Source organism: Paralichthys olivaceus, chromosome 18 (assembly GCF_024713975.1).
Source record: "Paralichthys olivaceus isolate ysfri-2021 chromosome 18, ASM2471397v2, whole genome shotgun sequence".
In the NCBI taxonomy this organism is placed as follows: domain Eukaryota; kingdom Metazoa; phylum Chordata; class Actinopteri; order Pleuronectiformes; family Paralichthyidae; genus Paralichthys; species Paralichthys olivaceus.
The window spans coordinates 13,333,654-13,457,500 of NC_091110.1; the positions used below are offsets into that span (position 1 = coordinate 13,333,654).

Below are 123,847 nucleotides of genomic sequence, written 5' to 3' on the forward strand. Positions count from 1 at the left end.
TTTTAGTTAGGGTTTAAAATATTTTTCATATTTTTCCTGGCCAATGGACCTGCAGTTTTGGCACCAGTTCACCCCTGTCAGTAGAAAACTCACCTATCAAAGTACTGACTTTGTTGAGGCTAAACTTCTTTGCACAATATGTGTACGTTATTTAGTTTGCCCTCTTTTGAGCAGCACTGTGCAAATGAACTGTGCGAGCCAGTGTGGATACACCTCCTTCCCCTCACGATCCATCATCCAGGTAATTGCAGCAAATATTTGAGTTTTCAGACCCTGCCGTACAAAATTGGGCAGGTAGCATTACCATCAAAGCTGTGGTAGACCTCAGGGAAAAGCCTGCAGATCAACTTGTTTACCATGAGGGAATTCATTTGCATCTTTAAGAGATTTGTCAGTGAAAAAAAAAAAAAAGACTCCTTCAAGCAACATTTAGTGTAAATACAGTTTTATTAGGGATGAAAATGTTCCATGATAAACGAAAGAGGGGGGAAAAACACATTCACAGTACATTTCATCTTTTTATCTCCTTAACATGGTGCACTGAAACATCGCACAACTTCAAAAACCCTTTGTTGCTCTGCACAAATACGTCACCTCTTTACAAAAATACTCTCCTTTAGAAGAAGAAACGCGATAAGGGCACATGGGGGTGTTTAGGGCAAAAGTATCAAGATTTTCCATTCGTCTTAATTTGATCAATCACTCAAAAATGGCGACAAGCTACAAATATTAAGCCGACTCCTCGGTCTAATAGTCCCTAATGACTGCGGTTGTTTGTGTTACTCGACATGTAAGAGTAAGAAACCTACATGAGCACTAATGACATCTGCAGCTCTACACTAGCACAACAAACAGCAAACTGAGGTCTGGTGGTTCAAAATGTGAGCAGAAAACAGAAGGCAGTTGGTCAGGTTCAGGACATAAGGTGAGTGGATGGAAGGCGACTGGTCCGTTACACATCCTGTGGCAGATTAAGGAAAAGGTGATTGGTCTGATCTGAAGGTCCTGTGAAATGTGATTGGTCGTTTTATGGAGAGGTAGGATAGTTGTCATGGTCAACGTATCAGGTCCCAAGATAACTAACTTCTTACAGTACAGTACTTCTTACATGGGCTCTTCTCCCTCAAATCATCCACCAGGATACATTCTCACCAATTTATTTAATGCTTCATGACCATAAAAACTCAGAAAGGGCAAAGACAACAAAAAGGATGGCAGCGGTTCAACCTGAGCCAGAAATGAAACTCGATGGGTTTTTAGTTGAGCTGTGAACGGTCAGGTGTAGACTAAGGAGTCTTTCTACTCAAGTGGTTATCCAGCAGCCAAACCTTTTACATTTGTGCCGTAGAATCTCTTCTGATTGAGAGTAAAAGGGGAGGGATTGGCACAAGTTTATGTTAATGAATGAGAATGAAGAAATGACAACCTAAATGTTGAAATACGCAGATAAGAACAGCAAATAATTCATTTTTTGCTTTTAAATAGGTGCATTGTTGTTTTAGACGTCATGCAACAGTCATTTTTAACATCTGGCCCTACTTTGCAAACAGTGACCCTTCATTTCAATCAAGAGCAATAACATCGGAGTGGATTAATCTCATTCATCTTAAAAAGAAAAAAAAAAAAACTTCTCTACCGCAAAGGCCGACAGCGAGCATCACCTGCACTGTACTATCAGAAATCACACAGGATGAAGGGGACACACGATTCCAAAACGTAAAATCCATTCAGCGATCAGAGGTACATCTGTGTGTGTGTGTGTGTGTGTGTGTGTGTGTAGGAATACTTATTACAGGACAGCTACCGTCTCAAACGTAGATCTGTTTGGTTTATTGCGTTAAGAGCTTGATAGACGAGGTTTGAATGGATTTTTAAGTTTTGGATCCATGGGACTGTTTAGAGGCCACAAGACACACGAGTGAAAAGGAAAAAAAGCAAATAGCATGACTGTATTTCTACAACTGGCTATGGCTCCTAAAACGTGATCGCATAGACATTTTTCTAGGTTATGATGACTTTATGATCCAATACAAAAATCTCCCAATACAGTATAAAACTTGAACTGAAAGAACTTTACAAAAATGTTGCACTATTCTGCTTTTTTTTCTTCCACTTGTCCAGAGAAGGAAGGTGCTGAGAGGAGACCACACGGTGTCTAACAAGAGCAAATTGATCAATCGAAGAAAGAATTAACTACTTTACTTCAACAAAAACAGACTCGGGGAAAAGGCGGAGACGTTTTACAGTGTGGGAAAATGTTAAACGTTAAGTTCTCTCATTCCTCTGTGGTGGTTCACCTTCATGTCTCTGTTTACTCATTTCAATTTATCTAAAATATCCTTTTAACGATTTCCTAAAAAATATCTTAGCAGTGAACTGTAACATATCTAACATCTTAATGCATCTACATTTCTGATTGTTGTTTTAGATCGACGTAAGACGACACTCCACCAGGTGTTTGTGAGACTACACATGCACATTGTTGACGAACCCTTCCTTCGATATCTGGAAATAAAAGAAGCGATAAAGAGGAAAAGATCTGTATTTAAGTGCATTACCACAGGGGGAGCTGTAATCAGAAATCTACAGTATCTGCATTGCCTGGCTCCTTCTGCACATGCATTTTTTTTTTTACAGTAAACTGTTTCTTTTATTTACAGATCATAGGAAGGGTTGACCAATTTTTCACTTCTCTTAACGATCATCTTTGCTGACCTGACGGAGTCACAGTCAGACAAAGATGATCTTAACGCTGAATAACTTTGCCTCGTTGTCATATTCCTTCCTCGCTCCATGTGTGCTCTCTGTGGAGGTCTCTGCGGGGAGCAGAGCTGCCTCACTGCTCCTGGGTCTCGCGGACCTTGGCTTGCAGAGCGTCGCAAGTCTTCTTGGCGTCGCCTAGCAACATCGCAGTGTTGGGCTTGTAGAAGATAGGGTTGTCGACGGCTGCATAACCGACACCCAAAGAGCGTTTCATCACGACCACCTACAGGAGCAACACAACATCATACGTCAGGAAGGTCTTGTATTAGCATTAACGCGATTTGACTGGCTAGCGTCTGCCCTAGAAGATTTCTTTAAATGTGATTTGATATGCTGTTGAGCTTTTCTCAACTTCTACTACACGTAGCACAAGGAAAGCAAATCACAGGAACCACAATGCAGTTCGGCAGTTATTTTCAAGCAGACTTTGACTTGAAAAGTTTAAATGTAGTTTATGTACAAGTAGTTTACGTTAGTTCTCATGTGACTCATGCCTGCATCACTGACTAAGTGACTATTTAAAAGCATTTGTGTGATTTCTCTTAAGCCCAAGTTGAGTGTGTCTGTGTTTTTTTAATCTGTGCACCTGAGTGTGCATCTCTGGGCGTTTATACGAGTGTGTGGGGTGAGGCAGAATGTCCTCATGATTTCCCCAGAGGAGAGTGTGTGGAAACTAGTGGGAGCGAGCTCTTAAAATCCCAGATCTCGGAGCGCTGCCAGTGCGATGCTCTGAATGTCGTCATTCCACAGCGACACAGGCACCGCTAATGGGATCAGGATGGGACTGCACCTGGAACTGTAAGAATCTGTCTGTGTGTGTGTGAGCATGCATTTCTTTAGGTTGGAGTGCATCTTCAAATGGAGCCCCCCCCCTCCGTGGGTGTGGACTGCAACATTTATTTGAAGCAATAAAAAACAGTCCAGTTGTTGTAAAATCTTCCATCCCACTTTATCTGTTTTGGGGCTTGAGGACAACCTCATTATCACACATGCCTGTCCCAGATGTCTCACCTGCTTAGACTTCCAGACCTCCAGCACAGGCATACCAGCAATGATTGAGTTGGGATCTTCCTGGGAAGCTGAGTTGACTGTATCATTTGCACCAATCACCAGGACCAGGTCAGTGTCTAATTGGACAAACAACAAGTTCATTAAAAACAGACGTTCATCATATCTCCTCATCTTTATCTGTATTACATTTTTTCAGCATTTGATTCTTCTTACTTCTGAAGTGGCACTTCTTAAATTTTTTTTATTGGGGATATATTTTCTGTCCATTCGTTTTTTTAATCATGTTCAGAAGTCTGCAACACTTAAAGTAATTCAATTTGAAGAAAAAGTAAATTATTTCACAATTTTGTGAAAAAATAACCTGTCACAGTTCATTTTGTTAAATAATGATTAAAATAATGTTGCCAACGATCATGTGAGTGATCTTAGAGGAATGTGTATCCTGTTTCTGTTGACTACAGAAAATGGCTCATGAGTTTTGCCTCATTTAGTCCGAGATGGTTCGTGAAACATTCTGGAAAATATTTCTCTTCAGAAATATAAATGGCAGAAAATTCCATGTGATGGTAAAAGCCCATTTTGTTGCATATTGTCACATTAACTTCCAAGAAATATCTGGAAAAAATGAACCACTTCATCAGCCTCATTGCTATAATTTATATTATATAAACAGTGGGTGAGATTTAAAGATTTAAATTGATCTGAAACTAGTTCATCTTAACATAAAGACTGAAAGCAGGGGAAACCCCACTGCTTACTTGTGATTGTAAACTGCATTCTAAATAAAAGTTGCAGAAAAAGACATATTGTGTGAAATGAAAAGAAAAATATTGACGGCAGGTACGCAGGCACATGAGAATCGATCGATCTTACCGGAGAAGTCCTCGTTGATCTCCTCCATTTCCAGAACAATGTCATATGGGACACCAGCTTCAGCCAACAGCACGTTGAGCTGACCAGGCATACGTCCAGCCACCGGGTGAATTCCAAACCTGAGGAGACATCAGGCTCACTTTTAATCTTTAAGAGAAGGATGTGAGTGAGGCAGAGGAAAGGTGTGAGGTGGTTAGAAATCAGAATAAAATGGTGTCGGGCAGAAGAGGAGACGACAAGATGGAGATTTTTGACAAATGCCGTTGACACACACGACTCTACCATCTATTATCTCCCAAGTGTGTTTGCATGTATGTGACTGGGCGCACATAGCTCTCGAACTCAATTAGCCATGTCATGCAATCAGGGAAGGAAATAAACACCAGCCACTGAATTCTAGTGGCTTGCTCGGTCTTTATCCTTCGAGCCACTCCGCCATGTGACAGTCCTCCATTTGAAATTGACTCTCCATTTAGCTGAGTTTAGGTGGACACAGATCGCAGATGGCCTGCTGCTTCTGGGATGTATTAGCTGCTGTGGCTGCTGATTGAAAAAGTCAATTTCTGCAATTTGTGTTTTTCTGTACAGTGGAGCGTATGACGGCAGTGGGAAGAGTTGATATAATGCAGTGTCCAAGGGGGAGGAATCAAATGGCAGGAAGCAGATCAAGACCAACATGGAGGAGGAGAAGAGGTGTAGAAGGAGTTCAGAGGCAGATATGAAGAGAAATAAGATAAATCGTGGAAATGCTTTAGAGTTAGAATCCAGAACAGAGAAAGAGCAAAAGAAATCTGGGTGCAGGAGGTTTTTTCTCTTTTTCACTGACCACCCACTTTCCTCTAATCAAGTACAAATGCTCTAAGTAGCAGCAGCTGCTCAGTCAGGATCAAACGACTGAGGCAAGACAATTACACAAGCTTCCGCTCTACCTTTCCTCTCCTCTTTTACATTTCCCTTCTTTCTCATGCTTTATTTGCACACAGGTCTCCATCTGTCCTTCCTGTCCCATCTTCTTGTCATCGAGGCCAAAGCTTTAACTCTTCTTTTCTGTCCCTCATGTGACAGTTTACATCTTAGTAAAATAGTTTCATTTACATGATTCCATATACGTTTACCCATACTGCCCCTATTTTATATTTGTCTATCTGTGTTGAGCTTTTACTAAGAATATAATTTTAACTACGCTGATTCACCAGGGTCACTCATGTCATTCTACTTTCTTTTGACTGATTAAATGCATTTAAACCGACCTGACTTTCTTGCCAGCACTTTGGAGCATCTTCACCAACTCAGCGATGGGATACTGGGCCTTTGCAGCACAGAGTCCATAACCTGAAAGAGATTTTTTTTTTTTTTTTAAACACAAGGGTTAACAATGACCTGACGTCACAGCTGACTACAAAAGTTTTGTCATGATTTGTTTGTCCAAGACAAAACAACATGTTTCGAAACAGATGTCACAACAGCTTCTCCAGATCAGGTTGATCTGAGACACTTCCTGACCTTGCTTTGAAATGTCCAGGATGCTTTTGACAGTTTTCAAACATGTTTAAATTTGCTATAACCAAAACCATCAAATGTTTGGAGCGCCATAGAGAAAAGTCTGATGCAGGAGATGATAATCCTTAAACTGCTAAAACACTGAGATAACATATGAGACCAATCTCAAGTGTGGCATGGACTTAACTTAAACAAGAGAAAAACACAGGGGGGAAATACAGTCAATATACATGTAGTACGTAAGCTCAGGAAGTGAGCTTAATTACAAGTCATCTTAACCAACATGCCAACTTGAAACACTGAACAGTGTTGTGCAGCACTTGTATAAAGAACACACCGTCCTGTCTGTGTATACAGCAGTGTGATTGACAGACGATGTGGTGGTGCAGGTAGAAATCAAACTTTTCAACCGGACAATAAAAGTTTAAAGATGGATTCACTTCCTTCTCCTCCTAATGGGAAATGCTTCAAGCAGCTAGAATGTGGTTGTTGTGTCATTAATGCTGAGTGTGGAGCATGATGATAATATGTGTGTCTGAACAGGACTAACCCTAGTCTTCAAGTAATGTCTTCTGAGTAGAGACATTACATAATTATTTTTTTATTTCACATTTACAAAAATACATATAAAATCAAGTCACCTTTAAGTATTAAATGTTTGGCTCTGAATTCTGTGTCCCACCCCCCCGTCTTGGATTTCTTTCACATTCAATAAAACTGGAGTGTGTGGTTCTTGATTTTTATCACTGTCTCACACACAAACACTGTCACACGGTCCAATGGTGTTTACTAGCCTTGTCACAACAACCAGTCACAAATCATGTTGTTACAACCACCACCAATCAGAATGACAGTTTCAAATTGAACAAAAAAGAACTACTAGCAACATACTTGGCTTTTGTGCAGTACAACAACTTAATTTTTGTTTGTGTTTTTCCCCCTACATCACAATTCTTTCATTCCTTGTGCTTTAAATATTCTCTCTGGAGTTTCTCCTGTAAGGAAAACAAGTGGACCCAGACCATGGAGCGATGGCCAGACGAAGCCAGGAAAACACTTATGTTTATCAGGCAGCGTCTTAACTGTTTCCACAGATGTCAATCAGGCAAAGTGACTGTGACGGCTCCAATTAGGGAGAATGGTCAAAATGGAAACAAGGGGACAGACTGAAAGCCTGTGCTGAGGAACAGTACTCGTCTGACTGCTGACTACAACAGCAGGGAAAAGAATCGTTTATTCAGTTTAAAGTATTCAGATGGCACAGATACTAGAATAATCTTGGTTACACACACTGGCTGATGTCATTTTTATTTTTGTCTGTACAGCAGATAAACTTTGCACTTAAATGTAATAATAAACATTGCAACTGGAGAGACTTTCTCCTTCCAGTTTAGAGGCTTTGTGCATCAAATCCTGACTAGCTGAACCTGCTTTTAGACATGCACTGAAGTCTGCAAATTTTCCAGAAAATAAAGCAGGAAAAAGTGGAAATTTAACTTTGAGTGAGACAGATAAAGACAGATATGAACCTGAAAAAATATGAATATCTAAGGACAAATAGAGGAGCTGTACACGTAGAAGGTGCTGAGATTTGTCAAGATTAAATTTTCAGGACGTTTCCTCGAGTTCATGTCAGATAAAATCTTGACTTATTCAAAGTGTTTTCAAATTTGAAAATTACCTGTTATGATTTGTTTTTAATTATTCTAATCCTCATTGTTTGTAGTCCGTTTTAAATAAAGGCAACAAAGAAAAAAAGAAAAAAAAGCACCATCATTTTTCATTCCCGCTCCTTTATGTTTCCCTCACTTTCCAACTCCACATTTCTTTGGCCTGTTTTTGGTTTCAGCTGTCAGATGTGTTCCCCTTTGTCTTAAAGCAGCAAAAAACTGAATATGGTTTAATCTACATTGGATGTTGCTCTGCGGACCACTTCTGTTCCCGACTCTCAGCCATGTGACCACTTAAATTTAGCAATTTTTGTAAATTGCAGCACAATCCTCTGAAGAGTTGGTTTTTTGTATACAGGCACTTAGCGCTGTGACTGGAATCACCAATTTGCAGGCTGGATGCCTTTAGTCTGTGTTTACATGTACCCACGTGAGTAAAATAACTGTGTGGAACCGTGACTGGTTAACAGTCTGGTGAGAGGAATGAACTGTCACTGGGCCACACAGTGATGGTTTTGGGACAAGCAGCTCTGAGGACTGCTGTTTTAGTCCAAGAAGGAGGTTCACATGTATTTAGAGTTAGATATTGGAAACATGTGAAATGAAGAGAAAACCCATGTAGCTGGAACAAAGGTTGGACCCCACACTCCAGCCCCCAAAAAAGGAAATAAGAGCCAGTTTTGAAAGTAGAACTTGAATTGTCAACAAAAATCAAACATACCCTCATCCCATAGAACTTTCCCTTGACCTTGGATATATACGCGGCACTGTAGAATGTCTATTTACCATGGGCTGACGACCACACAGAAACCTGTGTGTGTGTGTGTGTGTGTGTGTGTGTGTAACCATTCTACCATGACTTGTCAATTAACCTAGCAAAATGGTGATGTAACATGGGTCAAGAAAAGGTTAAATAAACAGAACACACTTTGCTAATGCTGAAGAAAAAAAAAAAAGTGACTGGCAAAGACAGAGTACCATGTTTTTCCACTCACGTACAAGACCTCTGAAGTGTGTGCAGGGTGTGTGTGTGTGTGTGTGTGTGTGTGTGTGTGTGTGTGTGTGTGTGTGTGTGTGTGTGTTCTTGTATCTGTGTGCGTATTACCTGGAGTGATGATTATGTTTTGGGCCTCTTTAATCATCTCGACTGTCTGATCCACGTTAACCTCGGTGTGTGTGCCTGTGATCTCCATGGGCTTTCCTGTGCCCGTGGAGGACGTGCCATAGCCCCCCAGGATCACATTAGCCAGCGAACGATTCATAGCCTGACAGGGAACAGGAGAGATTTTTGTATTTGCTAGTTTATGATAATCCTTGATCACATTTTGCTGTGTGTTTACAGTGAGTTGTGGCGAGCTAGGAACATTTCAAGGGTTAATTTCCTCGTGAAAACACACATTTGAGACCTCGGATTTTCCTCAAATCCTGGGATTACACCGTCTTGCTATAACATTAAACTTAGAGTCCCTCCTGGTGGACAGCAGAGGAACAACCACATGAAACAGCTGTCCCATCTACAGTGACTTATCAAATGCAATAGCTGTAAATGTTCAGTGGTGCAGAAACTCAGAACTTCAACATTTGAATGCATTATCTTCTGTAATGTGAGATTGTGCTTCACTCACCACACACATGATGTACGACAGGATGGCTCCAGACGACCCGATGAGAGCTCCGACGATGGTCAGCAGGTTGTTATTGAGCAGGAAGCCCTCAGCACACAGGGCCCAGCCTGAGTAACTGTTCAGCACAGTGATTACCACTGGCATGTCAGCACCTCCAATAGCTGCTGTCAAGGTTACACCCTGAAGGGCAGAAGGAGAAACGGCAGGAGAGGAGTTTCATCTGTTAGTGTTGTAATTAGATTAGTTTAATATAGTGATTATAACAGGTGTAAAAGGCAGCTAACAAGAGATGAAGTGAACGTTTGAGGAGGACAGAAGAAAAATATCTTGCACAAGAAAGAAAATAGTTCGAGCATGATATATATATTTATATATATTAATTTGTCAGCTGTCCTATCATCTGAAGTTTGTTTTTAGAAGCATTGTGTAAATGAAGGACCATACAGTTATCATCAACTGACTTATGTAAAACAATCAAACCTTGGGTTTAGTCTAGTAACAGACCAAGTAAATATGCAATACAGCAGAAATGTTCAAATTGCAACTGTAAATATATATTTGTATATATACACACAGCTACACTTAGCTATTGTAGCAATAATAAAATATTGTTATTCTGCTAAGTATTCATTCATAAACATTTTGCCATTCATGCAAGACAGCTGTCTTCACTGTTGGCCGTGGACATCTTTGTTTCTGAAAAGAATCTGTGGCACATTTTCAAGTTAAGCAAGACTTAATACTGGTGAAGCCCGATATAATGAGATGACAAGCAGGAACGTGGCAGATTTACAAAGTCAAGCCTGTTTGCCACTCTGCCAGCCAGACTATTAACAGCTTTCAACTCAACTCTCAATGAATTTCTGGGCAGCTACTGTTTCCTGTGCCTCGACTTTTTTTTCTGTAAATCCCTTCTGTTGTCTCTTTTTCTCACATATTACATCCAAGTCTGTCTCCAGCATTAATTCTTCTGACTCTTTTATGCCTTTTCCCTTTCCTGATGTTAATGAAGGTCTTTTAACAACATTCTTACATGTTCAGTCTGTCAGCGTGTCAGAAAATTCCAATCAGATTTTCCTCTTCAACTGCCTCAACGAGAGCAAAAACAGACCTCAGAAAGACGAAAACACATGGCGTACCATGACAGCTGAGAGAGCAGAGACAGATCCGAGACAGGTGATGCCTGTGGTGTAGCTGGGATCCATCATGTACGGAATCATCCCACCGACACAAGCTGCCATAAGACTGGCGTTCAGAGCATGACGACCAGGGAGCATCAGGGGAGAACTGTTCAGCACGCCTGCATGGTGAGAAGAAGGAAGACAGGGGAAAGAAAGAATGACAAGGATGAGGAATTGAAAACCCACAGTGACTCACAGCAAATAAACACGTGTATTTTTTATTCAGCTGTGAGTTTTTCTTCAGCAGCCTTGACATAAACTCAAAGTCATGCTCATGCATAATCAGTCGCATGATTAATCAGGCTGGTGCCAGCACATGAACCTGATGAACCCATTTACTCTTTCATTCACAGGTATGAAGCATCAGGTCTATATATATATATATATAATTATTATATTGTATTATCAAATCAATTCAGTAAACTTAAAAAGAAGTTCATAGGCTATTCCTGTGTTGAATATACTTTATAATACCATCACATTGATGCAGGTTCTGTTTGTAAACTGTAAATGCTCATTTATGCTCAAAATTATATATGTATATGGAAACAGATGGAGCCTTCTGTCTATATTCTGCATTAATATACACTTAATGACTAATAAACAGACGAAAAACAGCAACACCACCAGAAATCTATGTGGGGCAGTGTAGCCAGTAGGTAAGGTAAGATGGCCATAGGACACGACGAAGAAATTTCAGCAATGGCAGAAACTACAGGCATCCATATGACTTCAGCTGCTACTGCTCCGTGTTTGTTGTTAAGAGAACGACTCTCCTCTGTGCTGCCCTCTAGTGGATGTATTGCTTCACAACCATGCTTACGTACATAAAAAGGTCTTGAATGAGCCTGAAGTGTATATTAACCATATGACTGCTTCTCTCACCTTGCAGTTTCCCGTACGCCACCAGAGAGCCACTGAAAGTGATTCCACCGATGTAGGTGCCGAGGTAAGCGACTATCTTGGTGAGGTTGGCTGCGGGATCAGTGGCGAAGTGAGGGTATTCGATCATGTATTCGGCCACACAGGTGAGCACAGCAGCCAGTCCCACCAAGCTGTGGAAGGCAGCCACCAGCTGGGGCAGCTCAGTGATCTGGATCCTCTTAGCGATGGCCAGACCTACACAGACAACAAATAAATAAGGTTCATTGGCCCTGACAGAGCTAAATAGAGACAAATAGTATGCAAAACACAATCATATGCAAGCACACACACTCAGGGGACTGCTGGGAAGTGGGTCCATCTGAAGGACCAGGTGTTGCTGCCGTGGTGGAAGCCTGTTCGGGGAAATTCCTTGTATGTGAGTGGTTGAGTGGGTGTATGTGTCCAATGCAGGAAACTTTGCATAATTTCTACATTTGGAAAAAGGCGGTATTGTCTGTGTGGACAGTTTAGTCTCAACTTTGTTACTGGAACAATCAGCATTGAAATGATTAAACTGTTTTGAGCGAGAGAAAGTGAGTAACACACGGGGATGACCATTTCAACGAACCTCCTGGGTCTGATGGGAAGTTAGTCATGTTGTGTTTGATGTAAACATCACAGAGTCTCTGCTCAACACACCTCCTGCTTCATCTGGCCAAGCTTAGAATACATTCTCCCATAAACACAAGGCAAAATCCATGTCCACTAATTTACAGACTTTCCATCGTCTACGATACATTTCTGTAAATTCTTTGCCACAGACTCACCAGCAGTTCCACCTACAGCCATGGCTGCACTCATTTGTGCCAGGAGCTCAGGACTCGGTTTGAGAGCACCCAGAGTGGCAATGATCCCCCCGGCAACTCCCATAATACCCAGGGTGTTACCGAGACGGGCTGTTTTCTGGTTGGAAAGGCCAGCCAAAGCACCAACGCAGCAAAGACCTGAGCCCAAGTACATCATCTGGTGAGAAAGACAGAACGAAAATAAGGTTACGGACAATAACAGAGGGACCACACTATGGAGAAATGATTCACTTGGAAGGTCCTGCACAACATCTGGGCAAACAGAGAATACATTTGCGGGATGATGAGCTTTTACATGGAGATGGGTTGTTTTTCAATTCCTCTGGAACTATACATGTGGACGAAGCATAAACATCCTCTCACACCTGTTCAATGTTATAACCAGCATTCAGTGCAGCAGCATAGCCTCCGACGAAGACACCCCCAGGAAGCAGGTAGAGGTAGTTGTGCTCGGGAGGATCGGTGGGACGCTTGAACATGTCCAACATCTTCTGAGTCACCAGGAAACCACCTGGGTGAGAGACAGAGAGAGTGAATACACCTGTACAAAAGCTGGTCTCTATACAACCTTAACAAAATGAAATATGCAAAAAACTAATTTTAAAAGAGGGAGCGAGTGCAACGTTGCAAAGGCTGAAAGTCAAAGCACCTGAAGTTTATGAACATTTCTAATTTTAGACAACAGGTGGTTTAAAGTCAATCGCTAGAAACTGATGCCAAGCATAATAACCAATGTTAGGAATTTAATGACTCTACTTTATGTCAGTGTTAATTTTCCAAGTAGAAAACATCAAAAGTGTCAGAACGGGACCAGACAGTGTCTCACCACTTTACAGGAGGAGATCACTTTACCTTGTGTATGTCTCCCTTTTCCCCTCTGGCATGACTGCAGCCACGTGCGCACACACACACATGCACCCATACGTATGAGGGTGAATCAGAGGGTAGCACCTGTTTCTTTTCACTTCATGTAATTTTAGTCTAAGTCTGCCCCAGTTAAAACATGTAATAACAATCTGACTATTATTATTGCAGACCAATCTGTGTCAATATATTAATATGGAGGAATGTTCACATATTCAAAACATGGCAAAGCCAGTATCCACTCATTTCTTTTCATTAGTTTTCCCCCCAGAATGGTTCTGCTGGCACTATATTAAGAACAGTCGCAAGAATAAAAGCAAATCAGTGAGGCCTAATAAAATACATCTGGAATCCCAACCAGTCATTTATTTTTGCAGTCAAAAATAATGTTAACATTATTTTTAAATTTCCAGTTAATATTATTTTACTATCTAAAAAGGAACCAAAAAGGTCCTATGGGATATTTTACAAATGCTACTTTTCTGTAGAGATATCTCACTTGCTTAGTATCATTAGCAGCACAGATGGTGGAAGTTTGATTGGTCACAGTTACAAAGTGGTCAAATATTCTAAATGAGTTGTTTCTCATAAAATGAATTGTGGGAAATCAACATCTGTGCAATCTTACATGAAAAAAAATGTGGAAAAATGCTTATAGGTTATAAAATAAAGTTCACAATGCTCTAAATCTACATGGACAGAGAATAATGACAAATTTCATACTGACAAATGAACAGAGAGGGGGAGCAATCATGAAACTCGAATACTAAAATATAAATATCACCCTTAAGTGTTAAGGTTTATTTCCTCAAAAGAGAATAGGACTTGTGATTTTACAAATCTCTCAATGTTGCAGCTGAAATAACATAGAAATACATGTGCTTGAGACGGACGAATGTCACTGTATTCTTGATTCAAACAGAGTTACCGAGAAGATTTAGCTGAGCGACTGAAATGAGCGGCCTGGTGCAATAAAGGAAAACATGGATCTAATGAAGTCATGTAGCACAGATTGATATTCAAAACTCAAGATGTTTAGCACAGCCAGGTGTTTTCCATGGATTTCCACATCATACCACCACCACAGAGACATGGAGGGAACAAGAACCTACAGCCAGGGACACAGACACACAAGCCGAAAAAATTCAGGGGTCTGTTTTATTGAAGCCAAATTTCACTATTGTGTTTCGGGCCCTTTCCATGGAATTTTTTTTGTTCTGTTCCCAGGGGTTCATGGGTAATGTGGTGAACCACTCAAATGTGTGTGGAAACAACCCATGGAGGACATCAAAAATGAAATCTAACAATGGGTAAGAAACTAGGTATGTGTATGAAGGCTGTGGTGTTCTTCCTTTTGTTAAGGGATCTAAAACTTGGTGATGCCTCAGAGCCTGAAGGGCTCGTGATGCAGTACGGTACGATTCACAGCCCCGTCAACATCTTTTACACACATTAAACTCAAACATGCTTTGGTGCAGCCTTAACAAACACATATACATGGGGAGAAACTGATCCATTATGCCAGTTAATCTCTGCTCGTGTCTAACTGTGTGCCAATAGAAGAAATAAAACTTAATTCAAGGCTGATCCCCGGTGGCGCATTCTGTTTCCCAGGACTATTACAGAGAGATGAGTATGATAATGACTCCCGGAACACTTTTGTCATCATGATGGGAATTATTAAGAGCAACAGCAGGAGTGAATGTGTGTGGTCCGAGCAGGTGGGTAGAAAGGGCAGCTGCAAAACTTGGTCGAAGGCATGTTATTGTATAATCAATATAAAACGCTTCAATCGTCAGCCTAAGTTGATATTTTATTGGCTGAAAGTTGCTGTAACTGGCGGGGATCACTGTGAGGTGTCTACGTGCGGAAGAGACTCACCAGCAATGTTGACCGACGAGATGAAGGCAGCGAGCACGGCCAGTGTCTGAGCAGAAGTTGTTGGGGTGTAGCCACCTCCCATCAGGGACAGACCACCCACAGCCGTCAGACCTGCGGATATTTTAGTATTCATGAACCTCCATTTTCATATTACATTACACAGGACTGTGAAACCTTCAGTGAAGATGTTACAAAAACACAGAATATTAATTCAGGCAGTGACTACAGGATTGCATCCTAATAGTGATTAGAATTGAATAACCTGCACATCTATAGACTGGTTTTATAGCCTTTCTAATTGAAAATGCTTCTTAAATTGGAAAAATAAAGACATTTTGAGATTAAAAGAGGAAGACAACAAAAGAAACCTAGGGTGTATGTGAGAGGGTCAGGAAACCTTGATACCATTACTCCTGTAATGACTTACAGACAGCAAGATGCAACAGACAGCAACCCCAGAGCCGGCATTCACACTGACTAACTGAAACAATTTAAGTTGAATAACAGGTAGAGTATGTGTGTGTGTGTGTGTGTGTGTGTGTTTGCGTGTGAGTTGGTTTGTGTTTGAAGTCAATCATGTGAGATTGGACATGAAAAAAATAAACAGGAAGTTTGACCTTCCCTCACTTGTCTCCTTTTTTCCCCTCAGACAAAAATCAGCTTTGTAATTATGGGTGTATATCGGCTTCTAAACAAAGCAAGTTTCAAACGCTGCCAAACATCATTTCAACACTGTTACGACATAAACACAAACTAGTTTTAAATTTCCACTGATATGAAAGCAGCGACTACAACAGGAAACATGCCATGTTACTGTGATGAGCATAGGACAGGACAGGAGTTCACAGGAAAACCAGTTCGACAGGCATTTGTATGTTTGGTTTGTGGAACAAAAATACCAATACGTTTGTCAGGCTGCGGCAGTTTTTCCTCCACATGCTAATGATTAGCATGTTTAGCTTTCAAAAGCAGATATACATACACGCATCTCCATTCGATCTACCCAAACTCTTTACCGGATCCTCAACCTGGAGGTATGAAAGATGGTGGCGTGCACAGATGCTGTGGTTCTTGGCTCTCTGACCCAGTGGTTTGTGCACTGTTTTTTCAGAAGTATGTTGCACTGCTTTTTCTTGCTCAATGACAATCAATGCTTTCAACTCTATTATATTCAAATATAACATTTTGCTTCATCAGAAACAGGCTTTGGTCCCCATCAGGAATACTGGTCCTAACAAGGTTAGCGTGTTTACCAGAAAAGGTCCCAGTAAGGTGCCAAAACACACACACCACACACACACACACCACAAAAGTAAGACTAATGACCTGTAGGAGTGTCACCAGACTACAGGGGTGAGTCAGAGCTCTCAAGTAGATTAAAGCTTTTCTACCAAACACCAGATATTAAGATGTTCTTCAATGAGCCACTGGATATGAAACCAGTATCTGAAGAGTCTAAGATGACCCACCAGTCAGAGTCACGACTGGTTGTAACACAATAATCTCCCTATGAAGAATGTAACTGTCCCTCAGTCAAACCCTAAATTCCAACATGATTCCCTAATGTCTGAGGTATTGTTTGAGTGCGAGCGTGTCTTTACGACAGCTGGCACAACAACACAACTCTGCCGGTCTCACTGTTTCCATAGCCAGGGTCAGTCAGTGACAGAAATAAAAAAATAATACTATTAAAGAGCTCGGGAAATATGAAAGGAAAAATACCTGGACGGAGAGAAAAGGGGAGAAAAAGAGGCAGACAAACGGAAGGCAGAGAAGAGAAAAACCTCCCAATGAACTTAATGCAAATTAGTTTCTTTCATGTGTGGTCTCAGATTCTACTGATGTTCATATTGCGGGGGCTTTTAGACTGATCCCGTTATAAAATGTCCAAATGATTAATGATTGAGCAGCAGATAGTGAAATAGTAAGACAGATACACAGAGCCAGGGGAGCAAGTAAAACAATGTGAAGATGGGAATGTGAAAATAGGGTAAAGGTGTCACTAATAAAGTTTTAAAGATAGTAAAAAAAAAAAGAAGAAAGGTCTCTTAGCTGTTACACTGCTGGGACACCACGACTGAGCTGCGGTGTCCGGCTGTGTGCCCGAGTAAACGAGCGGAGGACTCCCCTGACCCTCAAAGATCACCACCAGTGTGTTACTTCCTACCCTCAGTGTGGGTCTTTGAGTGATCAAAGCCGTGGGAACACACACATGCACTCACCTCTCTAACCTCTTAACCCCTCTGTGTTAAGCGGCAGCCGACAATAAGGACAAAATCTTTAAAGTTTTTATTTGGACTGAATGGTAGAAGCACTGGAAGCAGAGACCTGCTGCACTCATACGTGACTCGTTTGATCTCTGAGGTGGGGTTTTATTTCACATTTTAAAGTTTAATACTTTGCTTTAAAAGAGTCTATTTGTGTCATTACCTAGTGTCTACTATACTTGAATGATGTTTTGTTCTATGATTGTCCCATATTTGATTCTGATTTCCTGTGATGATGAGTTTAAGACACTTTTTGGGTCATTTCAATTCTGATTTTATTCTATTGAAATCTTTTTTAATTCTATTAAGAGCAGGTGTTTTTGCGCTCTACATTTTTAATCCATGTGCGACCAAATCATAAAGAAAATGACTCATCTTGGATTTGTATGTGTAAAGAAATCGTATATCAGAGGATCAGTGCCTTTGTCAAACTAACCTGAGATGGCGTTGGTGACAGACATGAGTGGAGAGTGCAGAGCGGGAGTGACCCCCCAAACTGTGTGGTATCCCACGATGCCGGCAAGGCCAAAGGTAGTGACAATCTGAGTGAAGGCAGCGTTTGGAGCCGACAGACCCAGACCCAGCAGGGTGGCAAAACCTGGAACAGCGAGAGAGAGACAAAGTTAAAGGGAGTAAAGGACGTTATGGTAAAGATCAGGAACAGATTTTGTTTAAATCTATATTCAACTGAGATAACTAAACATTTGTTCAAAAAGATTTGTTCAGCCATGTGCTCAAGTGATAAAAAGGAATATGTAGCTGACAGTAATGTCAAGAGTCTCCCAAAGGAAAGAACAAAACTTCATTTATACAGCTTTATCTGAAGAAATTTTAAATATAAAACCAAAATAAATACAAATTAAATACTTTATTTCAACAACTTGAACGCAAGGTTTATGTTCTGTTCACAGAGAGTTGTTTTTTTTATTCTGATTTTTATTCACATAGTTTGGCGTAGAAATTTGTTTGGGGAATCCAACATGGATCTGTTACCCTCGCAGCAAAGCCAAAGAGTAATTGGTCTGAAGACTTGAAACTCGCCAATATTTCACAAATAAAGCAAAGAATTCAGGAATGTGGCATAAAAATCTATTTTGGGAAAGAAATATGTTCGATTTTTTGTTATTTTATATCATGTTTCGACATATCTGTGCTAACTTGCAGCACATTGCCTGTAGAATGTGGCAGACACACATCACATGTATTGATCATTTAAAATGTAGTTACTGTGCGGTAACAAACTTTCTTTACCAGACTGTTATAGTCAAACAGGTTTTCTATGTCCATGACAGTCAATATAAAAATATTAAACACCTCAGGTTAATGAGCGGCGGGTAACCAGCACTAACCAAGTTCTCACTCTTTAAAAAAAGAGCCCTTAAAACCAGTAGCTGTGTGGTGGTGTTCAGTAGGAAACTACTCCAGCACCTAAACAACGTGTGAACCACATTAACTGCATGTGGTGCACTTACACACGGTACTGTGTGGCACCATTGGAGCCACCCACTGCAGCACGACTTCAAACAAACACACAGAACGACACCGTTTTACAATGAACACTTCCTGACACTTAGAGGGTGTCTGTGTGTGAGCGCTTGTAATCTACCTCTGTCACTTCTCACCTCCTGTGCACATTCCTGCAGCTGATTATTAAACTATCCTTCAACTAATGGCAGACCTGAACCTAATGAGCACTTCACTCAGATTTAGAATCATCCTGATTTTCTCTGCTTAGCCAGAAAATGTAATGTTAATGACGACTCAGTTTCAATGACAGCGACTGACCTCCAGTGTACATGCCAGCCGTGGTGAGCGTAGCCTTGAAGGGGGAGACCTGTGAGGCCTTCTCTGCCTTCAGCTCCTGGACAGACTTGGGTTTAGGAGGAGCTGCAACGGGCAAGTTGTTGGGCTGGGGAGCGGGGAACAGGTTCTTTCCATTCTGAAAGTGGTAATAAATAAATATTGGTTACAGCAAGTCGTGGCAGTAAGGGCAAGTATTCTTTAGTTCTATCAACAATATCAAGAAACATTTATTAAGAGGTGATTGGAAGTCGGCTTTTATTTCCTGATCTCGTAACCTGATTGTCTGAAATGACCTCTGTTGCATTTGTAAATCTGTGAAACATTAAACCATACATGTCCAGATCAAAGTGAGCAAACTAATGATCAGTGGGTACAGTAACTAATATCTGTGTTTCAGTATGATTTATTAAGGTGGGTGACTGCTGCTGTGATCAGTTCTAATTCTAGAAGATTAACTGACACTGATTAAACTAAACCATTTCCAAAAAGCAGAATTACAAACCATGACTCAAGTCTGACAAATCTTTGACTCAGATACAGTCTGATGTTGAAAAACATGGATTCAGAAGAAATAAAGTGAATACAGTACGTGTAGCAGAATCATCTAAACTGATACACTCTCAGCTGGACATTTACCTCAATACTAACATTCTTATTAAATATTTTAAGAAAAGTATTTTTAATATTACAGCAATTTACATAACATTTTACACAGGGATAATGTTTTTGTCAGAACTGTGACAAACAAATGAAACTGTGTAACACTGTTTCTTAATTTAGTAAAGTAGTATGGACAAAATAAATCTTAGTAACAGCTTGTTGATTAGCCACAGTTGGATTGAAAACATAAAATTCATTCATTCATTAAAGTATAATTATGCCAATAACATTGAAATAAAATAAAGTTCTGCTGAGAAGATTTTGCCAGATATGACTCAGTCATATTTTTTAATTTATTTGCTGCAATTAATTAACTTCATTGTCAACATATCAAGTAACAGATTCTAACTGACTAAACAATTAAAAAGCTGAATTTAGATCAACAAAGATAGAAAAACATGTCAGATATACTCAAGGGCAAAACGCCCCTGAGAGAATTGTAAGTGAGGCGATAATTATGTTACCAGGGTGACATCTAGTGACTGCACCAAAGACCTACAAGGCCTTTTCAACATGTCTGCATTAACCCTCAGTAGTGCTGGCTACAAGCAAATTCTTACCTGCATGACAACAGATCCCCTGACAACGTGATCCATGGTACCATAGTCAAACACATCCTTGACATCCAGGAAGAAGTTCTCCTTGTCTGCGCTGACCGCACGCATCAGTTTGGTGATGTTGTTGGAGTACAGCGTGCTGGACTGTGTCGGCAAACGGCTGGGGAGGTCTGTGAAGCCGATATGCGTCACTCCCTAGAAAAATAAGCTACACTAAATTACAAGAGCAGTGACAGATGATTGTTGACATCCTCAAAAACCTATCACAAAAAAAAAAATCATATATGGTATGATTGCACACGTGGATATTACGTGCACTGACCTTGTATACTGACAGCTCTCCAGGTACTGTGGTCTCGATGTTTCCTCCAGCCTCAGCAGCCAAGTCCACCACCACTGACCCGTCCTTCATGCTCTCCACCATTGGTTTGGTGATCAGGATGGGAGCCCGCCTTCCTGCAATGTTAAAATAGAATAGGTGTCATCAATTAATTAACTGATCTCTTTATTTGTCACATAATAACATCAAATGGTTAAAATCAATATAGAAATATGGGGAAACACATCTTTAAAGAAAGAAAATGCTATTATCAAGAACAGACTTCCAGGCCACTTTGTTAAACAAGTTCACAACAGCTGAGCTTACTGTTGATATGCGGCCATGTTTAAATTCACCCTATCGAAAGCCATTAAGTAATGGAAAAAATGTGAGGCTGCTGGAAAATACATTGATACATTCCAGTAAAGTTATTCCATGACAATTCCACGACTTGTCCTTTCTTTCTGAATTTTCTGACTACTTGCCCAAAATACACATTATGTGATATTCCAGAACCATTGGGAAACGGTAAAAGTCTGGTGGGAATGTGTCCTTCACTTTCTACACCTACACTCAGTGTGTGCGTATTCCTGCTTCTGTGCATACCAGGGATAAGAGCTGTGCTGATGACAATGTCCACGTCTTGACACTGTTTGGCAAACAACTTCATCTCGGCCTCGATGAACTCTTTAGACATTTCTTTGGCGTAGCCTCCCTGGCCCTCTCCTGACTCCTTGAAATCCACCTCCAGCGGCTCAGCACCAAGAGATTTGAACTGCTCCAAAGCTGCAGCTCTAGGAGAGAGAGATATTATCCATAGGTCAGCCGGCGGTGAGATAATGATTAAATACTCATTGCAAAACGTTCAGTAAAGCAAACAGAGGATGTTTTACTTTTTGCTATAGAAATAAGATCCATGTGGAAATTATACCAGTACAGTTGTTTATCTTTGACACCTCACACTTTTCAGCTCATCAGTTTCTACACAGGCTTTTAATGGTAAATATTTGCAGCAGATCAGACACTGTCACTGCAGCTGTCAATCAAATATTTAGCAGGGTACGCAATGCTGCAGAAACCAGAAAAAAGTGGATTTATTTTGAAAGCTGTTGGAACACAATAAAATGTAGGTATTCTTTTAATTTGTTATTCACATATATCATATTCCCACTTATATCAGAAACAGACCTGGTATCGAATCCTCTGACGATGGCTCCCATGGCTCTTGCAGTGCCAGCAGCCGCCAATCCAGCCACACCACCTCCGATGATCAGAACCTTTTCAAAAACACAAAAATGAGATGATCTGAAAACAAAGTCACACAACCTGTTAAAACTTAGAACTAGCATAGACACATACACACTTGTGATTATACAACACTCATATTATTCACCTTTGCAGGCGGCACTTTCCCAGCGGCTGTGATTTGCCCAGTGAAAAAGCGACCAAAGCTGTTAGCTGCCAGCACCACAGACTTGTACCTAAAATTACAGAGCACAACAACACAGGAAACACAATCAGAATACATCCAAGTATGAACGGTTCCTTCATGAGTTTAAATACATAATGACATAACTATACAAGTTAACTAGCTTCCAAGGTAATGGCACAAATGTTTTATTAGAAATTCTACCAACCATTGTAGCATTGCTTGTTTTGTATACTTTAAGGGTATTGTACAGTAAATCATATATCATTACAGACGACACACAGAGTGTACATACAGTGTGTGCCTGTGTTTTCATGCATTAGAAATCCAAAATAAATCTTTCAAGTTGACCCTTCCCATAAAAACTGTCAACACTTGAAGGCGCCATGTACTGTACATACCCTGCAATGTTTGCCATGGAGCTCAGAGCATCAAAACCCTGGGCGATGGTGACTCGCGGAACCTGGTCCATAGCCAGGACGGTGGCTTTCTTCTGGGACAGCATGTCCATCAGCTCGGGGTTCTGAGCCGGGTAGATGAAGCTGATTAACGTAGCTGCGTCCTTCATCATTTCCACCTCATGGATGTCCAAGGCAGGGTTGAATACAGGAGCACGGACCTGGAAGCAAAAATTGTTGGTCAAAGAACATAAGTTGAGAAGTTGACTGCCATCGCTTCCACCTCCAGCACTTTCACGTTACCTTAACCACCACATCAGACGCCAGAACATCTTTAATGTCTTTAATTGTTGCTCCAGCCTGGGTGTAGTGTTCGTCAGCAAATTTTGAAAACTCTCCGGCTCCGGACTCCACAACGACATTGAAGCCCTGTTTGATGAGAGCCTGGACGCCAGCGGGAGACAACGCCACACGACGTTCATCCTGGAATATTTCTTTGGGGACACCAACTGTGAGTTGCTTGTATGGAATACCTGGAGAGGCAAAGAGAAACAACACAGGATGATGTGAAATAATTTAACCATTTATATTTAATTCTCAAATGATAACAGAGTCATTTGTGTCATTGGTGACAAAACCAAAACATTGTTGATACAGTTAGCTTGTTCAAAATGGTTTTAAAACATGTTCACAATGCTTCTTTGCTTATTTTAACAAAAATAAAAAAATATAAAGATCACAATAGCAGATAACAAAATTATTATTTTCATGCAGACACTATTGCAGCCTTCTATAGCAGAGTCTATATCACAAATACAGTTTGCAGTATGTATGGTAGTGTCCCACAGTCAAATAAAGGAAATGTCATTATTTGATGATGAATCTATGTATCAGACAAAGTAACATTTCTAACATGAACAAGCAAATATTTTATTCTGTGGAGATTGAAATGTCTGAACCGAATATCAGAGCGAATGTTTCAAGGGACAGTCACAGTCAGCAGTTTTAATCTGGGAGCTCAAACAGATTTTTGCTTTTCTAAGCACAGCTGTTTCAACATGTGTGAAAACCCGAGATCAGCTTCATGTGTGAGTGACGCTAGGAGAGGAAAGAAACAGGAAACAAAAGAACAGCAAATGCATAAATGAGTACGACAAAAACACATTAAAGTGGCAGAAAGTAATTATTGTTTAGGATCTTTTTTTTTTTTTTAGTTCTCTGTCCACGTCAAGTCTGCAAGCAGAAGGTCACATGTTGCGTTGGCTCCTATGGAAAATTCCACTGCTGCTCTCTACCGCTGTCTCCTCGTCTATATATAAACACCAGAGGCTCTGACAGGCTGACTTTCCTCTCACCCTGCAGTGGTGGCCTGTCCTCTAACAACTGGTATTAAAAAGCTCCACAACACAAGGTAACTAAAAAAAACTGTCTGCAAGCTGCACGTTTGATTTTTGAGACTTTCGAGCAAAAAGAACCCCACATGGCACCGCTGGTTGACAATTACTGTGTCTACAAAGACAACTTCCAAAAGGCCCCTATTGTGATACTCAAGCGATTTACTTTGGTGCGACATGGACCAAATAAACTGGAGAACAACATCAAGTTGTCATGTATGTAGACTCCCCAATAACATAAATCAATAAAAAAGAATGAAACATCATTGGTGCCCTTCAATCCATGCCAAATTTCTATTAATTGGTTTGTAGATTTAGGTCAAAGCAGATGTCACGTTATGAGATTGTGATGTATTGTCCTCAGTCACAAAACAAGTGACAACAGTCATGTTTTAATCTCTGTCACAGTGCAACGCTACCGTCAACTTGAAGTAGACGATATGGAAGTGCGTAGTGACTAAATTAACAACCAGTCTAAGTGCATTACACTACGAGCCATTAATACATGCTCACATTGATTGTGTATATATTATGGCTGGTATACAGTGTGTAACTGTTCCAGGTGATGGAGACAGAAGGATGGGTAGCCATATTACCAAAGAAAAATCCAGTTTGTTCAGATTTAGTAGACACCAGACAATATAACCACTCACCACTGTAAGCCTAAAAAAGCCAGCGACCAAACCTTATCTTGTTTCCACTGTAAATATTTGATTTAAATGCTGCGGATGATCTAACAATCGAGATAGCATGATAACCTCTAAACCTCAACATCTTGACTAAAGATGATAACAGTGTGTGAACTTCAGCGTCTATAAATACAAAGCTCAATTGGCAACATGTAAAAGGTTTCTCTGTAAGATTTCACTTTGCCACTGAGATGTGCTACTCAGAAAAGAGTGTACTGGTAATACATATTACATTTATATCTTTTTGAGGAAGGGAATGCAAGTAGAAATTTTATTAGGCTGAAATGCATTTAGGTGAAAAGGAGCTTAAACAAAACTGCATGTTATTTTTAAACTATGCCATTAGCACAGTCCTCAAATTCAATATAAGTGTAATGTGCTTTGTTGACACAGCCTGGTGTAGATGCTTCTGACTGTTATTGCTTTCCAGAATTGTATTATCTTGTTTTTACAATATTAAGTCAGGTTTTTTTTTTGTAATAATAAGCTTTTAATTGCCTGGATGCACGACTCAAATTTACTTTTCTGAGACAGATTGTGATTCATCTCACCTGCACCTGAAGCAACAAACCATACAGCCTCAGTTTTCAGTTTGAATGAATGGTAAGGATAAAGATGCTACAACTATTTCATGATGTGGAAAAAGAGACAGATTATCATAGATAGCATCTGCTAAGACCAAACTTATTGTGTCCCACAGACACAAGTTGGTCATGCCAAAAAAAAGTCTGTTCATATAACACAGTGCCAGTATGTCCACATCACAGCTGACCTTACATCAACACACTGCTTCTGTCTATAGTGTACGTCTATAGGTTCCCTAGAGGTGAAAGTATAGTGTGGGATCTCCTCCTCTACTAGTCTGTGAGCTTGTAACCTGATACTTGTGTGTCCAGAATAGAAGAAGCCAGCTCTTACTGGAGCCGACTGAACTGCAGTAATGTCAACCTCTAGTCTCCGTGAACCAGGTCACCAGCACCCCTTCATCACTACACAGAGAGAGAAAGGGGCAGAGGGACACTGGCACAACCGGGAACCCAACACATAAAGATATGATGCACCTGCAACCAGCTGGTGCCGGCTTTCACTGCGCGCGCGCGCGCGCGCGCACACACTCTCTCTCTCTCTCTCTCTCTGTCTAGTGAGCAAGCATTGAAAATGGAGAATAATGCCGCATTACCCTGAATGTGACCTTGGAACAAATGAAAGTAGCATCCAAACATTTATAACAGACTTCCAAAACAAACATGATTTTATTTGTCTCTATTTTGTCTAAACAGTGGATTCACTTCTTCATTACAATGACATTGTACAGACCTGAAGAATGAAGGAATAATCACTCCACTGTGTAGATACACGACAATGACAATGTTTTTATTCACCAGTTACCAAGGGCCGCAAAGGACAATAGAATGAATACCCTTTAATTGAGAGCAGTAAACATAACTAACACCTGCACCTAATCCACAGGTACATGAGAAAGGACACAGAATCTACAGGTGGCTCTGCTTCCATGTTGCTATCAGTCGTAACACGTGAGTAACAAGTGTTTAAATTTCAGGAACAGGAAGAAAGACATCCTGGTATCACTGAATAGAAGTGAATGTAAACTGTCCTGTAAGAAATATATTGACCTGTTCCAGCACTAGCCTGAACAGAAAGTAGAAAGTAACAACCATTAAAATATGAAGAGCCATCTAATGTGAATGACCTCAACAATAGTCGGCCCTTGTGGCTATTACTATTCTCTCCATGTTATAGCTCGTCTCCCAGGGCAGACAAGCTGTCAACTCACACAACACTGAGCTCATTTGTAATGAATGGGTGATCATTTCTATTAAAAGAAATCCCCTGTATTCCATAGTTTTGCACTGACTGTATATACACAAGCTCTCTGCAAATGAATCTTTACTACATGTGTCAATGCCAAAATCTGTGTGTATCTTACCTGGACTGGCACATCGTCCAAGAGCTTGCTGGGTCCTGAAAAAGCGAAGGCATGATGATTTGACTGTACTGCCACTCTGCAGTTTCATGCAAGACACCCCACTGAACACAGGGGCAGAGCAGTTGGCCGCCACAACACGAAGGAGGCTCGCCATGGTGCACACACACCCGACACTCAACCACCGGGAGGAGCTCAACAGGACAGGCAGCACTCCTCCTGCGGAACAGACATGAGAGACAGGTGAGAAATAAGGGCACAGACAAACAGGACAGACAGGGGGAGGGGGGGTGTGGGTGAAGAAGAGTAAAAGTGTGAGAGTGAAAATAAGAGTCAATACGTTCATTCCAGCCTTATCAGCTAACTGCACATATTCTATTCGAAGAAGTTGAACAGAAATATGTTCCACCCTGTTCACTTGTAGAAAACCACATATGACCTTCTGTTTAAACAGGTCACATTCTCCGACATTCCTTCCTGTATTTGTACATCCAACATATTCTGGCTGCTGGATGAATCCTGTCTGTCCGAGGATATTACTATGACACAGTCACAAGTAGATATGAAAGTCAGACAGAGGTTATTTTTATATCCACATAATAACACATTCAAGGTCAACAGTCACTTCTTGAAACTGCAGACCACTAAAGGACTCAGGCAGTAAAACAGCACGAGGGACTGCATGTTGACTTAAAAGAGAGATAATAGAACAGGGATAGACTGGAGCAGCTTGGCTGGTGAAGTAGAGTATGAACCAGAATTAACTGGCAATAAAAACAACTCTCTCATTCCACGTGTCCTTGTTTGATAGTTTAAGGTCAAAAAAACACATTAGTTTGAAAGTCAAATGAATAATTCAAATAAAATGGATGAGTTAGTCAACTGTCAGAAAATGTTTTCTTAATCATTTTAGTAATTGATTTATCATTGAAGTCATTCATCTATGGACTCTCATGACCTTGACCTAATTATTTAGATTGAAAAAGTGATCATTTGTAAAAGCATTAAAGTAGATTTTCCACTAATTAGCACAAAAGCACAACATAAAAAGAAATTAAAATAGTGTGTCCTAAGTCATGTATTTAAATTAAAGGATCAAACAAAAAATTTTAGTTTATAGAATGACAAAATATAGTTAAGTGTCTGTTATAATTCCCCAAGTCGACACCTTATAATGTCTTGTTCTGTCCAACCGAGTGTAAATCTCAAAGATACTCAAAGATTATAATTCCTGCCAATTCATTTTGTGTTACAGCTCCAGTCAAAAGATCCAAAACAACAACAAACTAAAATCCCTTTAACAATCTACCGGAGCATTGTTGTGGTTTGTTTTGAAACTTTGAAAGGAAAGTCATTGACAGTGATCATATGTGATTATAGTTGTTGATTAGAAGACTAATTGTTTGGACGATAAATGTCCATTAGCTTTTACAAAGTCGTGTCCAAGTGTCTTTTTTGTGCAACGAACAAACCAAAAGCCAAATATGATTCTTTAATTATTATAGTAAACAAAGGAAGGCAACACATCTGTTTAAAGCAGACTATCATCTTTTAATCAGAGGATTAACTCTCGCTTTAAGTGTGTGTGTGTGTGTGTGTGTGTGTGTGTGTGTGTGTGTGTTGTGTTTAGGACCAGATATAAAAAAAAGTGGGGCAAAAAATTAAAGTAACACGTCACCAAAAATATGAATGACATCCAGAAAACGGTTTGCTAACATGTTGCTAACGTTAGCACAGTGGATGATATAATTCATATTAAATAAATATAAAAAAATTAAAGATGAAATAATAAACATCTGCAGACATCAGAGGTTGAACCCGGGTCAGAAAACCTCCGCCTGCGACTCAGTGTGACGACAATAAAACAAAAGGTTCCGCACAACAGCAGAAGCTAAAGCGTGAGTCAAATGGTGGATTTAGTGTGTTGTTGGTGAACCAGGGCGAAATGTACAAACCAGCACCTGTGTGTTCTTGTCTCCTCTCGCTGCGGAGTGAGCAACAGCCGCAGCAGGAGGAGCGGGAGGAGCAGGAGCAGCAGGAGGAGGTGGAGGAGGGAGCGGGGTTGAAAGCTAAAGACGAGCTAACGCGTCCGCTAGCCGCCGCCGGCTAACACACAGACACACACATGTCTCCGCTAACGAAGGAGACGTGTGAGTGAAAAAGCTGCTCACACACGCGAGCGGAAGCAAAGTGAAACATGTGCAACGTGGAGAACCGGTGAGAGAGGAGCAGGGAGCGGAGGAGAAGTCGACTGACCTTTGCAGACGGTCCCGGCGCGCTGCTGCAGCACAGGAGAACTTTGTGTCGACCCGGAAGATGAACGCTGAGGCACCCGGCGTTCGGTTATTATTGGGTCGTGTGATGATGATGATGATGATGATGATGATGATGATGATGATGATGATGATGATGCACAGACAACAATGACTCGTGCCACCAAACATCAACAACTTTATATTTATGAATAAATCACCTTCCATGCACACGCCCTCTCCTGGTGCTTTAATATTTTTGTTTCCTATTTTTATATTGTTTGTATTTAAACTTGCACAAATTCAACACTGCAAAGTCCTTGTTTGTTTACACTATGATTCTGATTCATCCTTTAACTGAAATCACTTTTTCAAATCGTTTCAATTATGAGACAAGTATTAAGTTAAAGATTATCGACAACACTATTGTACCCAAACCACAAAGTAAACCTCTCTTCTTATACCCCTGCTTCTAGAACTTTATTTATTCACACTTTTATTTACTTTTTTTCCATACACACACACACACACACACACACACACACACACACACACACACACTTGTACTTCTATCTTAGAGAGGACACTCAATGACATCATAAACCCCCTAACCATTAACCATTAACCATTAACCACCCGAAGTGCCTGACCCTAACCCTAACCCAAACCTAAAACCAAGTCTCAACAACCAGGCTGAGAAGCAGCTTCTTCCCGGAGGCTGTCAGACTCACAAACTCACCACAGACTTTTATTTACGATATAGACTCTTTCATATGCAATAAAACTTGATATCTAGACTCATATTTATCAATACTCATTTGCACTTTTTTAATTTGCATAGTTTGTTATCCTTGTTTAGTGTGAGATTCTATTGTTTTTACACACTTTCATAGTTTAGAAAATGATATCCTCGAGTAGCTGACGTGATAAACTGCAGACACATCCGTGCACTGATAAATATACAGGTAACTGATTTTAGTTGAACATTATGAAATGGCGCCCCAAAGCTGAATCATGCACAAGATGCAGATTTCCCCTTCTTCCACTGAGGGGCGCTATATTACTATTTTAATCGACGAACGCCTCAAATCTTTTGGATTCATACTCAGAGCTTTCTCTATTTAAGGTGACACTGTTCCACCTTAACATAAAACAGGCCCAGGTAGACAAATATGTAGTGCAAGACTTACATATCTACACTGTAACTGTTTCATGTCTCTTCATGAATTCATTTGATACGGTTTTGTTTTCAGTTTCATTGCCCCTGAAATTGAGAAACTGATCATCTGATCTGCTAAAGTGATAACCCGCTTTAAGCTGAATCATCACCGAGGTTTTAGGACTGTTTCTGGACGCTGCGTTACTTCCTCAGATCACAATGACACGAGGTCGCAGAAGTGAAGTCTTGTCTTTCTTCTAACAACACGTTCCTCCTGCGCTGACATACTGTGGTTGTATTTAGTGTTTCTGTGCTAATAAAGACAACTGTGTAAATGAAACTCCTTTGTCTGTCTTATTCAGTAAAACCGTTCAATCTGTTCAATCTACTGTACTGTTCCCTTTTATATACTGTGTGAAGCAGATCTCTCTCTCTCACACACATACACACACACACACACACACACACACACACACACACACACGTTTGTACATTTATCTTAACCTATCAAAACTAAATGCCTAACCCTAAACCTAAACCTAATTCTGACCCTAACCCTAAAAGCAAGTTTTAACCCTCAAACAGCCCATTATGGGTGGGCCACAAAGCGAGGAGCAGCCAAAATGTCCCCTAGAAAAATGTCCAAAATGGTCTTCACAAAGATATCTGTACAAGTACACACACACACACACACACACACACAGGGATCATCTGGTTCTCTTTATCTGGCTCAGATTGTGGAATGTATTGTTACAACGTCTGCTTCTCATTGTGGCCCTTCACCATAAAGACAGCTCTTTATAATTGCATTCGCTTTGCATTGCACTTCTTTGATTTTCCTCTCTTATGGTCTCTGTCCATTTCGTCTTCCTCCTCTGTGACATTAAAACATGAATATCTAACCAACACACGTCATTTTGAGATCAGGGAGCAGGTGGAAGAACTGTTGTTGACCTTACTGTAGGTTTCTATTCGAAAATAAGTTACCTCTTCTTCCCTATTGGCCATGTGTGTTTTCCATGTTGTTGTTTGGAAAATAAAAGTCTGAACTGTTAAATAATGTGGAAAAGATGTTTTAGTTTGCAACCACAGTGCAAAACTACCAATTATGGGTTCCAAACTTTCATCACACTGTAAAAAAAGAAAGTGTGAATTCAACATGGATTGACTGCCCTCTTTTAAATCACACACAAAAACATCTTTTGCTTGGATCAGAGTGTTTGTCAAATATTTTATGGCTTGAAAACAGATTTTTGTAGAATTTATGGTAACAGATCCAGCGAATACACAGCAAAGAGTAAACAATGGGATGATGACACAAATCCTGTTCCCATTTGGATTTTATGAGAACTTACTGGGTAATCTGATTCTCAATGAATGGTCTCACCTACTAAGTTTAATAATTCACATCTGTTCATTTTTCTACTGCATTAAATTAAACCGATTTCAAATGTGAATAAAAACATTTGAAGCAGGGGCAGGAGACAGATTTTCCTGTTAGAGTGTGGTCAGAGTTCTCACTCTCAATCTGATGGCAGGTTTGACTTTGAGGTGTGAACCTTTTCAGACGTCAGCATCAGTTAAGCTGTTGATTTATGGTTGTGGCCATTTCTCTTCATTTGAAAGCTTGAGTTTCTCTCGAGTTTCATTCGGAACAAAGAGCTTTGGGCCGAACTGCTTCATGTTCAAGCATCAACTTGTGTCCTGCCCTCATTCAGGCTGCAGTGCATCGCCATTCATTTTCATTTTAACAAACCAACCAAGACAGAAAGTGTTACAATCAAAACAGTCAGTCTTTACAATGTGTAACAATACAAGTCATTCTGTATTTTACTGATTCCCGCAGTGATGGTGCCTGTTCACTTGACAGGTCAAAGGTCAGGGATCAGCCTTAGCACCCTTGAAGCAGGTTGGAATTAAGCCTCTTGATCAATGAAAGACAAACAGGGAGCTTCCCTCACACAACCACCTCCGACCCTATGCTTATGTTATGCAACAATGAAATGAGAATGATTTTGATTGTGTATGTGAATGCATACTATTCTAGCAAGTCAGCTGAGAGAGAGGGAGAGAGAGTGTATGTGTACGTGTGTACGTGTGTGAGTAAGAGAAAGAGAGAGAGAGAGAGAGAAAGAGATTTTTGAGCAGGAAAATGCTTTGAAGTCACAGAAAATTCCAGGAGTTTCCTGTTAACAAGCCTGGGGTGTAATGTGAACCAGGACTGTGTGTGTCTGTGTGCGAGCTGAGAACAGTCTGCCCAGTCAGTCTCTCGCTGCCGGTGCGAGCTGTTACCATCCCTGCAGTCTTTTCTATTCTCTTATACCTTTGAGAGTCATTCCAGATTTAGTCCACATGTTTTTTTTTAGGACACATAATGATTCAGACGTCAGTTGAGTTTTGAATTTGGAGTCAAAGTATGTACGTGTCTTCTGATTCTTTTTCTTTTTAACTCTTAAGTCACTTTCAAACAACTCGTGCATCCTTCTTGTCTTTTTTTAGAAGCGACACTGGTGCCCGTGAGGATTTGTGAGATGCCGACCAGTTTCAGCTGATTGTCAAATAAACCACCAACTGTGTCAGTAAGGATGTGTAATTTCTACACCTCACATTTGCATCTGCTGTTGTTTGCGGTTTTGTGGAGCCTCAGCTTCCCAAGTCTGCTCTCCGCCTGGCCGGGCACTGGTCGCAGCAAACCAAAGGATCAGCTGGACCCTAATGTGCGGGACTGGGGGGACTATTCAGACCTCCCTCCAGGGATCGAGCAGGGACTGGGGTTGGATGAAGGAGTAGAACATGGGGACAACACAGGTGGAGGAGAATCAACATCAAGCCTGGCTCCTGAGCTGGACTTCCTGGCTGAATTTGCAGGTAAGAGAACAGATCAGCTGATGTGTCTCTTTGTCCGTCTACCTACTCACAGTGCTTACAACCTCCTTCAACCCTCCAGGTAAAAAGCGTCTGTGGGTGATAACAGCCCCTTCGCACAGTGAGCACTACCTGCAAATGATGGAGAAACAGCTGGAAGACATGGATCAGAAAGGGCTGAACTGTCGTCTAGCAGAAAGAGACACCTTCATCATCACCATCATCCAGAACGCTATGATGGAAGGTCGGATACAGAAAACTAGTTTACAGGGAGAAGCCACAGTGGAGAGCCTCGATCCGGACACAGTTACCAAGCTGCTGCATTACCTAGATCTCAACAACCAGGTGAACAGGCTGCCATTAACAGTGTGATTCGTAGACTTCCTTTTGGGATAATTTTATGAAAACCAACCGTTTTTCCTTTGCGATTTACCTGCTCCTGACTTGTGCTTTTCACTCGACACCCATCGTTTCAGGAGCAAGGCTTCACCATGCTGGTTCTGAAGAAGAATCTGCACGTCAGTGAGCGTTTCCCCTATCCCGTCCGCGTTGAGGCGATTTTAGAGCTCATCGATCAGTTCCCCGTGAGGAAGCTGGAGAAGATGACCAGAAAAGGAGCCAACATAAGGTCCCACTATTCACTGTACCGACAGAAAACTAAAGAGTGCTTCTATGAGGTCCTTCTGCACAGTTTACCGCTTAACAGGAGCTTTTTTAGGATGAATAAAACAAAATGTGAAAAAAATTTGAAAAACTGCAAACATTTAACGTGATAAGAAAAACTATGGGCCGACACTAAAGAGTAGTTCCATTTCAACTTCCACCATTTCTGCCTATTTTTAGTCAGTCGCCTCTGCAAGTACGAAAATGTGTTTTAGAGAACTTTTCTAATTTAGTAGTTCCTGATTTAAAGCATGTGTTAACAAAGTGACCCTGTGGTACCATGCAAGTGAGTGTTTTTTATATGATACTTTAAAGAATTTATTTAGAGAAAAATAAAAACAAATCTTCTGACAAAACATGCTAAAATATGTAATCATTTGAATTATCATTATTTCAGGTGCAGCACTGCTAAAAAGAAGGTTGTGGTAAAAAGGAAAAAGATAAAGAAGAAGATGGTGCTGAGCTCTCAGAGGCAGGGAAATGTGACTTCTGTGGTGGCTTTACCAAGAAATCCTCTGGACAAAAAAGCTGCTCTGAGGAGTAAGATCCAGGACATACTAAGTGGACGGTCGAGGTTTGTTATCCGTAAGGTGCCTGCTGCCGGGTCCACGAGGGGAAAGGACTCGAACAGTGGCAGTCGAGCTGCTGGTAACGGACTGGAAAAAGAGAAAGAGCACCGTCTTCCCTCTGTGTCAAAGAGCAACGAAGAAGTAAAGAAGCACAGGTGCAGTCATTTGACAGCTTTTCAAACATAAAGGGAGGAGTAGGAATATTGGGATTTCTCAGAAACCCCGCTTTGGTTTTGTGAACCCATCTGGTTTGTCATACCTCCCCTTTACACCAGATGCAGATTCTTTTCTTGGCACTGGATAAACTTCAAAGTAAAGCTTTTGTGTTGTATTCCAGGCCCGAGTCCACTGTGGAAGAAGGAAGGAGAACACATGGAGGGAGAAACAGTGAGGATAAAAAAGAGCAAAACGTAAAGGATGATTCACAGGAAAAACAAGGCTCGAAGAAGAAGGGAAAGGGAAAGAAAGGAAAGAAAGGAAAAGGAAGAGGGAAGAAGTCCAACAGAGAAGCCAGTGATAAGGATAAATCAGCCTTGAAGGAGTTTTTGGAAAGTTTGAAGGGAAAAAGAAGGTTGATGGTGAGAAGAAGTTATTTACATCTTCTCCCTATAGCAGTGATATCTTTATTACAAACGCATATGAAACATTGGACTAATCTGACTCATGATTGTGTTTCTCTAGCTGATCTCAACGCCCAGCAGAGATGCAACGCTTTACATCCAGCAGAAAGAGGAGAATGAGAAGAGTCACTGTGACCTGGCTATCAGGAAGATCACCGTCGCGACCATTGTGGAAGGCAGCGACGCCACACTCACCTTGCAACACCACCAGCTTGGTATGCAGCATTCATAAATTCCTATGTGTGTGTGTAAGAAGTTGAATATTGGCGTCCAAAACATTTTCGTTATCAATAAACCAGCTTAAATGGCTTCCATGGTTCTACAGCACAACAGTTTGGATCTGTAACACGGACAATGCTTTATGACTTTGTTGATAAATTTGTTGATGTGATGTGTTTACATGCTGCGGGAACGTCTGACTTTCAAGACATCAGTCAGCAGCAGAGCAGCAGCAATGCTAGTGGTTCTGTAAGGTTGTAATCAGGCTCTTAAACTAAAGGTTTTAGCTAAATGGTTGCACATCTTTGCTTCACTGAGATTAATAACATTTGCTCATTTGCAGTAAACAGACTAAAACTGTGGTGCAATGTTATTTGTCTTTGCAGGAGGAAAATTCAGGGAACCATCAAAGTCATTAAAATTTATTATGGTGGAATGTTTGAATGTGGAAACCAGATTTCATGAGAATCCATTCAATGGGCTTGGATGGATTGTCATCCATGTGGGTTTTGCTTAAAACCACAAAAATCTGCCTCTTGGTGGAGCAAGATGCCGTTATAGGATTAATTTCTAAGGAGGTGTGAATGTACCAAAGTTCTTAATCAATTCAATTGTTGTTGAGATTGTTCTGGACTAAAAGGCAGGCAGAAAGTTTTTGGGTATAATTGGTATCAGCGCCTGGTGGACTGGAGTGGAACAGCTTGATGTAGCTCTCAGTTGTTCACACATCAGGTACATTTACTTCATCTCCCCTGATCTTCAGATCGTGTTGGAAACGCAGACAAACAACAATCTGCAGTGACTTTTTAGTTCTTTCAAAAAGATTTTAGGCTGAAGAGTTCCAAGTACTTCTGGTTATAATGCAGCTAAGCTGTGGTTGTCTTGGGTTTCATTACATTGTTCCTGTTGTTTTTTTGCAAACGTTCGTATGTGTGTGTGTGTGTTTCAGAATCAGAGCCTCCACTCAGTGACCTATCAGACCAGCTCTTTGGTTCAGGCCTGATCTCCCTGTTGAGAGCTGAGCTCCGCCTGTCATCCGCTGACCTCTTCTCCATGACTGTCACAGACTACGACATCCAGCCTGATGTAAAAACTTCTTTTGTCTGCTTTGCACATCTTGACACAAACACCTGGAAGCTGTCTAGTTCATTGATGCAGGATTTTCACCTCCTGTTCTTACACGTCTGTATAATTTAACTACAAGCTAGTACCATCCTTAAATCATATTGGAAATTGTTAAAGAATCCAGCTTCATTCAAATGAAAACATTTGAGAATGATAAATAATAAAAAAGCATCCCCTTTGTAAACAATTCATATGTTTCATATTCTAATATGAACCAAGAGAATATGTGACAAACATTCAATGAATCTTCCCCCAGAGAGTCTTTGAAGCTCCACCATCGAGCCCGGCTCTGTACGAGTACATTGACAACTTTCCCTCAAGGCGCTCAGAGAAAGAAAAAGAGAGGAAGAGTCCGACAGTCTGCTCCATAAACAAAGAGCCTGAAGCGGAGAATTCCCTGCTCAGGTAAATTACCATCATTCAGTGATCAATATCAGCAGCTATCCTTGAGGCAACGTCTGGATCCTTGTTTTGCTCCGAGGAAATCCAAATTAGCATTGTTAACTGAAATTAAAGCAATGATGTAAGGATTTATTTTTTATGTGTATTCTATCAAAAAAGATGTGTCTCAAAAGCCTTGAGTATGAGAATAGTCTTCGATCATGCATGAGACATGTTTGACTGACCAACACCACAATAATAAAACTTGAATCATTCTTCTTTTTGTACATTTAGGTTCATGTCGAAGAGGAGACTGCTGCTCATCTCTGCTCCCTCTGAGGACGACTACTCCTTCCAACAGCAGCTCTCTGCTCTCAATGGACAGAAGTGTCACCTGGGTGAGCCAACATCACACACTGAATGTATAAATGAAAATGTCATGGATGTGCTTAATGTAATGAAACTCATAAGTGTTAGTATTCAACCACAACTTGACATTTTGTTGGAGCAAGCTGTCCTTAGATATTTACTGCCCACCCATAATATTTAAGTGGACACATACATTTCTCTAGTAGTGTTGTTTGTTCATTTGAATGCATGAGCTGCTTAAAGACATATTCTTGGGTCTGTCCTCAGGTATTCGCCACTTTGCCATGTTAAAGTTGACTGGAACTGGAAACAAAGCGTCAGGAACTGTTGAGTTATTTCCACTAAATGGTGAGTCACAGTGATGGGGGGGCAGTCCAGAGATGGAACCAGTAACTTGGACTTTATCGTCAGCAAGAAGAGCACTCGGAAAGCGCATAGCTCCTCCAAAGCTATGCCTGTTGATCCAAAATCTGCTCCAAATGGGTCCAATGGGATCTTTCTTGGCTGATGTCTGTTTGAGTGATGTCTGTTTCTATGTTTCATGGAAATCGTAGAATAGTAGTTTTTGAGTAATCATGTTGGATGCAATGAAAACATCAACAAACTATTTGGTGGAAGTAAAAATGTCTATATTAATGTGAACATGCATAAAGACTTTTAGATTTTAAGGTCGATAATCTCGATAATCTTCAACAAAAAAATGTGAAACAATTTTTCGGCACTATTTTTTGACGTGGTTTGTTAAATGCACTGCTTAAATTTTCCTCTGTCATTCTTCCTCCAGGTCATAGTCAGAGTGAGGTTGAGCCGTTATCCCGAGACATGGTCAACAACATGAGAGAACAGCTGAAGATCAGCAAGGACTACTTCAGCATGCTGATCGTGGGGAAGGACGGCGATGTCAAGGCGTGGTTCCCATCCCCCATGTGGTCCCTAGATAACGTTTACGACCTGGTGGACTCCATGGAGCTTCGCCTCCAGGAAGAAAAGCTGCAGAAGCGACTTGGAATCCACTGCCCTGAGGACAGGGGAAGAGGAGGCAGTGAGGCGGGACACTATCACGGCTATGATGAAGACAGGGCGGAGGAGATGTACTCATATCACCGGTCGGAGGAATGAAGAGGAAAAGGAAATAGAGGAGGCAATGACGCGAGGATCTAAACTCTTGAGATGAGATGGACACACAAGGATTTTAAACATGAGCAAACTTACAGAACGATTGCCTCAAAACCTTGGGACTGACAGGATTCGATGTATTATATGTTTCCATGTATTAGAATTGTGAAGTGGATAAAACTGAAAATAGTTAAAAGTTTAAATACAAAAAAGTTTTGATGAAATGAAGCATATGTGCACTCTTCAGCTGCTCCCCCAAAAACTCTGTCTTTGTTTTGCTGATTGAGGCAGAGGAAGAGGAGGGATGTCCATACAAGGCCAAGCAGCTTGCTGGGCAACACATCTGTCCAATATTTTCCAAACACATTCACTGTGTAACATGAGAATCCAAATGGAAAGTAACTGTATTTTAATGGAACAAATTGTTTTTTTAAACATCTGTTTTTAAAGACCTCAGGTCAGTAAAACAATGAGTTACTGATGCGGGACTCAATATGTTTGTCCCAGTACATTCTTTTATAACATTTCTTTGAGTAGCACAATTTAAGGAAGAATAGTACCACAAAGTTTGTCTACGTGTTATCATATTAGAAAAAACAGACACACAAAGATAATTGTACAATTAGGAGAGGGCAATTTAGCTTAACCCTGACCACCCACTTCAAGGATGAATTTTCTGTTAAATTTGTTTTTTAATTTATTTACTTGGATTCACTCAATTAAATCATGATTATTTTATTTGTTGAATTTATTCATCAATTTTAAGACCTCTTCTGAAATGAAATTCACTGACTGCACCGACAGCCAAATTTGCTTGTTTTGAATGAAAGCATTCAAATATCCAGACAGTTGGGCCATTCATTTAAGCAGTGTGAAGATCTGGCAGCACGCAATTCATAACGGTAATACTGCTGTGTGGAATATGACGTGAGTGAAAACATTATCTGGAGTAAATCTTTACAGCACATTACAGGAACAGGAATGTGAAGATGAAAGATCGAAAGACAAAAAAAACACGTGTCCTTAGAATAACCTTTCAATGCATGACTCAGCACATGAGCCACAACTTTAAACTCCACATTAAGTGGTCATAAAACTTGAACAAAGTCTGGATAATACTCTCTGTAACAGCGTGTTCGTTTTTTCTGCATCATGTCCCATCATGTTTTTTTTATTCAGTAAATTCTAGCATTTTGAACCTTATTACCAAATGTTAGCATGTTAACATGTTAGGTAAGTAAGTAGTATAAGTAGTAAGCATGGTAAACATCACACCTGAGCATGTCAGCATTGTCACAAGCATGTTGGCTTGATAATCTTAGCATATAGCTAAAAGCTCCACTGTGCAACAGCGCACACTGAGCTGCAGAGACTTGTAATCCAGAACACACTGCCACATCCTACTGCTGTTTATATCCTTCTCAGCCTTGTCACATTAAATACATTTTTTATAAATATATGTATATATATATTTTATAATAAAAATATAATCGACATGATGAACTGCTTGAGGGGAACCAGCATCAGTTGTTGAGCACCAAGGGAAAGTGAAGGGGGTTTGTCAGTCACAGGCAAATCCATGAGATCAAAACACACTGATAACACAGGCTGTGACACTCACACACACAAAACACATACCACAGAGAGAGGAAGTAGATATAGACAGATGCTTATGTCACCAGAGCTAGAGCTTCCCTCCAACACACAAACACACACACACGCACTTCACGGTCACTGAGTATCGCTCTCCTCCAACATTAATCAGCAACAGAAACCCACACTGATCAAACACTCTCCACTACATTGTCCAACAACCATCCCCTGGGATTGTTTTCCTCAATATGGTGAGTGCAACCATTCATAATGTTTACCTGACAGATGTTAGAATTTCTCTGGAATGATTGAGGAATAGAAAGTTGCTGTTTGAAATGTTGATCCCATTTACAGACTTCTTATGAATAGATATTTCTTCATACTAGTGCACACAATCTTGCAAACATCAGGATTAGAGATGGAAAGCTGTATTATTTCATATGCCATCAACAGAACTCAGAATAAACCTTGTTTTAGTGGCTTTAAATTGTTCAAATATTAGATTTACATCGGATATCGAAGACTTTGACTTGTGACTTTGTTTTGACAAATGTCTTCACACATGTCGTGTAGAAACAGTAGAAGTCACCATTAGGGTTGGTACTATTTTTTGTGTCAACTAGATTAAGCAAGGCGACTTTTGCCTTCACTTTACATCACAATGGAAAGAGAGATAGTGGTTCCTCTTTGCTTTAAGCAGAAGAGCTCTGTCCTTGCTCTGTTCTGTCTCTGCAGCGCATAAGACTTTACTTGTACAAATAACTGCCAAGTTCATGGCATTTAATGCACAAAAAGAAAAAAGTTTAACAGCTACTAAAGAGTTGTTGACTGATACTTGCAGCCATGTTGGAATGTAATCGTTCATAGGGTTTTTACAACATTGCAGCAGCTCACATGTTTAGAGAAGCAGTAACTGCAACTACAAGAGGTGTTGGGTAATTTTTAGTTTACCACAGAGGAAAAACAGAAGCAAAAGGAGGGAACTTTGCACTGTTTCTTTTCCTCTGATTGAATATTCAGAAACACCACAGGCTGAGTGTTAATGCACATTGTCATACCGCTGCTGAAAGGTGTTTCTGAAACTGCTAAAGGGAACTTCTACCCAAACTCTAGCAAAAGTTGACAGCTTTCTTCCCAATGATGATAGCAGATCACATTCCCACTACAAACAAACACCTCCAGAGTTTAGGACCACCTCCTTTAAACGTTCTTGCAGCGGTTTGGCTACAGACCCAAGTGTGTTTACACCTACCCAAAAAGGTGTCACAAAGCCGAGTCTGATTTAGCTGGACCTACAAAACACCCATAGTTATATTTTGACGGATGTATTAATTGACTAAGCATGTTCACAGCTCTGTTTCCCACTGCTCTTATCTCCACTTCCTGTTCTGCTGCTTCTGACTAGTCAGACCAGCCTCATTAAAATAGGTGTGGTTGCTACTTGGTCACTTTACTTTGTGAAACAACTGGAGTGCCGATATCAAAATGGACAAATGCTTTTTAAGGGCCCAGTTATGCAGCTTGTGGCTGATAATGCATCTCCCCACATATTTGCTCATTCTGCACTCTTCTCAGAGGAAAGATACCAGATAATGAGATGGCATATTCATTTGTGTCACAGCTAAATCAACACTATAACTATTTAATATACACTATAAACCAATATGCTGCCACGCCATGTCCAGCCTAAGAACAAATTCTGTAATGCAACTTTCACTCCCATCCTTTGAGGGTCCCAGGGGGCGCTGGTACCAATCCTGACTAGACGCAGGGTATGCTCTGTATAGGTCACCAGTGTATCACATGGCTGACACATTAACAACAAATCATACACACAATCACACCATCTAACCGAGACCAATCTGCATGTCTTTAGACTGTGGGAGGAGGCCGGAGTATAATAAATACTAACAGACAAATTTACCTTTTGTTTACAATGGGATATATGCATATGATAGATGAGTACTGTACTGTGATTGGACAAGTAATACAACTTGTGATTAATTGATTGACCTCTGCCTCCTTAGTCACAGCCGTGTGAGAATTTGTGTTTGTGTAAATGAGAAACAACCAGATCAGCCACTTCAGCAACTAAAGTGAAAGCCAGAATATCTCTGATCGGTAAAAACCTTCTTAAATAGGAGAAGGAAATGTCTTGATGGGAAATAAGGTATTTTTAAAGTTTTGCAACCGTTTCTGTGTGAATCTTTGTGTCAGTCTGTTTGAAAGCGGTTCTTCTGTTATTGCTCTTTTGCTTTGTCCCACAGTTTCTCTTCAGCACCATCAGCTTCTTCATTATTGTGAATTTCTGAATCTGTTTTTTGAAGTTTTTTATCTTGATCTGCTTCCATTCATTCCAGGAAAACAAGTCTGATGTAAAGGCCATGATGGCTCGTTTCCAAGCGAATGACGAGACTTCACCAGCTGGACGTACTAAACAACCCCTGCAGCCCACTCTCTCCTCCGGTCCGGCCATAACAGCAAAGAAACCAGTCTTGGAGAGCCTCTCGGGCAGCGTGATCAATATTCCTCCTAAACCAGCTTTCCTTAAAAATGCTGTATCCACTAAAAATGACTCTGTGGTACATGAGCCACACACAACTAAAGCCCTGGCTAGCAGGTTTGGAAACACACAGGAAGACACCAGCATCAAACCTTTAATTGGTAATAAACAGCAAATACCCATGAAGCCACATCTATCAAAGCCTCCTGAAACTAAAGGACCTGTACAGAAGACTCCTCTCAACAAGCCCCCCCTCAGCTTCACCCTGTCCGACTCCAAACCTAAAATAGTTCCAGCACACACCCCCAAGCCCAGCTGGGTAAAAGACAACAGTGGGGGAGGTGTGCCATCCACCCCAATCTCCCAACCCAAAGTACCACCTTTACAACAAAAACCGAGCAGCAGCGTTATCAAAATGTGGCAGCAAAATGAAGAAAAGACAGGAGCAAACATGGACGCCTTGAACAAACCTTCACATCAGACAAACTCCACGTTTAAGCCCCCGTCCAACTTAAAGACTGCTCGGTTCAACAAGGAGAAGGACAACAGCGAGCAGCCAGAAAATGATGGAACCAGCAAACCTCCAGTCTCTGCCTCTAACTCTGTACGTCCTCCCAAACCTCCAGCCAGTAAAAAACCTAGCTTGAGGTGGCAGACCAACGACTCCCCTCAGCCCGGCTCCAATAACAGTGATGCCACCTCAGGCCCCAAGCGTAAGCCTCTACCCAACGGGTTAGCTTTGGGTGCTGCTCCTAGTAAACCCAACCGACCCCCCAGAGTCAACCTGGAGAAATTTAAAAGAGGAGCTGAGGATGGTACGTTGCAGTTTTGTTTGTTTAATAATGACTAAATGATCAAAGGTGCTGATCATGAGAAGCTGTAGCCCCCAATCCGTGCACTAATATAAATACTGGAACAAATTAATCAATCAACACTATGAGGCAATACATCATAATCCCATAATCGAATTGCCAAAATAATTACAACTTAACATGCAGTATCTCAAAGATGTATGATCACTAAGTTTGCAGGCACTTCCCCATTGGTACAGACAAAATCCATTTTTAGTCTAGTAGTAGTTCTCTACAGCAATTTGGAGAAAGTGCATTAAAAACACATGCAGGGAGAAGAATACATACAATAAAGACCCAAAAGAGAGGAAATGTCAGTACATCCCCCTCAAAAATCTTGGAGTCTCAGTATTTTGAAATAAATAATGGTCAGGCCATTGACCTTTCTACTGTGATCATGTGGACATTAAGACTTTTTCTAAAAAAAGAGCATTGCTTACTAAGTTCAACCAATAAACTTCACAAACAGAATATATATGTACATATATATATATATATATATATATATAAGTATATAAGTGTAAATCATTCTCCCGTTCGACTTTACCCATTAAGAAGACGATGTGTTGAGCAAAACAACAAAGGAGGAGAGTTTCAGGTGTCTGGCAGCCAGCAGAGAAACACACGTGGCCCAAAAGGCAGAAGTACATCAACTATATCTGGCTGCAATTCCATTGTTTATTTTCTGTCTGGAAATGGAAAGTCTCTCTGTGTGCAACAAATGTCAGAATGTTAAATGATGCTGGCCACAAAAACGGTCTGCAGGTCTTGTGACCAAAAAGAAAAAAGAGAAGGCATATCTCTTGTTTGCCATCTCAAGTGCATTTCCTCTCCATCTCTAGCAGGAGTGACTTTTCGTCAGAAGTGTGAAGAAGGACTTGTTTCAAACCTCTTTGTGGGTTCTGTGGTATTGGTAATGTGTAAGCAGCAGTTGAGTTATAACAATGCAAACAACCTCCCTGTCTGTATAACTTAGCAAATGATGTTATTATTTACATTTACAATGTATTTTATTACGTATCTAATTTTGCATTTTGTATATACTGTGCAAAATGTGTTGAAGTTACACAGATGTAGTTCGATAAATGCTCAGTGTAAGATACAACACCAAACTGACAGAAAGACTCTTGGTTCCGTATTTCCCCCAAGTCAAGTTCCCCATCCAGCCCCCCCCCCCCCCTTCACTCTCCACTCTGACAGCTGAGTTTCAACACATGGGGAAGTAAGTTCCATCAAACAGGGATGGTTTTGAGAGCCAGGCCGTTTTTAGACGCACACCTGATCTGCATTTATTTCCAGTCAGAGGATGAATACTCAATGCTCAATACTAACAACAGTTCAGAGGCAGCTATTGACACAAAGCCTATGATGAGCTTATATTTGACGAAATATGAAGCAAATTATTCAAAAGCATAAAGAGCAGTTACATTTAGTTCCACAGCAACAATGAAAAGCTGCTGGCACATTCAGGTACCACTAATTATAATAATAAAATATTTCACTTCTCTTTCTTAACACAGGTCCTGGCACCTTTAAGAAATCCATCACCCCAACTCCTCAGACCTCTCATCTGACTAACCTCAGCAACCCTGTGATCCCTCCTCTCCCACCTCAGGTCGACCTCCCCAGTCTGCCCCCACGACACCCCGGAAGCCTGTAGGTCACACATTCCTGCACACGCACACACACACACTTAGTAAATGTTGTGAATAAAGCTTCTAACTAAAGATAAATCCTAACTGTGCTTTACAGGATCCAACAAGAGGACTTTTACGATGATATTGATGAATTAAGCAACGCTCCTCCACCTCTACCACCACCCTCAGGTTCAGATATTTCCCTGTGTGATTAACAGTAATGTGTCAATACATCCCATATTGTCTGTGTTACTCCTTACTTCCCAAGTTTTGTTTTAAATTATGCAGTTCCACACCCTAATAATTTTTTGTTACTCCTCTGCAGGTCACCCGAGTCAGTGGGCAAAGGTGAGTGACACAGTGTATTTCCTTAATTTACATACTCACAGATTTGCATGCAGGTATTGGGTGTAGATGCAAACACAATAAACTCTGTGGAATATGGACACTGCAGCCACATAGGGTGAAAAGATAAAGTGTCACAAGTAAATAAAAACAGAACAGAGTCAATTAGGATAAAATAAGTGGATGAATAGAGCAAAAGGAGGATTGCAAGTCCATTGACACCAGCACACGGAGAATCAGAAGAAAAGTGTTAGAATCAGTCGTCCCACCAGAAATGAATGATGGGAAATATCAACAGTATGATGGAAAATATGTCATACATGTTTACAGAGGTGTCTCATGATGTATGAAAGACACACTGATTTTACCTCCACTTCTCAATCCAGGAGGAATTTAACGATGATGACGGAGACATGTATGACGATCTCGACGAACGATGGTGAGAGAATGTTCCAGTTTTTTTGGTGACTTCTTGTGTTTCTGTTAACCACAAGACACAATGTGAGCTTTAGTGATTTTTTATTTTTACAAACATTTTTACAGATGCATTCCTTAATTTGGTTTCATACACAGTTTAGCTGTGACCTACTTTACTAACACTGCTCTCTGGTGGTTATTTTGCAACACTACAACCTAGTACATGGGCAGAATTCTTAGGTTACAATGCATGTGGTATTACATTTCATAAAATGTATGCTAATGCTACATAATAAGTATTTTTTTATTTTGTAAAGCTTCACTTCATAAATGTACATTTGATTCTCTATCAAACTCAGCGATCTCTCTCTCTTTCATTCTAAAGGGAGGAAGCTGAACAAAAACTAGAAAAGAAGAAAGAGAAAGAGGCAAAGGAGGCGAAAAAACGACTGGAGGCTGAGAAGAAGGAGCAGAAGGAACGGGAGAAGAAGGAGCAAGATGCCAGAAAGAAATTCAAGGTGAGAAGAACAAGACTGACACTAGTTACATCCATTATGTTGCATATACAGTATGGGCACATGCAAACACTTGAGGTCTGCATAATGCACAATGTAAATTTTAATATGTGTTTATGCCTGGCTTTGTGTGTGTGTGTGTGTGTGTGTGTGTGTGTGTGTGTGTGTGTGTGTGTGTGTGTGTATTTAGTTGGTTGGCCCCCTGGAGGTCATCCACCAGGGTAAAGCTTGTGTGGACTGCAGAGGCAGTAAAACCGACCTTAGTCTGACGCAGGGAGACAGTCTGGACATCTTGCGTGTACAAGGAAACCCAGAGGGGAAATGGTTGGGACGGAATCAGGATGGATCCAGTACGTTCACGTTTATAACTAACCTGACTCATTTTCCTCCAGTACATGTTGTGACGTCCCTTCAGTCCCACCTGGAAAAACAGGTCAGGACAAAAACACGTATTAATTATATATATCTGAAAGTAAATTTCATTTTGTTCTTTGTTTCTAACAGTTGGTTATGTAAAAACCACCTCAGTGGAAATTGATTTCAACTCACTGAAGAATCATCAGAGTCAGCAGGCGTACGACCCTGAAGTCTACGATGACATTGATGTTGTCTCTTCTGATAACAGGTACCAGAAAAATGAAACTAGAATGCGAAGTACATTATTTCAATGGAAACTACCAATAAGAAAACCAGTGTTACTCAACACAGAAACAAAGCTGTTAAGGTGTGATATCTTTGTTTCTGTCAGTTTGGTAACCATAGCACCCATGAGCTGCCAGATCAGGATTGTTGAATTTAACTGCACCATTACCAGCAGATTTAAAAGGGTTAGGACAGTACCACAACTCTGTTGAATCAATTTTAAATAAATGATGAGAAATGAAAGTTCAATAAATGACCCAGATGTTAAAATTGATATAATCTCTTCTTCTCTCTCTACAGTGGCACTAAAGGACCAGGAGGTATGCATTCAATCTTACAGTGTTACCATTTGTTCCATTAAATTCAGTTACAAACTTTAGATTAAATCAATGTCAAGTTAGTTTGTGAATAAAACATGTCACCGATTCAAAATGTGGGTTTATCTTGTAGTTGTCCTTCCGCCGCTACCAGGAGAGGAAGGAGAAATATACGATGATGTTGTTGATCCAGTCCTGCAAGTCAGGTGGGAACTGATCAATTGATTTAGAAGAATTGGGTAGATGGAGAAAAAAGTGTTACAGCAGTTCAATCTCTCTTAAACCTTTTCTGAAGAATGAACGCAGGCTGATAATGTTAAATGGTAAAAAGGAGGGATTGAAAATGTCACATCCAGAGAAATGCAAGTTTATTTCATCCTCGCTTAAATTTCTAGTCCCGTGGTCACCAGGTCTTCCTTCATGAAGTCCCGCAACTTCCTGCGGATGTGGAACAATCGTCCGGCCAGCGCTAAAGTGTAAAAATACACTCAGTAGTAAGACTGATCACAGATCTACTGTCCACTGCTGTAAATCTCCCATCTTTTGTCACTTCTCAATTGTCCTTTGAGTGTTGACTTTCTGCACAGCTCTTCATCAGAACTGAATTACACTGAAGGACTCGAATTTACAAACTGACTATTGCATGAGCAGCATCGTTGCGTCTGATTATCCGTGATTTTACTAATAATTATCTCACAGTTTTTTTTGCATGTGTTGATATGATCAGAAAATCAATCTGCTAACATGTTTTAACAACTCTGCAATATTGTGCTGTAATTCATTAATATTACTAATTTCAGCTGCCTCAAATCATGTACATCTACTTATTAATTTTCTTGTGTTGTGCCAGAGTGCCTCCACCCAGCCAGTTCACTGCAAAGGGGAATACAGGTAATGCTCACTCTGATGATGCTGACATGTTGTGCATGGATATCTAATGAAGAAAATAAACTTGTTTCTCATTATGTTTCTTCCTCGGCTTTAACAAAATAAATCTTTGACCTCTCAGTTGAAAACAAAGTAGAGATGTTCTGGTTTGAATCTCTATGTATAAGTGCCCTTGAGCAAGGTTATAAAACGGACATACACCAAATGGTTTTGCAGCCACAGTTTCATTTGGTTTGGTATGCGTGCTAACACTAGCATATATTAGCACAGTTAACTGGACACTCTTGTTAAGTTACCATTCTGAGTCATTTTGCTGACTTCATGACACTTCTACATTTTAGCATTTATCATTTAACGGTTACGACCACAGTGACTGGTGTTCAGCAAAATGTCACAGTTTCAATTCAAAGAACAATCCTTTGACAACTTGTATTTTTATCTCGAACAAGAAATATCAGAATCTATAATATATTTATACTTCGACTTAAGATTTTACCCCACACCTCATCTTTATATCCTTTACAACTGACAGTGTTTTTGTGTGTAGTGTGATTAAAACATGTTCCCTCTGAATGCATGATAATCTCAGGTGTGTGTTTTTGTCATTTTCGTTCACTGACTGTTTCCACACATCACCACAGATCAGCCAGAGGATGACGAAATATACGACGATGTTGACCCTCAAAATTCGCCTCCACTTCTGCCTATTAGCAGGTACAATAACATGTCTCTCAAAAAACATTACAATCGAAGACAACAGTGTCCATCCATTAACAACCATATTTCACTAAACTTTTTACTGTTTATGTTTTGTCCTCTCGTTTGTTATGTTTTTCTCCAGCTTTTCAAAAGGCAGGACTGAAGAGATGGACCCGAAGAAGCTGAAAAAGTTTGAGAAAGAGGAGAAGGACTTCAGGAAAAAGTTTAAAGTCTGTTCCTCTGTTTTTAAACATGATTATCAATCCACTCCTCCTACTCTAATGTTAATGTACCAGTACATTTTAGCAGGGATGTGATATTCCAAATAATAACTATAATTGTATATTCTGATTGTGTCAAAATAAAGTTAAATTTAACAAATGATTTTGCTTTCCAGATATTTAGATCAAACTGTTTTCCAAGAATAAAGTAAAGTCAGAAATGTTTTCACAGTCACATACTTATATAAGTTGACGGAATCGTTTACACCTCTTTCAGTACGACGGCGAGATCCAGGTGCTGCACCAGGTGACCATTGTCCACACACTTACCAATAAGAAGTGGGGTGGGAAAGAGCTGCCAGTCAAAGCAGGCGAGAAACTTGACGTCATTGTTGAAGCTGTGGACAACAAACTTATCTGTCGGAATGAAGAGGGCAAGCGTGAGTATTTGCTGTTTGTTTGTTTGTTGGTGTCTGATGATACCAAAAAAAACGAATAAGTGCTTTTACATTATCTGGTCTAAATCTCTGTCTGCCCATAACAGTTGGTTACGTTTCTACGGCGCACATTGTTATGGAGTGAGTACAACAAACAGTTGCACATTCACACACAAGAATAGAGAGACATCTGTGCTGATCATTTTGTTTTTGTTGCAGCGATGCTGATATCTACGATGACATCGGAGAAGGTACAGTTTGAATTAATCGTTTTTATTTCATGAATATATTTCAGCACAGTGACCTAATTTTCTAATCAATGTCTCCTTCTTATTCTTTTTTCCAGACTGTATTTATGACAACGACTGAGAAACATGCACTTGGTGTTGATGTTTTACACTGATATTGTTCTTGTTATTTATTACATTTTATTGATGATACACACTAGAAGTCCATCTGATAATCAGACTGAATCGTAATTTCATTTTAATGCCGTTATTTATAGATAAAGATTTGGCATATTGGACATGTGGGTAGAATTCCAAGATCTTAAACCAGGTTTGCAGTAAAGTGCTTTTGAACAATTCGATCCTTTAAAAAAATATTTCTTTAAAAAAATATTGATGTGGTTATGTTACTTGTAATATTTTGGGGAAGTGGGAAACCTTTATTGAATCAACAGTATTTCTATATTTCTGTTTTTATATTTTACCAGTCCCCCCCCCTCCCTTCTATGTATACTGTGTTTTTCAGAGTAGCAGCATGTTTAAATGAAAGTTGTAAATATTACTTCCTTCCTTTGTCATTAATAGCTGTATCTGATATGATACTGATCATAACTACTTTCTTTGTCTCTGGTTTCAAAATGTAAAATAAACTATTTCAGTGCCATGGTGAAGTTATTTTGAATTATGTAAAAAGTGTGACACACAAACAGAGAAACCCATCTAATGCCATAACACACACAAAGCATTCAGCTTTTTACAATTCAATACTTCAGCATGTTGGACTTCCCTCTGCATGTTTTGTGCAAGAAATGGGATCAGTGACATCTAGTGGAAGCCATTATAACTCTAAACACCGAGAACTGGATTTTCATATCGTGTCACATCTCTGGCAGCAGAAAGAATCTCATAATTAATTAATTCACAAATTCTAGGCCTAGACTTGCACAGAGGCTCTGGAATATAAACATGCCACAGATTCATAGATATAAATACATATTGCTGAATATGCGCTGTTTCCATAGTGGGTCAAACATCCGAACACTGCATGAATCTAAATGTCCTTTATAAGACCCAATGCACCCTGCCACCAAATATGAACATATATATTGTTAAGAGTAAGTAAAAGTAAGAACTAGATCCAGTCTTAGTTATACTCTCTGAGAACTGTAACAGTGAGCAGCATCTTCTGTCATATGGCTTCGTTTTTGCAAAAAAGATTATTCTCTGATGCAGAAGACTGAGGATGACAGACTAGAGGTTTTGGGAATTATTAGTGGGATATATTCTTATGTTTTATTTTGTAATAATGTGTTATGAGATTAAGCAAATTAAATACTTTTGCAATATTCAAGCAAACATAAACATAAACATCTGCTGCTGTAATGTTGAAATCTCCCCAGTGTGGGATGAATAAAGTCTATCTTATCTTATCTTATCTTATCTTATCTATGAACTATGTGTTAAGTTACTACATAGTGGATCAACTAAATCAATTTAACTTCCACAAAAATATCTAACACATTGTTGGATTCAATAAAAATATAAAGACAAACAGTCACATCTCAATAATCTGAACAATAAGTAAGTGGATATCTAATTACTGAGAGACATGTTGGTGTCTGATGATAAACAAACTTCGTTGGTCCTGAAGGAAATAATACAAATCAAACAAAACATAGATCAGTCACATAACGTTGGAGGAGGATAATGTGACACAACATAGATAATAGATCAAATAGATCAATTAGAAAGATTAAGAGTTAACAGATGTAATTTAGCTGCTCGCTCCGCCGGGGAAATAATAAATAAAACTCACATCCGCTTAGACCGGAAGTCTCGTCCTCGCGTCACGATGGTTCCTCCAGTCGCAGTTTCTCCGCTCATCAAGGTAAAAACATGGACCACATGCTGTTTAAATATGATCCGATGTCTCTTCAGGGTTAGAGGAAAGACCTCACAGTAGAGCTGTCGTCTCTGGGTGTGCAGCTCTTTTGCTAACTAGCCGCCGGTTGTTGTGCTAGCATGCTAGCTGGTGTCTGCTAGCGGTGACATTGACAGGTGAACCGCGCTCACCGCTGCGGAACCCTGGATCCCCCACATGTGACTGAAGCCGGAGGCATGGCTGCTGTTTCTGGTCGTAGTGCGGTAATAACCCCGGTGGGTCGTGTTCAGTCAGGTTACAGTGAAACAGCGTGAAAGCCGTTTAACAGAAAGGTCAGAGAGAGACTGAACTTCGCCCCACACAGTCACCGCTGAACCCCGGTGCTCACTGATCTGGAGTCAGTTTGTTAACCGGTGTTAAAGTCAAGAGCTGGAGCGAGATCAGACACATTAGATCAGACACAGAAACATAATGATGAGTGAGTTATAGTTAGTTACTGGTTAACACTTCCTGTGTGTTTCAGACGGCCAGGTGGTCTGCTCTGCTGCTCGGCGTCTTCTATGGCAAGCAGAGGTTTGGTGAGTGAACCTCAAGGGACACAAAGTTTTCTGGATATGATTGTTTAACGGTTGTGGGTATGATTTATTCATATAATGAAATCCTTAGAGACACATACAACATACCTGACTGTACAGGTGTAAAAGATAACACTCATGGTTTCAGATTCCTGTGGCCAGAAGTACAAATACAATTTTAATACGAAGGACAGTCCCAAAGCTTCTTGGGCCCCTTCATTGACACATTTAACTCTGAATAATATATTTTTATAAATTAAGCCTATTAATGGGTCTGTATTTGTGTCAGTGGTATTTGATGTAATGTTTAATTGTCATGGCGATTTATATCTACATATAAATCTATATCTATTTCGCCTCTATTAATCTATTAGTGTGTTGGAATTCTTATTACTAATACCAGTCCACAGTTGTCAGTAGAATATATTGCACACTGCATCAAGCTAATTTAAAACTACTCAGTGAAGTGAATTATCTACCTTTAATCAACCATTAAGTATCTGTGGTGTTTTCTTTGTCAGACTACCTAAAGCCCATTGCTGAGGAGGAGAGGAAGGTTGAGGAGGCTGAGAAAAAGGCCAGAGAGGAGCAGGAACGCATCTACAAACAGCTGGCTGAAGGTAACAGAGACACACATTTCATTTTTGTCTTTCCACCGGCCTAACACACAAAGATTGTCCATAACGTGTGTAATGATAACGAGAGATCCCAAAATGTTTTGTTTACATTTCCCCACTCCTGTTGTCTCTTTTCTCTGCAGCAAATTCGGACACCATCCTCAAGTGATGCATCTGTGGACCTGTGTCCTTGTTTCAGACCCAATAAAATTATTTTTCATGTAATCATCAAAGTGTTCTTACTTTACTTGTTTTTTTATGTGGGTTAAAGTTCATACTAAAAATAATAAAATAACAGTAGCATCAACCCAGTTAATATCCTAAAAATAAGAATCAAGTTATTATTCAGGTTTAGTCTGTTAGTTTCAGTTCAGCATGTGTCTGTCTGTCGTGTCTGTCGTGTCTGTCGTGTCTGTCGTGTCTGTGTGTGTTTGTGTGTTTGTGTGTGTACACACCTGTCCTTCAGAAGATGAGCCCGGGGATGGAGCACAGTTGTAATCCTGGCCTTGTTTAGCAGCAATCCCAGGATTGGGGTCAGGGACCAGTGGTAGAAAGTGCAGTGTGGACAGAAGTGTCCCCTCAATACTCTTGTGTGTTGTGTAATATCTTAACCTTCATTATGAACTCTGCATTGCGTTATCGCATTAAATAGTTCATGCTAGTGTATTATAACAGTGATGGCTAGGAAACTCCGAGCAGCTGCTACACTTGACTGAAACTAAATTTGTATATTAATGATATATTTAGCTCTAGATAATGTGGTAATCGGTATACAATCATTTTAACTTCTAAGTAAGTTGCAATTTTAATATCACAGACAATTAATTCACTCAGATACCTGATAAAAATACATTTGCTTTATTTGGATCTTCTTTAGACATGTAGATCAAATGAAGAGACAAGCTTTAATATACTGAGCAAAAGGTAAATAGACTATTTAAAAATCTTAAGGGTGTGTCCGCAACACATAATAATAATTACTGTCTGTATTTTCTAATACAAGTTGGTCATCTCTGATACACCCATTTTCATGTGTTGATAATAAATAAGGAGAAAACTAAATTACTAGAAGACTCATTTACCAGTGCCTGTTAATATCATTAACATCCTAATAAAAAAAAGAAGCATCTATATATCAACTAAAAAAATATTTGTTATGTATTTACAGGGAGGGAGAGATTATGTACAAGTTTTTACAAGAAGTTCAGTTTCTCCCTCTCTCATGGGAAAACGCCATTGTTGCATATTATGAAATCAGTGGCTTCAGATCTGGAGTGAGTCCTCAGGTTGTTTACTGTGACTGGCTCCTGCTCTTTTTCAATTCCACACTGTTTATTTTCTACTTTCTGTAGCAGATGGAGAAAGATAGTTCCTGCTCCTCCTGCTGTTCACTGCTTGAAAAAATTTGACTCATTACTATGTCGTCCATAATACAACAAATCTTATCTGACCCCAGCAACGAGTCTGGGTTTCAACATGCTCCAAGACATTCGTACCTATATTCATAAAATAAAACAACAGCTACTCGTGTCAGATGTATGTACAGTGAGAAGGCATCATGAGAAAGCAGCTACAGGCTCGTTTGCTGACGGTAAAGTTAAACTTCTTCTAAGCAAGGAAAAGTGATCGAATCACAAAAGTGGAGCAGCCCTGAGCTCACCCTCTACCTTTGGCTCTCTGCGATCAAGGTAAACAAACTCTCATTTGGTAAATGATAAGTGACTGGAAGGAGTGAATATGACCTCATCATTTTGGAATATATGTACAGCAGTTTAATAACAGTTCTATCTACCCATGATCTTGATTTACATTCTGAAGAATCTAAACTCAGTGACATTAATGTACAGTGTGCTAGAAACAAACAGGATAAACAGTCTACAGCGACTTGGACTGGAACGTTCACTCTTACTTAACTTCTACTTTGTCCTCAAACATCAGGAAACGTTATGAGAGAAAACCTGAGATTCAAAATCCACATCAGCTCTTGGTTCATATTTCAATTTGAAGAACTTTAAGACAGCGATGGACACTTTTGTTCCTGTTTTTATTTATGTGGCTCATTTGCTTACTTTCCCTTCAAAATAAAACACTGCTCTTCATGGCGAGGATTCTCTCCTTATTCAGCTTTTTCCATTTCTCATCAGAACCAGTTTGTCTGAAGAAATATTATTGGGCTTTGCACTCACTCAAGACTTGCTGACTCTTTGCATTTGTTTTCCTGGAGGTGAGACTGATTGAAGGTGATGCTGAAGTCAGTCTGTCATGATCTGTCCGTGTGCAGAGGGTTAGGGTTAGGCTTCTAGCACACGGAGCAGGTCTTGGAGCCTCCACCACCCACGTTGTTTGCAGCACCTAGTGATCAAAGAAAACACACACAAAAATCTATATATTTCTGAATCAGGTTAAATTTCATTTTTTTGTGTTGTGGCTAAATTCACTGTACCTTTACTGGGTGCAGCCGCCTCTCGAGCAGCCTTCTCTTCCTCTATAGCTTTGAGTTTAGCTTCATACTCCTCTTTCTTAGCGTTCCACTCCTTCCTGTTGTTGAGGATGCCGTCCAGCATGGGCTGGATTTGTGGGTGGAAGCGAGAGAACTCCTGAACAGAACAAAAGGGTCAGAGGCAATTTACGTCAATACAAACAGATAAAGTTTGGTTAAGGAGGTTTTTCTTCATGCTTTTTGATGTTATAATGTTAATGGAGTAAGTAGTCACACCCATTCAAACAAGCTGTGCTTCTATATGGCTTCTACTGACATCATTCTCAATATGACAGAACATCAGTGAAGGTTAGTCTCTGGGGATCTAATTATTAACCTTCTGGTATGTGGACATCCCGCTCTACCACCTGGGTGGTTGAGGCTCACGACATATTATTTTGTCAGACCAGGAACCGCACAAAAAACCCTGACAACTGAAAACAGCACAAGTGTGAATCATTACCTTGTAGACAAACGTGCAGACAAAGTCAATAAAACCACATTGTAGTTTTGGAAGATCGGCGGCCTTGTTCCTGTCCATCATGGGCTGGGGGGAGGGACATGCACAAAACATATTGAATTAAAAACAATCAATATAGTTGTTTTAGTGCTGCACACAGATTCAGATTGATGCTCATTGTTTTAATTTGCAAACTCACAATGGGTTGCTGTTCTAGTACCGTCCTCTCCAGGTCACCCTGTTCCCAAAACTCTGCTGCTACAGACAAGGCAACCTGAAACACACACACACACAGAGTCAAGATTGGAGAAGCAGCAAACACTCAGCAAGTCTCTCTTTTATTAAATGTTTGTGCTGCTCACCTTGCTCTGTACCTCCCAAGGCTTTGTAATGGCGGACAAGTCACATGCTGTCATCATCATGGCCCTGAAATGAAATGTGTGAATCAGAGAAACGCCAAGCAACAAACAAACTCTGTGTGTGTGTTCGTTCCACTCACATGAGAATCTCCTTCCTGGTGGTTTCTAGAGACATGAAGTCGACCCACTTCTTCTCGTCCTCATACGTGTGGGAAAGGTCCACGATCTTCTGAAACATGGTTCTTTTCCTGGGAAGGTACAAGGAAAGGAAATATTCCACTGGTAAATATTTTACTATATAGACATGAAGGTAGTGAATAAAGAGTCTGTTCTGACTTGAAATAAAGAGCCAGGTCTGTGGCGATGATGGCGATGTCCATGAGATGAATGACATGGTCCACCTGTCGCCTGTGGAGGTTCTGGTAGATGTTCAGTGACTGCAGGTGAGAGGAAGGGAGGGAGGTGGACACCAGTCATAGTTAGGCATCGTAGGAGGTGACAAGGTTTCAGTGATGCACGAGTGAAGTTGTTCTTTAGTTCACATCTTTTTTCTCACATCATCATTCAAAAGGAACTTTCCAAACTCCAGATGGTGCCGTTCCAGGATTGAGGAGCCATGGAGCTTGGCCAGAGGGTTCCCAGATCTGTTGGAATCAGAAATGAAAAAAGTTCTCTCTATGTTTATACATAAACCGCTTACAGTGATTATAATTTGATCAGTAGAGTGAATATTTGACCAATAATCAGTTTCTACAAACTGTAGAATTTTGGGTTTAATTTGGTTTCTCCCATCAGCTCTTACTTGACTTGGTACAAGTTGTTTGTCCCTCTGTGATCGATATCATGCAGGAAGCCTGCGGTTATCATGGCCATCACCTCCAAGTCAGTGTAGTATCGCTTCAGCATTCCCGTCTGAACAAACACACACACACAGAAAGTAGTCCATTAAAACAAATACACAAAACATGGTGGAGTGCAGTAAAACTTTCAGATATTAAAGCTGAACATTTATGCAACCTAAAAAGCTCCTTCTGTAAAAGGAGGTTAACATAATAATACCGTTAATAGTGTAAACATGGTCTGTCCAACGTTGAAGCCGTGACGCCAGTTGTGGTAGGTGATTCGTCGGTAGCCTTTACTGACAGAGTACATGAACCGAACCAGCACCTAAAGGGAAGAGGAGAACCAACACTGTGAACCTGGAGCTGAAATCAAGACATAACAAACCTGTGACGGAGATGAAGTATTAGTACGCGTGATTATTTGTTGGTCTAGATCACCTCTTGAGGGACCTGGAACTTCTTGACCACCCCGACCTCATAGTACATCTGGATCCCGCACTTCACCAGCTCCATCTCTGTGCAGTTAAAATCCGAGAAGTGGAACTGGTAGATCTCGAACTTCTTAATCATCGGAGGTAGTTCTTTTTTCTAAGAGAGGAATGAACAGAAAGCAGAGAGGATAATAGCATTGGCAGATTTGGTAACTGACTTAGTTTCTTGCTAATGAGATGTCACAGTCCCACAAACTTGAACAAGTCTTAGTTTTACCAGAATGGCAAGGAGCTCATCCTCTTCACACGCTGCAGGTTCACAGCTGTACAGCTCTCGGGTGTTCTGGGAGAAACGAGAGGTTTTCATGCTTGAATCAACAAATGATTTGAGAAAATCGGTTATTAAACCTCACACAAAGTGAAACAGTGAACAGAGAGTGCAACATTTTTTATGAAACAACGTTGACAAGAGAGGATGTGTTGCTGCACACAAGACTTTTGACAAGGGTGCATTATAAATATGAATCTAATGTACAGCACTGACCAGGATATTCTGAATCTCATCATCCCGACATTTGACATGATACAGCACCATGTCCTGAGCGATGTCTTTCCGATTCTCCAACTTGTTCATTTTGTCGTAAGTGTCCGTGTTCAACACTGACCAGCCCAGGAACTGAGTCAAAGCCTGACAGACAAGAACGAGGCTCAGTTAATTGTTTACGTCTTTTGTATTTATTCACAGACAAATTCAGATGGTTATAAACATATTGTCATTGGATCACAAAATGACCGGAGTGATTCGTTTTACCTCCATGAGCTGCTCATCCTGATCATCAAAAGGCTTTCCATCTTTTCTGTTGTAAAACGTGGCCACACCCACTATCTCTTCTTTTTTGTTGACAATTGGCAGCGAGAGAACGTTTTTTATGGTCCAGCCACTGCTGTCAAGAGGCTCAGTCTGCAAAATAACAAAATAATCAGAATAGTCACAATATTAATAATAGTAATAAGCTTCTATAAGAGGTTTCTTTCTTTGGTCTCTTACCTGAAACTGAAACGTCTCATCAGCGGCTGCGTTCATAATGTTACAAATCTACATAGAAGGAAAAAAAAAGATTGATCACAGGGTTAAATATGCAAGTACTTAAATTTGGTGTTAACTCCTTCAACTTCTTTTTGTAAAGTGTAAAAACAAAAACAACTTACAAAACCACTCTCAGCAACATAGGTTGGCAGTCCGCTACACAAGGCCCAGTGATCTGCAGGTGGGCCCCTGTGTGACAGACGAGTGAATGGACAAGTTAGCAGGTATGTGATTACCAAGCTGCTCTGATCAATTCATTCATTATTTTTAGTCTGTTTTTAAAACGAGCATAAAATGCCATTTTCTTCAAATAGTCCTTAAATTCAATCCCTAAAAAGTAGTACTGGTATATTGTTGTGAATGTGACAGCATATTTACTTACGGTATTACTTTGATGTCTTCTTTTCCATGTAATATATAATCAATCACTTTGTAGAAAATTACCTCCTGGAGAAAGAATCAAATGCAGAGATCAGAGAAAGTGCAACGTCAAATACGTCGATATCTCTTAGAGCACCGATTACAATGTTAGATAAATGAGATGAATCAAAAGTACCCTGCCATCTGGAGTTACAGGACCGGAGTACGGTGGCTGCTCTCCCATCAACACAGGCCAGATGTCAAAGAACTCCTGGAAAGAGACACACACAAAACACAGAGGAAATTAGTGACGCTGTAGTTTTAAATGTATATATATACACAAAAAAGGGGAAAACCACAGGTCAACTACCTTTTCCTTTGTCATGTCGAGTAAGCCCACGGAGTAGCGGTCACAGTTGAGGTAGGCTCGGACTGTGTACAAGGCTTTGTGAAACTGTCGCTCAATGTCCGTGAGCTCTTCAAACACCTTGTTGGCCGACCAGAGCAGCAGCTGGGAAACAGACAAACACACAGTGTGTTCAGTCATGCGCTGCCTTTTATTAAAATAGTGCAAATGCAATGGTACATGAAAAGCGTACCTGTCCTTTACGTGTCTCACAGCTGTGCAGGTAACTCAGATGATAGATCTTCAAGTTCAAAGAGGCAATTTTCAGATACTTTAAAAAAAGCTAAATGGACAAACAAGAAAAAAAAGCGATTTAAAATCACTGTACAACACAACAAACCTTACAACTGAATGATATAAGTGACAAAATGTAAGATGCTGTTGTGTTCGATGATATCAGAGTTTGATATGAAACAAGGTGTGATTTAAGAAAACACTGCACCATAAATATCATGACTAAACTGTATCAAAACCTAAAACATTGTTTTCCAAATATCTAATTGAGCATCAGCTATTTGGAACAGTTTGATTCATGTCTGTCTATTAATGATTCCATTAATCTGCTGTCCATGTCTATTACTGACCTGTCTTCCCCTCAGGCTTATTTCTATTTCAGTTTATTCCTGACAGGGATCCCCATACATGATGGATTAATGACTTGACCTATGTTAAACACATGCCTCATTGGCTCAAAGGGAATTCCCCTCCAGCTGTAGTGACACCCTTGGTTGTCTTTTTCAGTTTTCATGAAATGTGATCAACTATCGATGTTCAATTTCTTCTAATTGAAGTCAAAAGCAGAATCAATAGTTGATGTTGAAGTAAACACAGAGGCCTCTGAGTGTGTGTCCATGTGTGTGTGTGTGTGTGTGTGTGTGTGTGTGTCCGGCGTGTAGTTCGGACTCACGTCTTCGTCCTCAGCAGTGAAATGTGGTCCAGTGGTTTTGTTCAGAGCCATGATCACAGCCACCATGTCTTTACCGTTGAGGATGGGTGTTGCTAGAATGTTCTTGGTCTCGTATTCTGTGAGCTCATCGACAAATGAGCTGAAGTGCTGGTTCTAAATGAGAGAAAACATGATTAAACAATTATTATTTGTGCTCACACACAATTTGAATTTGCATTGAAATTCCTCTAAGTTCTCTCACTGTGGAAAAAACAACAAGAGTTTTATAAGTATTTGAAACGTTTGTTTTGAAAAGGAACCATGGTCCAAAATGTTATTTATTTCTAATGTAAATTATATTTTATGTCCTCTGACATTAGTTGAAATACTTATACAGTAACTTACATTTATTTATTAGAGGTATGACAGAGGTATTATGTCTGTCCATCAATAAAGACATTAACCACCTTCAGATCGATATTTTCATAATGGTCTCTTGTTGTACATTGGTAGTTCTGGGCCTATGTACATAAATCAGGTCTGACTAATCACTTATGATAATGTAAAGAGGTTATCATTTTTTTCCTGCATGATTTACAAAAGCAAAATGTCCCACAGTCATTATCAGCTTTCATTTAAATTATTAGTGGGTATTTTCTGATAGAAAGGTGCAGTATAACATGGACACATGATGTAAAGTGAACCAGTTTTGATCTGTTTTAGATTCTTGCTGACTAAATGCCAGAGGCGACTAATCCACAGCTAGAGCAGAGGCTGATGGGATCTGGAAATAAATGGATTATGTCTGAAAGGGGGATTTACACCCTCACTTGGTCACAAGTATAGATACATGCTACTGATGCTTCTTTTAGTTTCAACCAGCAGACTCTGAATTTACTCTCAGATTTAGATATAGCAATTCTGCTTTGAGAAATTACATTATACATGTTGAAAAAGTGAACAAATAGTTTCGTGGTTAAAGCCACTATGTGTAGGATGTAGGATTTGAAGGCTGTGGCACCACCTGGTGCTAGTATGATGAATGACACTGTGATAGCATTTCTATAAGGCTTCAACAGTCCAGGTTCATGTCTAGTTCTCATTGATTTACCTCTTTGACATCTTTCACATTAACAGTCTTCTTGGTCTGGGCCACGTGGCCGACTATTCCCATGTCCAGCGGATAGACGATCTCGGAGTCCGGCGGCACCACACAGTCGTCCAGCTCTGCCTCTGCGTTGACGTTGAAGAGCCTGGTGGCGAGCTCTCCGATGCCGTTCCGCTGCCGGTACATGAACAAGCTGCACCGGTCAGCGTGGATGAGCGCGCTAATTCTCTTCAGGATCTTGAACACCACTTTTTCCACGTTGATGTTCTCCTGCATGTCTTTGATCAGTTCGTACATTATTTGGCTTTCCTCGACCTTGGAAACAAGAGACACTTTTAGAGTTTGGTCTTAGTAGAGAAGAGTTAGGCCTACATAATAAATACAGATGTTTGCCAGAGGTCATGCTGTACTGACAGGTTCCATTTTTCAGTTGAATTTACCTGACTGAGCTCCTGGAGCTGGCTGAAGTCAATCTGTTTCTCTCCGAGTCCCGATGCCTTCGATATGGAGGCCGGGCTCATCTTCTTGGCAAAATACTGTTTCGCAAATGCAGGATTCCCATTGAGGAACTTTTCCACGTCCTCCTTTTTCACACTCATGGCTCTCTCTTCCTCCTCTTCTCCCAAATGTCCCTGTCGTCTCCCTCTTCTTCAGCCCAAAGCTGCTCTAGACGAGTTGCATCCAACGGCTCCGAGTGGAAAAACCAAGCACGACGACGAACACTATTTGTCCAGTTTATCCCCTAAAGAGGAGAAAAACAGAGTTCACCCATGTGTCACAGAGAAAGTGGGGAAGCAGATGTGGGCTCCTTCAAACTGAAGGTTAAAAAAAGATAAAATCACCCGTGCTGGTGGGATGAGAGCAGTGAGAGAGGGAGAGCCCTGAGGAGAAGGCGGAGGGCTGAATCCAAACAATCCCTGTGTCATCAGCAGATAGTGCTGAAGGTTAGCAGGGATCTGCCGATGCTAAACTTGTCAGCTGATCATCTAGTAACAGATATGTGGCCTGATGATCCAGCCTCCCCTGTGTGCCTCAGGATATTCACTTTACCTTTTTAACAGCACAAATCAAAGTCTGACACTTTCAAAATACACGGTGTTGGGTTGCACTAAATAAAAGACAGATGCGGTAATGTACCACTCACAGAAATAATGACAGTTCAGCATCATGGAAAAGATAAATGATTCAAATGATTAACTACAGAAACATTCAACTTTCCTTTCTGTTTTGCACTCAGCTCAAAATCAAGGTTTATTATAGACTTAGAAAGATGAAACAGATATTAAATGTACGTATCTGTATGAGAGATATTATCTGTATGCAGGTCTCTTTAAGTTTCTCAAACAAACAAACTTGAGAAAATACAATTGCAATGTGTTCACCTTCATTTCAGCAAATATGTCATTAAACCGTGATTCATTATAAACAATACAGGAAAAGTCCAGGATACACAAAAACACATCCATGCATGTGTCACGGGTATAGGCCTGTATTGCACAAGCTCTTTAAGTCCTTATTAAACAAGGCCTCTCCTGGCATAAGCCCTATTTAGTTAGGACACTGGCTGATTATCTCCGCCCCAAAACTCTCCCACTTTCTCCACATGACCACGACAGTGACTCAGGAGATGAGGGAGTGAGCGCCACTGATTTTCTGAGAAGACAGAGAGAGAGAAGTCAGTGAGAGGCTTGTTACCGATGTGACAATAATGAGATAGTATGGTTAGTCATCTAAAACAAAGGGTCAGATAGATAATCTGCTTCCTCCATGGTAGATTAGGTCCAGTGTGTGTGTGTGTACGGCAGCCGAGATGGCTTAAACAAGCACGTTAATAAAAAACACAAATGCAAAAGCCACACAACTGAAAAACAAACTTCACAATTATTTTTAATTGTGAAAACAAATTGTGATGCTTGCAATTTGAGGTGTTATGGTACAAGTGCCTGTAGTAGCCAAAAACAAAAGACACACATGTACGACAACACCTCAAACAGAATGAATCACATTTTAAGCCACGGTCCACTTGACCTCACGCGACCATGACGTGACCTCAGCTGTAACTTGAAGCAGCTCTGCCCTGTGCAGACTTTACGTGATGCATACCAGTTAGAGTCTGACTCTTCACTGCAGATCTCTGTTCTCTAGTTGATGTTCTCCCTCCGGCTGCAGCACTTGCAACCACCTCTGTGACGACACAGCTCTGCTCTGATTGGCTGAAGGCTTCACTGACACACCTGACATGGTTTATTTTTTAATCCTAAGAAGTTCAGTCCTTCTGGCAATTAAATAATAACAATTATTAAACTCATGAAAGATACTATGTCCAAACCTACTACGACTACTGCTGTACTTACTATGAGCGATGACAACAGGTAGTGAGTACTTCATATATCCCACCACCACACTTGTAATGCTGTCATGTAACACAGGGGAGCAGCAGACTCATATCTTACACCTGTACTCATGAAAGTCCTCATCACTCCTGGTTCATAGTAATAATTACTGTCAACCATGATTGTTTACTTTGAGGGGAATGTTGTGGATGACACTAACTGGGGGTAATATGGATCCATGATCCCACCTTACACTCATAGGCCACCAGGTTGCGCCAATAAGGACAAAGTTTGTCTTAATACTCAAATAGCTAATGAAAATCTTCGATGACTCAATACAGAAGGAAACTTTATCGTTATAACTATATGATCAAGAATTCACCTCAGTAAATGTCTTAATTTAGTATCTTCAAAAAAAGGGTCATAATCCCACATACCAGGAAATATCTCCATGTTTTTGTGAGTGAGCGTTGTGCAGTATGAGCTTAAGGTTTCAGGCAGCTGAAGTTGGTCCAGTGGATAAAAATATAAAGGTGGTAAACATGACGATCAGCAGAGGGGGCAGAACATCCTCTCAGGATTGTCCCGGGTCCAGCTGAGTCATCAGCCTGATATCCTGAACTGAGGCTCGGAGGAGGCTCTGGTGACGAAAACATGTTTGGACTCACGCAGGCGTCTTCAGGTCAAAGGTTAATTTATAGAAATGGTTTTAATAGAACCCGTCATCATCAATGATTACCTTACTGTAAATGGTCTCATCTTGGGTCATAAAATGGCTTTAAGTGTGTGGGAATCAAAGCCTCATATGATTCCACTGCTTCATTTTTACTTTATTTAAACAAATTAGAAAATAGAGGTGTGGGATTTTTATGTGCTTCCTTATTCACCTTTAACTTATTTTGAAGGTATTTTATTTATAGCATTGTTAAGTGTAACTATAAACACGTGTATAGTAAATCTATTTCCATCAATGATCCATTTCAGGACATGCAAGTAGGATTATGATGCTGAGCAGCAGAGTCAGTGGAAAAAATAGATCGTCTGTCTGGACTGTCCTGCCTGAAGGTCTGTCCTGTCTGTGTCCTCACAAGTGAAATAACACTCATCTTATTCTTCTTTTTATTCTTATAATGAAGAAATGTGTAATAGTATTAGAAAGCTACACTTAGAGAGGACTTTACATATCATCACTTCATACATTATGCTGGTGGTAATCTTATGTCACCATAGTTAATCCAGGAAATGAGAGTTCATGAGTTCACAACATACACACACACACACACACACACACACACACACACACACACACATCAAGACAAAATGAAAAGTACAAGAGCCACAGTACGAGATCAGAAGAGTGTATTAAGTGCAACATGATTTACTCGCTCCTGTGGTTCAGCCTGGGACTGAGAGGTGCACAGGCTCAAGTGTTGATTCCCTGAATGTGTAAGTAGGGCTTTGTTGACTGAAAAGCTGTTTGCCAACAAATGCTGTGTCAGGAAAACAAAGATGTAAACACCAACTTTCATTTTGCAGCATTTAATCATCTTCTCTTGTTGATCCCACACAGGCTCAGTGTTTTTAAAGTCCACTTTCACAGACGGATCAGTGCCAACGTGCGCAGTCATTTCTGTGCCAACTGGCAGAGAGCGGGTTGTCTGCTAACCAGCGGGTTGTTGGTTTGATTCCACATGCAGGAGTGTCCTTGGGCAAGAAACTGAACCGCACATAGATGCACTGTATGAATGTGTGTGTTTGGGTGTAAAGCACTTAGAGTGGTCATCAAGACTGGAAAAAACTTTCAAATGTAGATGAGGGATTATTGGTATTGTGGCATCTAATATTTTTAAATAATCTCTTCATCCATATAATATCTGTGATGCTCAATTTTACCTGACACCACATGTGAGGCTCCAAAATGGTTAAACTGATTAAATAACAAAATCCAGCTCTTTGATCAAATCAACCACATCCTGTACTTTGCACACGTGCAAACACAGTTCATTTGTCAGCTCTGGTGTACGTGTGTTTGTTTTATTTGTGCGTCCAGTCAGTTACATAAAGGTCTGAGTGTTTTTATAATAAGTCTTGGGCAAGTTTGAACATAGAAGCCAGATTAAGGATTTCAACCCAACAGGATTACCTCTAGATTTAAGCACCTTATTTAGTTCCAAGCATTGAAACTCAGCCATAAGCTCGTCTGTGGTGTGTGTATATAAAGGCAGTGTCCAACAAACAAGCCTCAAGCTGGTGGATGACCACGTACAGAGCTTGAGTTTTAACTGCTGTTGATACTTTGATCCAAAACAGGTAAGAAGACATTTTTACTCTGTTTTTGTGCCACTCTCTAGTTTTGTGATTTCAAGATTGTGAGATCATGTTATTTCTGCTCCGCTGTTTAAATAAAGTTATTTCTGAAGTAACTTTTTAGATTTAATGTTTGTGTCATGTGAAGTGGTGTAATATATTGATGGTGCATTTATAATATTTGCAGTTAGTGGACTGGGAAAACATGTAAAGTTTGTTTTATTTAAATTCAACAATTCCATGATTCCTCTGGTCATTAGAGAGCTATACTCTGTTCATCACAGAATGGGATCCTCTAAACTGGCCCTGCTCCTGGTCCTGGTGTCCTGCGTCGAACGCTGCCTGTCGGCCTCCTGTGTGGTTGACAGCTTCTCAGTCAAAGAGGACTTTGACCCCAAGAGGGTGAGTCGAGCAAAAAGACACATGCAGCACATACAGCGTGTCTTGAGAAAGTTTTAAAACAAGTTCTGACTGTCTGTCTCCTTCTTCTCCCTGTTGCAGTATGCAGGGAAGTGGTACGCGCTGCAGAAGAAAGATCCAGAGGGCCTGTTCCTTCAGGACAACATCTCAGCCGAGTACACCATCGATGATGACGGCTCCATGACCGCCTCCTCCAAGGGACGCGTCACTCTGTTCGGGTAAGTGGGCAGCAAGTGATTTAACAGACTTTATCTGCAGAATATAAATTACAAAATTCAATCTAGCCGAAGCAAAACCAGCTGCTCTCATCTCCTAAACCCCCTCATGAGAGGGTAGAGGGTCAGTTTAGACACAAAGACCCTCTTGACTCTTTCAGATCTGGGGATGGGACCACAACTCAAATATTCAGTTTCCAGGGCCAGAAGTTAAGAAGGTGCTCAGGGTCCACATTTCCCTGGATTATGAAGGATTAGGTAGAGAATGCAAATTGGAGAAGTGGGATTATAACAGGAATGTGGGCTCTAATGCACTGTAACAAACAGAAAACAAGGATTTCAGCTGATTCAAGTGAAATAGAAAAACAGTCGTTAGTTGTTGACACGTATTTCCATCTTTGTGTTGCAGTTTCTGGGTCGTGTGCGCTGACATGGCTGCCCAGTACTCTGTCCCTGACCCTACCACCCCCGGCAAGATGTTCATGAACTACCAGGGCCTGGCCAGCTACCTGTCCAGTGGAGGTCAGCTACATGCACACATGTGCCCCGTCACATCCTCCTCTCACATCCCCTCACTCCCTCCCAATCTGACTTCTCCTTCTCTTCCTCCTACAAGGTGACAACTACTGGGTGATTGACACAGACTACGACAACTACGCCATCACCTATGCCTGCCGCACTGTGAAGGAAGACGGCAGCTGCGAGGATGGCTATGCCCTCATCTTTTCCAGGAACCAACGCGGCCTGCCCCCCGCCATCCAGCGCACTGTGCGTCAGAAGCAGGAGGACATCTGCATGAGCGGACAGTTTCAACCTGTCCTGCAGTCCGGAGCCTGCTAAAGAGAGAAGAGACGAAACTCAGAGAGGAAGGAGAGCAGGAGGTTGTGCCAGCTTGATAGCAAGAACAGGGAGAATGAGAGAGTGCACGTCAGAGGAGACTGTATGTTGTGTATGTGAGAGTGTGGAGTGAATGGCCTTCTCTCATTGTTTTGTAAAAGTCAAATAAATCCGAAAAAGGAAAGTGAAGTGAAGATAGTAAAAAAAAATTGAACGTGTCCAACCACAGCTTCATGATTTCTTTTTTTCTTTTTGTTTTTCCATTTCCTTCTCTATCGCTCATCTTCATTTGATTGTCTGAAAAAATGTCACCATTGCTGTGGTGTTGTGGGTGAATGTGAAAATTAAAATAAATATTTTTCTAAACATTCATTGGATTTCCGAGTGTCTTTGCAGAAGCACACGAACTTCAAGACGTGTGAGTAAAGCTGTGGTCAGGAGTTCTTGTAAACATGTTGCACTTTGGCCACGTAATCGACTGTGATCCCTCCTGAGCTCAGGGAAACGCAGCTAAACCCAACACAATGTGCACTAAGCAATAATGGGCTTAAACTGGAGGTTTAGAGACTTTAGTCCTATCATTCTAACTCGAGTGTGGGGCCACTCAGCGCGCTCCATGGGTCAAAGATCACATCAGGGGCCTTCAGTCGCACATTATACTGTACCACACACGGTTCATTTTCTGTTGAGGACTTTGACGAAAGAAAACAGCCATAAAAATGAAGGTTATCATCATTATTATCATTATGATCATTGTCATTAAGTGACACACTGAATGAGAGGCCACATATAGCTTGGATTACAAAGATGACTCTATGGTCACTCTTAGAAAAAGCAACCTCTGAATCAATTCAAACAGTGAGAGACTGTGAAGCAGTGAGAGTGTGAGAGGCAGGTGGAGACTGTGTCTCTAGCTGGAGTGTAATCCTGTCAGTGTTATGCAACAAGCTGGAGAGCAATCGGCTGAAGCCGTAATGGTCGAGCTTTACTGTAAATCAATGTAATGCAGCTGAAATCCTGCATGTGGCCTGATTCATGAAGGACAGTCAGAAAAAGAAAAATCTAATTTACAAAGTGTCACTCTTGACTTTTAACTGTTTTATTTACGTATGCTTGAACTTCAAATCAGCACCATAGGCATTTGTCTTTCATTGAACTTACAAGTCCAATGATTTCAGTGCTTCAAATCCCCTTCAATTATATTTATAATCATTAAATTCAAACAATATTCGAAAGTTGTTTTTTTTTTCTTTCATTGTTGCTTCATGTGTGAGAACTGAGATATAAAATTCACCAGAGACTCTCTTATAGAAATTATCATCAGACCAGGTGGACATTTGAAAAACTATAACAGGATTTGCAGCATAAAAGATATAAATTCAACTTATCAGTTCGCTATGAAAATAATCAGAAGTGTAGCAGTCAACATGAAATAAGAACCTGTGTCACAATGAAAAATCGAAATGATACTCATGGTTTAGTTGTGATGTTGTCTCACTGTCACTGCAGATCCAGACTGTCTTCTTGTAAACAGGCTTCAAGCATGAGGTAAGAGTGTAAGTGGATTTGTCTGCCTGAGTTTGGCTTCAATGCAGAAATCACGTTTTCTGGAGAATGTCAGAGTTACATTATTCTCCAAAGGTAAATAAACAGACAAACAAAGGAAGAAGGAAACACATAAACTTTTAAACAACCCTGTGTTATTCAGTAACTCCACTGACTTTCTGCTGTCACACTTTTGATGTAAAAAGTTCTTCTGTCAATGCATAGAACAAGAAGTGATTCGACCTTTTTGATTTATCTCTTTCATTTAAATTCTGCATTATTATGACTGAGAACTTGTTTTTGCTATAGCAGAGTATGTCCACTAGAGCGCAGTCAAATCATCTCGAACATTCAACAATGACCCTTTGTGTTGTCTGCTGCTTTGTAAACTGACTTTATGCTTATTAGAATAACCCGAGGCACATTTAGTGCATCCATCCAAACTAAGGCTCCAGTCATACAGCAGGAAATGTTTTTAAATTTGTTTAATGTACACATTTTCAGTCTCATTTTGTACTTTTTACATTTTAAAACCCTGGCATATGTGATGTGCTGTTTATTTAACTTGTGATCTCAGGTAGTCTGTTGATGTCTTCCTCTTGTGTACTTTGCTGGTCCTCTGTTCGTCTTGTTTGCTCTGTAAATAAAAATAACTATTTGGAAACTGCGGATACCTCCTTTGAAGAGGTAATTTTGTTCAAATTGTTTGCTCAGTGAGAGAACTTCTTATTTTGTGTGAAGAATAATGATAGATTTTTAGAAACATCCTGAAAATTTGGGACAAGGACGACTACCATCCTGAATGTTCATGGGCCATTCCATGTGAAGACTTTTCTTTGTTTCGTCAGTTCATTAACGTTTCACCTCTTCTTCTGACATCTGACTATTTGAAGCACGGTGACCCCACTCCAAAAGGTTGTGACCCTAAATTATAGGGCTGATGGAGGAGTTCATATGTCATGAAAGACAAAGTGTGTGCTCAGGTAGGACAAAATCATTAAGGGATTATCAGAGCAGAGAAAACAAATCCTCAAATTACTCAAAATTAGTTCAACCTTTATCTGTCTGCAGCTCAATTAACTCAATTAACTGTCTTTACCTCATGATTACTCATGATTACTCATTATTAGTTGTCTCAGAAGTATCATTGACTCACAGAGATATTACTTTACACCTCACCTCAGAAGATGTTGATTGTTTTGCGATTTAACACCAGCAGGACTAATTATAAGGATTGATGTATGGCCCCCCTTGGCCCTTTTGCCTGAGGCCCCCAAATCCCTTGAAACACTCCTGCGTTATAACAGATTTATGACCGCTGTGTGTTCAGTACTTCTGTGGTGTTCTACAACGTTTGCTTTTTATGCCACCACAACATCTCAATTAATAACTGTTTGTTGAATTCAGTCCAAAAGTCATGAAACATTTATTTTGAGTGACTCAATAATAAATAAGTAAACATGTGATGGATTAATGGAACGTTTTATTCAGACATGGTACAAACACAGAAACAGCAAAGACGATTGAATGATGTTCTTGTGTTAAATTCACTATAGTAAACTTCACCACACTAAGAAGTAAAGAGAAATAAGAAATAAAGAAATAAGAAATAAATATTTTGTAAGTAGACATGTTATAAGTGAAACAGCATGAAGATGTAGCACTGGTTGCTCTCTCACACTCAGACTTTAGGCATGCAAAGCTCTACAGGAGTTAGAGTAATACAGAGCATGTTTATTTATAGTTGTACCTTTCTCCAGAAATCACTTTGGTTGTCACTGTCACAACCTCTTTGTCAAAAACATTCATAGTAGAGTAATGCATCCCATAAAATTCCCTATTCACAACAATATTCTTTCTGTAGATGCCTCATCTGCAAACCTCTACATTTTTTTCCCCAGATCTCTGTCGTTCCTGCTACTTTCTGTTGTTTATTCTATTTCTTGGTCTCCTCGATCTGCTCCACCTCGCTGGATTCATCCACCACTTTCCCGTTGACCATTGTCTGAGTCACCACCTTTACGATCTTCCTGGTGCGAACATCAGGCTCCTCTGCACAGAGAGATGAGAGGAGAGGAGAGGGGAGAAAAGGAGAGGAGGTGAGGTGAGATGATAGAAGAGGAGAGGAGGGGAGGTGAGATGAGTATGAATATTTTTAGAGTGGGTTGATATAAAATAACATATGACAATATATAGTGGATATGAGATACAAGACTGATTTAAGTGAAATTATATGAGATTTACACACATGAGCAAGATTGAGAGAGAAGAAATGATTTAAAATGAGATTGAGGAGAAAAGTCAAATGATATGAGATTTGAGAGGAGAAGACAAAAAAAGTTTTAGAATTGAGAGGATGGGATCATATGGGACCAAATAAAACATATTGAGATATATGAAGATAAATAAAACATTTTGAGTTAAATGTTTAATTAGATGAGATATTTTACATCATTTTAATTTCACATTCCTTCAGTTCTCATTGAAACACTTATTATTTGTATTATTTATTCAACCATTCAACTTTTATTGTCTCATGAAGACGTCACCATCTCTAAGTCTGTTTGGTCTGTGGTTTTTCTTATGGTGTCGTTCAAAGATGAACACAGCGGTTTGTTTATCCTGCAGAGTGAGTCAGTCGGACTGAGTCCCAGTTACAACACTGCGATAATGGCTTTCACACCCTGTTGGAACGGAGCTGATGGTGGTGATTTCATTCTGTGGAAATTCATTTAACTGTCATCAGTCTGGGGCGTCATGTGTGCGTGTGGAAACGTCATCTCAAACTCACACCTGAGTCCATATAAGGTCTTGAATCTTTACACAACAGCCATTAAATAAACATTTGTGAACAACTTGTTCATCATTTCAGCTTTACTCACTCTTCACCTCCCTGCTGTTTCTTTCAGGCTGTGATAAGATGTATTCAAGATTAATAAATGACCATTGCTACCATACTGCTGTATTGTACTTTTATATAATACATTACATATAACTGTGATTGGGTGTCTTTATGTTTCAGTGATTCACTGTAAAAACAAAATGGGAGGCGAGAACTCACTTTTCGGTGGAGGAGGAAGCTCTTTGACTCTGAGGGGCAGAAAGAAAACATAGAATTAATTTGGACCTGAATACAAGAGTAACACATTTATATGTTTGGTTCAACATGATGTGAAATAGGTTTATTCACTTTCCTTCAGAGTTAGATAAACAATATTGAACAAGGCTCTGTCCGAATGGTCCCGATGTAACTGAATGTCATACTCATTTGTGTAATTTGTAGCTTAACAGAGGTATAAAAACAAAACTAAAGTTTTGGTTTCATGCAGAGTTTAGGTTCCAGTCTTTATGCTAAGCTAAGCTAAAGGGCAGCTGAAAGTAGCTATTGTATTATTATAGCTACTGTAAGTCACATTTGTAAACCATGATGGATGTTTACAATGGACGGCCTGATGATAGGTTGTATGATCGCCTAAGTTCTTTGGCTTCTTCTATTTTTTCTATTCCCAGATTTCAAGATCTAACTTGACTATAAATTGACTTCTACTCAAGGCCCAAACTATTTAGGAAACCTTATACCCAATCATTCATTTAAGCTTCTCACGTTTCCTCTCCCTCCAGCAGGCGCCTGTACGTGGCGATCTCCATCTCCAGGTTCTGCTTGATGCGGAGGAGCTGCTCGTAGTCGGTCTTGGTGCGCTGCATTTCGAGCCTGAGCTGGGAGAGGTCATCCTCCAGCTGGCTCAGGGTGGCCTGCAGCCGCTCCATCTCGCCAGAGTATTTGTGAGAGGTCTCAGCCAGGTTTCCCTCCAGAGCTGCAATCTGAAGAGAATAGGAGAAAATAATGATGGAGCTGAAGATGCATACCTGTGTCTAATTTAACCATTTTGAGTTTATGTATTTGTTCATAATTATTATATCTTTTATACGTTTCAGGACTGGCAACCATTGTGAGCATTTGTACTCGTCCTGCATTTACATTTACGTCGTTAAACACTAGATGGTTATATCATTGATTTGTCCGTGTGGATCATGTTGGAGATGGAGCTAAAAAATGTTAAACAACAGCCAAGCAATGCAAAAACAAAGATAAGATGACAAAGGGGATGATGACGATGATTGTTGAATGGATTAAGACAGAAAGAGAATTCTTTGTGGTCTGGCCACTGAGAGACATGGACGAGACAAAGCGGATCAGTCAGAGTTAATTGTGAGGTGCAGTTACATTTCTTGGGAAGTGCACGTCGAAGGATTTGCGGCTTCAATCAACCCACCCTCCTGTGGTGTCAACACAGAGGTAGAAATTGGCTTTAATGTGCAAATGTGAAGACTCAGGTTGGCTGGTACAGAAGAAAAAGAAAAAAATGTTCTGGCTTATCGACCTCCTCCTGTGTTTACCAGAGGAAACCAAACCTCACATGTCCTGATTCTGAAATTACTTCCCAAACCATTATCAACAAATACCTGCAACCTGACAAGGCTTTGGCATCAACAGACACAAACTCGCTGCTCAGACACGATTAACAAAACTCACCCCCATACAATTTAGCAACAGAATCCAGTGTGTCCTTGCATGACTGAGAGAAGCGTGAGAGAAGGTGTTGACTGTCAACACAAGATTATGAGACAGAGAAAATCAAACGATGTTTCCCAAGCGGTCACACGATACAATACCACAGAAATGCACAAATTAAGAAACTGGTCTGACTGAGTCTGGATCTGCGCATCTGAAAGGATTTGTTGTGTCGTTGTTTGACAAATCCTTCAAACACCATCCTTTCTCCGACACAAGACCATAACTCACGAGGCCTTTGTGAAGAGGTAATACTCATAACAATATTTTCAAATCGTTATTGCTGAAAATCCAGCAATAACAATTTTGTTTTTACAGCTTCCGAAATTACTTGCACAATTACTTTTGAACCATTACACATGAGACGTCTGACACCACAAACATATTTGTGTCTAAGTTGTTTTGTTCAAAGATTTTCCCCAAATGTCGGCGTCAATCATTTCTTACGCAACCAAAAGTTATGAAAGCAGATTATGTTTTGCACAAGGACATGGGGACACCTTTAATCTTTAAAAGCTGCAGCTCACCTGTTTGTGCAGACTCTCCAGCTCCACCTCCAGGGTCTGCAGGAAGCGCTGCCTCTCAGTCAGCTCGCTCTGGGCTCCTCTCAGAGCCTCGTTGCTCTCCTTCACCTCGATCTGCACCGTCTCCAGCTGGAGAAGACACACAAACCAAATAACACAACCATTGTGAGACATTTGTCTGACTTCATTCAGGCCATTTGGCAAAAACTGAAGCTGAACTGATATGCTACAGAGAGGACTGCAGGTTGATGAAAGAAGATTGTTCCTTCACCTTCTTGCGGTACCACTGATCCGCATGCTCCTTGTTGTTCTTCACGATGCCCTCGTACTGGGAACGCAGGTCAGACAGAATGGTGCCCAGCTCTGGCCCGGTGGCAGAGTCCACCTCCACGTTCACCTCGTCCCTGGCGATACGAGACTTCATCTGCTCCAGCTCCTGCAGGAGGAGAAGTTGTTTATGTATGTTGTGTTGCTTTGCCACAGAGTGTGTATGGTTTTCATCTGATTTAAATTTATCATATGCATGAATGTGCATTATTTGCACAGAGGCAACAGATGGACGCAGGAGCAGTTTTGTGAATCCTACACCACAGGATGGCAGAGAGGGTGTGAGGGCCTCTTTATTATTTAGACGTTGTCCATCAATAGTTGATAGAGCAGAGCTCACCTTACCCCCCCCCCACCTCTCACACTCCCACACACACAGCACTCCTGCTAATGCATGCTCAGTGGCTCACTCTCTCTTCTCTGTGACACTTTATTTTAATTGTTGTCTGACATTAATGCACTTTATGCACAATTTTTCAGCCTGTGTTTGACGATTAAGTTTAAATATATATATATCTGTGCCCCTAATTGTTCAAGGGAAGCATGAGGGAAAACAATGTGATGTAGTTTTTATGTCTCTGTTGCAGTGGGATTAAAAGTCTTTATTTAATTCTTAGTGGCCTGATAAAGAGTTCAAAGGATAGAGCGTCTGCAGGAAGAGACACTGACTCTGCCCGAGAGACTGAACCACCATCTCAAAACCTCTTTATAAAGTCAAATAAGACAAATCTAAAATACATAAACATAAGTAATACACAGGAGAAATGTACTTGTTCTATCAAGGATTCAAAAAAGCCAGAATACTCAAGTCTTATTTGGTTGATTTCCTTCTCAATATCTGCACTACATCATAGTTCGGATGTAAAATAGAAATTTGAAACTATCCGACATCAGATGGAACAAACACTGAGACCGTGGAACTCTGTTTGAACCACGTTATTGTCGTGTACCAACCATCTTAAATGACTTGGATCAGTTCACGTTCATTTCAGTAAGAGGAAGATCAGTCCCTCGTCTGGTGAGAGAGAGGGAGGTGGTAAGTTTATCTGAGTGTCTCTCTCCCCCCAGAGGCCTGAACGCCTTGTACCAGCTGACTGGACAGAGACAGCAGGGTAGAGGAAACTAGATCCACCTGCTGCTTTTGTGTGTAGTAACCAGAGGACCACCACTCTCTCTCTCCTCCCCACCTCCCTACACCTCTTTTTCTGTGCTCTCTTGAAAAGACCTCATGAGAACATCGAATTGGGTCAGTCTGATAGCAAACGGCTTGTTGTTTTTTGGAGGTCGGAGGGCCAAAAGGAAAACGAGACCAAATGTCAAATGACACGAAGGTAGTGTAGCTACAGAAGGTGATAAAAAAACCCCAGAGACAAACAGATGTACCTCCTCGTGGTTTTTCTTCAGGAAGTAAAGTTCTTCTTTCAGGCTGTCCAGGTCTCCTCTCAGGGAGGCGATGATCTGCTCGTGGTCGGTCTTGGCCTTTTTCAGAGCGACGCAGTCTCGCTCCACAGACTGACACATGACCAGCTCAGTCTCCCACCTCGACGACGCAGGGGAACAGAACACGGGACAGTGAGCGTGGGGACGAAAGCTCAAAGTTTTAACTTAAACTACATTACATACATCATTGCTACAGAAAAAAAGTTTGATTTATTATTATTTTTATTATTCTTATTAAAAACTAGGAGCCAAGGATTTTCAATTGGTCTAATATTCCACTATATCAAACATTAGAAATATTTATTCGTTAAATATCAGAGTTGATGTGCATCGTGTCTGTCACAACAGGAAGTAGATAAATCTGTCATCACTGAAGTCTGAAGGACTCAGTTGGTCTTATCGAAAAAGACAAATAACCCAAACCAGTTCCAGTTGGTCATTAATTACTCACTTGATCCTGAAGTCATCAGCAGCCAGTTTGGCGTTATCGATCTCCAACATGAGACGAGCGTTCTCCAGAGTCTTCTTCCTCACCTGACAAAGATTAACATGGAGTAACTGTTAACAAGTGTATGTGCTCGAGGCTTGTGTGTGGAAGTACTATGTTTGCTAAACTGACAGAAACAGCTTATTTATATTGTGAGTTTACTGATGGTTAAAACACATCAGTTCAATAAAATCATACATTTCAACGTCATTATCTGTAACTATCTGAAAATGGTGAAAATAGCTAAAACAATTATTAACTTGTCCTTGGATCCGCTTGGTACAATATTAACGCAGTTGAATTTGGCCTCTAAGGAATGATCCAGCTCCTGTCTAACAACTCAGTGTTTACATTGAGGTTTTATTTATGTAAAATGAACCAAAGTCACCTTGGGCTTTGTTGCATTCACAAAATTTCAAACAACCTGGCCGTCTGTATGAAGACATACATGGCTGTAACATGTGCCTACCTCTTGCTCAACAGCGTGAGCCTGAGCCATCATGGAATCAAGGTCGTGACCTTTGGGAATTCGATCGAGCATCAGCTGCTTGATCTTAATCTCCAGGTCTGCGTTGGAGCGCTCCAGTGACCGCACCTGCAGGAAGACCAGAAGAAAGATGAAGGATCACAGTGTGTCTGCTTGCTGCTGATAGCATCATTTCCTGGTGTGTAGAGATAAACCCATCATGCACTGTCCCAACAGTGCGGGGCTGTGTAATGTCTCTCACCTTGTCCAGGTAGTTGGCCAGACGGGAGTTGAGACTCTGCATGGCTTCCTTATCGTTGGCGCTGTTGCCGTGCAGGCCATTGAGCTGGAGGCCGGTCGGCCCGTTGAGATCCTGGCCGATGGAGGAAGAGCGGGCCAGTGGGCTGGCCGCCGCGAAGGACACCGAAGCGCGGGAGCGAGCGCGGCCAATGTCCATCAGGGAACGACTGGAGAAGGACGGCTGGCGGCTCATGGAGAAACTCTTCACGGACAGACTGGAGGCCATGATGGGGGGCTGTGAAGACGCAGATTCAAAGTGGACATTAGACAACGCTGAGTGTTGTGTTGGGGACTAAAGACAGGCGAGACGTGAAAAGAGAAACACAACGAGAGCACAATCACAGATGTCGAGTCTGTTACATCTCTTGTGGGATCGTTTTTCTGAGGGGAGAGTGGATGGATGTTTAAATTACGCAACTTGAACAGCCAGACTGTTTTACCTGGTGCAGTCATTTACAGCTCATGTTTCCTGAGATGTGGCTGCAGAGAAGCTCTTCTGTGGCCCTTAAGCAAATGTGTTTTATTCTATAGCATTTGGCCAGACGTTAATGGAAATACAAGTAGGGCCTAATATTCGAGACCACTGAACACCCACTGAACATGACGAGAGGAGCCTTTAAACGAGTACATGGCTCGCTAGAGGCTGTTCAGACTAACCATCTGCGTGGAAGAGACGACTTTACGGTCGGAGCCACTTGAGACTGTCATTCTCAGCTCTGCTCACAAACAACTTCCACTCACGTCAATGTAAAATCAGAATGCAAATGAGCGCAGTTCAAACCCCAGGTTGGAGAAGAGCCTCTCAGCAGGACCGAGATCGCTCTCATGTCCTCTGTTACCATGATAATAGGATCCATTGTATATTTAAGAGACATAAACACAGAAACAAACAGAAAAGATGAAACTTGGCTCCAGTGACTAAGAAAAGGTTTAGACTTCATATATTTGGTCTAATGGTTAACTAGAGATATTTAAAAGCCAAAGAAAGTGTATGCATTAAAAAAATTGGATTTTTGTAAATAATTATTTTTATTGAATGAAAGAACATTTTTCCATGATTCTACTTTACATAAATATTCCTATTTTCTTTCTGTCCTTTGATTTGAACCTCATTTGATAATAAGTTTAACATGTGTTTACATTACTTCCTGCACTTCAAGCAGGGCTGGTTGGTGTTTGGATGTCAAACATGATGGGGTATCTTTGTCTGTGTGTATGTGCCTAAGGGTGTGTGTGTGTGTGTGTGTGTGTGTGTGTGCGTGTGTGTGTGTGTGCGCGCGCTTGAGGTTTTGCGCATGCCTGCTTTTTTGTTTCTCAGCAGGGTTTCAGTGGCAGATTAGCGGTCAAGGGAACCTCTCATTCTGTCTGTCACCTGATCCCTGCAACACCGTTCCCACAACACTACAAAGGAGCCAGCAGGAGAAAGACGGTCGTTGTTCAGATGAAAGATAGAGCTTTTGGAAAATGATCGGGGGAAATATTCAGAGAGAATTCCAGTTTCACAAGGAGGCACTTTGTTCTGCAGGAAATGAACTTTAATTTCAGCCTCTTCTTTTTTTATTTAAATCATCTCACTGATAGTTGACAAGCTAGTGTACATTCAGTGCATCTGATAACTTTGAACGAAAGTGGACAAGAAAACTATGAGGAATTAATTTGAATTAGTTATAATTTGTATTTAGAACAGTGCTTCATTGTTTCATAATCCCAACAAACTTCAATTTAACTTCATAAAAAGGCTGAATTATTGAAAATGGATCAACTATTTTTAAGAAGTGAAATTGTTATATAAATAAAAAAAAGCATCCATCTTACCTGGACGTTCAGAGGGAGTCAGGATGGGATCCAGAGGAATGCAGGTGCTGGTGCTGCAGGTGAGCTTATAAGAAGGTGTGCAGAAAGGAGGAGGAGCTAAGTCTGGTCAGGAGGTGTGCACTCCACCCTGAGAAAGAGACGGGCAGATGATTGTTGTAATTAGATTGTACGATGACATGAAATCCACATTTATTTAGTATTTCAACTGTGAATATGTTCAACAGCTTGATGCAGAATAATCTTTAACTGTTATGTGCATGTGTTAGTGTCAAGTTTCCACGATTGATTGGCCTCTAAACTATCACATACATCTGACTGTGCATTCACGTTCATTTGTTTGTTGTCAGCTCTGAAAACAGCCTCAAACTCTTCACAGTTTAAAGGTCCAGTGTGTAAGATTAAGGTGAAAGGGAACTATTGGCAGGTATTTAATGTAGAATAATCCTCATGATGTTTTCTCTAGTTTGTTTCATCTAAATTGTATGAATTGTAGTTTTTCTTTACCCCAGAAAAGGCCCTTTATATTCAAATACTTTATATTTACATCGAGGGGACCCTCTCTATGGAGGCCGCCATGTTTTTTACATTTGTCCAGACTGAACAAACTAAACACCTTTTGAGTTTTTATGACAATTAAAGTCTACCACAGGTTCTTTGTCATGTTTGGGAGGAGAGGGTGAGCTGAGGGGTGTTCAGCTGCAACATACAATTTAAACACTAGATATCACAAAATTCTACACACTGTACCTTTAAGTAAAACCATCAAATGAAGCAACTGTCTTAAACTTTAAACCTCAGAGGCAACACGACATGCTACATAAGAACAAAAATAAGAATTTGAAGAAGCAACAGAATATTGATTGTTGCTAAACAATCCACTTTCCGCACTAGCAAGTTTGTGCAAGTTTCGGTCTGTAACTCTACAACAATGAGCAGAAAAAACATTTCAACCCTCTGAGTCTTTTCCAGTCTGTTGATAATCATCTGTGGGTTTTCCATGACTGACTCTTTTCATCACCTCCATCAGGGAGAGTACGTTTATGTTTCTGTTTGTTACGCAAAAACGTCTAAACCGATTTCCATGGAATTTTGTGAAGGGGTGGGGCATGACCCAAGAGGGAACCCTTTAAATTTTTGGTGAGGATCTGGGTCTGTCGTAAGACAGGGAGTTATTTTGGTTGATTTCTCAGAGAATAATTCACTGATCTGCAGTGTGGATCAAAGTCCATATCTAGTACAAGCTATTAATACAAAAAAAGTTGGCCTCAATACTTTCACTATATAGAAGGAGATAAAATTGGAAAAGCTACCAAAATATGCTTCTCTCTGACAGTCTGTGTGTGAAGTGAACATGCATCAGCATCTCTGGTCACAGTACAACACACCAGGCCCTCTCAGGTATCTGTAGTAGATAGCTCATTATGATCATCATCTCTTCACTGTGTGTATGTGGGCGAGTGGAGCGCTGCCTGCAGTTCTCTGTTAGTCATCTCCCTGTAACCTGACGCTCCAACTACCTGCCAGAGATAAAATATTCAACAAGTCACTGTGAGACAGAAAAACCAAGCCCCTCTGACTGCAGAGACTCAGGCCACCATGACCAGAATATCACCACTGAATGAACGACTGGTGATGGTTCACATGCCGTCACAAAATGTGCTTGAAGTGCACACTTGAAGCTGAAAACCTTAAACTGATCAAATATTTACTTGTTTGAACTCTCTCTTTGTGCATGTGTGTGTTGGTCAACTTTGTACAACATCAATATTTACTTCCATTCATTGACAACACTGCTGCTTTTTTGGAGCACATCAAATAAGAAGTTACATTAAACAAAGACAGTTGTCTGCATTGATCATATTACATATTGACGAGGATATGATAATATCACATCAGTCTGTAACAGAGTGAAAAACCAGGGCCATAGAGATATTTTAGCTTTTAGACTGCTGCTCTCCTATTATTATATATAATAAATATAATACAATACAATTAAAATCATTTATTAGCCTAGTATATTGGAAATCCAGAGTCAGAATGTACTTTCCATAAATTAATATTCATGTATTTTTCATCTCCACCCGTTAATAACATTTCTATAGCTGTGGTGCGTATTCAGTTCCGACCACATCAGAGATCTTTCAGCTGTGATCTATCCCCACTGTGTGGTGAGGACTGGTCAACACAAGTGAAGTGTGCAGTCAAACTGGTGCCAGTAGTTTCCAAAGGAGGGCAGCAATGAGCTGTTCTACAATACAGCCTGTGTGAAACTTCCTCCACCTGAAAGTCTAGATTCACTCTCTCATGGTGAGAGGAAAATGGCTTTTTGAATTGGTCTGAGTACAAATTCAAATAAAAAGAAATCTATTATTTTAATCTTTTTTTTTAAATTCATTTGTGTATATATTTTTTACTGCTGGCCATTAAATCAAATGCAAATGTGTATTTTTTCAGCTCCTGAGAAACTGGGAATAGCATCAGGTTGTATTGATGGATCGCGCAACAAAAAGGAGACATGTAAACGAAATAGAAATGAAGGCGTGTTGAGCAGATTGTCATGAAACGCAGCTAAATATGGGACACACATCAATCATGGTCAAGCTGAACCTTCATCAACCTTTTCCTCCCAACTTTCACTTTCTCACCTCCTCTCACTCTCAGTCCGTCGCTAGGTCTGGATCAGAGTTTGCTTGTTAAATAAATAAACAGGTGATTAGACTGGCAGGATGTCAGGATACTACTCATGACCCCACTTGACCCCCACTGACCCCTGTCACAAGTGATCATGTGACCACACCGGCAAAGTGCAATGCGCCGACGCAGAGAGGAGCGAGTTCACCTTTTAGTTCTGACGACATCCAGGGTCATCGCTCCCAAAAGCCTCGAAGAAACAATAAACTAACACTGACGGAAAAACCTTCTGGTTTATTTGAGCGCTGAAATATGAAGGTGAATATGACATTTACACTGAAATCAGCAGTGACAGCTTACGATACGAGCACAGCGTAAAAAACACAAGATCCTTCAGTCAGTTTGCAGGGAAGCAGCAACAAAGTCATAACACAGCACAAACACATGAACGTGACAGTCGGCCATGGAATATATAAAAACATGCAAAACACAGAATCTGCTGTGGAGACGTGCTGGGTCATTTTTATGAGCTGATTTGTAAGTTGTTTCAGCTGAAGTCCTGGATGGAGAAACAAACTTCACCTCTTGATGGTCATTTTACTCCTGAAGTGATTGTTTCCTGTTACAAATCTGCTGCTGGCAGGGTGCACTGACACTCTGAAATACAGACGGACACAGAGCGGCAGGTCAAATCAGAATCAGGTCAACCCACACAAGGAAAATATTTCATTTCTCAAGTAGAGCTACAAAAAAATAAATAAATACAAAATAAAAGAGTTCCTTCTCTTGACTATGTGTATTTCAGCTCAGTAGATGATTTGGGGGCTGACGCCTTCTCTGCTGTGTAGAAACGCTTGCTTCTCACGAGCTGAGAAGAACAGGCCTGTTTTCAGCTACAGTGCGACTGTGGATTTTTCAGCTGGAGTTTCAAATGTTTTATTTTGCTTTAGTGCGAGAGTGAGAATTTTTCCCCAACTCAGAGAAACTTAATCCTCGTGTTTTTCCTTCATATTTCTACATCATTAAATTTGGAGACATTTGGTTTTTATTGGACAGTGATGAAAAAGATTTGATATTATTATATATTATTATATACTTTGCTATAGAAATGACTTTCTGATTGTCCCCTTAACAACAATTATCTTTTCAATTGATCTCAGCACGATCAAAAGCCACTCACTCAATCATCCACAGACAGCAGACGGTTTTATAGAAATCCTGGTTGTTATGTTAAAACCTTAAGCTGTACAAGATCGGCATCACTCCAACCCAGCATGATCAGAAATAAAATGGATGTGCAAAATTACAGTTATAAATACTACTGCTGTGTAGTGTGGTAGAACCAGTGACTGATTAAGGGTCAAAGAATGTTGCCCAGGTCTTTTCAGCAGCCAGGAATCACAACATGAATCTAACAGTCCAGGCGAGCCCTGCAGGACTGATAGGACAGTTTCACATGGATAAATAATGTCATGAATGATGGCTCCTGGTTTTGTGCATTCTGTGTCACTCACAATCACATTTTCACTTGAATAATACAGAGCCATTGTTATTACCCTGTATTGAACTCTGCATTCTTTGTTTTTCTCACTCACCGCTGTTTGTTACCTGTAACTCTAATATATAATGTCCTGCATGCGATTATCCCTGCAGGTCACAGAAGTATGATTTTACACATCAACATAGCACAGAGAGTCTGCTCCGTTTCTCACAGTTTCCCCATCCAAAGTTTAAATCTAAGGTAACGAATGGAAGTAGATTCGTCATTGTGCCAATTCAAGGCACTCAAAGCGCCGCTCCACTCCAGACCCTGATTGATGCAATTTGGGCCCTTAGGTCGGTGTTTGATGGGCGGACTACAGTCCACCAGCCGCTCTCTGATAAGGAGATAAGAATCTGTGGCCGAGAACGACATATGTGTACAGCTCTGGAGGTCGGCACCTGCATCGGCTCTTTCTTTTCTCTCGCTTTAAATATCAGTTTCTTTTTTCCTCCTTCCTCCCTTCTCCCCCCCACTCGGCCTGAGTGCAGGTTGTTTTGTGTGTCAGAAACAAGTCAGACCACTCAGTGTGTGTGGAGATTGTTATCAGAGGGGTTGGTAAGATTTAAGATATGGATCTATCATAGCGGGTGAGTGCATGAAAAGTTGAAAGGGAAAGAAAAGTGTGTGTGTGTGTGTGTGTGTGTGTGTGATAGGAGGGAAACTTGGCTATGAAAACACTCTAACTTGTTCACAGCAGAAGAACGAGGGTGTGCAGCACCTGAAGAGGCTGCAACTGAAGTTTTGTTCACAGCTGAGCCACTGTAACAGATACAGTTCAGTGCCTTGCTCAGTGGTACCTCAGCAGCACTTTGCAATGGATATTTGGTGTATTCATTGTGTATATACATTTATTGTCCCAAAGATTTACTTTGCACTAGCATTTAGTAAATTTTCTTTTTTATGTTTTGGATTGAACGAATGATTAAAACAAATATAATTTCCATAATTTGGTACATATGACAATAACAACTAAATAAAATAAATTCGTATAATAATGAAATTATCCATAATCCATGCACCCATCCATCCATTATCTAAACCGCACGTCATTTCCTTTAATCTGATGTTCAACAATATATTTTTCATCTATCAATCAATGCTTCCATGTGACATTTGGTCATAGGAGGTACCTTTCATCAAACCCGTCAGTGAGAGATGGCTCCTCCCACCGTGATGCCATAGTCAAAATCCAGTCAGATGCTCTACAGTGGGCCTCTTGTAGAGGGTCCCCCAGTATAAACAACCTTGTATTAAACTCAACATTATTATTATGATATTCAAACTGCAGTACCAGTTGATCTCTGGGTTAACTGCCATGTGTACTGTACTGTGTATACTGCAGCTGATGACAGGGTAAATACACAATGCAGGACAGGGGTCAGACTTCAGGCCCAGCAGCAGGTCTTTGCCCCCTCCCACATTAGTCCTGCGCTTCACCTGCAAGTCGCTCACTGTAGCTGAAGTAGTAACTTAGCTGCATGTGGTGAAAACCAATCCTTGCACTCCCACTCATGTGTGTACTGCAGCTATTATGACATTTTGGATGACAAACAAGTGGGACAAAAAAATCACAATAACACGATAAAGTTTTGTCATTTCTGTTTTCAGAAGTGAAAATGACCGAGGCCGAGGCTCCACACCAGACAAGACACCCAAGACAATAATGACATAGCTCTGTGATCCGTCACTAATGTGATCATTGGATGTTTGTTTTGAGGGAGAGGGCTCGAAATCCGATGTTGCTCAGCTTTCCTTTATTTGGTCCCATTAACCGCTGGCAGCGCTCTTGTTTTTCCGTTTGTTGTTGAAAGAAGCCCTTTCATATTCATATTCCAAGACTGCAGCCTGAGTGTGTGTGCGTCTGCGTGCATGTGTGTCCTCAGGAATGGTTCCATAAAGTATGCTCTACAAAATATCATTGAAGTGCACAAAATGTAAACTAAAGCAAGAAAACAAATATTTCTTAATAAGCAGCTGTTGTTTTAAGGACTTTCACAGAGCACTAATGCAGGATAAACCGTATGAACTCACCTTTAATAAGTCGTGTTTGCAATTGCATCACATTTAATTCTCTTCCGGATTTTGTCCGAAACAATTAACATCTAAATGGAAAAATGAGTCTATTAAAAGTGAAATATTAATCTTGATATGGCAAAACTTAAAGCTGTGTCATTACTGAGGGCAGTAAACTTCAGGCGCAGTTAATTAAGTAAAGTACAAGCAGAGATTCATATTTGAATTAAGACAATTTTGCACTGAATGGCATGTGTTGTCACTTCTTGAATATCACTTATTAGCAATTAGCCCATACCTGCGCCTGATTAAAATAAATACTCGTTGCATAGTTAAAGGGTTTGTCCTGCTAGATATTATGGTGTCAATTTTGACAACAGCAAAAAAGAAGGGGTTTTTTAGCACTGACTGAGCGACATGATATATTTCAGTGCTTCTTGCTTAAAGTAAGTTGTTGATCAATATGCCCAGCGGGTGCGATGAATATGCACGAGGCGTCCGCCGCGGCGGCCCGGTAATTGCCGGTCGTCAGGGGTGGCAGGCACGATAATTTGCATCTCGGGGATCCTGCAATCAGCGTTCTATTCATTAGTGTGCCAGCCGCTTCATCTGCTGGCCACTCAGAGCTGCCAATCTCGCCTCGGCAGCCAAAGCATTTGAAGAAAAGAAAAAAAATAACAGAATGGAAAAGTTTCAATTACAAGCCGTGGCTGCGGGTAGTGGTGTAACAAGTCTTAAACCCTATATTTAGGCTGTTTCATGCAGGTGATTGACTGTTTCTGCATTGTGAGAGAGAATTGGAGGAAAAGCTCAATGAAACGACCTTAATCTCATGTATTTCATATCACCTTTATCTCCGGGCGACTGTCTGCATTCACAGGGGGGAGAGGGCGGCGGCTCCGGCATAGTTGCCCATCTGAAGTGGGCCTTCAGTGCTTCCAGCGAGACAGTGGGGGGAAGGGTCACATGAAAAGAAAGATTATTATACCTCTAAGAGAGAATGCTGGTATTCAAGGTTATTGTCTCATGAAGATTACACACAGTCTGCAGCCTATAGACGAACACAACACACTGGTAATCTATCATCTTCCTTACAATGATGAAGTGATTTCCAGTATAAAAGGATATTTAGCTGATATAGGGCCAACGGACAGCGGACACTTTCCTCATCCCATAAATAAATCTGACAGCTCGTACGTGGACACACGAGACTTCTCACTTTTATTTCCTGTATCCACAGTTTACTGCTGCTGTCTCCCGTTTCTTTTTTCTTTTTTCTCTTTAACCTTTACTTTTGAAGAGGATGCACAAATGTTGGAGATCACCCAGGGGGATGTGTCACTGTGTGTGTGTGTGTGTGTGTGTGTGTGTGTGTGTGTGTGTGTGTGTGTGTGTTTCTGCCAGCACTGCAGCAGGAAGGGAGTTCCTTGTGGTCCACTCAGAGGGTCTCAGGAGAAGCCAGAGCCAAAAACAGTGTGTTGCTGTGAATCTTCTATTGTTTTGCAGTGACATAGTCTACTTCCTGCATCATAAATCTACATGCTCTGTCTTTCTCTCTCTCATACACACACAAACACACACGTTAATTTATAATATTCAACAAAAATTGTAAGATATCCAAAACAGTGCACAAATACAAAAACAGGTAAATAATGCACAGATAGAACAAATAACTCATAATGCACTTACACACATCTGCTAATAAACAGCCGACACACACACACACACACCTCTGTGCACACACAGCTCCTTTGCCCTGCCATTGTCTTACAGAGGAAGCCTGCGAGTGGAGGAAGAGGTTCGGATCTTGTCGTCAGCTGGAGGAAAGCGCGAGACAGAGGGGGCTGATGGAGAGAAAACACCAGGATGGAAAGAGGTGAAGGAGGAAGAGGGAGAGGAAAGAGAAGAAGAAAAGGAGGAGGCAGCAGCGAGATGTTATTGCCATAAATTCAGGTCTTTACTCAAGAGGAGAATATAAGGTGTTTGAGATGAGAGACCAAAAGTCTCTGGGAGTTTGAGTTTCACAGTTAAATCTTGTATCAAGCAAAATTAGGTTGTTGGACAAAAACCAAATAAATGAAAAATGTGGTAAAAGAACACACACACACACACACACACACACATCCCATCTGATGGCTTTATAATAGTGTCTACTAACTAGATAGAAGCACGTTTCATTGGCACAGAGCTATTCAGCTGATTAAAGCCACCACATCAACTATCATCTAATATATCATGTGAGCGTGTGTGTGTGTGATTGATGGTTATTGAGCTGATAGCTACCATGCTTGAGATGTGCAGCCTGAAACAAGGCAAACGGTAGTTTGAAAGAACATTGTTTTTATTCTGGGCTTCTGGAGGAGAGTTCATCCCCCAACACAGAAATCTTCTTTTTATCGGGTTTCAATTCTGTAATTTTAGCACAATATATTTAAACACAAGTTTACACAGGATTAACGTAATTAAAATCCAAGAAATAAGGTTCTTGTGAAGGAGAAGATGGAAACAGCTCAGTAGTCAAAGTAAAGTGTTGTGAGCATATTTCTTTTATTCTCTGATGACCTATTTGAATGAATACTGTAGCTGTAGTTTGTAGTTTGCCACATGTGAGGCTCTACAAATGAAATGTTTTTACTGAACTATACCGACTATTTTTTTAGTGCCACCTTGATGTTGAAAACGTTCAGATAATGTCCACCGCAGGATTGTCATAACTGACTCTTCCTTCCTTGTTCATTTTGAACTGAACTCCCTTGTCTGAATCACAACACTTGTGATGGACAGCATTTACACACAGTCAACTTTGGAGCATCGTGGTCATCGCTGTATAATCCTTTCTTTCTTGAATGTGGCAAACTGGGAATTGTAAAATCATTCAGGTTGGATTTTATATATATATCAAATATATGGATATTTGAGTCTTGGTCTCAGCCTCAATCTGGAAACACAAATCTCAGACGCAGACATTTGAAATCTCCTTAAAATCTATGACATGTAGATAAGGAGACAGGAGGTGCCGCTCATTCATAACAACAGCTTGTCCTTTATTATCTTTGCACCGCACCCGTATAGTGTATCAATGAAACTCAAGACTTCTGTAATGACTGAAACAACACCATTGATTTGACTCTCTCTCTCTCTCTCTCTCACACACACACACACACGGTAACTCCCTCTCTCCAGTGACTGCAATAACACTATTACTCTCGCCATCATCGTGTCAAAGCCCTTTTCAGTGTCAGTCTGTCTCAGCCGGCGTGGAGGACCAGACCTGCAGCTGTCAAAATTCCTCAAAAAAGAAAAATAATAAAGTTGTCTGTGAAAAGATTCCTCCAGACACAAGCAGAGGAAAAAGAGGAAGAGTTGAAAAGAAAAGAGAATTCCGGAGAGGTAGAATGCTGGGAATTTATGACGCTCCCTGTCCCGCTCTCAACAACACTCTCTTGAGAGGTGTGAGCGGTCTGCCTGCACCGTCACGGCCTCCTGGACATGAAAAGAGAGACAGGCCTGGGGAGCCCTCCAAAACCGCTGCAACCTCGTGGCCTGGCCCGTGGAGGCACCTTGACACGCACCTGTCAGAAACGTCAATACGGCTTTTTGTGCACGTGCACATGAGAGAGAGAGATTGAAGGGGGGGGGGGGGGGGGGGGGGGAGACAGACAGGGAGTAAGCGGCGTGTGCAGTGCAGCTCTGTGGGTGGCAAAGGAGAAGGATCGCTGGATCTGACAGGAGCTATTCGACTAATCCAAAACAACAGCTGTAAGGTAGGGATGAGGGGATGGAGGGAGGAGGAGGTAGAGGAGGGGGAGCAAGGGCTGTCAGTCGAGGAGGATTTTTTTGGGGGGGGGAGAAAGGGAATCACGGAGAGGGAATATGAAAATTAATTCCGCATGTAAACCCTGAGGAGGAAAAGAGCCTAAACACACCACAAATAGAAAATGTTTGAAAGAGGAAAGTGGAGGGTGAGGTGATGTAAGACCTGCAGACATGTGACTGAGGGAGGGATACAACGGGGGGAGTCAGGGTGAGGGGGACAAGCAGAAACCTGGCAGGGTCTCGCTGAGTTGAATCCATTTGCCTCCACACAGGAGGTTATATTAGCACCCACTGCAACACAGGTGAGAATGATTATACACACACACACACACACACGTATGGTCCACGCACTGGCGTTCATTACACATCTGGTTGAGTTTTGTTGAGGGGAGCTGCATTGGGGTGGTCCACGCTCCTCTAACACGTCGGTCCTGTTAACACGGCGGGCCACGCTGAGTCTGACACCCTGCGGGGCAACATCTTAACATCTTAACATCTCATCCTCTCAACATCTACCCTCCCTGTGCAGCCACAGCTCAGTGCAGCGCTGCAGCAGGAAATAAAAAGGTCAAAACAGGGGTTTGCTGAAGGAAACAAAATCCAAATCCCAGCTCATCTAAAAGCTCTTTCGTTTTATCGTTGCAAAAAAAGAAAAGAGAAATGATTTTTCCCAATATCAGTTTGAACTGGTGAAAGAAATGGGACATTTAATTTTGGTAACCGAGTGTTCATTGCCATTTGCGGCGTAACATGAATAAAACTTTAATGCTTGACCTCGTCTGTGAACGTGATTTGCGCCTGAGTACATTTTTTCGGAAGATCAGGTAGATTTTAAACTGCGATGGTGGTTGAGACATCTCCCATGATCCCACACTGCTTCTCGACAACACCGAGCTAGGTCTTTTGTTATCGTTATGATTGAGAGACCCCTGGTGGCCGAAGTTGCATATTGTAGTTCCTTTTGCCGACACTATGAGAAAACCTGACTGACAATTTTACAACATGATGTTTTCTTCATCCACAGGTGATAAATGGATCATTGCATTTTCTCTTTCGTTCAAATAACCAGGAAAAATCAATCATTCGAAATATGTATGTTTTAATCTTTGCCTCTCTGCGTGGAATGAATGTGCAAAAACAAACATGAGGTTTAACTGGAATCCAGAACCCTCTGCATACTGAGACAGAGGTCTGCGGTTCTGGGTTCTATTTAACGGACTGAGGTTATGTTGGTTCTGCTCAGGGACTTGGCTGTGAAGCACAGTTCCTGTGGCTTTAGACCAAAACCAGGAACAGAAAACCTTCCCGTCACAGATCTTTTCTTCATGTCTGGCTTCTCTCATCTCGATGCTCGATGTGTCTGCTCGATTCCCGCCCGAGAAAACCGTGAGAGCACAAGCGGGTTGTGCGTCCTCTCTGCTCCCATCGCTGTGGTATATCGCTGGAGCATCTGATGGTTTCACCGAGGTATTCCAAGGCATCACTTTGATGGGATCAGGCCATGTTTGGTCATGAATGTGGTTTTGGGCGAAGAGACGTGAGTGAGAGGGAACGAAAACTGACAGAGTTAAATGCTTGAGGGTGAAGGGCTGATGCTGTGGACGGCTTTGGCCAGACGAGAGCCGCCAACGTAAAGATCCAGGTGAACCGTTTGCTTTGGCCAAAGCTCTGAGAAAAGAACAACCATCTGCATGTCAGAAAACTGACACACGAAGAAAACACAGTCTGTACGTGCACACTGGCTGAGAAGAATACAAGCATTAAGGAGGAAATTTAAGCTTTTGTTTGAGAGACTTTTTTAATTCATATTTTAATATTTGAATGTAAAAAAAACAAGGCTGTTATTTTCAACGCTATGATGCAGAAATTAGATTATTACTCTAATTTAGAGCCATTAAATCTGGAAGTCTAGACCTGGTCTCCTCTTTAAAGTCACTTTGGGAACTTTAAACACGTCTTCATGTCTGATTGGGTCTCAGTTCTTCAGTAATTTAAACAAAGCAGCTCCTGCACCATGCATGTGCATGCATGTGTATGTGAATGCATGTGCGTGTGTGCATGCACGTGCATGTGCAAGAGCTCATGACTGCATCTTGGGCCTAAGTAGCAACAGATGCTGTGCTGACCTCAGAGGCTTCCTGGAAACTCAAATTTGTCAAAGTGAAGCAGGAAAAGGAGAGAGCAGCAGTTTAGGTAAATGTAACATATAGGGGACATATGCAGACACACACACACACACACACACACACACACACACACACACACACACACACACATACACAAACACACACACAACCACACACACACACACTGAAGGTCTCCCCCTCTAACCACTAACACACAGTAACACACAGCGCTCTGTGCTGATGCTGCTGATGTGAATTCACATTGATATGATCAGTTTTTAGTCTCTATGACGACATCATTGAATTTACGACCAATGTTGAAGGTTGAAGCTGAAGCAATATAGAAATATTTGACCACCACAACTCTACAAGGAAAGAAACAGCAACGCTCTCTTCACCTGAACCTGTATCTAAATGTATAGATTTAAAGATGGAACCCTTCATCTAATCAAGATATGTTTTGAAGGTTTAAAAAAAACTGTTTAGTTTTTGATAAAAGGACAATTTCCTGCCAACGTAATGACAGAGCATTCGAAACGCAGCTTGTGAACTCTGGCTTCTTTCCGGGGGGCTTATTTTCTTCTTTTTTTGTGTGCGATAACTCCAGAATTATCTGATGTGTGATTTAATGCCACAGTGCCTCACTGAGAACCACCATCATCCATCTCTCCTCTTTCTTCCTCTCTTTTCCGTCTTCGGCAGCGGAAGCAATCACGCTATCTCGGTGACGAACAAGCGGCCTGACCGCATGATATCACCTCTTTAGGAAAACAAGAGGAAACGCGTGCCAGTTGCTCTCACATGCGATCAATTATTTTACGATGGAGTCGAGCGGGGGGGAAATTTTCAGCCATTAGCCCTTTAGTGCAGGGATCATACTGAGGGTAATAGTGACTAAACACTGAATAAACACATTTGGCTAATAGGTCATTCCAACCTGAAGCAGAGAAGGTGGGCCTGTTGATTTGCCAGAAGGTTGTCATAGATTCAGGCTTTGGCCAAACGTGCACAAATATGATTGCTTGTACGTGCATCCACGAACATGCACCAAACAACACAAACATTTTACAGCTCAAAATGATCTTTTTGTCAAGACTGTCACAGGCAATTATCGCCACTACTGTAAATCACAAGTTAAAGCTTCACCAGTGAGTCATGCAGCTGCACTTACAATTAGCCGAGTGTGTGTGTCAGTTTTAATTGAGCTTTAAGGGCAACACAACAATCTCAGACAGTTCCAATCTTAACAATTACAATCTGATTTCTTGGTCAAACTTTTGAAGGGATGGGATGTTGAAAGGAGGGAAAATCAGAACAATAAAACACTAAACATTATGAAAAAAGGCCAGTTCAGAGATATGGATTGTATCATATACATCATATTATTGTGCTAAGTTACACTATATGATTTATGATCGTGTCGTTACCAGTACTGGAATAAAGGACCCTTTATTTAAATTAAAAATTTCAATAACATCCAATGAAGCTACAGATAAAGTCCTGAAATCAGGTGTTCATTATTGTTGCTGTTATTATTAAGAAGCATTATCAGCAAGACATAAAGCATCAAGTGTGTACTTATAAGGCTTAATAGAGTTTATTACCATTTTATTGGATCCCACTGATGCATCGCCATATAAAATGTTTTTTTATTTTTGCATGTTGAGGTATAACTGCTATATATGAAGAAAACCGTCATAACTAAATACTAATTCATTTACACACACACACACACACACACACACACAGCTCCAGGCGCTGCGTGGTCAGGGTGAAAGTTAACTGCTCAGCTAATTAACGCAGGCTGAAGGTTCCCTCTCTAACTCCAGCACCTTTGACCTCAACATAAGAGATGCAGCTACTCTACCAGAAAACCCCCACCCTGCAGAACACTGCATTAAATACAGTACAACATCTTTTATTCTATATATATCTATATATATATCTATATAGATATATATATGTATATATAAACATATATAAATGTATGTGTTTGTGTTTTCTCCTTGCATTTTCTCCCAATTTGTGGAGTTCAGCTTCTTATCTTCAAACCTGATTTAGTCTGTTTACACTGGATTCATCCTCAGAATCATGAGATGTTGAGGAGTGGCTGCAGCACAGTGTGTGATTATACGTTTTAAAACGTATTTATTTTTACTGTAAGACTGAAGAACACACCAGCCATGCTCTCTCTCTCTCTCTTCCCATCAACCTCTCTGTCTGTCCCCGCCTCTCTCTCTCTCTCTCTCTCCCCCCTGCCTCTGTTTATTCTTCTGGTGGTGCAGCAGGCCCCAGAGCCCAGAGGCAAGTCATGTTCTCAGGGAAACGGCAACTCTCCACAGAGCTGATATCAAAATAGTTTAAAATGTGAATTGTCTGATAGTTCCCAGTGAACGCAGAGCCCAGCCAAACACTTCCAGATCCCGCTGCCAGCAGAATGTAAACAGAGCCTGGGCCGGGGGAGAGAGAGAGTGAATCTGCTGTGTTCCTGTCACACCACAGCTCTCGGAGCGGTCCGCTTAGATTCGTTGGCTGGGACCAAGGTTTCCAAAACGTTTTTTTGCCAAGTTAAGGGTAGTATGCTATTGAAAGTGGATGGTGTGCAGGTGGTGATGGGGAAATATTTTGTCATAGCTGGAAAACTGAGATGAACCAGACATCAGTATTATTTCTGCATGTTCAAAATTAACAAGCAGTGAGAAAAATATGTATTTTTCTGTGGAAGAGATGGTAAAATTTAAAAAATGTCTTTGTCTGGGGTATTTATTGACCTCAGGGTTTAAGATACTGACCATTCAATCCCAGGGTTCCCATACTCATTCTCTTCATGCTCTAAATGTCTATCTCACAAACTAAAACCTTAAAAAAATACACAAGACTTAAGTTATATTCTTAATCATGTGACAAGAGGAAAAAAGAACAGGAGACTTTACTTTTCCACTTTTAAGCAGAATAATATGCATGTGATATCTGAGCTTGGGGTCCTGTTCCTGAGATAATACATATTTAATATGAGTTTATTTTTTGGTTTTAATAATACAATAAAATAGTTGCTGTTATTTTTGAATCAGGTGAAACCTAAGGACTTTTAAAGTAGTCGTGTATGTGCAATATTTGATGCGTTCTACATAAATGTCCAATAACACTGATTGTTTCTTTCCCTGATTTCTTAATTTTGCATTTGACAAATTGCTGAAGATGATGCACAACTGTTCAAGATTTATCCTGATTTATCCTTGTGAGCCCAGTGTGTGTGTGTGTGTGTGTGTGTGTGTGTTTGTGGTGATGACAGCCGTGCACTGACCTCAAACAACCGAAGCTCCTGTATGAGTAACAAACTAAAAGCTCTGCAGAACATGGAAAATTAATTAATCTTCACAAGTTCACTGAAAAAGTCTTGAAACATAATTGTGTTTATGAAAAAAGAAGTATTCCATTCAGCACATTCGTGATGTGTTAGTTTTATTGATGTCTTTGACGGTTAAATATTTCTGTGTATTTGTAAAAGCACGCCTGCGCTCTGAAAGAAAACAAATCCTGAGTAACGTTTGCTCTGCACCTTCATTTCTTTACCTGTGTGTTTATTTGCACCGACATTCAGTTTATCAGGTAGTTCAAGTTGCCAGTATGTCGTTACACAATATAATGTGTGAGATAAATCATAATATGATCATTATTATGTCTGGGGAAGTGATGCATGTGTGAGGTAGGAGGAAATTTGTTTTGACCAGTTTACTTTTTTAAATCTAGAGTATTAACTTTTCATTAAATACATTTGTTATTTGCTGTAAGGCTTTAACATTTCATTTTATCATTAAAATGTTTCTGAAATGAAGATATAAATATCAGTCCTCTCTTTCCTCCAGTGTGATATCCTCATATTGTCTTTTGTTGTCTAATACTAGTTTTTGCTTCTCTGGATGCTGTTGATGAAAATATTGAGATTTATCCTGTTTATTCTCACAATTCCAATTTCCCTCTGCTAAACTGCTAAAACACTTTTTTACATGGATGCAACATCTGCAGGTTTTAATTCTTGTCACGACTAAATGAACATTATTCTGAAACAGAAATAAAACTGCAAAATTAAAAATAAAAATGTTCATGAGCACGTCGACTTGTTGAAGGGGGGGGGGGGTGCAGGCTTTGCTTGAATAAGCAGTGGAACTTTCCAGCATTTCTTTTCCTTCTTATTTATTTTTGTCTGTGTTGTTTTCTCAGTATTGCAATGCATCACTTGACATTACCCAAGCAAGTTTGAGCTGCAGCGCATCAGCTGAAAGCAATTTGGTCCAGAGCGCAGCTGCCAGGCGGATAAGACTTTCCTTCTTTCGTTTACTTTGAAATGTTCCTTTTTTTTTCAACATCCAAAATACACAAGGCAGCCAAATTGCTGACATGTGTGAGAGGGGCAGCGAGACTCCTGCATTCTTTCATGCCCCACTATGCAAAACTCCACATTGTTTATTTAAAGAACACTGAACACTTTAGCACTATTAAGAAACATGTCATATAGTAAACTAAAGGTTTCCTCTCAGGAAAAATCCCTGTCAGTTTATTTTTCTTGCGCAAAAAGTTGTTTTAGTTTTGACTCACAAACTGCCTGCATTCACAACCAAGCAATGGCGTGTAATGCGGCCTGTGTCGCGCAGGACGCTAACGGGCAAGGTAAACCTGGAAGTGGTGTGATTATTTATGTGTTGAGCCGTGGACGAGTGAGACTGGAGGACTGGACTGTCTCTTTCTCGCAACCTCGCAGAGAACTGGGAGGGAAGAGGAGGTGATATTTCCTTTATTTTTCCTTAAATGTTAAATCCAACTAATCTGATAAAACTATACTCAAAACAGATTGCCTCCGAACACAAATGTTTGGGCTGCAGTCTCAGTGACAATGATGCTTCCAGGAAAAAACAAAACATGATTCAATATTACCCTCACACCTACGGAAATGTAATTTAGCTCTCCCTGTGGCTTATTGTAGCCTGCAGACAATTACGGAGCAGCAAGAGTGAGCTTTAATGCAGAAGAGGAAAATTAAGGTTGACAAGTAAGGACCGTCCACTGACACACTACAACCTGAGAGGATGTGAGGTCTGAGAGACACCGACGAGGCAAAGGGCAAAAACCTGACATGTAAACCAGGGTCGACAGGCAGCAAACGACCTGTGCGTCAGTGGTAGGTGGATGGAGGGCGTGGAGGAAGGGGGAAAGGCTTCCAGAGAGAGAGAGAGAGAGAGACGGGAGGGCCCGCTGTGAGTGATAGCCCACCATGGCCTCGGAGCGGCCCAACACTGGGAATAGCTAACCTGCCTTGACATGCGTAGGAAACCCAAAACTCTCTGAGCCCTCTGTCAGATAGGAGCCACCCAGAGGAGCCCTGCCACAACTGTGTAGCCTGAGCCGCTGCGTGTCCTTTTTAACTAGCACTGTTTAGATGAGCGCACGGCCGAGGAATGCTTCAGTATACCTCCAAGAAACCACAAGCACAACAGGATCGGGCGACATCAGCTTCCCAGCGCATGGGAATAAAGCAACTCTGGCTACTAGCGGGACCATAAGTGCTGGCTGGGCCTCAGTGTGTGTGTGTGTGTGTGTGTGTGTGTGTGTGTGTACATCCAGTGTATCCTTTGAGTTGATAAGGGTAAAGTGACTCTGAGGTGGTTTGGGGTCATGTTGGTAAAAAAAATTTACATGACATGAAATTTGGACTTTTGGTGACAAAGAGCATCGACTTTCATCCTGTTTTTTCCTTTAAGTTTGAAATTTAAAACCAAACAGAGACGTCCCTGGTGTGTCTGTGAGTCACAGCGCAGGACTCCACACTGCTCAGTGAACCTCAGCCTTCAGACTTAGACTCCACTTGAGACTTGGCTGCCAGAAAATACTCTATGACTCAAGAAGATTTCAAATATTAACCTCCCACCTGGTAAATAAGACAATGTCAGCCGGGCCTTCCACAGAGACAGAAACAACTTGCTGTGGAGGAAATACTATCAAGTGTCATGTAAGCTTAACATACAGACTTTTTGATTTACAAATCGTGTGTAAAGAATTGATGTAGACTGGGAGGTTAAATAACACTGTCTACTCTACTTTTCAAAAGTTTACATGCAGAAAAAACTACAACCTGCAACAAGTGCACTTTAACCACCGGTGTCTACGCTCTGGGGGAATTGTGCCGTATATTGGAAACACCTAATTCACAGGATTTTGCTGCTGGGGTCTCAGCCACAAAGTCTTTCCCCCCTTTTTTTTTCATAATCAAATTTGATTTCCACTTTTGTCATTGTTTTCCTCTTTGAAAATATTTTCTCAGCAAGGAGCAGAGGATGAACGAACGCAAACAAACAATCATACAAAAGATAGAATGAGTAACGAGTGGGTGTTCATTTACACTTCAGCTCGACTAGTGTCAGTGTGTTTGGCTGAGAAACAGAATTAGATTTTTGAGGGAGAGAAACAGTCTGAGATAAAGGAAATTGTGTATTGAAAAGAGGAGAGGAGAGAAAGAAAAAAAAAAGGAAGAATTGGATGTTGGCACGCAGGGAAAGGCAGTCTGCGGTAGACTTGTAAATAGCCGGAGGGACAGAGGGATGGAGGAATGGAGCTATCAGCGGAGAAGTGATGAAGGTCTGGGATCAGGCCAAGATAAACACAGGCCAGCCCAGAAGGAGCACGCACACACACACCCACACACAAACTTCACCCATACATACGTGTACAAATGCACAAACAAAACACAAATCTGTAAGTACTTTATATCTATCATACTGCCACATATACACAAACACATTCATGCACACGCGCACACACACACACCTGCAGACAAATAAACAGTGTCGAGTGAGCGGGGCTCCCACACCACAGCTCCTTGAGTGTTCAGCTGTGTGACAACAGGCTGAGTTGTCATTTCGACGTCTCATTTCATCACATACTTCACATTAGAGCGTTCACTCAGATACCACAGAGTAAACACGTAGTAAAAAGAAACTGCTGGAGAATCATTTGTAAACGTGGAATAAACAGACTGAGCATTCAGAAAACCCCTCCCCTCTTTTGAAAAATGACTCCATCCCTTACAATAAAAAAAAAAAATTTAAATCCTCAAAAATGTCCTGTAGATTTGATCATGACTCCTACATGGTGGGCAAAAAAAAATACTATGCATTTGTTCATCTTGTGTTTATCTGCGTTCACACGTGTCAGTGTGTTTCATTGTGCAGTGGGACGGAGCTTCATTAGTGTGCTGTGGAGCGAGGGGCTCTCCTGCTCCGTCTTGTCTTCCACCGACTAACACCTTGAGTGAGACCATGAAATTTGCTAAATGTTGTCTTAAGCAGAGCATTCAGAGGCGTTTGGCGAAACTGCGGCATGAAAGAGCGGCTGTGAAGCGTGTCTGACTGGAATGTAAAAGGCTCTGTCTGTCTCTCTCTCTCTCTCTGTGTGTGTGTGTGTGTGTGTGTGTGTGTGATCTTTAACAGAATTTGGATAAATTCCCTGTAAGCAGAGCACTTACTCCCATCTGCTATGTGAATATGTTGTTTGTGTGAGGAAGGGTTAAGAGGATTGAATACAAAGCAAATGCAAATAACTGTAGAAGTGTAGAAGTGGCTATAATCTATATCTGTATCATAACAGTGTGTCTTCACTAGTGACCCACACTAAATCCTGACCTGACTCTACAGTTTGTCCATGTCTTGTGAAGCATCTTGCAGCTCATTGTTTTGGTGCCACACTGGTGTGGATGTCCTGAGCAGACGAGTTCCTGGTCGGATCATCTGCATGTTATATTTTTTTTCATTATCCACAACATCTCTGACTCTGGCACACAGTGGGTTTGTTCCCAGGCCCATTCTCACAAATTAAGTCTTGGGAGTTGTGTGACTTAGAGACTGAATTAACTCTGAGTCTCCCACTAAACAAACAATTTAACTGTTATTTTAAAGAACTATATTTGTCCCATCCACTCACATCAGTTAGTATAGCGGCTTTCTTTATTTCAGTTTTCAGGACCTTGAAACAGCCACAACTGTTGGACTTTCACATCTAAGTGCTCACCAAAGCTGAATCAAGGTGCACATTTATATGCTCCGTCTCGTGTAGCGGTGCCGGCATCACTCCTCTCTGACAACAGACATTAAAAACAACAGCATAGTGTAAGTGAACACGAGCTTCTGTGTGTGCTCCCCTCTTTTGAAGCTCTCAGATTATCCATGAATGCTGGTCGCGGATGTGGTGGCTGTACTTGTGGCCCGGTGGCCGCGCATTAAAACATACAGCGACCTGCATGTCGGTTCAAAGCCTCCGCGTGCAGTATGAAGAGATGAGACATGAAAGCAGCACTCAGCCACATGTGCAGTCTGAGAGATCACAGGGTGAAGTGGCCAGAAAGGATCAGCAACACAAACAAATCAAACAACTGCATTTTTTAGTTTTTAAAAATCAAGTGCACCCACATGTTCATGGGTCTTAATGGTAGGGATGCAGCCGGCGTCTCACAGAAGAGAAATGTACTGTAGCGGTACAGAAGCAATGCATTGATAATGTCATTCAGAACACGTACATTTAATGTGGGTTAGCTGCAAAAAGGAGGTTATGTTTTCACCCGTTTGTTTGTCAGCAGGATTATGCATAAAACTGATTTTCATGAAACTCAGTGGAAGGATGAGACGTGAGGCAAGAGAGAACTCAGTCAATTTTGGTGCAGAACTGGAAAAACATTTTTTATCTCTTTCTTCAAACATATATGTAACTTCAGCTGTTAGAGGTCTCTCAATCAAAACAATAACGAGAAGTTTGAACATTGTTAGAAACATTTAGTATTTGTTTTTTTTACATTTTCACTCATTTCCCCAAGGATTAATTGATGGATCTTTATGAAAAAGATCAAGAGGAGAGTTGGGCCTTGATGGAGGGATGAGTTCAACAAAACTCTACAAAATAACTGACTTCTGAAAGTAAAAAAAATTGTGGCCATCACTTCTTCAAACATTCATTTTATTATGTCGAACCTGACACTGAACAATGAGGATCTTGACAGTCGTGTGTGTATGAACAAGCGCGGGTGTTTGAGTATTTTAGCGCGTCGGGGCTCCCAGGCGGGCTGTAGCTTTGTGAAAGCCCTGTATTGTATTTCTTTCCTGTGCCAGAGCCCGTTTCCTGTGGCGGTGCCGTGTCAAACAACGATGACCCTCTGCTTCCTGCAAGTCGCATGGAGACAGGTCTGCCACGAGCCCTAGGGCCTCACCGCCAGCCACCGAATGAACTCCGAGCCCCCACTCCGTCTGTGCTTTCAAAGCGTTCCCCCGCCTTGCCCTCTCTGGGTCTCACTTCTACCTTCATGTCCCTTAATTCCTTATCTCCCACTTAACTGCTACTTCTTCTCCTCTTTCATTCATCTCCCCTCTTCTACCTCCTGGACTGTTTTCTTATTTGCCACCTCCTTTCACTCCCTTTCCTCTTCTGTGTTTCCCTCTGTCCACACCTTCTCTCTTTAAATCCCTTCCTCCCTCCTCCCTTTGTCCCGGTGTACAGGTCAGGAGAGGGTCTGTCAGACGTTTCCTGTGCAAGCCGCAGGTCCAGACCACACCTTGTGAGGGGATTTCTGCAACTACTGTCAGTGACGCACTATAGAAACCCAGAGACAGGCACACTCCTGTCTGGATATAAACACGCAGCTACTGTACATAATGAAAATATAAGGTTGTTTTTGGCAATGAGGTGTGACTGGGCACTGCTGAACTTGGGAATTTAAAAAAGAAACCTGTGGGAAAGAGTTGAAAACATGTCGTCATAAAACACAGTCTGCAAGCATGATATCAGAAACTCCATCTAAAATAAGCAAAAACAAAAAAGGGTTTAAGTGTATTTTTACATCTTCTGAGGAAAATCACAGTGACCGTCAGCTGAGAGCTGTTGACCTCCCTTTAAAGGTTAAGTCCCTGTGTTTTCATGCACTGAAATGAGACACTTGCATCATATGCAAACACCCCAGGGCCACATCTCAGCTTTTGAGTATGAGAAAGCTGTCAAATGTTATTGGTCCCCATAGAGATCAACCACATGGCGGGGGTTATGGACTCAAACTGCCTGACGTCTGTGGTAGAGCGATGCAAATCACCAATTCTATGAGAACAGATTAGATATGATGCCTAAACAAAGCTTTTATGTGAACTTGTATGCAGCAGATTCGCCCTCAGGACAATATAGTTCATCTCTGATCTTAGACAATATCCCTGTGTGTGTGTGTGTGTGTGTGTGTGTTTGAGTATTGGCACAGTCTCATATACAAGCGAACACGTCTGTGAATTGGCTTCTAGTCTCCTTCCATTCAAGGTCACGAGTAGACGTGTGCATGCACACGTGTGCTGGCAGCAATAATGTATTTTCGCTGTGCATCTTTGAAATGACTCCTGCAGCCTTCTTCCAGCCCAGGTCAGAGGCAGGAAGTGAGCTGGGAGAAAAGGAGGAAGCAGAGGCAGCTCTCTCTGGCTGCAGGTAGTGACCCTGAGCCTTGACCTTCAACCTCAGCCTCCATCAGTCTGACAACACACACTACTGACAAAACACAGATGTCCAAACAAGGTGGCGTAGCCTGCAATTTGCCAATATCAAAGAAAGCGTGTCTGGTAACATTAAGCTGTCATGAAATGTTTAAAGCTTTTAATCTTGTCTTAATGGTAACACCTTAAAAAAAGAATAGTCCAGTAAAATCCAGTAATATAATTTCTGTATTTTATTAGTTGACAACAATAACAGCATGTTGCATTTGTTCACTCATTACATTTACATATGTGGTCAGGAAAGCTGTATGGATTCATGGACTTTTTTCACACAATCATCCATCCATCCTTCCTTTATCAAACTCTGTGAGGATGCTGGAGGTTCAGTATCACTGCTGGAGACACTGTTAGGACATGAGCTCTGTCCAAAATCCACTTTCAGACATCACCAACATAAATGTGCCAAAAACCAGCATCTTTAATGTTTGTGTCTGAACCTGGGAGATTTAAACTTTCTTTTAAAACACAGATGTATCAGTGGTCACATGTAGTCCAGCAGAATTTGGACAGAGCCCATGGCTTTGGAAGGTGACTGACTTTTTCTGGTGCTGCCTCACCAGCTCCAGAAGAATAACCTGCTGCCATGTTTGGAAGGTTCCAGCTTGCCCTCGATGACTGGGTTGGGCTCGGGACGCGGTCTAGAGTGGTACGGGTTCTCAGGGATGGCCCGCGGGGTCGACACTTTGGTCACCTACGAAGAAAAGTAAACACAGGACGTTAGTTTGAACACGCTCAGCTTTAGTGATGCAATGTATTAAAAACCCTGAAACCCAATACAACTAGTGCAGTGCGTCAAGCTGGAGTGTGACCTTTGATGATCAGTGAAATGATCCACAGGTTGGGTCTCAATTCACAATTACACACTATTAATATCCACTTGATTACATCACTCTTTTCTGGTGAACTCTCTCCAATCAGAGAAGCCTGAGAAACTCAGCCAGTGAGTGTTGAAGGCCAACCTGACCATTATTCAGATTTCTGTTGTTTCCCTGCTCATGTGATTTGATTCCATGAACAATGACTCTGCCTGGAACGTGCAAAATGGCCAGAAGGTTGATTAGAGCCATTCACAGATTCGTGAATAGAAAGTTCACAAAAAGAAAGAAATGTCAAAAGATCTACCGTCAGGATCAGTTTGTGATCTTTTAATTGCTGCCTAATTAATGCCTGCCAGTCATGTAAAACCCCTTAAAAATGGCTATTTAATGAATAGGAGAAAACCTCACAATGAAAAGCAGTAATACATGATTTTCCTGCTCTAAACTAAGTGAGACCACTAAGCAGATGCAATCAGAGGCTCTTGCATAGCCCATGACTGGCAAGAACAGAGCTCTAATCAGCTGTGCAGTCCTTCACAATCCTCACCTTAGACAGGTCTCCAAGATCAGGTCTCTCCCACCCCAGCTTATCGAGGACGCAGCTGTCGAAGGCTTGCTGTTGCTTACGGCAGTGACGCAGTTCCGCCATGTTTGAATAATCCAGACAGGTCCAGTATTCCGTGAATGACTCGGCACAGTTACCCTTGATTTGCCTACGAGGAACATTGTAAACAGATTTAAATCAAAGTCAAATATGAGCAGGAACTCTTCCTCGAGAATACAAAAATATCTTTGAGAAATATGATGATTGGAGTGACTGACATGTAAAGGAAGATGTGGGAGAGGATATCCAGGTTAAAAGCTTAATGACTTCAAACCAAATCAGTAATTTTTCTTCAATTGTGGTTTATAAATGTGTCCACTACTGAAAAAAATCTGATTTCATCGTGAAGGTTTCCATAACAACAATAATCTGGCCTGGTTATGTGAACGAAGTGCACCTCGGGGTGTCTGGCAGTTACTAAAGGACCAAAGAATCAAACCAGGTCCCAGGTGCAATTACAGCTTTTTCCTCAAACCTTTCCTCATTATAATAATTACATCTTCAGGTTCTTTCACAACAACTCTGACTTTATGTCTGGGCTTAGAAAGTCTCTTTGTTTTGTTTCTTCTTATGATTTTGAAGTCATGCGTTTTATTGTGTTTTGTTTTTTCTGACAATGAAACACACAATTTGTTTGAGACACAAAAACACCTACTGGAGGAAAATCAGTATAAACGGAGCTTGTTTAAAACTTTCAGTAAACACAGACATAGTATTTAAGAGTGAAAAACCCCAGACCACTTCCTCAAATAGCCCCCAGTGGCACTTTTAAAGACACAACAGGCTCGGTGAACAATTCAAACAGGTTATGAAATTAGCATTCATTTTTTTCTACTGGTCATTTTATAAAGACATCTGCATGGAAACTGCAAATGAAAAATTCATTTCAATTTAAGCATCTGTGGTTAAGACTGACTTATCAAATATATTCATAAAAATTTAGAGAAAAATGTTAATTCTGTTGAATTACTGTTAAATCGAATTAAAATAAAATGAACTATAATAATAACAAGAAAAATACCTTTGCTGGAATAACCACTGACTTGATAAAATAATCCAGATGACCCAAAAACACAACCAGCTGTGGAATTAGATCTGTGACAAAGTACACTTACATAATCAAAAAAACTTTTCAGACATTTGGCAACAACTAAGGAAACTTTGACCAAAAACCTACTGTATGTATTTTTACTTTCTTTAAGTTAAGATCTGCAGAGAGCACTACCTCACTGTGCAGGGATTTATTCTTATGTTCATGTGAGAAACATGTCTTTACCTTATTTGACTTTGCTCTGTCCTCTAAGTGCATTGGAGTTTTCTTTGCATTCACATTTTGTTTTAAATTGAGACAGCTGCAAATTAATCACTCATCTTTCCTTCCTTTAAGAAACACTTTGGAATATGAGGAACAACATATTTCCAATTTTACCTTCAATTTCTTAAATATGAGACATACAGGCAATTAGGAAAATAGTAGACATCTTGTACAGCTAACCACTCATGGCTCAGTGTTCTCAGTAGAAGCAGATGATATTGAAAGCTTATTTGCAGGATACGTTGCAGAACAGGAACAACAGCAATTCAACACCAATATTTAGGACTTCAAAGAACATATTCTGCCCACGTGTCCAACAGATGAAGAAATGCAAAAACTGTTGACCACAAATCTCCTGACCACTGTTTAACATGGACTCTTTAGCTGGCTCCAGAGTTCAGCCACATCTTAAAATCGCTCTCTGACCACAAGCACACTGCTTATTTTTGCAGATGAAATCAGTGTGGCTGTCTGCAAGAAATATTCTGCATTAAACAGTTCTCACTCTTGCTTACTTACAGATTTCTTGCCTCTTCACGGTTCCCCACATATCTGAATCAACAACTGTTTCTGAGTCTATCGGAAAATGAACAATGTGTAAACCTCCCTAGAGGAGGGTTTCTGTAATTGTCTCTCTGTGTGGGTGTGTGTTACCTGAAGAAGTTGAGTGCACACTCGTTGACTTTCCTGCCTTCTTCCAGACACCTCTTGGGATCCTTCTCCTCCCAGCGACAGAGCATGAACTCCTTGTTGGGTTTGTCACACTGGGAGCCATAGTGGTGGGCAGCAGCCTTCAGCACTGCAGACGACACATTGATCTGATGGACAAAAAAATAATCAATGAAAGTGGCTGTAAATTTATAACTTAATAGTAAATTTGCTGAGACATATAGCTGTGTTAGTAAATTGACATTGCTCTCAAAATATTGACCATCTTTTGGAAAATGATTGATCATGAAGAAAACTTTTTGTTAATAATAAATGGACTCAATTTAATTTGTCACCCTACAGTTTCACAATGACCCAAACTTTTTTACTCAAAATAAAAAATATACACTGTTGCTTCACTGTAGAGCTGTCGGACCATAGAGATCAAAAATCATGTTTTACTGTCCACACAGTGTCTTGAGTTCTAAGCAAGTGGGCAGAACTCAGTACAACATCAGTTGTCTCCACTTTAGCTGCACATCTTCCCACAACGGTCAGGCAGGCCGTTTTCCACACCTGCCTACTCTACGTACCCGACATTCTGAGTGTGTCACCACAGACAGACTGCTTCTGATTGTGCTTTACATGTACCAATTCACTAACATGCATACATATACTCACAGCTGTCTCAGAGCTACAACTTGTTTCCTTCATGTTTCACCTCTTTGACTTGTTTGATTGTAATTAGAATCAATGAGAACTCACAGAAAGCTAACAACTGAAAATCAGTCTTCTCTGTAAAAAAAAAAAAAAAAAGTAGTGTGACTGTGTCAAGGTACAAAATAAGACGGAACTTTTACTTTATCTCACAACAGAGAACGGCCTTTATGTTCACAGCAATAAACACTCTGTTTTGAGAGGGATCAACAAGTCCTGTAACAAAAATACACCATCTCCTATGTGAAGAATGGAAGTTGATCTCTTCTGTGTGAGCTTCACAGGAACAGGACTTTAGTAAACATTGATGCAGGAGGAACACAGTATGTTTTCAGAAAATAAAGATGTTAGCTTTCATATAATAAGGACATTAATTGTATATATATATGTAGTACACATAAGAATTGAGCTTAAATAATCCACACACCAGAGAGGAAGATGCCGTCACTTAACTTTCCAACATGTATTTACTTTCTTATATCACAGACGATAAAGCATACTTCATAATAATCCTTGTCTACAGGCGAAAGACCTTGGGCAACAGGGAACAGAGAATACAACAACAGTGAGTAGAAGTACCTGCCACGACAATACAATTCTTCAAACATGTCTGTACTTTATATGTCTCACTTTAAAAACTACCCCCAGCACAGAATTCGTGTGATGGATCATTTATTGAAATCAAAAACACTTGACCTGACTTCCAAGGACAAGTTTAAATACCACTGCTGCTGACACACGGTTTGTTTTGGGTCCATGTAAAGTGACCATGAACACAGCGGTGAAATACAGAGGTCGTGTGAACTATAAAACCCTGAGGAGACAAAGTTTAGGATGAATGCAATAACACCGTAATGAAAACACACTTTGATTTCCTTTACATTCTTAATGTAGCCGTGGGGGCTTTCACAGAGATGCCCGAATGTTCTCCAGCTCCGGTTGCATTCACAAATACTCCCTGGCTGGTCTCTCATCAAAACAAATCATCTGACTACTTCAGAGTTTGCAGCCATTGAGGATATCTTGAACCCGGTGGCAGCTAGCAGTTAGCATGCTAGTTAGCTACCCTGCCTTTAGCTGTCTTTACTAGTTTCCGCTCAAGCTCAACAACAGCCGCTGCTCACCTCGTCCACACTCAGCTCCTGCGCTGTGGGGATCTCCTGCACTGTTGGCATGGCTGAAGAAATACAAATCTACAGAAGAACAGAACCGCTGAAGAACATTCAAGGTCCTCGTCAGGCTCCGGGACGAGCGACGAGGCCGCGCAGAGGAAGGTCAGTCCGGTTTAACAGCGCTGCTGCTGGCGGCCGGGAAGCGCGCTCTGATGACGTCGCAGAGGGCGCGACAACAACCGCCCGCCTTCGATACTGTAAAGAAGAAGAATTTAGATTAATTGAATTTGTTATGTTGTTTTTTTGTTGGCTTTTATTTTATATCTATTTTAAACAGGCTTTAACACTGGTGCTTTGTTTTGCGGAACACTTTCACCAGGAACTTCCGGGATCCTCACAAGCTGTTGCCACAGACTGTTGCCACGGTAACGGCCTCCACCAGCGTTGAGCTGTCTCGAAGTCGTTCGTGATTTTGATTGAGAGGACGACGGATTATTAATGGAGGCCACAGGAGGCAGCTACACAGGAACCACGAAAAATGGCAGGTAAATACACGCAACTGTGTATTAACCCTCATTGATCGATGGATTAATGAATCAATCAATTTGTCTCACAGGATTAAACAAGGTATGGCATCATCTGTCTTTAACTCCTCAACAAGAGAAACACTACCAACAAAAAAACATTAACAGGGGAAACAAACGTTAAAAAGCTCAGAGAAAGAAACATGTGAGGTAACAGTATTTACAACACTGATGAGAGGAAACAGTTTGTAACATAATGGAAAAGTGTGTCAGTGTTCACGGTCCTTGATGAGAAAATCAGGCATATTTGATGGACTGATATCTTTGCAATTCAAGGGACTGTTGGGCCTTAGCAGTGGTATGCTCCCTACTGAGAGCCATTCACATTGATGAATCTATCAAAATGGAGTTTGTGGAGAGTCTTTCCTGTGACTTCCAAAGAAAGCAACTCATTTTAGAGATGGCAGGAGAACAAGAAGTTTCAGTTTGTTGAATAACTGAGATCTATTAATGACCTTTTCACACTGACAGAAAGGTTGATTTCAAAGAAAAATGTCTGATAAGATGAAAGGAGCATCAATGACAAATAAATTGAGAAGTTATCATCAGCAAGGAGCAGGCGTATTGTATGACAAGCAGTCTTGTGGACACACTCCACGATTGGATGCCACCACACAGTAGTTTGTAGTTATCTAAAAGTTGCACACTGGTGACCTGCTCCTCTCTCCATCAGGATGGAAGGAAAAGGAGAATACACCTTCCCCACAGGGACCAGGCATGAGGGAGACACGAAAGATGGAGTGTTCCATGGCAAAGGAGTGCTGCACTTTCCAAATGGAAGCAAATACGAAGCCACTTGGGAGAACGGCATAGCTACACAGGTGTGTGTGTATGTGTGTGTGTATGTCAATGTCAGAATATCTGCATCCACACGCACGACTGTGTGTTTCACATTGGTTATAGTCGACATCACATCTGGTCCCTTTTAGCAATCACTCACCGCTATTGTCGCAGTTATTGGGTTTCCCTCCCTTCTTCCTGTGTGAAGCTGGAGTCTCTCCCTGCAATCTTTCACGGCCTTTTGCCACAACAGCGATCATTCCAATTATTATCATCAATGCTGTTGCGGTTCATGTGAAATGATAGCAGGCCAGCACCGTGACTAACATCGGACCAGACTACCCCCACACCTACATCCATGCCAGCCTGACAGAACCTATACTTCCATTTAAAACAGACCTGAAGCATTCAATAAACGCAGAAATTCAAACTGTAATCATACCCAGTAGCTCATAGCTCGTTCTGAAACATGCACTGCTTCCTGCTGTCAATGCTTCTCCGCCTGGAGGTTGAGAATCCTGGACATGCTGTTTGTATTTTCATATTTACTATAGGAAAATAGGAAGAATACTTTAAGATCCACTGTATGTTAATCTCAAACTTCGCTCTTAAAAATGCACTTAAAATCAGAATCTCCTATTTTGACACTGAAGTTAAAATGTTATTGGTACGTGCTCAATACACACAATTACTGAACAGAGTATTATGTTTATTTATAAAAGTCAGTTTTCATTTTCACACACACATACACACACACACACACACACACAAGTTGTACACATATTTTTCTACTTTCCCTGCATGATACATGTCACATAGAGTTTTGGTTTTAATCTGCTGAGGTTTTTATGATATCCATCTCTAAGATTTCTGCCTCAACCCAAAGACAATGGAGGAAAAGTTAAACTCTCGTGTGGTTCTTAAAGCGCTGAAAAGTGGCATTTAAAAAAAACAACCTCACCAGCAGCTTATCTTTCCAGAGACCATGTCTCATGTACACAGGATCACCTTCAGACCCCACTCACAACAGATTTCACTTTCTGCTAAAGAAATAATCCCAACAAAGCAAACAAAGAGGTCTGTGTATTATTTAGCAGGGACATTGTTTCTGCTGTTGAGGTTTTGTGTCTATTGAACTTCCATTGTGTTTGAAGATGAAGATATCTTAATATATTGGCATTGAACATAAAACTGAAACTTCATGACCAGACAACTTGAGGTAAAATAAAGTTTTTTTCTTAATTTGTGTGAATTGACCCTTTAAAGTCTATGACGAATGAATGATGTGTTTTTCATTGTGCTTCCTTCCAAGGGATCTTTGACCTTTTCTGATGGTCTGCAGTATGAGGAGCAGGACTGGGATTACTGCGATGGTTACGACAGACGCTTCTTCTCTGAGAGGTGCAGTGGACTAAGACCTGCAGGTTGGAATCTATATTCAGTCAGAGGCTGACTCCCTCAGAAACACACCCACATTAGAGCCTGACCAAGTTTGGGGGGCTGATTCTTAAATTCAGGAGGAAAAAACTTGATATTTTTATAAGCAGATATATATATATAAAAAATGTCAATGATTCCTAAGATGTCTTGATGGAACTCTTATGACAAAGAAAGATAATTAAGAGTCAAAACCATGAGATCTGAACACAACATCTCGTAGTAACAGCATTAACCACTGAACCATTATGCCGACAAATAAATCCATTACAAAACATCTCCCCTGTCCATACAGGAGAATCTCAGCTAACTGATCTGCATCCTCCACGTGAAATCCCGGATTTGTGCTATGATTGTGGGGACGGTTTCTACGATCCCACCACGAGAGTCGTCACTTCCTACACGGGCAGATTCCTCAGGAATGCAGGTGAGACAGAGACTCATTTAGAGATTTAACAACTTATTTGGTCTAATAATAATAATTCTTCCCAATTAATAATGGATACCTTCCACGTTTTTTCATTTCTTCAGTTCAGTCACATTTTTCTACATTAACTTTGCCAAACTGGCTCAGATACTGTTGAGAAATATCCAGGCATCTTAGCCAGCCGTGCCAAGGTAAATCAGAAAGACTCAGAGCAAACAGCAAATTTACTTTTCAAATTAAGCACACTCTGTTTTATACCAAACAGAAAGTCAACAAACGTCAGCGACAGATTCCTCTTTGTGAAATGTATTTATAGTGAAATTTAATCAAGCAGCACCACTTGTTACCATAAATGATCATAAGCAGGGATAACATCATTTCATAATCACATGTTGATTTAACTAATATTTCCAATTTGCAGCACAAGCATGCTGTAGGCTTTAGAGTTATAAAGGACATGAGACTGTGCCTACATGGTGGAGCTAATGGTTTGTTGGAGCGCTCTGCCTCATGTAATTCTTTCAGTCGTTGGTCGATGATCTTGTATTATTCAAGGAAGGAAATGTCCACTCAGGCCGACACCTCAGGAAGATCCACGAGTTAAAAGCCGTGCTGTCGGCCAAATTAGTACTGAGGGAGTCGTTGTTGCTGCCTTGTCACACTGTACAAAATGGTAGCTCTGTGTAAACTTTTCACAAAGTCAACTTTTCTCCAAACAGGCCACTGAAGCCACTTTCTGACACAGTGAAGCTCTTGAATTGAATTTTTTTCAGGCAGGACCCTCTGTCCTTGCCTATATTCCAATAACTGCTTGTGTGACAGCATACAGCGTGGCCACATGGGAAGGATTTGATAACAGTGAACCTATGGAGTGACTTTTTTAAATGGATTATCCCTGAATTCTGTGATGGAAGATTACTGCTTCAAGCCATCTGATAAGAATGCTTCTTAAAGAGGCTATTTCAGTCATTCACAAAGTTTTTTTTTTTCCTTTTTGTTATTTGTCAAAAGTGGAAAATTCAAGACACATTTTTCCGCTGAACATGTGCCCAGTTTTGGAACCCCTGATGTGAAGTGAATGCAGTTTGTCAGCTGTCCAGATAGAAATTCCCAATTTCTGACATCCTCTGTTCGTCATGTCTCACCGCCGTGCTTTTACATAACGTCGGGAAGTAGGTCAGAGCTGCTAGCATGGCTGTAGACTCTAATGTGCTGAATAATAACTTAAACTGTGTGCATGAATGTTTTTGTAAAATCAGGTCTCTTGCTCATAGGTGCAGACAGGAAATATTCAAATCGGACAATTTCTGGTATTTTTCTTCAAGTGTTTTAAGAAACAAGATAAAGTCCAGCTTCCTTTTCTGGATTTTTATCTGAAGATTCCTGAATCTGTTTTATTTTCTACGTAAATCGATTTGATTGCTTCTTACTTTACAAATTCATACACGTGTCAAGTCATGATCCCTGGACAGAGCAGAGCTATGACTCACCAGCTCCCCCGAGGTAGAAATGTGATTTTGGGCAGAGTATTTGTATTCAGATGAACTACTTGCAACATAATACAGATTAGTTCCACAAGCACACAAATCTCATTTACATATGTGAAGAGACAGGGGGAAACAGAGGAGAGGATCCACATCCTCGCCAGATGTCATCGGCATGCGTAAGAAGACAAAAATATGTTTTCCGATTCTTTTCCTTGATGCGGGTTGTTCATCATCATTATAGTCCTGGTATTGATCAGTGGAATGATGGGGAGAGAGACGGGGAGGAAGAGAACAAAAGAGGAGAATTTTTTTTTTCGGAAGTTGAGATGAAAAAGAAGAGGAACTGCACTTTCCAACAATGCTCCGACTCTGTTTTGATTTAGATAAATATAAAGTCAAACAGGAACAGTTTAATTGATGTGCCTTGTTTTTTTCGTCGTGTTTATGTGTGTGTGTGGAGCGATGTCTGTGTAAATCAAGTCAAGTAAGAGCCCAACCAATAATAATATGCCAAAACCAATATTATGTATATATGTGGTTATCAAACCTGACAAAGAAATGTAAGTGAGGCTTGATACTTTACAGTTTAATCATAAACTTTATTATAAATACCTATGAATAACAAAAAAAAACAAATACATCCAAATATATAAAGCTTGAAGTCAGGAAAAAATACTTTTACATAAGATAAAACCATTAAAGCACATCTTTTATGCATTGAATTATCAGGAAAATTAAGGTTTTTACATCAGCGCATATCTACAAACTTAAACACAGACACTGATATACACTGTATCTATGAAAGGCTCATATAGACCAATTTTTGTTTGAGCCAACTGATAAATCAGTCAGGCTCTATTGATATTGCATCAAATGATAATAAAAGTTATCTCAGGGCACTTTTAAAGTTATTTTTATGGGGATTTTTATACCTTTGTTTGTCAGAAAGAAAAGGAGAAGCCAGGAATTGGCTCGATCCTGTCAGGTCATGACCACCTTCGGGCGTCTTTCATACATCTATAAATGTGGCATGCATATATATCATATTCATGCCACTGTGTTCTTCCTTCTTATCTTGCCATATATCCTTAAGAAGACTGCTTCTGTATCCTGTTTGGATTTATTTTCCAACCCAGGAAAAGTGAAGGCACATTGGTCAGAGTGGGTGTGAGGCCTTTTTGAGTTTATTGCCTAATGGCTTCCGCCTCAAGACGAGGACAGTGAGGATGGTGGGACACAGGGCAGACCCACCCTCCCTGTGGGGAAGTTTGCTGCGGCAAGGAAAGCGGAAGGAGCTCAGCATGTGCTGCCTAGAACTGGTGGGTTTAGGACAAGGGAGCCAGTGAAGACAGTGAGGACAAAGACTCATATCTAGAAAAAATGCAGAAATGTATGCATATGGAAATGTTTTAAAATGAAGATGATTCCAGTTTTACCACGTGGAACTTAATATCATTGCTTGGAAATAACAGGCTAAACTTTACTCACTGGCCGGCCCGGTCCCGCTCTCCGTAGTAACCGTTGCTAACTTGGACAAACAGGCCGTCTTGGAAAATTGCCAAGTGGTGAAACAATAGGATCTGTTGCTAATATTCCCCAAGAGGTGCAGAGTATTTTTGGAATTGAGCTGATTTCTTGTCGTCAAGGAGCTGCTATGGAGGCATCTGTCAAGAGTTCTGGTTCATTGTGTAGACAATGTAAGGATGATAAAGGAAATGGGTGTCAGTTAGGATTATTTAGAGGAAACCTTCAGTGTCCAAAAAGAGCAAATATGTGGCATTACTTAAACTGTATTTAAAGATGGACAACATGTAAGTCTGTCTTATCTCATCATATCTTATCTTATCTTATCTTATTTTATCTAATCTTATCTTATCTTATTTTATCTTACTCACTAACATGGAGGAAGTGGGGTTTATGATATTTACTGCAGCCAGCCACCAGGGGGAGAGCAAAATGATTTGGCTTCACTTTGGGAGCTGTCATGTCGTCCATCTTTATTTACAGTTTATGACAGAAACATTTGACCAACAACATAAAGATCCTATTTCTACATTACCTTTTATGTTTCCTTCAAATTTTTTGTTCAATAATTTATAAATTTATAATTTCGGGTGGGTGTGTCAGTTTAGTCCATTTGCTCTAAAGTTAGTGGTTTGTCCACCGCATCCCAGACTGCTGTCCAAGTACACGTCACTTTGGATAAACAGTTCTAATGGAATGGCATGCACAGCACTCCAGACACAAATGTTACAGTAACAGACTTAGACCGTTTCTGATTGTAAGTGGTGCACTCAGCTAATTCTGCAAAAACATCCACAAATTTCAGGAAACATTTACATGGGTTGGAGGAGCTGTTAATGGGCGTGACTCTGCAAGCAAAGTAAACCATGTGTGTGTAACCAGTGGATGATGACAAATGCCTTCCTTAACTGACACGTGAACCCACTGGACTGACGCTGGTCTTCGTTTCCTGTCTTCTTCTTTTTTTTTGAGGAAATTCCACTAAAACGGCTCTCAGATTTGTTTATTGATTACATTTGAGAAAAGAGATGCCATTAATTTCCAGAAACATGCTTTATTTCTGCAAGGCCAAGTTTAAATACAGGGTTTCTTAAAAAGTATATCAAACTAAAATTGTCTAAAATGCAATAATCTGAACTTTAGGCCTAAAAAAGTCTTTAAAGTCTTTAAATTTAAACCCAGTAAATAGTTTCTCAGTAGGTTTACAACTCCTGAGAGGCGGAGCCACATCCAGCAGTTCTAAGCCGTCGATTTGATGTGTATTTGTGTGTGTGTCAGCGATGAGTGAGTGCAGGTGCTGAATGATGAACATTCATGGATCACAGACTTTGTTTCTGGCTGACGTTCCTCCCACCTCCTCTTTACTTCCACAGTAATTAATCATTAGGATGACAAAGTTTTCTCATCTCTTCAACTCATCTCTCACAGATGGAATCGCAGACGAGCAGGAGGACTAATCCATCTCTGTCTTCTCGTTCTAAAAAATGATCTTGTGCAGATGATAGTTATTAGGATGTTCATTTTGTCACGTGGGCTAAATACTTTTGCATCATGTAAACAAGTGAAACACATTTGTCTCAGCATCAGTTGTAGTTTTACCTCGGAATTAAACTGAATTACAGCTAATAATCAAAGGCAGCTTGTTAAATTAAGAAAATTAAAAACACAATTTTGACGTAAACACAAACAAATAAATAATGCTTTCATACATTTTAATAGGGTTTAATGGAGGAGGTTGGAATTATGATTTGATTTTCTTGTGCATTTTTATGACAGCAATTCAGCAAACATGTGCTTCCACTTACGGCCACCTCACTGTGTCATAACCCAGCTTAAATACGTCAACACAACAACACAATGAAGTGATTACTGTTAAATCTGAAACACAAATCAAACAAGTAAATCCTCGTCAAAAAGGCTTTTCCTCCGAACTTCCGCAGACATGTAATTTTACTTGTAATTTGTCGTTGCTGATTGAAGATTGTTGCTGAAGTTGGAGGTGCGATATAAAACATTTGCATCACTCTGTAAAACAGTAATTAAAGGGCAATGAAGGGGAAAGATGCACAGGCCACATCTGCACAATCAAATATCCACCAGTGGCTGATTGAGTGTGTTCTGTTACTACAAACAAACACAGACACACAGACAGTTATGGATTTCTCTCTTGGCAACGGGCAGCAACACTCGGCAGCAGCGCAGGGGGCGGCAGCAGCTCCAGCAGGGGCCATGTGTTGCCATATTGTTTGTAGCACTTTCCTGTTTCTGGAATAACCGCTTCCCTTTGAAACTCGGCGCAGAAAGAGCTCCGCACTGAAAACATTCCACTGCCAAGGAAAACACCTCCGGTGACCAAACCGCGGGCCCCTCCCTTTGTCCCCGTCCAGCCGAGGTGTTTCACAGACAGATAAAATCAGCCGGGGGGCCCTGGGGAGGGGAGCATATCCTCATGCTGCCTTTCCTCAAACTCTCGTTTTTCATACATCTTTGAGACAAAAAAATTCACCGTAAAATAGGTTTCACAAGTTAATCCTGCGAGCTGAGACGGTGGATTAAAAACATTAGAGATCAGTATCTACACTTCAAAGCTGGAAAACCCTAAAAAAGCAGCTTTTTTTCTGTGACGCGTTCAAGACACCGAGCCGAGGTCTTGTCTGTTTGCAGTGAATTGGAGACAGATGACTTCTACACGTATGAATGTTTGTTTGGGCTTTCACATTTAGGTACGTTTGATTCACTGTAGTGTTTCCACTTGGAAACCACAAAACATGTTTAAATTAGTATATATGACCACATGTGTCCTTTGAGTTGAGGTCCTTGTCACTGTCAGCAGATCAGGTTCAGTCTGTCTCATGATGACATCACAGCGTTGTAGCTCTACTGTCTAATACTGAGTAAATTAAATACTGCATGTTTTTCTATTTGGCTTTCAAATCCAGTAGAATCATCATCTCTTTTGCAGATCAAGAAAACCTTTGGTAATTTAGATGTGTGTCTGTGTCTGCATTTGTGTCTGTGTGTGTGTCTGTGTCTTACCTCGCTGCCATTAGACTGGAAGGAAACACTTTTCCCTGGGAGTGTATTTTAAGGATTAAAATAAACAGACTTTAACAAGGTGCCATTATCGTTTCCACACACTCTCTCTGTGTGCACACTGCGTAAAGGTCGCCCGTGCAGGTTGTAACTGTCGAGATGGACATCAACCAGAAAACTGCTTTAATAAACAAGTGTGTGTTTGTGCTGCACTTAGTTGAATTTGAAGGTGATGATCCAGCCAAAAGAAGAAAAAAAACACAGTAATTTGATTTATTTCTGTTTAACTGTCTAATTCTGGTCTAGTTAGTTAGCGGTGAATCACCAAAACTGTGAAACTAAATCGCAAAAATATCCCAGTGCAGGAAATTATCTTAAGACATCAGCCACCTGTGCCATGGAATAACCTCAAGGTGCCAATTACGTGTGAGTTAAATCCTGAGATAAACGCTGCTACACAATCTGAAGAGGGCAGAATTACAGCAAATATGAAAATGTCCCATGCAATCTAATTATCATTAAGGGAGGTTGTGGTGTGTGGCAGAGAGAGGTCAGTCTGACAAGTGATGCAGTGACGTGAATAATTGCCTGCCTTTATTTCCACTAACACAAGTGGGCCACAATAAAAGCTTGGTTGGAAATGTTGGTGTGGCAGCTGCCTGCGTGTCCGATCTGTTCAATTGACCTCGGCGATCAGAGCAGGTAGAAAGAAAGACAGACGGACCGAGGGGAAGAAAGAGAAAGAGGGAAGGAGAAGAAGGAGAATGGGTGTTTTAGAGTTGAAGTGGCTGTTAGTGTCGACGCCCATCGCTGGCAATTATGCACAATCAGTGTTAGCGCCTCAGACCTGCTCCTCTGTACAATGGAGCCCCGCGCGCACTGCAACCTGGGGGTGAGGCCTGCAGGCCGCTCAAGTACATGCAGCTGCACGCGCTCCAGAGAAAGCTCACTTCCCCTGCAATTAGCTCCTCATTCCAGTTTTAACAATGAAAAACTGCTTTATTCTCAGCTCCACTGGCAGTCGTTTGGGTTTTAAAAAAATTGGCGTCATTTTTTGGGTGGGGGGGGTTATTATTTATTGGTGTCTGAAGTGTCTCTGAGAAGTTATTTGCTTCTAATTGTCTGGGTTTTCTTGATTTGACGAATTTACCCCCAGACTTGAATGGCACTTCACTGCCTCGCACACACATGCACAAAATGACCTGCGGTTTAATTATGCAGGCTACTGGCACTGAATGCAGCTCCTCGCTGCACACCCTCCTTCACACTTCAATCTGAGGTTTGTATTTCTGTTTCCTATTTGGACAAAGGTCAAAAGTTTTGGAAAAACAATTTAGTTTTGATCTAAACCTTGTATCTAGTGCCACTATCAAAAAATCTTAATAATTTCCAATGAAATCTTCCCAACAGATGACTCGGAACATGGGTGGATTGTGCACACTTGTCGGAAAGCTGGGGCCAAGGTTGTTGGCGCTGATCCTGAAAAAACTGCTGCAACCAGACCTGAAGAGACCAGTGAAATAAAATGATTACTTTCTCAACTACAATGCATGTAACAGTTTCCTTTAGTAGTTATTTAAAAACTATAGGGAGTGTACTGATCATTTGTCTGTATTGCATCACACAAGATGAGTGAAAAGCAAAGTGTGTGTGTGTGTGTGTGTGTGTGTTGGTGTGTAAAGACGGAGGACTGAGAACATAAGATCAAAACAGTGTGTACAGTCTCTTAGTTGAATAAAATATACTTTGATTTAAATTTTGTCCAGATTAGTTGTTTAGTATTTATTAGTCATAGTTATTTCAACCCATGTATATATTATATAAAATATTTACAACCATTGTTTCTTTCTCAACTGGGTGTTTACTGGATGTCTACGACACATTGAATCAGAAACTAACTGAATCATCAAGTAAAGGATTGTTTTGATTTCTGATGCAAGATATCAGTCACAAACATCGTGACAATGTCACCACGTCACAGATAGAGATAATGTTCAAAATATCACCATGGATCACGTGATACCAATGACAACTTTAATGCTGCAGGTATGAAATTGTCAGGGTTGTCATATAAGCAGGAGGATGGAAGATGTCTGTTGTTAATGCACAGGTCTGCATCGTGCACTCATTAGAAACTACTCTTAAAAATATAATAACTAGTAACTGTTTTTGAAAATAGCACCAGTAATTAAATACAGTAACATATAAGTATTTTATCTCCCATTACGCACCGAGCACATTAAAAATAAATTGTACACATAATAATATGATAATGGTAATAATACTATGACACAAAGAAACCTTGAAGATACAATCGCTTCATACAGTTTGAATTGATTTGATTTGTTTGGGTTTTTTTGCAATTTGAAATATTAATCATTGTACATTCTTCTCTTTGCTTTGTTGTTCAGGAGGTGAATTATTGTTTCACTAGTTCTGTTCAGAAATGACCCACAAAAGTATCACATTCTATTTTATTGCATTTTAGTACACAAAACATTTATGATGCACAGTCTATCAAATAAACTTTTTGTTTCTTTTCATTTCATGGTTTTTGTAACAAAAACAAAAACATTTTCAGAGGGAAAAAGTGCTTTACAGGGATTTACCATCTCAATAAATACAAGGACATTGAGGTCTTGTTGGATCCTGTTCTTCACACATTGGTCATGGCACTAAAATACAGATGCACACTCTCTCTCCCCCTGCCGACAAACACACACACACGCACGCACGCACACACACGCACGCACACACGTACACACACACATACACACACACATACACACACACGTACACACACACACACAGCTATGTACAACCCAGTCTGTTTTATGCTGTCCATTATGTACCAATACTCCATTTCCCTCCTTTGAACGAAAGACACATGCACACAGAGGCTGAACGAACAACTAAAAAAATTATAAATTAGTGACAATACACCTGAAATATGAAAATATGTAACTTTTAACATATTTGATTTTGCAGGAATGTGTAGTGTGACTCGTAAGCTCATCTCAGACTTCCCTTTGCTTCTGCTTCAGTTTGAAGAAACATTTTGTATATTATAAGAATTGTGGCTTAAATCGGTTTGTTCCTGATTTTAATATCACAGCAATAATTTAACAGCACACAACCTAACATAATGTGCTCTGTGGTTTTCCTTCATTATAGGCAGTCGCCATGCTGCAGTACATTTATGATTTTAAATGGAGGATTTTCAATTCTCACAATTTAATGCACTCACAAAAAATTAATACAAGGCCAAATGTTATTACAGGCTAGAATATTACTGCAAGTACAGTTTAGTTTTAATGATGGGAAAGATAAGGCACACAATGTTTTCATTCTTTAACAAAATTCTAACAAAAATGTCGCTGGGAGCAGTTTTTTGAGATGCAGAATCACGAAGTCATCCCTAAAAGAAATATTTCAATGGTGAAGATATTTTATGAACATTTCTCCTTCATGGTTGCTTAAGAGAGAAAAGAGGGAGGAGTCTTACCTCGCATGTGGTCTGCCTTGGGCCACAATGACAGTTCCGCCTCAACTTTCCCCTTTCTCTTTGTTTTTCTTCAATATTCTGACTCTCATTTAAGAGGCATCAGTCCTGCTTCCCTGATCAGTCTCATCCTTTTCAAAACTCACTCCACCTTCCAGTCAGAGGGTGGATGAGCAGAGTAGGACGCTGTACACTTGAAGCAAAATGGGTCCTTTTGGTGGCGTAAACCATTTAGTCTGTGAGTTCCTGCTAATGATAAATGCTTTGTCAGACGACTCGCTGCAGGTGGGATATTCCTGTCCCCAGAGAGACGGAAAAAAAAAGACGCTTTTCAGCTTTCCTCTTCTGTGTCCGAGTGGGTGGACACAGAGTGAGCCCCTCCTGTGTGTAAGATTAGTCTTTTCTCCAAGCTTGACCTCCGGGTCAGGCAGGCAGACAACGCTGATGGCGAGATGGAGGGTTGTGGCCTGGAGCTCAGGGGTCACGAGGGTTAGGGTGGAGTGCTAGCGGCTGAGGGGAAGCTGGGGCAGCGACATGGCCTGGTGAGGGAGGCTCTGAGAGGTCAGGACAGAGAAGGGATGACCTGAAGAAAACACAAACAATAGGTTTTAAAAAGAAGTTACTCTTAGAAAACACAAATGGTCAACAAATAAAAAGCTGAAATCGTAACGCATCATCACACAAGGCAAAAGCACAACTCACTGTCAATGTACCCATGAAGGGCCACCATGCGCGCCCGCTCAGGACTGCCGAAGGGGGAGTAATGCAGCTCATCAGACAGGGACGAGGGTATTCTGGACTGGGGATGACCTTGTGGAGCCCCACTGTGCTGGGGCGTGTGCTTTTTGTGTCTTGCTCTGCAGTTTTGAAACCACACCTATGAAGACGCAATGTAACCAGACATCATGTAGCTATTTTTTTTCATAAAATAAAGACATGGAAAAGCTGTGTGAATATATTGATATAGATATTAATTCCATGCTTCAACATTATTTGACCTTTTCTCATTTGAACCATTGTAAGGTTGGCTCACATCGTAGGCGTTTGCATGCTGCTGAATTATTCTATTGCAATACATTAAGCTCCAGGCAAACTATAGCATGTGGACATTCATTTGCACTAGAGGAGTGTGGTCGTCTGTGTACTGACCTGGATAACTCTCCTGCTCAGGCCCGTCATATCAGCTAGTTTCTGTAGCGTCTGGGCGTCTGGGTTGTTGTCCTGGGCAAACTGAGCCTGCATGATCTGCACGTCGAGACAAAACACTAGCATCAAATCGAGCATAATTAAATGAGATGCAAATAGTGTCAAACACATTTGTTTAAATCTCTGTATTGGTGCAATATGTGTCTGTCTGACCTGGAGCTGTTCTGCAGTGAAGGATGTCCGTGCCCTTTTGGCCGGTTTGGGTTGACTGTCTTGTTCTGTGGGGACAGCTCCTTCTAATGTGATGCCATTGCCTGGAAAACACAATGTGGGGTACAAGTCAGATGTTAATGATCAAGCAGCCAAAGAAAGTTTATTTAAAAAACTAAGAGGACTTCAATATTTTTTCCTCAATTTGGGGGATTTTGGGAAACAAAGTCTAACATGACCTACTAATCCTGTGGGTATCCATGAGAACCACTGAGAAATCAGGAGTAAACAGACTAAGCACAGTAATATAAATATTAATGTTACTTAATGTGAGAAATAAGACATTATAGAATTAAATTACTTATTTCTGGATTCATTCCTGTTTGGGGAGGAGTCTTTTGAGCAAACATCTGGACGACCACCGAGAAGAATTGCTGTACATTTTCCCAGAACCACCACTCACCACTCTCAGCCGCTCGTTTGAGGTTCTCCACCATGGTGTCGTAGTGGATCCGGCACAGGACCTTCTCCTCCACCAAGCCAAACTCCTCTCCTGTGGACAGCTGCCTCTTACACGAGTAGCACGCAAAACAAGCCAAGTGGTATGCGTTTCCCCTGGCGCGGCGAACCCAGTCACTGGCATATATCTGCCGCCCACAGCGGGCACACTTAGTACCAAACCTACTGTGAGGGAGGGAAGAGGAGAGGCAGCAGAAAGAAGCAGAACGAGGGATTATAAGAGGAGGTAAAGCAACATTTCATGAGAGAAAGTTGATGATATTTTGAATCTTATCTCAGGGCCGTTTCCAGACAGTGCACACATAGAATTAAACATGAACAGGCGTCCTTCTCTTTGACAATATTTTGGGAAAGCTGAACTTTAAAATGAATGTTTTCGAGCTTGGAGTTTTGGCAGAACTCGAGTGGGTTGGAGGGAGAAAACCTCGGAGGAGGATGTGGCCTTCAGAAAAGACTCCTGACTGCGGCTGCAAGCTGAGCCTTGAATGCAAACAAACCAACACCTGCAATTTCCTGGCTGATGCATGAAGACCCTGACATATACACATGCTCCCACACAAACACAGACACACAGACACACAGACAGACACACACACACACACACACACACACACACACACACACACACCAGGGAACAAACCAGCACACGTAAGCTGGGGTGGTTTTACACACAGCGGAAGATGAAGAAAGACTTCGATGACATCACTCTAGATCGCCCCGCTGTAACTGATAGCAACAGTGAGATCAGGCAGCATACAAACTTAAACCACCTGACTTACTGTTCTGGTTGGGTGGGGGTGGGGGAGGTTGAGAGGCACACAGGGGGGAGATACGTGAGATAAATGAAGTTACAGGAGGAGAGACGCTAGGCAAGGAAAGACTTGCATATAAACTAAAATATATATATGTTCCTTTTTCTGAATCCATGTCATAAACAAACCCAATGGTACATGTTTTTTGGATTATTCCTGATGTGCTGTGAGAATACATTCATCTGTATTAGATTTGTCCCCAGAGAGTTTTAGCTCCACTTTGCACTTTTAGGGTGCGAGGTTCATGTTGACTATTTTTAGCTGTGGATTAATACACAGTGCAGATGACTTGGTTAGCTTTGGGGTTTTTTTTAATTGGATTTATTAAAAATGAGTCAGATCTAGATCTTTTTTATAGAGACACACTGGGAATGATCTAAATATCTTAATACAACATCATACCAAATATCTGAAGTGGTCAAACTCCTCACTTGAGCCTCGTGAGCTCACTGTGGGTTTAGTGAATCGCTTTATGGTTACAGGCTAAGAGCCATTGTTGGTGTCAACTGCTGCCAATTCTGGTGAAGGAGGCAGGGTTTTATAGAGCTGTCAGAGAAAGTGCTACCTCAGGAGTTAAACTGAGGCCCAGAGGCATAAACAGGCACATTATGACAAACTGCACAGCCAACATTAGAGTTTACAACTGGCTCAGATTCCTCAAATGTTCATGAACAGTCTCTGACCCAGAAATCAAGATTTAATCCCTGGATATTTCTGTGATTTTTACTAATAAGTGAAACTATTTCTTCTCTGTATGACCATGTTTCAGCAGAGGTATAGGCAGACACTACTCCCACAGCAACATCAGCCAGAGGAAAATCTACAAACCTATAAAAAAATTTAAATGACAATTTTCCACTTTAAGGTAAAAAAAAAAATGTTACATGACAATTTGTAAAAGTAGAAATAAACTTGTTTGCTGCAGTTTTTATGCTGTGATGCTCTGCCGGCATTTTTCCAACAGGTCGGGCTGTTCCTGCTGCCCTCTCCCCACCACGAGCGCAATGCATGATGGTATGTAGTACTCAGTAGGACATCCAGACACCAATAGAAAATGGTGAACTCATAATATAGTGGACTATATTAGTGAGCGATTTCAGACACAGCCGAAGAGAAAACTCACAGCATCACAAACATGAGCTGAACTCAGAGCAGTGGAAAGCTATGAAGGAGACAAGCTGGTGGATCAGGATGAGAGGCGAGGCGGAGAGCTAAATAGCAAAGTAAAGAGCGTGGATGGCAGGGAGAGAGCAGGATGACGGGGCTGCAGGAGAGCATGAGGGCTGCCAAGAGAGTGGGTTTGGCAGCTCATCAGTGCACTCAGCTCCACTCTATCTGGAATCAAAGCACACTATAGCCCTGACATCTCACAAGCCCAGTCGCCTCCTTGTGTACATGAGCTTGTTGGCCAGGCAATTCCATGCATGTGGTACGGTAGAGAAAATTTATAGGTCAGACTGTTCTAGGATCTGTCTGACACGGTTCAATAATCTATTTTGAATTATTGCAACAACGTCCACACGACAACAGATCATCAAATTCAGATTAGCAGCAGAGCTACGAGGCAAAAAGTCTTCGCAGTGACCTTGAAATGAAATTTGCCGCCGTAGACATCTGAAGCTGTTGCCACAGCGACGTGCAACTTGACCATTAAAAAAATCTCTTGTAACACAATCAAGTCGCTCCGGAGACCAATCGACTCCGTGGCTTCCTGTACAAGCGCGTACGTATCGTCTCATATTGTAATGGAGAATTCCGGCCTGTTCCTACAGTAAAGAGGAAAACATTGTGGAACATTGTGGCTAATCCGGCATGACAGCTTGTCAGTTTCATGCTCCGAGACAGAACCCAGAAAAGCTACAAATCATCCCTCGTTTTAACCTCCTCCTCCATCTTCATGTCCTCAAACCCCTCCCTCTGTCTTCCATGTCTTTTTTTTTTTTTTTTTATCTCGTTTTGTCTTTGTACCAAAAAACCTGATGTTTATTTTGGAGCAATGTCAATCCCCATGGCCCCTATATGACTCACAAGAGGGAAAATCCCACACCGCAAAACTGTCTTATACCCCAGTCCTCTCCTATGTGCTCCCCTTCTTTGGCCTAATCTTCACATTTTTTTTGTAGAGTAATTCACCTGCTGCTAGAAGAGGCTTGAGGAGGTACATGTTTTTTGGATTATTCCTGATGTGCTGTGAGAATACACTAATCTCTA

The 123,847-nt window shown here is 40.8% G+C and overlaps 9 protein-coding genes and 1 long non-coding RNA gene across 23 annotated transcripts in view; 4 read left to right on the plus strand and 6 right to left on the minus strand.

Annotated features, from left to right (window-relative positions):
• Positions 1-428: 428 nt before the first annotated feature.
• nnt (nicotinamide nucleotide transhydrogenase) lies at positions 429-28,973 on the minus strand. 2 transcript variants are annotated; one of them, XM_020082086.2, is made up of 22 exons: positions 28,816-28,973; positions 26,563-26,778; positions 22,835-23,064; positions 22,535-22,752; positions 22,098-22,185; positions 21,893-21,981; positions 21,311-21,498; positions 20,708-20,841; positions 20,389-20,580; positions 19,151-19,304; positions 17,802-17,963; positions 15,099-15,209; positions 12,719-12,864; positions 12,315-12,510; positions 11,509-11,742; positions 10,582-10,742; positions 9,443-9,622; positions 8,923-9,082; positions 5,898-5,979; positions 4,648-4,766; positions 3,775-3,890; positions 429-2,986 (listed from the first exon to the last, which is right to left on the minus strand). In XM_020082086.2, the coding sequence occupies exons 2-22, from the start codon at positions 26,714-26,716 to the stop codon at positions 2,837-2,839; spliced, it is 3,264 nt and encodes a 1,087-aa protein (XP_019937645.1). In that variant the 5' UTR covers positions 26,717-26,778; positions 28,816-28,973; the 3' UTR covers positions 429-2,836. The 2 variants fall into 2 exon arrangements, with proteins under 2 accessions (XP_019937645.1, XP_069370199.1); XM_069514098.1 differs by lacking the exon at positions 28,816-28,973 and adding an exon at positions 28,521-28,590.
• A 3,131-nt stretch (positions 28,974-32,104) lies between these two features.
• Positions 32,105-39,742, plus strand: ccdc80l2 (coiled-coil domain containing 80 like 2). Of its 3 annotated transcripts, none has more exons than XM_020081622.2 (12): positions 32,105-32,388; positions 32,470-32,838; positions 32,918-33,180; positions 33,312-33,463; positions 33,896-34,222; positions 34,405-34,645; positions 34,749-34,902; positions 35,856-35,992; positions 36,288-36,436; positions 36,707-36,810; positions 37,049-37,129; positions 37,566-39,742. In XM_020081622.2, the coding sequence occupies exons 2-12, from the start codon at positions 32,556-32,558 to the stop codon at positions 37,898-37,900; spliced, it is 2,226 nt and encodes a 741-aa protein (XP_019937181.2). In that variant the 5' UTR covers positions 32,105-32,388; positions 32,470-32,555; the 3' UTR covers positions 37,901-39,742. The 3 variants fall into 3 exon arrangements, with proteins under 3 accessions (XP_019937181.2, XP_069370204.1, XP_019937180.2); XM_020081621.2 differs by having other exon boundaries at positions 32,106-32,384; XM_069514103.1 differs by having other exon boundaries at positions 32,105-32,838.
• On the minus strand, positions 36,897-45,634 carry LOC138405449 (uncharacterized). The gene is made up of 2 exons (XR_011239188.1): positions 45,195-45,634; positions 36,897-37,799 (listed from the first exon to the last, which is right to left on the minus strand). It is a non-coding gene; the product is annotated as an uncharacterized lncRNA (long non-coding RNA).
• On the plus strand, positions 39,603-52,488 carry fyb1b (FYN binding protein 1 b). Of its 4 annotated transcripts, XM_069514101.1 has the most exons (23): positions 39,603-39,741; positions 41,851-42,808; positions 44,365-44,500; positions 44,597-44,670; positions 44,807-44,829; positions 45,213-45,265; positions 45,629-45,761; positions 45,949-46,108; positions 46,263-46,383; positions 46,701-46,720; positions 46,851-46,923; positions 47,113-47,193; positions 47,568-47,608; positions 48,247-48,319; positions 48,447-48,534; positions 48,803-48,965; positions 49,070-49,103; positions 49,182-49,213; positions 49,309-49,676; positions 49,740-51,077; positions 51,595-51,649; positions 52,168-52,266; positions 52,407-52,488. In XM_069514101.1, the coding sequence occupies exons 1-19, from the start codon at positions 39,739-39,741 to the stop codon at positions 49,329-49,331; spliced, it is 2,289 nt and encodes a 762-aa protein (XP_069370202.1). In that variant the 5' UTR covers positions 39,603-39,738; the 3' UTR covers positions 49,332-49,676; positions 49,740-51,077; positions 51,595-51,649; positions 52,168-52,266; positions 52,407-52,488. The 4 variants fall into 4 exon arrangements, with proteins under 4 accessions (XP_069370202.1, XP_069370203.1, XP_019937222.2 ...); XM_069514102.1 differs by having other exon boundaries at positions 47,113-47,211; positions 49,309-51,077; XM_020081663.2 differs by having other exon boundaries at positions 49,309-51,077.
• A 617-nt stretch (positions 52,489-53,105) lies between these two features.
• On the minus strand, positions 53,106-62,802 carry pde6b (phosphodiesterase 6B, cGMP-specific, rod, beta). Of its 3 annotated transcripts, none has more exons than XM_020081759.2 (24): positions 62,785-62,802; positions 61,122-61,423; positions 60,685-60,996; positions 59,595-59,747; positions 58,881-58,970; positions 58,652-58,792; positions 58,478-58,552; positions 58,304-58,368; positions 58,044-58,110; positions 57,883-57,930; positions 57,646-57,795; positions 57,379-57,522; positions 57,112-57,177; positions 56,842-56,991; positions 56,621-56,728; positions 56,364-56,473; positions 56,118-56,205; positions 55,898-55,998; positions 55,702-55,809; positions 55,565-55,628; positions 55,402-55,476; positions 55,206-55,289; positions 54,707-54,860; positions 53,106-54,615 (listed from the first exon to the last, which is right to left on the minus strand). In XM_020081759.2, exons 2-24 carry the CDS (start codon positions 61,278-61,280, stop codon positions 54,563-54,565), a joined length of 2,565 nt encoding a protein of 854 aa, XP_019937318.1. In that variant the 5' UTR covers positions 61,281-61,423; positions 62,785-62,802; the 3' UTR covers positions 53,106-54,562. The 3 variants fall into 3 exon arrangements, with proteins under 3 accessions (XP_019937318.1, XP_019937319.1, XP_069370200.1); XM_020081760.2 differs by lacking the exon at positions 62,785-62,802 and adding an exon at positions 61,524-61,680; XM_069514099.1 differs by lacking the exon at positions 62,785-62,802 and having other exon boundaries at positions 61,122-61,648.
• A 2,368-nt stretch (positions 62,803-65,170) lies between these two features.
• Positions 65,171-67,165, plus strand: rbp4l (retinol binding protein 4, like). Its single transcript, XM_020081881.2, has 5 exons — positions 65,171-65,324; positions 65,606-65,723; positions 65,823-65,959; positions 66,366-66,478; positions 66,573-67,165. The coding sequence occupies exons 2-5, from the start codon at positions 65,607-65,609 to the stop codon at positions 66,794-66,796; spliced, it is 591 nt and encodes a 196-aa protein (XP_019937440.1). The 5' UTR covers positions 65,171-65,324; position 65,606; the 3' UTR covers positions 66,797-67,165.
• Positions 67,166-69,801: 2,636 nt separating this feature from the next.
• LOC109626098 (keratin, type I cytoskeletal 18) lies at positions 69,802-85,428 on the minus strand. The gene is made up of 11 exons (XM_020081771.2): positions 85,306-85,428; positions 78,271-78,397; positions 76,418-76,690; positions 76,159-76,284; positions 75,654-75,736; positions 75,146-75,302; positions 73,707-73,871; positions 73,439-73,564; positions 71,943-72,160; positions 71,400-71,428; positions 69,802-70,390 (listed from the first exon to the last, which is right to left on the minus strand). The coding sequence occupies exons 3-11, from the start codon at positions 76,679-76,681 to the stop codon at positions 70,275-70,277; spliced, it is 1,284 nt and encodes a 427-aa protein (XP_019937330.2). The 5' UTR covers positions 76,682-76,690; positions 78,271-78,397; positions 85,306-85,428; the 3' UTR covers positions 69,802-70,274.
• Positions 85,429-101,111: 15,683 nt separating this feature from the next.
• ndufa8 (NADH:ubiquinone oxidoreductase subunit A8) lies at positions 101,112-106,588 on the minus strand. Its single transcript, XM_020082643.2, has 4 exons — positions 106,188-106,588; positions 104,353-104,516; positions 102,327-102,492; positions 101,112-101,652 (listed from the first exon to the last, which is right to left on the minus strand). Exons 1-4 carry the CDS (start codon positions 106,236-106,238, stop codon positions 101,515-101,517), a joined length of 519 nt encoding a protein of 172 aa, XP_019938202.1. The 5' UTR covers positions 106,239-106,588; the 3' UTR covers positions 101,112-101,514.
• On the plus strand, positions 106,292-117,203 carry morn5 (MORN repeat containing 5). 4 transcript variants are annotated; one of them, XM_020082642.2, is made up of 7 exons: positions 106,292-106,432; positions 106,555-106,720; positions 107,433-107,580; positions 108,852-108,963; positions 109,272-109,403; positions 116,669-116,726; positions 116,858-117,203. In XM_020082642.2, exons 2-6 carry the CDS (start codon positions 106,674-106,676, stop codon positions 116,680-116,682), a joined length of 453 nt encoding a protein of 150 aa, XP_019938201.1. In that variant the 5' UTR covers positions 106,292-106,432; positions 106,555-106,673; the 3' UTR covers positions 116,683-116,726; positions 116,858-117,203. The 4 variants fall into 4 exon arrangements, with proteins under 4 accessions (XP_019938201.1, XP_019938200.1, XP_069369242.1 ...); XM_020082641.2 differs by lacking the exon at positions 116,669-116,726; XM_069513141.1 differs by lacking the exons at positions 116,669-116,726; positions 116,858-117,203 and adding an exon at positions 110,678-110,882.
• Positions 117,204-117,907: 704 nt separating this feature from the next.
• Positions 117,908-123,847, minus strand: part of lhx6a (LIM homeobox 6a) — a 13,871-nt gene continuing 7,931 nt past the window's right edge. For 2 of the 3 annotated variants that reach the window (XM_069513140.1, XM_020081833.2), the window contains exons 5-9: positions 120,769-120,989; positions 120,309-120,409; positions 120,099-120,194; positions 119,652-119,826; positions 117,908-119,532 (exon numbers count right to left, since the gene is read on the minus strand). In XM_069513140.1, the coding sequence (XP_069369241.1) occupies positions 119,453-119,532; positions 119,652-119,826; positions 120,099-120,194; positions 120,309-120,409; positions 120,769-120,989 (673 nt within the window). In that variant the 3' untranslated portion in view covers positions 117,908-119,452. The remainder of the gene's footprint in view (positions 119,533-119,651; positions 119,827-120,098; positions 120,195-120,308; positions 120,410-120,768; positions 120,990-123,847) is intronic. The other variant, XR_002202504.2, reaches the window with a different exon arrangement.

Bases quoted from the DNA above. Each gene is read 5' to 3' on its own strand.
- nnt (XM_020082086.2), bottom strand. From the start codon at position 26,716: ATGGCGAGCCTCCTTCGTGTTGTGGCGGCCAACTGCTCTGCCCCTGTG. The intron at 17,964-19,150 runs GTCAGTCGCTGT...TCGCTGTTCCAG, and splicing joins GGCTGGCATGTACACTGGAG to GTTTTGCCACCCTGCTGGGT. The intron at 9,083-9,442 runs GTGAGTGAAGCA...GTTCCCTGTCAG, and splicing joins TGTCGTACATCATGTGTGTG to GCTATGAATCGTTCGCTGGC.
- ccdc80l2 (XM_069514103.1), top strand. From the start codon at position 32,556: ATGTGTAATTTCTACACCTCACATTTGCATCTGCTGTTGTTTGCGGTT. The intron at 34,223-34,404 runs GTGCAGTCATTT...GTTGTATTCCAG, and splicing joins GAAGAAGTAAAGAAGCACAG to GCCCGAGTCCACTGTGGAAG. The intron at 37,130-37,565 runs GTGAGTCACAGT...TTCTTCCTCCAG, and splicing joins TGAGTTATTTCCACTAAATG to GTCATAGTCAGAGTGAGGTT.
- fyb1b (XM_020081663.2), top strand. The intron at 44,501-44,596 runs GTAGGTCACACA...TGTGCTTTACAG, and splicing joins CCACGACACCCCGGAAGCCT to GATCCAACAAGAGGACTTTT. The intron at 49,214-49,308 runs GTACAGTTTGAA...TCTTTTTTCCAG, and splicing joins CTACGATGACATCGGAGAAG to ACTGTATTTATGACAACGAC.
- pde6b (XM_020081759.2), bottom strand. From the start codon at position 61,280: ATGAGTGTGAAAAAGGAGGACGTGGAAAAGTTCCTCAATGGGAATCCT. The intron at 55,810-55,897 runs GTCAGAACAGAC...GTACCTTCCCAG, and splicing joins GACCTGGCTCTTTATTTCAA to GAAAAGAACCATGTTTCAGA. The intron at 55,629-55,701 runs GTGAGTGGAACG...ATTTCATTTCAG, and splicing joins ACCAGGAAGGAGATTCTCAT to GGCCATGATGATGACAGCAT.
- rbp4l (XM_020081881.2), top strand. From the start codon at position 65,607: ATGGGATCCTCTAAACTGGCCCTGCTCCTGGTCCTGGTGTCCTGCGTC. The intron at 65,960-66,365 runs GTAAGTGGGCAG...TTTGTGTTGCAG, and splicing joins GGACGCGTCACTCTGTTCGG to TTTCTGGGTCGTGTGCGCTG. The intron at 66,479-66,572 runs GTCAGCTACATG...TCCTCCTACAAG, and splicing joins CAGCTACCTGTCCAGTGGAG to GTGACAACTACTGGGTGATT.
- LOC109626098 (XM_020081771.2), bottom strand. From the start codon at position 76,681: ATGGCCTCCAGTCTGTCCGTGAAGAGTTTCTCCATGAGCCGCCAGCCG. The intron at 73,565-73,706 runs GTGAAGGAACAA...TGTCTTCTCCAG, and splicing joins ATCAGTGGTACCGCAAGAAG to CTGGAGACGGTGCAGATCGA. The intron at 72,161-73,438 runs GTGAGCTGCAGC...TATTCTCTTCAG, and splicing joins TGGAGAGTCTGCACAAACAG to ATTGCAGCTCTGGAGGGAAA.
- ndufa8 (XM_020082643.2), bottom strand. From the start codon at position 106,238: ATGCCAACAGTGCAGGAGATCCCCACAGCGCAGGAGCTGAGTGTGGAC. The intron at 104,517-106,187 runs GTGAGCAGCGGC...TTTGTCCATCAG, and splicing joins AGGAGCTGAGTGTGGACGAG to ATCAATGTGTCGTCTGCAGT. The intron at 101,653-102,326 runs GTGAGGATTGTG...TTTTCTTCGTAG, and splicing joins ATCTTGGAGACCTGTCTAAG to GTGACCAAAGTGTCGACCCC.
- morn5 (XM_020082641.2), top strand. From the start codon at position 106,674: ATGGAGGCCACAGGAGGCAGCTACACAGGAACCACGAAAAATGGCAG. The intron at 106,721-107,432 runs GTAAATACACGC...TCTCTCCATCAG, and splicing joins GGAACCACGAAAAATGGCAG to GATGGAAGGAAAAGGAGAAT. The intron at 108,964-109,271 runs GTTGGAATCTAT...CTGTCCATACAG, and splicing joins CAGTGGACTAAGACCTGCAG to GAGAATCTCAGCTAACTGAT.